This window comes from Panicum virgatum, chromosome 9K, assembly GCF_016808335.1.
Source record: "Panicum virgatum strain AP13 chromosome 9K, P.virgatum_v5, whole genome shotgun sequence".
Classification (NCBI taxonomy): Eukaryota; Viridiplantae; Streptophyta; class Magnoliopsida; order Poales; family Poaceae; genus Panicum; species Panicum virgatum.
In genome coordinates, this window is record NC_053144.1 from 65997350 (window position 1) to 66133955 (window position 136606).

General features: G+C 48.6%; 9 protein-coding genes, 1 long non-coding RNA gene and 2 pseudogenes across 26 annotated transcripts; 7 read left to right on the forward strand and 5 right to left on the reverse strand.

Annotated features, from left to right (window-relative positions):
- Positions 1-14105: 14105 nt before the first annotated feature.
- Positions 14106-17071, reverse strand: LOC120647156 (F-box/kelch-repeat protein At1g74510-like). 3 transcript variants are annotated; one of them, XM_039923812.1, is made up of 4 exons: positions 16169-16583; positions 16001-16075; positions 15882-15886; positions 14106-15795 (listed from the first exon to the last, which is right to left on the reverse strand). In XM_039923812.1, exon 4 carries the CDS (start codon positions 15757-15759, stop codon positions 14488-14490), a length of 1272 nt encoding a protein of 423 aa, XP_039779746.1. In that variant the 5' UTR covers positions 15760-15795; positions 15882-15886; positions 16001-16075; positions 16169-16583; the 3' UTR covers positions 14106-14487. The 3 variants fall into 3 exon arrangements, with proteins under 3 accessions (XP_039779746.1, XP_039779745.1, XP_039779744.1); XM_039923811.1 differs by lacking the exon at positions 15882-15886 and having other exon boundaries at positions 14106-15828; positions 16169-17071; XM_039923810.1 differs by lacking the exons at positions 15882-15886; positions 16001-16075 and having other exon boundaries at positions 14106-15828; positions 16169-17071.
- A 385-nt stretch (positions 17072-17456) lies between these two features.
- LOC120653099 lies at positions 17457-17507 on the reverse strand (annotated as a pseudogene).
- A 12881-nt stretch (positions 17508-30388) lies between these two features.
- Positions 30389-39458, forward strand: LOC120647159 (transcription factor ILI6). Of its 14 annotated transcripts, XM_039923824.1 has the most exons (7): positions 30389-30696; positions 31304-33311; positions 33392-33447; positions 33528-33579; positions 37676-37871; positions 38163-38712; positions 39027-39458. In XM_039923824.1, the coding sequence occupies exons 6-7, from the start codon at positions 38587-38589 to the stop codon at positions 39177-39179; spliced, it is 279 nt and encodes a 92-aa protein (XP_039779758.1). In that variant the 5' UTR covers positions 30389-30696; positions 31304-33311; positions 33392-33447; positions 33528-33579; positions 37676-37871; positions 38163-38586; the 3' UTR covers positions 39180-39458. The 14 variants fall into 14 exon arrangements, 12 of the variants coding, with proteins under 12 accessions (XP_039779758.1, XP_039779756.1, XP_039779759.1 ...); XM_039923822.1 differs by having other exon boundaries at positions 33392-33579; XM_039923825.1 differs by lacking the exon at positions 33528-33579.
- A 15837-nt stretch (positions 39459-55295) lies between these two features.
- On the forward strand, positions 55296-61316 carry LOC120647155 (sucrose transport protein SUT1). Its single transcript, XM_039923809.1, has 13 exons — positions 55296-55734; positions 58039-58104; positions 58191-58289; positions 58423-58487; positions 58585-58669; positions 58762-58795; positions 58925-59024; positions 59107-59182; positions 59505-59699; positions 59791-59934; positions 60023-60256; positions 60345-60452; positions 60565-61316. The coding sequence occupies exons 1-13, from the start codon at positions 55552-55554 to the stop codon at positions 60733-60735; spliced, it is 1560 nt and encodes a 519-aa protein (XP_039779743.1). The 5' UTR covers positions 55296-55551; the 3' UTR covers positions 60736-61316.
- A 266-nt stretch (positions 61317-61582) lies between these two features.
- Positions 61583-63031, reverse strand: LOC120647158 (uncharacterized protein At3g28850-like). The gene has a single exon (XM_039923813.1). The coding sequence runs from the start codon at positions 62793-62795 to the stop codon at positions 61788-61790; it is 1008 nt and encodes a 335-aa protein (XP_039779747.1). The 5' UTR covers positions 62796-63031; the 3' UTR covers positions 61583-61787.
- A 3532-nt stretch (positions 63032-66563) lies between these two features.
- LOC120647160 (homeobox-leucine zipper protein HOX21-like) lies at positions 66564-69439 on the forward strand. Its single transcript, XM_039923828.1, has 3 exons — positions 66564-66839; positions 66978-67369; positions 68533-69439. The coding sequence occupies exons 1-3, from the start codon at positions 66632-66634 to the stop codon at positions 68935-68937; spliced, it is 1005 nt and encodes a 334-aa protein (XP_039779762.1). The 5' UTR covers positions 66564-66631; the 3' UTR covers positions 68938-69439.
- A 4500-nt stretch (positions 69440-73939) lies between these two features.
- On the forward strand, positions 73940-74782 carry LOC120647161. The gene has a single exon (XM_039923829.1). It carries the CDS (start codon positions 74023-74025, stop codon positions 74569-74571), a length of 549 nt encoding a protein of 182 aa, XP_039779763.1. The 5' UTR covers positions 73940-74022; the 3' UTR covers positions 74572-74782.
- A 4931-nt stretch (positions 74783-79713) lies between these two features.
- Positions 79714-83640, forward strand: LOC120647162 (probable serine/threonine-protein kinase PBL3). The gene is made up of 6 exons (XM_039923830.1): positions 79714-80625; positions 81371-81729; positions 81820-81955; positions 82050-82186; positions 82280-82403; positions 82899-83640. The coding sequence occupies exons 1-6, from the start codon at positions 80568-80570 to the stop codon at positions 83363-83365; spliced, it is 1281 nt and encodes a 426-aa protein (XP_039779764.1). The 5' UTR covers positions 79714-80567; the 3' UTR covers positions 83366-83640.
- LOC120647163 lies at positions 83598-94056 on the reverse strand (annotated as a pseudogene).
- Positions 94057-102473: 8417 nt separating this feature from the next.
- Positions 102474-103554, reverse strand: LOC120648891. The gene is made up of 2 exons (XR_005665111.1): positions 103232-103554; positions 102474-102747 (listed from the first exon to the last, which is right to left on the reverse strand). It is a non-coding gene; the product is annotated as an uncharacterized LOC120648891 (long non-coding RNA).
- A 2370-nt stretch (positions 103555-105924) lies between these two features.
- LOC120647164 lies at positions 105925-106616 on the forward strand. The gene has a single exon (XM_039923831.1). It carries the CDS (start codon positions 106055-106057, stop codon positions 106400-106402), a length of 348 nt encoding a protein of 115 aa, XP_039779765.1. The 5' UTR covers positions 105925-106054; the 3' UTR covers positions 106403-106616.
- Positions 106617-115344: 8728 nt separating this feature from the next.
- Positions 115345-121522, forward strand: LOC120647165. Of its 2 annotated transcripts, XM_039923832.1 has the most exons (5): positions 115874-116007; positions 120160-120596; positions 120750-120788; positions 121061-121145; positions 121240-121522. In XM_039923832.1, exons 2-5 carry the CDS (start codon positions 120249-120251, stop codon positions 121320-121322), a joined length of 555 nt encoding a protein of 184 aa, XP_039779766.1. In that variant the 5' UTR covers positions 115874-116007; positions 120160-120248; the 3' UTR covers positions 121323-121522. The 2 variants fall into 2 exon arrangements, with proteins under 2 accessions (XP_039779767.1, XP_039779766.1); XM_039923833.1 differs by lacking the exons at positions 120160-120596; positions 120750-120788; positions 121061-121145; positions 121240-121522 and adding exons at positions 115345-115555; positions 118570-118859 and having other exon boundaries at positions 115687-116007.
- Positions 121523-136606: the final 15084 nt, after the last annotated feature.

Consider the following 136606-nt stretch of genomic DNA (forward strand, 5'->3'; position numbering starts at 1 on the left):
TTCAGACATGTAGCTTGTTTGGTTGGAGTCTTGAGCCAGGCAATTGCTACCAGGCAGCAATCTGGACAAGCTGAGAAAATCAACGGCCTGAGGATACTGGGTCGGTCGCTCCGCTCCCGTCGTCGTACGACGACTGACGACTCGAGCCGCGGCTGCTACATACTGGCAAGCTAGCTAGGAGGTGGTTTAATCGCTGTGCAGCGGGGCCCGCCAGCCGTCGGCGGGCCCGCCTGCCTCCCCAGCCAGGGAGAGAGAGACGTCGCGCGCTTCAGAGCAACGGGGGCCCTCACGGGCCATGCATGGCCGCTCGCGGCGCAGCACGGTGCCGAGGCCCTGCCCCCCGCCCGCCGTGTGCCGCGCGGCAGATACGGGTGGATTTCAGCGACGACATGGACACGTATGTACCACTGCCCGTGGATCGATCGGTCAGATGTGGCCGCGGGACGGGAGAAAGGGGCAGATGATCATCAGATGCCTCCATGGACATGTGACGCGCGCAGGGTCGCACCACTTGGCACGGCCTTCCGGGACACCAGATGCGTACCTGGCCTATCTATATACGAACTCGTGGCGGTGTCTGCTCGAGAGGAAGCTGAACCATGGTGCATTGGTGCTTTCGTATCATGCATGTAGGCGTGCCGCCTGCCGTTCCTGCCTGCTGACAACAGGATCTTGGCCGCCTTTTACCGCCTAGTATCTCAATTTCTGCTGTACTTGGTTTCAGACTGCGGCAACGGCTGCACATGCACGCATGCGACTGCAGTGACAAAAGGGATGCCAAGGTGTAGGCTGGGCCGGGTCTGTCTACTGGCAATCGCGTTCCCGCGGTCTTCGTCCCTGCAGCTGCAGGCAATAGTCGCGCTCCTCCTTTGAGTGACAGTACTCCACAAAGAGGTACTCGGTACTGTAGAAGCACGGCGGCGCGTGCCGTGGAAATGGAAGAAGCATCCATCCTCCGTGCTCGATCGGCGGCGGGGGAATCGATCGCTGTCAGTTCAGCGGAGCCATCGTCCCCTGCGCTGCGGCCTGACATTTTCACATGGCGAGTCCACCTCTAGTTGGGTTTGGTGCATGATTTGGCGTGCGATTCGCTGGGAGCCCCGTCAATGATTGCGCCATGATGACGCCCATCGTGCAGCGGTAGGCGCGGATCCCGGCACCGCGGCGTGGATACAGGGGCCGCTGCCACTCTGCTGCTGCGGCGCTGCCTGCCGATCTCGCCGGCCCGGCCCCCGGGCCTGAGCCCGACGGATCGATCTCTGGAGAAGCCATGGATGGGAGCACAATGCTGTACCGTACCAGATCATCAGACCATGAAGCCACGCGACTCCCATCCCAATGGGGCTGCATCCTTGCTAGTATTCGGTTTCATTTCCTCACGAGCTGCAGTGTACGACGAGGGGCATTGTCGCTAGCAGTTTGCTCGTGCCTGACAAGTGAAAACCAGGATCGCGAGCTGCACGCCGTCAGTTCGAGCCGGATCTTGCTGTTCTGATGGTCGCCGTCGATCGTGATTCAGAGGTGCGGGTGGACGCACCGGCCCCGCGGCGGGGAAAGAAAGTGAGAGACCAGTTTGCGTGGGCTGTCTGTTTGTTGGACGGGCGAGGAGCCGGCGAGGACAGAGAGCACGCGGTGCAGCAGCATGTGCCCTTGTCGACCTGAACCTAGCTTTCAACAATGTGTGTCACGACCAGGCCCGGTCCTGAGATTTTAGTGGCCTGGGGCGAAATTCAATTTGAGGCCCTTAATACAAATATTCATGTCAAACACTTTTTAATACTAAGTATTAGATGCATATTTCTAGACAACATAATGGTGCTAAATCTGTAAAAGAAACTAGTAATCGAAACTAGCACAAAATCGAAGAGTGGCACGACTCACGACGAGCATAATTAAAAAGGCTCAAGGATGGCAGTACATTCTGCCTGGAGCAACGAGTCGGACACTGTTTAGTTTCCACCCCGTAAACACAAAAACACAAAAACACAAAATTTTGCGAAGAAATCTTGCTAATATGAAGTGCTAAATTAAGTTTATTTACAAAACTTTTTGCATAGTTTGGCTGTAAATCACAAGACGAATGTAATGAGCCTACTTAATCCATGATTTGCAACAGTGATGTTACAGTAACCATCCGCTAATTATTACTTATCATGGATTAATTAGCATCATTAGATTTATCTCGCGATTTACAACCCATCTGTGTAAAAAAATTTATAAATAGTCTTCATTTAGTACTTCAAATTGACAATATTTCTTCGGAAAAAAAATTTGCGTTTGCGTGTAAAGGGAACTAAAGAGGGCTTTGCATTGCCGGTGGTCGGTGGACGGAGGACCAAGACCAGTAGTCCCTAGAGTGGACTGGAGGTAGGCGCCCAGCCCTGAGCGAGCATCTGTAGGGAAACGGGTAGGCTACGCTAGCATCACTACCGCATAAACCCAAGATACTTGCGAGTAGAAGATCATAGATCGTTACCACTAGACGCGCAGCGCAGCGGAAGAAGTTGCGCGTCGATGTAGAGGAAGTAGTCGATCACGTCCCACGAACCGAGCTCCTCGTACTTGATCCCAGCAGCCGATCAGCGCAGCAGTCGCAGCAGGGCCTCCACGGAGTCCACACGTACGGGGATGAAACGCCGGGCATCGGTGTGCTAGCACCGCACGCACGGCAAGGGCGGCGGCCGAGAGAGAGGGAGGGGCGGCGGCTAGGGAGGTGGCGCGGCTCAGGTCTTCGCCCCCCTAGCCCCTCCCTCATATATATAGGGCGTACTAATGGGCTTCTATCTCATAGGCCCATTAGTAACTCTAATCCCTCTTGGATCAATATCCACTTGGGCCTTTAAACCGTATTGTGATGATGGGCTCTTGGGCATATCACCAACAATCTCCCACTTGCACTAGAGACAATCATACATGCAAGCTTTCCAACATTCCAAACCCCTTAAGTGTGTGACCCGTTAGGTTCATGTGTAGGTGGTCGTGATCGGAAATCATTTCCGAATCACAAGTCAATAGCGGCACCTAGCAGGGCATAGTGACTCACAAATACACATAAAGATCATATCGGCCGAACCATAGATATACTCATACACCGATCCCTTTGCCACACGATACCAGTCAAGCTCAAAGCGAGATGCGTGCCACCTTTGTGATAGCTCGACCATTCTCTCGATCTAATAGTGGATTCTATTCATAACTAACCTTTAGTCATCATGATTAACTCTTTAATCACTTTGGCATGGCCATGCACTTTCAAATCCAACTATCTCGAGGGGCCCAGAGATATCTCTCCCGTTATCTAGGAGGGGCAAATTCCATCTTGATCCGCTCACATCCCATTCCATGTTTCATGACATACCTGTAAGCTGCTTTTGTAACTACCCAGTCACGGAGTAGCGTTTAGCAGCCCCAAGATGCACCACTACACACAGTGAGAAACAATGGCGATCTCAGGTCTAAGGATTCAGTAGGTATAACACTCAAGAACAACTGATGGCACATACAAAATAACAATCCCAACATTATCTTGGAGTGGGTCAATCCAACACCATGTTCACCAACATGTGTCCACATCATTAATCCGATATCTCCATATCCATGATCCGTGAAACATGATCATCAATTAATGCATGTGCTAGTCTCAACGTTGTTGTTGTCCCACACAACGACATAAACTAGAGATAATTTAGAATCATATCATTTTCAACAAAGAGTTTCACGAACAAGTCACATACTTGATAATCAATGTAAAATAATCATCCATGGAACAAATAACAATTATTTATCATTACATAAACATACTCATGACACAAAATCTCCCACGCACACTAGAATCACTGATGTAAGTATCTAATACCCATAGATCTCATGTGCGCCTCATGCTTTGGTTGTGGGAGAGGCTTCGTCAACGGATCAGCAACGTTTGAATCCGTGTGCACCTTGCAAACCTTCACATCACCTCTCTCAACAAAGTTACGGATGAGGTGATACTTTCGCAGTATATGTCTGGACTTCTTAGTTGTTCTAGGCTCCTTTGCTAGTGCAACGGCACCACTATTATCACAATATAGGTCCACTAGACTGGACGCACTAGGAACAACACCCAAGTCAGAAACAAACTTTCTGATCCAAACAGCTTCTTTTGCAGCTTCGGAAGCTGCAATATACTCGGCCTCTGTCGTCGAATCAGCCACCGTATCTTGCTTGGAACTCTTCCAGCTCACTGCCCCACCATTGAGGCAGAAAACAAAACCGGATTGCGATTTGGAGTCATCTTTGTCTGTTTGAAAACTAGCATCGGTGTAACCCTTTACAAGGAGCTCATCTTCGCCTCCAAATATTAGGAACATATCCTTAGTTCTTCTCAAGTACTTAAGGATACTCTTTACAATTGTCCAGTGAGGTTCACCGAAATCTGACTGATACCTGCTCGTAACACTTAGAGCAAAGGAAACATCTGGGCGCGTGCAAAGCATAGCATACATGATCGACCCTATGGCTGAAGCATAAGGAATCGTACTCATCCTCTTTTGCTCATCAGGTGTCGTAGCACACTGACTGTTGTTTAGAGTAATGCCATGTGACATTGGCAAGAAACCTTTCTTGGAATCTTGCATATTGAACCGATTCAATATCTTGTCAATGTACGTGTCTTGGCTCAATCCAATTAGCCTTTTTGATCTATCTCTATAGATCCTAATACCCAGAATATAAGCCGCCTCTCCTAAATCCTTCATCGAAAAACTCTTTTTCAATGAGGTTTTAACGGCTTCAAGCATTGGAATATCATTTCCGATCAGTAATATGTCATCCACATATAGGACCAGAAACACAAGTGCGCTCCCACTAGCCTTTTTGTAAACACAAGGCTCATCTTCATTCTTGATGAAGCCAAACCCTTTGACTACTTCATCAAAACGAATATTCCAACTCCGAGATGCTTGCTTCAATCCATAGATGGACCTCTGAAGCTTACATATTTTCCCAGCATTTTTAGGATCGACAAAACCTTCAGGCTGTGTCATATACACATCCTCACTTAGATGTCCATTAAGAAAAGCGGTTTTGACATCCATTTGCCATATCTCATAGTCATAATATGCGGCAATTGCTAGGAGAATCCGAACAGACTTTAGCATTGCGACGGGCGAAAAGGTTTCCTCATAGTCAACACCTTGAATTTGTCGGAAACCTTTCGCCACCAATCGTGCCTTATAGATGTGAACATTTCCATCCATGTCTAATTTTTTCTTAAAAATCCACTTACAGTCGACAGGTCTTATACTGTCAATCTGATCGACCAAGTTCCAAACTTGATTATCATGCATGGATTTTTAACTCGGATTCCATGGCTTCAAGCCATTTGTCGGAGTCGGGTCCCATCATTGCTTCTTTGTAGGTCAAGGGCTCATCATTTTCCATCAATAATACATGGCGCTCCACCGTAATAAGGAGGTTGAGCTTGTCAGTAGCGCGACGTGCCCTTATAGACCTTCGTGGGGCTGGTGCCTCAACTATGGGTTGTGCAACATCTTGCACATCCCGTGGATCTTCAGTGGGTGCTGAAACAATTTCGGGTGTTTCCTGAATTTCTTCAAGTTGCACCTTGCTCCCACTAAATCCTTTTGAGAGAAACTCCTTTTCTAAGAAAACACCATTGCGAGCGACAAACACTTTGCCTTCCGCTTTATTGTAAAAATAATATCCTTTGGTTTCCCTAGGATACCCCACAAAGAAACATTTGTCTGACTTTGGAGTGAGCTTATCTGACATCAAACGTTTGAAATAAGCCTCACATCCCCAAACTTTGAGAAAAGATAATCCGGGACGCTTCCCAGTCCATATCTCATATGGTGTCTTCTCAACAGACTTACTTGGAACCCTATTCAGTGTGAACGCAGCAGTTTCAAGAGCATAACCCCAAAATGACAATGGAAGATCAGCTTGGCTCATCATGGACCTAACCATGTCCAACAAGGTTCGGTTCCTCCGTTCGGATACCCCATTCCATTGAGGCGTTCCGGGCGGAGTTAGCTGCGGAATAATTCCACATTGCTTCAAATGATCACCAAATTCAAGGCTCAAATATTCTCCTCCACGATCAGATCGCAGAAATTTAATTGTCTTGCCTAATTGATTTTGTACTTCATTCTGAAATTCTTTGAACTTTTCAAACGATTCAGACTTGTGCCTCATTAAGTAGATATAGCCATATCTACTAAAGTCATCAGTGAAAGTAATGAAGTACTGAAAACCACCTCTAGCTATTGAGCTCATTGGTCCACATACATCGGTATGTACAAGTCCCAACAAGTCACTCGCCCTCTCACTCTGACCAGTGAAAGGCGCTTTGGTCGTCTTTCCAAGCAAACTAGACTCACATGTGTCAAATGATTCAAAATCAAATGAGCTTAACAATCCATCTTTATGGAGTTGTTCAATGCGCTTCTCATTTATATGACCTAAGCGACAATGCCAAATAAAAGTGGGATTCAAATCATTTGGTCTAAGCCTCTTAGTATTAATGTTACAGACAGATTTATCCTCAAGATCAAGAACATATAATCCATTCACCAATGGACAATGAGCATAAAAAATACCATTGCAAAAGATAGAACAACGTTTGTTCTCAATTACAATCTTAAAATCACCAACTTCTTCCAAACATGAAGAAGAAATAATGTTCTTCCTCAAAGCAGGAATGCAATAACAATTATTTAATTCCAAAACTAATACGGAGGGTAGAGACAAGTGGTAGGTGCCGACCGCCAACACCGCAACCTTTGCGCCATTGCCGACCCGAACGTCCAACTCGCCTCTTGCAAATCTTCTAGTCTCACTTAGACCCTGCAACGATTTGCAAGTGTGAATCATCGATCCAGTATCAAATACCCATGATTCACTAGAAGATAATGCAATATTTATTTCTATAACATTTATACCTGAAGTGGAAGTCTCACTTCCCTTCTTCTTCTTTTCTTCCAAGTACTTCTTGCAGTTCCTAGACCAATGTCCCTTTTCATAACATTGGAAGCATTCATCTTCAGAAGTAGGGCCAGATTTGGCCTTAGGTGCTGGCTTTAGCTTAGAGCCTGAGGACTCACCACCGGAACTCTTTTCCTTGCCTTTACCTTTGGGATTAGGAGGCGTCCAACGCTTCCTCTTTTTGTTCCCCTTCTGAATCATCATCACATGATTGGGATTCTTCTTAATGCTCTCCTCTGCTGTTTTTAGCATCCCATGCAACTCACTCAATGTTTTATCCAAGCCATTCATCTGAAAGTTCATGATAAAAGGCTCATAGCTCGCTGGGAGCGACTGGAGAATAACATCAGTAGCCAAGTCTTGGTGAAGTTCAGAACCAAGTCTATCCAAAGTCTCAATGTAACCAATCATTTTGATCACATGAGGACTGACTGGGCTACCTTCTGCCAGCTTGCACGCAAACAAGGATTTTGAGATATTGAACCTCTCAGTCCTGGCTTGGTTCTGAAACATCCCACGCAGCCCCTCGATCATGGTATGAGCATCCGCATGCTCATACTGCTTCTGCAGATCAGGGGACATGGTGGCGAGCATCAGACAGCTGACATCAAGTGAGTCATTGCAGTGCTTCTCATAAGCTCTGCGATCAGCAGCAGTTGCATTGTCAGGGAGATCATCAGGATATGGCTGCTCAAGAACATACTCCTTTTTCTCTTGCCTGAGAACAATTCTCAGGTTGCGGTACCAATCAATAAAGTTTGTTCCATTCAACTTTTCTTTCTCAAGAACAGAACGCAAATTGAAAGCGGAATTGTTATTGGCAGACATGATCTACAACATTAAAGTAAAGCAAGATTTTAGCACTAAGTTTATGTAAAGACTTTCATTAACTGATTTAACAAAAGACAACCTACTATATCAAAGTCATCTTCCCTCTAATGACATATAGTGGTTCAAGATCCATAATCACTAAAATTCTAGTGAGCTTTAGCATCACGGCTAGAAAAGTAGTGATACAGGTAAGTAACAAATTACTAATCACATCTCTATGCGACTCTTGTTTGTTGGGTGGCATCCAATGCCCCGGCCCCAACCCTATGCCTTAAAGCCCAAAACTGTTTTGATAGCTTTGCTGAGTAAACCAATACTATGCTTGTGAATGTCCGACATCCACCCTATACAAAAGTGATAGCTGAGGGTACTCTACTTTGGTAAACCTACCACACAACGATCAAAATTTATAGGTGCAGCTATTGGTAAAAGGCATAAAAAACTCAACCTTTTCTGAGGGAAACTATTCTATCATGATTAAAGCATCCACCATATGTAAAAGCATGAAAAAAATAGTATGACAGGAAAATAAACATCACAAACATATAATCATATTATATTTTGAATAGTATGGCCTCTTGCATCACAATGGGCACCATCGCCATGGCTCCAAGGTGACCTCCATTGCCATCCGTCCTGTCTTGTGGTGATCATCATCGCCATCATGATTGAAGCCTCCATGAAAAGATACTAAGCTACTACATCTAATAGCTAGTGAAATAATTACATGAGGATTCAAACATCACAAGTCGACACGCAGGTCGTTATACAATAATGGTGCAACCTCAACCCGGTTGTGTTAACTTGCGACACGCAGGCCGCACAAATCATCACATACATCATCACATGACATTGAGGCCATACCATTCACATCACACCCTGCAAAAACAAGTTAGGCGTACGACGTGTTCTACCAAAGTAGCGCTTGAGAAGCCGCTACAGCGAGAAAGCAACGGCGGTCTCAGGGCAGCGCATCTATGGAATCCCTATGAAAACCTCATCAGAGTGATCGCATCACCTCAAATCCGAGCCATTCATAATGCCTCAATTTTCACTAGGTCAATCACCTTGACCGTGCAAACTTTGCACTTGAGAAGACTGCATCTACACATGACCTTAATCTGTTGGTTCAATCTGCTGACTATGCACACAGTTAGTCCCGATGGTGATTCCAGCCGGTAGGGACATGTCGTATGCATAACAGAGAAAGAACACAAACTAATCTTTTGTCATATGCCGCGCAATCAACTCGCTCCAGTTTTAACCCCTTATGACCAATTGATCTAATCAAACCGTGCAAAAATAATAGATCCAATCTACTACAACAACATATCACCTATATGCAAAAGATCCAGACCAAAAACTACGCAAGATGGCTCTGATACCACTGTAGGGAAACGGGTAGGCTACGCTAGCATCACTACCGCATAAACCCAAGATACTTGCGAGTAGAAGATCATAGATCGTTACCACTAGACGCGCAGCGCAGCGGAAGAAGTCGCGCGTCGATGTAGAGGAAGTAGTCGATCACGTCCCACGAACCGAGCTCCTCGTACTTGATCCCAGCAGCCGATCAGCGCAGCAGTCGCAGCAGCGCCTCCACGGAGTCCACACGTACGGGGATGAAACGCCGGACGTCGGTGTGCTAGCACCGCACGCACGGCAAGGGCGGCGGCCGAGAGAGAGGGAGGGGCGGCGGCTAGTGAGGTGGCGCGGCTCAGGTCTTCGCCCCCCTAGCTCCTCCCTCATATATATAGAGCGTACTAATGGCTTCTATCTCATAGGCCCATTAGTAACCCTAATCCCTCTTGGATCAATATCCACTTGGGCCTTTAAACCGTATTGTGATGATGGGCTCTTGGGCATATCACCAACAGCATCAACTGCAAGTGCCAAGTACTAATACTACTCCTCGTGCTACGACTGCGACGGCAATCTGCAACCTCGACGCGATGCGACCGGTGCGGGCATGGCAGCCAGGGGACTGCTAGTGCTTGGGCTCCAGTCCCATCCGACGATCCAATGCAGAGCGCAGCAGGCCCACAACAAGCACGACACCAGTCTAGCAGTGTACTACTCGCAGTAGTGGCCACCAACAACCCACTGGGCAATGGCCGGGTGGCAGGGCTAGTCTGCGCCAAAGCGTACGATAGACCAGAGGCGCTCACTCGCATGCTCGCATCGCGTCGCGCCGCTCTGCTGCTGCTGCTGCGACTGCGCCTCGGTCACATGCATCTGTGCCGGGCCGGCTCACGGTTGGGGCTGTCTCTGCTGGCTGCTGCTGCCTTGGAAAAACAAGACGACAAGCACACGCCGTCGTATAGCCGGACCTTTTTCTGCTGTACCTGTACGTGGTACCTGCAGCCTGTCCTGGAACTCACACCACTTGGTCACTTGGCACCTGCCGGGCTGCCACTGCCGGTCATGGATTTTGAAAAAACTCCACCCAGCCCTGATTTTCGACCGGGGGGGACAAGGAAAAAGTTAATTCCCCAACCCAATGACAAAACACGATTTATTTTCAATTTTTTCATTTAGAGGAACAAGTAAGGGTGCCAATGGACGATCTTTAGGGGCACTTCCAACCCTTTTTAGTTTAAATTTTTATACTACTTCTCCAAAATGAGATTCTATCTTGAAAAACTACTAAAATATTTTGAACTAAAGAGGATTAGAGGTATTATTTATTTGCACCCCTACGAACAAGACGTTTTCAAGCCCAGAGTTTGCAGCACTCACTTGTATGTAACCTATAAACAGAGGAGCACGAATTTGGGCCGGATTAGCAGAGCGTTCCGAGCCCATTAATCTCCGGACCTCTAAACCACAAGAACCACAAGGCCCCAATCGTCGTCGGTCAATCAGCAACCCACGATGCTAAAGAACAAGAGCAAAAACCAAGCGGGGGCCACTGATTCACTTCAATTCGGACTTCAAAGCCGCGAGACCACACCGTGTAGACGCGGTGCGTATACACGGGAAACTGCGTACGCGTAGCCGTACTGGGCGACGGGTGTGCAGTACGTTTTTCTTTTCTTTCGGTTCGGCCATACTACTAGTACTCCTCACGAGCCGTGAACGACGACCGGGAGCCCCATCAACCGCGTTGAAGCAGCATGGAGAGCCTGTTCGTCTGACCACATAAATAGTGTAGGACTTGTAGAATAAATAGTATTTTGTGAGAGAAAATAAGTCGAGACAAGCCGAGACAGATAAGCCGAACAGGCTTGGAGGCGACATGGAGCGACCCGCAGCCAGCCATAGCCAGCCGCCGCCGCCGCTGTTGGCCCGTTTGCTCACGCAGGCGCGTGCGCCATCGATCGATCGCCGCGACGCAGCACCGGGAACAGCGCCGGCGACGGCGACGTCGACCCCACCGCGGCGGGGGGCTGCGAGGAGAGACGAGGCGACCGGCGGAACGGCCGGAAGGTTTGCTGTTGCGTGGACGCATCGGCAGCCGCAATGATTCCCGCCGGGGCCCTAGTGTTTCCTGCCGTCCATGCACCGCGCGACGCGAACCGGACGGGAGGGACGGCGAGACGGAAATGAGGCCCGGTGCGTGCTCGCGAATAAAGGAGGATCGATTAGGCAGCACCAATGCGGTTGTGCGCTCGACGTTTCCCTCTGGAGACAGATATATATTCTGCTAGTTATTCTCCACTCAGATTTTATTTATATTCCCTCCAGCTGCAAGTTACACAGTGTGTAAAATGGGCAATATTTCGCATCGGTTGATTCGGTGATGGCAATTTTATTCCTGAAGAATAACGTCTGTATGTAGAAAAAAAGGCTAGCTTGGTTTTTTTGCTGGCAATAAGCAGGCATGACAACAAAAAAGAACTGCACTCGTGAGATTTAAATTGGCAGCCAGCTGATCAGAGGGTTACGCAACGTTTGAGAACACAGTTCAAGCAAAACTGTGAAGGGAAAATAAGAATTTGGAGCTACAAAATTACTGACAACTAGTCCCTGTCTGTAATAAGGTTTAAGCTAACAGAAGAGGGGAGAACATGCCCTGGCAAACAATCAGCTATCCGGAACAGGGATAGAAAGAGAGGGAGGGAGAATAAGGCCCTGCCAAGTGAGCCATGTATGCAGTGGCCGCACGGCACGACTCGATACCAGAACAGCAGGACAACAGCGACGCACATCAAAATTATTGCGATCCTATTCCGAACGCAACGCATTCCCATCCCATATCCCCCCATCCCTCGGAATCATTGCGCCCAGGCGACGGAGGAAAGGCGAAGCGGCCGTGCTGTAAAGCGCCGCGGCCAACGTATCCACAGGGAAACCAAACCCCCGACGCCAGCGCCAGACTGGGCGGGCGCGCCCATCATCCCTGTATTCCCTGTGCCTGGCCGTGAGGCTGATAGTACACCGGAAGCTCCAGGAGTCAAAGGAACAAAGCTTCACGCAACACACCAAGCAAGAACAATCAGCTCTCTGCATGCGACTCCATCGGTCCCATCTGTGGACGGCTGACTGAGGTGAGGAGTCAGTCACCTGACTCGTCCAGCTCCGAGGACATGTCTGTTACACTGGAAATTCAGAGAGTTTAATCAGGTTGGGATACCTGTTATGGAAAGGCACCAGATGCTACAAGGTTAAGCAAAGGCTTTGTTGACCTTTTATCCTATCCTATATATACGAATGCAAGCAAGGCTCAGTCAAGATTCAGAAACTGCCAACACAGATTTTTTGGCATGCACTTCTCTGAACCACAAGGCATAGCAACATGCAGGGAGCAAACAATTCCCAGTCAAGAAGCAAAGCTTGAAATACATGCAAAGTTTAGTATCCAACTCCACGGAAAGGAAAAGCAGAATGCTTCCTTTAGCAAATCACACTTGCTATAAACAGGCCGCATGTTACAGACAGATAGTAGTTTGAATGAAATTAGGTCACGGGTAGTTCTAGTTTGCACCAAAATTTGACATCCCACTTACTAGCAATGGTGAGAGAAAAGCAAATTTACACTCTGCGAGCCAATCAGGCATATTCAGGCATAAGATATGGCAAGCACAATAATCTAAACTGTTTAGGCAGGCGGCAGCAGAAGGAATTGTACTCAGTTTTGGAAATAGTGCAATAAACACAAGGCTAGAAGAATAAAAGTACTGGTTCCAGCCAATATGCAAGCGCTGTTATAGCTAGATAAATACTGCAGCACACAAATTATTCCCTTCCATCCCTGTTGCACCCAGCTTATGCTCAAGAGCGCCAGATCAATGGGCATCCTAGTAGATTACTTCCCACAGATGTTAAACTACGCAGGCATACATCTTACCTTTTTTGCACAATTGCACTTCACAAGTAGCTAGAAAAATGTGGCAACTTTTTATTGGTGAAGAATGTAAAAGCCTTCTATACACTCTGTTTTCACTCTAGACAGCAAGACCATCATTTTGACAAGTCATGGACGTGTAATCCTGATATTAACAGGTAACACAACCATCTTTCAAAAAGCAAGCAAGCAGAAGAGCACAAAGGAATTTCTTCATAGGTGCGCAGCATGTCTCACAGTTAGGCCCTGTTTAGATCACAACCCGTAAACCCCGTAAACGCAAAAAAAACGTCACACCGAATGTTTCGACACATGCATAGAGTACTAAATGAAGTCTATTTACAAAACTTTTTGTATGGATGAGCTGTAAACCGCGAGACGAATCTAATGAGCCTACTTAATCCATGATTTGCAACAGTGATGCTACAGTACCATCCGCTAATTATGAATTAATCATGGATTAATTAGCATAATTAGATTCGTCTCGCGCTTTACAACCCATCTGTGCAAAAAGTTTTGTAAATAGACTTCATTTAGTACTTCAAATTAGCAAGATTCCATCGCAAATTTTTTTTGCAAAACATCTAAACACGGCCTTAGATTAGTTATCCAAAGGAATTCTGCAGTCTTATGATTCCAAATATTGTTCAAGCTTCTCAGGCAAGCAGAAGAGCACAGCCAAAGAGTGAGAACAGATTTAAATTACTATCCTTTTTTTATCTTATGAAGTTCCAAATGGGATCCTCATATTCTCTTATTGCACCTACTAATTGAGGATGATATCTAGCAGGCAAAACTACTAAAACGGAACATGCAAAATCAAACAGCTTCGATTAAGGATCATTTTATTATTCATAAATACAAACAGGACAAATGAATTGTTAGAACCAAATGGATGCCACATGAAAATTCACAACAAGCAATTCACATATATCATCACCAACTGCCAACTTGGTAGCTCATAACATCAAGAAAGGTATGCACATTATGAAACAAGCACAATGGATGAAAAAGAATTAGCATTTGTTGCAACTGCAGGCGAATCAAGTATTTCTTAACAGGTTCCTCTCATCAATAGATAAAAACTCTCTGAAAGTTTTTCTAGATTATTAATATGACATTTGTTTTGCATAATCTCGTATCTTTGAAATCACGAGCAGTTGATCCAAATGCAAATGTGGAAATGGATTAGCACGGAAACAGAAGTATTAGAACTCAAGGGTTACATGAGACCGCTGACAATCAGCTGATGTCCAGTTAATTCTGAAACTGGGCAGAAGGCAGAAATCGCTACGAAGAATAAGGGCTGAAGCAATTGGACAGGCCGCCTCTGTGCATACCATCCTTCATAAATATCCACTTCATTCATCTTTTATTCAGTGGACTCAGCAACCCATCACGGCGCAGTTATACACGAAGTTCCCAGATGGTCGTCTGGCAATCATATTCCACACAGGCGGCCGATCATTTGGGACCCATGAGTTGAGCTCAATAGTACCACCAGTATAGGTCCTCGGGCCTCCGATGACAATCAATCTGTCTCCACATGCTCGGAAAGCAAGCCCCCACCCATTCATGGAGACAGACCGTTCAGGCAGCTTTCCAAGAGTAATCCACTTATTGTTCTTCTTGTCATACTTCTTGAGATCCTTCTCACTATAATCAGCAGCATAGAGCTCATTGTTGACAACTGCAATAAGGGGAGGAGCACCAGTCACACCGTTGAGGCCTTCAGACATGTTCTCGATGATCCTCCAAGACCGCCTCTTCATGTCATACTCCTCCCCACAAGTCAGTACTTTGTTGTTGTTGGCTACGCCACCTATTACATAGAACTTGCCATCCATGAAAACCCCAGAACACATCTTCCTTGCCCTATTCATGCTGGGGAGAGGCGTCCAGGTATGTGACTCAGAGTCATACATCTCTGCAGAGCTCAGTATGGTGCCCAAAGAATCAGTGCCTCCAGCTACGAAGGCCTTCTCCCCAACACTTGTTGACCCAAACAGGCAGCGGGGGGAGTTCATTGCATCAGCCCTCGTCCATGAATTGGTTAGGATGCTGTATCTGAACACAATACGCGCCATCCCAAACACAAGCAGCTCAGTGCCGACTGCTAGTGATTCCTTGTCAGAGCACATGAAGCATTCATCTGGCGGCATCTTGGGCACTCGGATCCAGCGATCTCGATATGGGTCATATGCATCCCATTCAAGAACATTGCAGGAGAAGTAGACCCAATGTTCCGCCACCCCATTCTGGCGCCGCAGGCGGTAGATCTCCCCACTGCGGACCAGGGAGCGGAAGTCGCGGCTGAGGGAGGCCACCGAGCCGTAGTCCGACCGGGATAGCCGGAGGAGGCAATTGATGGTCAGGTCACGGCCGATAGAATTAATGGGGTTGCTCCCAGTGCCCTGCGGCTCCCCACCACCGGAGGCATGGCGGCTGGAGCCGTGGCCCTCGGTGATGTCCGGCGTGTGCGGCTGCGGAGACGGCGGCTTGCTGCGCTTGCCGCCGCCGTCAGCTTCCTCGACATCTTCCGGAGCGGGGCGCTTGCCGCTGAGGACTTGGTCCGCGAGGTACGCCCACTCCGTCTCCGGCTCGCAGGAGCTCGGCAGGGAGCGCGAGACGAGGTAGGACTGCCCTTCCAGCATCATGCCTTCTCCCTTTGCCCACCCCGAGAAATTCTTCCTCCTGTTGCTTTATTTGCTCCTCTTCTTCTACGACTGATCCAGAAAAAAAGAAATCTTAGCTTGCTAAGCAATCGAGACTCGCAGTTAAGATCTGGAGGCGCATAAATCGAATGGAAAAAATAAATAAATAAGCGGGGATGATATCAACAAGAACAAAGGGATCAAGAACAGAGGGGGAGAACTCTGAGATCTGAGGAGACCGAACCTCGCGGATAAAACAGGCACAAAAATCGAATCTAGATCTCGTGGCGAGAAGGCGACCCGATCGATCTCCCCAAACCTAGAGCAAATAACCGAATCTCTCAGCGCCACAGCAGCTGAGCTACCACCGAGCCAGCCAAGCAAGACGCCAAAACAAGTAAAAGGAGCTCACCTAAATCGAATCCATGGCAGATCGCAGGCACCAAATCTGCGCTCAGAGATGGCGGCCCGGAGCCCCCAATCAGGTCCTCCCGGGCACTCCTCCCCCGAGAAATCCCCCCACCTCCGGCCCGGTCCTCCCCCACTTGGTAGTTGGCCTGGTGGCGGCCTCTCCTCCCCACCCTCTCCCTCCCTCGCCCTCCTACCGATGCGTGAGGATTTATACCTGTAGAGCTAGATAGATGGATGGGCTCTATCCTACTGATGCCACTTGGTTACGACTGCCGCTTCTAATGCTTCTGGCTTCTGCTGCAGCCCCTGCTGCCTCCCTTCCTTCCCCTTCCCCCCTCCTCTCTCTCCTCTCGCGTCCTCTCTCTCTCTCTCTCTCTTCTGGCTGTGGCTGGGAGGGCTGCTGGCCTTGGCCTCTGCTCCTCGTGTTGGAGTAGTACTTGGGGAAATGGAACTCTCCCCCCTCCCCCTCACTTTATTTCTTTCTCTTTTTATTTATTCCCCCTCCATTTTCTCTCTCCTCCCCCCTCTGCCCATCTCCACCCTTTCGCTTTGTGTGCGTCCGTCTGTTTTGGCTCGTCGGAATTGGAAACCGCGCAGGCCTCAGAAATAGAAAAGGGCGGAACCGGCCACCGGCCAGCTCACCTGAAAGCTGAGGTGGATTCTCTCTCTACTCTCTCCTCCCGCGCAGCCGCAGCGCAGCCTGCCTACTCTACTGTACACGCGACGGCGTGAGTCTCTCGCGTATCCTTTTTCATCCGATGCTGATTGGCAGCAGCACAACTTGTCTTTGTTTCTTCTTTTCATCACGTCACAGTAGAGCTTTTTTGTATCAACTGTATTAGTACTAGTATTATTACAGTCCTCCGTACCAGTATACCAGAAAAATAAACATACTGTAATTTTTTTATTCCCTCGTTGTCTTAGTTATTCGTCTCCGTCGCAGGCTATATCTATATATGTATACATATACAACCACCGGCTTAAAGTCAATTCAACCACTGTTTCTATTTAAAATGTGTACAGATAATCAGTGCATTGATTATGAGCCCCAAGGATTTAATAAAGTGGCCCTGCAAAGAATCTTCAGTCGTTTCTCTTTGCTCAAATTTAATCCTTTTTCTTTTGCGTACTACTAGTATGGTAGCAGCAGCACATTAGTGTCTGGATGTAGATCAGCACTTCAACGCATACATTGAGGCCCTAAACTAATTGCTACGCGCGAAAAAAAATGTTTTGCACTTAAACAGCTGAGGTTTGCACACTGCTACGGGCCTTGTCCTTTTTTTTTTTGCTAATTTTCTCTGTATCGTTCCAATTTTATCGGATGTCTCCGAAGAGACCTACGGGCCTTGTCCTTGCCCAACGGACAATGTTTTAATCGCAAAATTAATGCCATCATATTTGTATTATAAATGTTTCTGATAACTATACTTTTGTATCACGTAAATAGAATATTAATAAAATAGTTATTTGCCAAGCCTCTCCTCCTCCTAATGGAGTGATGAAATACGTCTAATTCTAAACGAAGGGGGTAAATCTCTTGAACAGCTATTGCTCTTTTGTTTAAAGATAGGAAGAGAGTTACAATAATACACTATTGACTACTCTCCTTAAATACTTTCCACTGTGTAAAGTGCCTTCTGCCGTGGGGGAACAAGCAAGAATTACTCCAGGGGTTAAATACTCATTTAAGGCATGAAGAAGCTTGCGCTGGAAAATGTTAGCATGGATGGACTCGGGATCATACTGCATGAACCGTAAAATGCATTTTAACTAAGTACAAAATTCGGTGTACTAGGTGGGTTTTGCTTTATGAGACCAGCTCCCCCAAGATGTTAATTTTGCTTGATCAAAGTAACACCTACCATTCCTCACTAGGATTTGTGATAGGGGACGCCGCATGTTTGAGGAGTTGGAGCTGTGGGTACACCACAAATCATTGGTTGAGCTACTTGTTTTCTCTTGGACTAAAAGAATAGGCATAAATCATCTTGTTTTGAGGTCATTTGCAACTGTATTTCAGAGGTGCGGTGGAGATCAATCTTAGCTCGCTTAACTTTTGTTAGCAAGATTGAAGTTATACGCATCGATTTCTTGTGTCCAAAGAGGAAGGCGATACGATATGCCATCGCACTTCTGACCTAAAATGTCTTCGGATCTGCAAATGCAGACTTCAAATGCAAGGTCACGTCTGAACTTCACCATGATCGGGCGCGGCTGTCGAAGCCAGGATAAAAGGACAAAGGAAAACTCGATTACTGGCAGCACAAACGCAGCCTGAGACTTGAGGTTTAAGCTGCACTCGATGAGACGACGAAGCAGGGAATATCTTTTTTCCAGAAAGCCTGATCAAACGGGCACGCCCTGCCGCTCTGAACAAGTACACGTACTACCACCGCCGGCAAAGCCGCCGAGCAGAATCTACCGCTGTAACAAGTACACTGGGAGTCTGCCTTTCCACCTGTACTTGTCAACTGGGGTCTTGTTTGACTAATAATTAAAGGTATTAAATAAAGACAGTTTGTAAAATTAACCCCACAACTCCTGCGCTACTTCGCGACATGAATCTAACGAGGTCTTTGACCGTACGATTAGAGGTTGGTTACTGTAGCATCGATTAATTATCATCATTAGATTCGTCGCGAAAAGTTACACCCATCCATAAAAATATTTTGCAAATAAACTTCATTTAGTGCTTTATGCAGACAAGATTTCTTTTTGTGCTAGTTGTGCTAGTGTCATCCAAACGAGGCGCAGCAGTTGGGTTGGGCGCATATGGCCATATGGGTGTCGCCTGCGCGTGGTGCGGCGGCTCCCTTCAAAATTCCAAAATTTTACAAAATTTCTCGTCACATCGAATTTTTCAATATATGCATGAAGTATTAAATGTAGCTAAATAAACTAGGAGAAAGCCCTTGGATGTCCCTTGCGTTAAACCTAGTTTATTTATTGTCGGTAGTTCCATGGCTCTAAAAATTATGAAAAAATCGCAGTGGCTTTCTCCTTTCATGTGTAGCCCGTTGTAAAAGTTTCATGACCTATTGCTATGCACTTTTGGGTAGATCTTTTTATGTTCCTTTTACCTTGCTAGGGTTATTTAAATGCTTTGTTAGCAGCAAGTAATGTTGGAAAAATTTTGTGGCATGCTTTATCGTTATCACGTTAAGCTGGTAAATTCTTATTCCTAGAGCTTGTATGCAAGTTAGGTTTTTACTTATTTTTGCCCCTAGCTACTCTTTTCTTTATGTAATTGTTGTTAGTTATTTATTTCATGCATGTGGACCTTCAGCGAAGTTAGTTCTGTCTCACTCCATGCTGCTGTAAGCAAGTTAATAGTTGTTGTTTTGAAGGAAACACTTCAGGCTTAATGAGTTGAACTTCTGCACCGCATAGCGTTTCATTGTTTTGAAATGCATCGCATCATAAGCACTCATGCATTGCACTGAATTCTAATTGTTGCATGGCATATTTTATTCGTGTAGACGCCGCGAACGAAGTCGCCCACGAGTTGATCGCTGAACCGGTCCAGGAGCCACAAGCAAAAGAGCAGCAGGAGGTCGCCATTGAGCCCGCTCTAGAAGACCTAGTTAACCCCGCTGACCTGCAAGGCAAGCCCCGGAGCATAACCATAATTTAAATTATTCAATGTTTATTTAAGTATTTGTGCATTTAAGTTTTAGGAGTTATATGAAACCCTAGTATGCATGTTCTCCCTAGGTACCTGTGAATCCATACTAGTGTGCGGTTATCGTTAGCAATGCTTTGCTAAGTAGGATTCCGGTAAAAGTCGAGTGATTACTGTCACTCGCGAGATTTAGGATCTTGATTCCTTAGTTATGGCTTTGAAATGAATTGTTGAATAAAGAGAAATGGAGACCGGGCAGAAATGAGTTGGATTAATGGTATGGAATGGATGAAAAGAAATGTCCACCTGTGTCGATTGAGGACCGTTCCGTTGTTGGCAGTGTTGACTGAGTTTGAACAGTACTAACCACATGCCGGAAGTAGGAGGTAGTCGAAACCGGTAAGCTAATTACCTGATTTGCAACGATACTTTGAATCGCGACCTGTTACTCTGGGAGTGGAATGATGGCGGGTGTTGGATAGTATGTCGCCTTCGGGTTCTCTGGGAATTCGCCGTGAGGGACCCTTCACCCGGGTTTTGGCAGGCGTGATTCAGACGTCGGGGTGATGATGGGAACCGTTGACGTGTGTGGCCTGACGGGGTTTTCACATGTCGTGTGAGTTAGGTCCATCTTGCAAGGTTAAATCGGATCGATTCGCCGTCTCTCTCGGTTAAGAGAACCTTGGTCACTTTGTCACATCGTAGTAAGAAAGTGGAATGAAAGAGGAATGGAAAAGATTGGTTTGTGAGTTACTGAAGAATAATCTGCTCCACCATGTGTGCTCTAGATGTTTAGTCAAATTTAGTTAATACTCGTTGTACTAAATGGAGCTAAAATATTGAAAGTAAGGATTCACTTCTAGCAGCCTTTCAGCAAAAGAACTCCAGAGCCAAAAAGCCTTGCATGTCTAGGTAATGGGCTAAGTATACCCAGAGTCGGGTAAGCCTTGCTGAGTATTAGTATACTCAGGGTTGTTGTTGAACCCTTTTTAGCAGGTTATGTCCCCGCTGACTTCGAGAAGGTCTGTGCGTCCTGGATTGGACAGTCGCTTCCTCCTGGGTGGACCGTCGAGTGGGCCCCATCTTCCCCGTGAAGATCGGGCAGGTTGGCATCACATTGGTGGGCAGGATGTGGAGCTCACCTTGTATCATCGTCATGGTTATCGTATTGTATTTCGAACTCAGTTTTTAACCTTCCGCTGTGCTTTTGAACTCTGTCATTTGTATTCGAATCTTTTATGTAAAACCTGTGTTGTAAATTAATTTGAAGATTTATGTATGCTGGTATCACCTGTGCTCGTCTTTGTACGGGTCTAAGTGCAATTGTGATCCTGGAGTACAGTAGTTTAATCGGGATTTACCCGACAGCCTGCCAGGTTACACCGTTTTAAGTGCACAGTAACTTGATTAAGTATTAAGATGATGGTTAGTGCATTTAAGTCAGTTTAATTTGGACGGTGCTGCTATATGGCCATGCTCACCAGACGCGATGAGCAGACGGCACTCCTCCGGGAGATTGTGGAGCAGGGCAGAGCTCCTCAGAGGTTCCGTCTGGTGCAATCGGGCCCACAGCGAGCCCCCTTCCAGCACCAGCCACAGCAGTAGTGGGGCTATAGACCACCTCAGTACACACAGTCACAGGGGACCATCAGGCCTCCTGCTCCTCAGCAGAATGAACAGAAGGTCTGGGTGCAGCAGCCGGGGGTGCGCCCTACTGTGTTTCCTTATTACAGCTGTGGGCAGCCGGGACACTTTGCACGTAACTACCCAATGCCACCCAAGCAGGGCCAGCAATCAAGTTCGCAGAGCCAGAAGCAGAAAGTGGCTCACTTCAAGCCAGGACAGGTGCACTATACCACCTTCGAGGCCATCCCTGAGGGAGCACCAGTGATGTCGGGTACGTTCTCTGTTAACAGACACCCCGTTACTGTGCTATTTGATTCTGGGGCATCTCACACATATATTAGAAAAGAATGTGTAAGCAAACTGGGATTAAAAGTGGAGGGCATATCCAGACCATATAATATTCACTCTCCCGGGGGCACTTGATTACTAATCAACTTGTTAGGCAAGTACCCTTGCAGTTACAGGGGAAAGTTTTTGCCACACAACTTATAGTGTTACCATCCCAGAAGATGGATATTATTCTTGGCATGAATTGGATGGGAGTTCATGGAGTCGTTCTTGACACTATTTCTCAATCTGTGCACATCAATTCTCCTATTCATGGTTCGACGACCTTGTGTCTTATGAGCTCCACCCCGTTGGTCCATACGGTGAACCACGCCGAGGGCAAGAAGCTAGCAGACATACTAGTGGTATGCGAATATCCGGATGTCTTTCCAGATGATTTGCCTGGGATGCCACCTAACCGCAATGTGGAGTTTGCTATTGAGTGGCAACCGGGCACGGCACCCATCTCTAGGAGACCTTATCGGATGCCACCCAATGAGCTAGCAGAGCTAAAGAAGCAATTGCAAGAACTGCTTGACAAAGGGTACATCCGCCCTAGCACTTCCCCCTGGGGTTGCACTCTTTGTTAAGAAGAAAGATCAAAGCCTCAGATTGTGTGTGGACTATAGACTTCTGAATGCCGTCACAATCAAGAACAAATATCCCCTTTCCAGAATTGATATTCTGTTTGATCAGCTATTCGGGGCCAAGATATTTTCAAAAATTAATCTCCGCTCTGGTTATCATTAGATAAAGATTAGAGCTGAGGATATTCCCAAGACGGCTTTCTCCACCAGATACGGGCTCTATGAATATCTAGTCATGTCGTTTGGGTTAACAAATGCCCCTGCTCATTTTATGTATCTCATGAACTCGGTATTCATGCCTGAGCTAGATAAGTTTGTCGTGGTTTTCATTTACGACATTCTTATATATTCGAAGAATGAAGAGGAGCATGCAGAGCATCTTCGCATTGTGCTTCAGCGATTGCGGAAACACAAGTTGTATGCCAAATTCAGTAAATGTGATTTCTGGCTCACGGAGGTCCAATTTCTGTTGATCCTGGTAAGATTCAGGATGTCCTGAATTGGAAGGCTCCTACCTCCGTTCCAGAGATCCGGAGTTTTCTTGGGCTAGCAGGTTATTATCGCCGGTTTGTACCGGACTTCTCCAAAATTGCTAGGCCCATGACGGAATTGCTTAAGAAAGGGGTGAAGTTTGTTTGGGATGACAAATGTGAACAAACTTTCCAGACTTTGAGAAAATTATTGACGTCGGCCCCTATTTTGGCTCAGCCGGACATTACTCGGCCTTTTGATGTTTATTGTGATGCATCAGGCACAGGACTTGGATGCATCCTTATGCAAGATCAGCGAGTGATTGCTTATGCTTCACGAGCTCTTAGGCGGCATGAGGAGAATTATGCTACTCATGACTTAGAGCTAGCAGCAGTAGTCCATGCATTAAAAATCTGGCGGCATTATCTTCTGGTTAATCCTATTCATATATATTCAGACCACAAGAGTCTCAAATATATTTTTACCCAGAGCGAGCTGAATTTGCGCCAGAGACGGTGGTTAGAGTTAATTAAGGATTATGATCTGGAAATTCATTATCACCCGGGCAAGGCGAATGTTGTGGCCGATGCACTGAGTCGCAAGGCAAGTTGCAACTGCATCTCAGCTACGGGTTTGCATGAAACTTTGTGTCAAAAAACGGAGAAGATGAATTTAGCTATTGTAGCTGAGGGTACTCTTGCTAACATTGTTCTCACTCCAACACTTCGAGATCAAGTTATCGCGGCTCAGAAAAACAATATTGGCATGTAAAAGATTAGACAAAGGCTCAAAGAAAATGATCCTCGAGTGGCATGCTTCCATTTGGATGGCGAGGGTGTTTTATGGTTTAATGACCGGTTGGTGGTACCTAAAGATTTAGAACTCAAATTCTTGATGAGGCTCACCTTTCTAGGTATTCCATTCACCCGGGCAGTAACAAGATGTATCAAGACCTCAGACAACGATTTTGGTGGACAAGGATGAAACGTGAAGTCGTCAAATATGTCTTTGAGTGTGATATCTGCCAAAGGGTCAAAGCAAGTCATCTCAGGCCCGCTGGCATGCTGCAGCCTTTGGATATTCCTTCATGGAAGTAGGAGGATATTAGTATGGACTTCATTATTGGTTTGCCTCCCACGTCAAAGAGATATGATTCTATTTGTGTTATCGTTGACCGCCTCACTAAATCCGCTCATTTTCTTCCAGTGAAGACCCGTTATTCATCTCATCAATATGCTGAGATATATATAGCTCGGATTGTGAGTCTCCATGGTGTACCCAAGACAATCATTTCAGACAGAGGCTCACAATTCATTGCACGTTTCTGGGAACACTTGCAGGCATCTCTGGGTACTCAGCTTATTCGCAGCTCTGCCTATCACCCTCAGACCGATGGTCAAACTGAGCAAATCAATCAAATTCTGGAGGATATGCTTAGAGCCTGTGTGCTCTCCTATAGCAAGAAATGGGATGAGTGCCTACCTCTAGCGGAATTCTCTTATAATAACAGTTATCAAGAAAGCATCAGAATAGCTCCTTTTGAGGCATTATATGGGCGGAGGTGTAGAACCCCATTGAACTGGTCAGAAGCCGATGAAAGAAATGTATTCGGCCCTGATATGGTTAGTGAGTCGGAAGAACAAGTCCGGTTTATCCAGGAGAATTTGAAAGTAGCCCAATCTCGGCAGAAAAGTTATGCAGACAAGAAACGTCAATCAGTATCATTCCAAGTGGGAGATTATGTCTATTTACGGGTATCTCCAATGAAAGAGGTCTAGCGGTTTAGAGTGAAGGGAAAGCTCGCCCCTCGCTATGTTGGGTCTTTTCCTATCTTTGAGCGATGTGGGCCGGTAGCATATTGCCTAGAACTTCCAGCCCAACTATTCGCGGATCATAATATATTCCATGGCTCCCAGCTCAGGAAATGCCTCAGTGTTCCAAGCAAAGTGATTGACATAGAGAAGTTACAAGTGGAGCCCGACCTTGTCTATCCAGAGCATCCAGTAAAAATTATTGATCACAAGACTCGGGTCACTCGAAATCAAACTAGCAACTTTTATAAGGTGCAATGGAGTAATCACTCCGAGCGAGAAGCTACCTGGGAAACGGAGGAATTTGTTTAGTCCAAATGTCGTAAACTGCTCCAAACTTACCAAGGTATATAATTTTCCGTCTTCCTTTCAATTTAGCACCTTCACCCTAAATCTCGGGATGAGATTTCTTTTTGGAGGGAAGATTGTAACATCGAGTGTTAAACTTGGGAATTAACTAGATAATTAGTGACCTAATTCTTTCGGTTACGAATTGAGTCAAGAATCGACCCAAGTTCAGTTTTCAAACTCTGGAGTCAGGGGAAATCGGAACCTCCGGATTTGAACCCGGAATTTCTGGAAACACCCGGATACCCCGGACCTGGAAGTCTATATCACAGGTTTTGATCTTTTTTTGCTATTCCCAAACGTTATAAACCGTTATTCACTCTCTTTTCTCGCCCTCCCCGTGCTCTCTCGTGCCCCAAACCCTAAACACCGAATCCATTCTTTCAAATCCATTTCAAGACCAAGGGAGTTCCAAATCATCGTGAAGGACTCTCTTCTCTATACGTTCCACCTTGGGGTGGCTTTTTCTCCAAGTGTTTTGGTCAGGAGAAGCCTGCTCAAGGTATTCAAGCTAGGGCAAGCTTGATTTACTCTTCTAAGAGATTTTTAGTGTTTTCCATTGGGTCAATCATCTCCTTACGAATCACTCTACTAGGGTCTAGGAGGGTTTCGATTTTTGTGGGTTGGTTTTGCCTCAATCAACATTTCAGTCTTGGGGGCGAAAACTGTGTGAATCCGGAAACTCCGGGCCTTAATCCGGATACTCCGGAAATTCCGGATATTCCGGATTTATTTATCTGTTGGGCATCTTTTTGTTTTAGTTAGAGGTATTTTTGTGCAGGTTAGGGTTGATTTGTTTTTCTAAGTCTTGCTTGCATCTCTCATGTCATATGCATGTGCATACGTATAGCAGCCGTGGCGAGGGAGGTGTTATACGAGGTCTGACCGGTAGGTTAGTGTAGGCCGAGTGCGACCGGTCTGACCGATGTTGGGAACCGGTCTGACCGGTTGTGCTGAACCCGAACCAGCAAGTTAGTGTAGTTGAAGGTTCTTTTCCCTTGAACTTGATCGCTCCATTGTAAAGTTATACTTTATGTAATCTTTTATGTAATCTATGTAAATTATGTATGTACATTTGAACTCGGCTTGTAAAACTATGGTATTTTCACTGGGTTTGTAAAAAGCATGTATTACCTTATATCGTAATGTTGTATTTTTCAAGTATTTGTCGTACTTATACCATGTGCGTCCGCCTTCATGTGGGACTACCGGTATTGTTTCGATCGGGCCGTGGGTTGAGAAAGGATCGCCAAATTAAACCATTAAGCTAATGCGTCCGATGTATTCAAATGACGGATATTACACTTAGTTTAGAGTTTTAATTTGGCGGTTCTGTCACACTCTCTCGCTCACTCCTGGTCCAAACCGACCGGTCTCTGGCTGCTTTTTATCAAAACGCATGTTGGGGGTGTGTGGATCTATCCATCAGAGAAGCGACAGTGCAGCGATCTCGACGACCCGGGGCCATCTGTAGCGGCACGTACAACCAGCATAAAGCGACAGCAACTGGTTTGGTTGGAGCGTTAAGCAAGGTGCCCCCCGCTGGCCGGTGCTCTCGCTCGCACGCACTGTGACCATGATTTTCTGCTCTGCTCGCTCGCTTGCTGGCCGTTGCTGATGACCATTAGCCCCTTGCTAATGCGAGTGCGTGGGGTTTAGCAGGGGATCCGTCCTGAAAAGGAGTGCCCTCCAATCCATGACACCCAAGTGCAACGCCACTTTACCCCCCCCCCCCCCCTCTCTTTCTGTGCCCCGCCTCCTTTCTCTGTGTTCAGTCCGTAAATGCAGTTGCCAAGAAATTCTCCTCTCTCTCTCCTCCTCCTCAACTGCACTGCTTGTACTGCTAGTGTACTACTGCGGTTTGCTTTAGCTGCAAATTGCGGAGGATGATGACAAGTTAACCCACCCACCAATGGGGAATTATTCCAATGCCCGGGACTTTCTCCGACGATGCCCCCCCCGGTGTGGAATCAGGGCCGGCGCCGCCGCGCGGAGGCGAAAGCCGCCACGCGCTTCGCGCGCTCCGGTTACCGGATCGTCGAGAAAGGTGAGGGGGAGAATGTGATTCGCCTCGTCACCGGCGTGAAAAAATAGAAAATGCGGCGTCTGCTGAGGACAAAACGATCCGGCGCGCGGTGACAACGGAGCGTGGAGCGGCTTGGGCCGTGCACGTCGCCGTCAGGCAGGTTGCATTGCCTCTGCGCGCGGCCGCGGCCGCGGCATGGTGGTGGGAGCATAGTTTTTATTTGACCTCCGGGGGGGGGGGGGGGGGGGGTTCGCTTGCTTCCGCTGCTGATTGCCTTGCTTTGGTGTCGGACACGATGCGAACGTGTTGCTCCCCCGCACGACTAGAATAACATCAGTAGCCAGCCACCACCACCACTAGCTAGCTAGCCAGCCCCCCGCATTTGAAAGGGCACGGGTGATTATTCCTTCAGACCCTCCAAAAGCTATCGGTTCGTTCGATCGCTTTGCATCCGTGCCGCGCGTGGCTCTCGGCATGCAGCAGCCTGGGTGCCCGTGGCGCATGGCGACAGGGGAGGAGCTGAGCGAGCCTGCCGGCCACGGCGGCCCACGGGGATTGGGACTGGGATCGGAGCGCAGGGGTACAAGAAGGCGAGAGAAGCCAGATTACCAACCCAACCCCATGGAGCGGACGGGGGAGCGAGCGGCCACATGCGCCGCGGATCCGATCTGCGCGTGTTTCTCTGAGCTGTGACCACCCCCCCCCTGCTCCTGCTCCGCCCGCGCCCTCCTAAAGCGAAGCGATCTCGTGCTCACATGGCTAACCGCCCCCCCATCCCACTGCTCTCTCTCTCTCTGCTCGCCTCCGCCTCCATCTGCCTCGATCCGCGACGTGATGTGATGTTTCTTTCTACACAAGCATGTTTTAAGGCCCACCCCACCCCCATCCACTCCCTCTTATCACTTGCTCGCAATGCAACTAGTACTCGCTAATTCAGAGGGAGAGTGTGGATGCATGCATGTTGTCCACTGTAGCATCAGGGCAGGCCCAATGATTCGCCACGCTTCGTATGCTCAGCCACGCACCACCACCACCACTCCATGGATTTGTCGGGCAGGGCGGCTTATGGTATGGCTCGCCAGGGTAGCCCTCCGAGTTGTTGCGAAATTGAATGTCACTTCAAGGGAACGGCACGCACACACTCTCCCCTCTCGCTTCGCTTTTCCACTGATCCCATCCGTGCGGAAGCGGGACTGGTGGGCACTGTGGAGGAGGTACAGGGGGCTTTCGCGGCTGACGGACACCTTACCTTCCCCAGCTCCTCCCCTCGCTTCCACTTGACGCCACCCCCCGCGCCTTGTCTTGTTCCCCGCGAGTCCGCGGCGTCCACTGCCGCTGATTGTACTCGTTCGGTCCATACAGAAATACGAATGTGCTAACGCTGTTTCGCAAGCCAAATGAAGCATGAAACCGTCTCGCAAAAATCACAGCAAGCCCTGTGTAATAGCATCCAGGTAATGCTAGCATTTGGGGTTCTGGACAGAGAAAAAAAAGAATACTTGGACGAGCGGAGGCCAGGGTGACGTGGGCCAGCCGGACAGGTACGAGCCCTGGCTAGCGGGCTCGCCAGCTCCATACCAGCAGCCCAGGTCCCAGCCTAGGCAAACATGGCTGGCCGTAGCCTGTGGTGTACCACCGTGGCGTCGCGCTGGCTGGCCGGCGCCGCCGCGTGGTTCCCGCTCCTCCCACTGCACGTCCAATCCGGCGCCGACGCCGCGTACGGGGCGGCAGCCCGTCGGCCGTCGGTCCCATCCGTCCGGTTGATGTGGTCCGGCTGGCGGCCGCGACCCCGACGTCGCGGCGGCGGCCGAGGGCGATCGATGATGGGCCCCGGAGCCGAAAAAGGCTACGCGCGCGGCGGATGTCACGCCCACGGCACGCCACGCGCGACGCGACCGCCGCCTCCTCTGGCGTCTGGGGGGCGCGGTCGACGCGCTCGGTTCCCTGCGGCGCGCCGCGCTGGTCAATCCCGCCGGTCACCTCCGACGGTGACGTCGCGCCCAACTACTCCATCCCGGCCTCCCTTTTTCTCTCGCTCAGTTTTTACACGTTCGCCTTACTAGACCGGGGGGAGTAATAAATAAATAAAAAGTTGAATGAACGATGAGAATCGATCGACGAGTCTATCGTAACCTGCAGCAGAGACATGGAAATGGGTTTCCCTGACACGTCACGGCCCGGACTGTATCATCGTCGCGTTGCAAGTTCGCAGCTGCCCCCGGGACCTACCTGATCCACGCTGCTGCGGCAGCAGGCGGGGGGTGAGGTGCGCGCGTACCCTGGCTGTAAGTGCAGTGCAGCACGCCGATGTTGCATTGCTTCATTCAGGTGCCGCCGTGCCGATCGCTCACGGGCCACGCCCCCTCGTCCTGTGCCGCCTGGGCATTCCGGGGAACCTGACGAAACGGCCTCTGCCCCTGCCCTGCTGCCTCCTGACACATTCATTGGGGGCGCATGGCATGGCCGCGCTGCCTGCCGGTTCCTGAATCTCGCGTAACTGGCTGGCCCCGTGGTCCCGCGCCGCGAGGGGAGAGCAACTGCGGGAGGAAACAAAAAATGTGTGGGCGCGCAGGCTCGCTCAGCCACCCGCATGTACGTCCTGGCCCCGTGTCCGGCGAGTCTCGTTCTCGTCCAGCCGTCCCCAACTCCTTGCATTGTTAATGTTATTAGTAGGTGTTACACCGGAACGGGCACGGCCCTTGATTGCATCGCGCACCGGCCCGGCGAGACTCACAGACCGGCCAATCGGGGTAAGGATTGGCGGCTTGGACGGTAGCTCGCTCGTCCGCGTTAACCTTTTTTTTTTTCTCTCGTCTTCCCGTTGCTCGACGGCGACCGGTCGCCGGCGAGGTGCGGGGAGGATACGGCCGGTCGTACGACGGCGACGTCGTACGCGGCGGCGTTTCCCGGTGGGGCGGGCCGTGTGGCTTGGATGGGAGGCTGCGCATCGGATCCCGGCCGCCAGCTCGCGAGTTCCCGACTGGACGAGGAAGGCAGGCAGGACGACGGGATGAGGGATCATCCGTTGGTCACCGGTGGGTGCTTTCGTTATTGCTGCCCTGCGATGGCGCGGCGCCACCGCTTGCCCGCCTGGTCGGATGGCGACGGCTGGGCGGCCGCACGCGCAGTCCACCGCGCCAACTACCACACCACACCCCCGCGCCGCGTTGTCGAATCCGTCGGTTTGCGCCGCCCTCCAGCGCGACCGGCCCGGTCTCCACTGCGGATCGATCGGATCCCCCCACCCGCGCCGACGCGAGGCGGCGTTTGGATGGGCCGTAAGATGAAGGCCGCGGGTACGTCTGGGCCGAGCCAACTCAACTAGTAGACAGGCCGGCTCATATCCAACATTGAACATTCAAAAATGGAAAAAATTATTTGAGCCATGAAAGAGCTATGGGCCCGTTAAGGCCTACGAAACCGAAACCACGCGCTTCGGCTCTGCCTCGCCGCCGCCATGGCGGAGCGCGACTAGGCAGGAGATGCAGATGGAGACGAGCTGCTCGCCTGCCGCCGCGTCAGCTTCCGCTCCCTCTCCTTCGCCTCTCGCGGTTTCTCCCCCGCGAAATTTTGCTGGATTCGGCTCCGATCCCCGTGCGGTGCGGCTGTGCTCGTTCCGAGTCCAGGGACCAATGCGGGTCCCGCTATGTCGTTCCGCTTGGGCTTTTGGGGGAATGGCGATACGATCCCCCGCTAGGGTTCCGCACTGTAAGTCCACTCGTTCTCCATTTCAAGCTGCGCTGTTGTGATACCTTGGTCAGGTCTATTTTGATGGCCGCTGCGAGTTGGTCTAGCTGATTCTTCGTTGGTTTGAATTGAGCGCCGCCTGTACTGTTTATTGCCAGAATCAATTTGTGCTCTGGTTCACCGCGGTGCTTACATGTTTGCGTTGAGTGCCAGATTCTGGGATGCTAATGTAGTTATGACTGTTGACCTCTCTTCAAGTCACAAGTGAGATACTGAGATGGTTATGGTGTGACGGGCAACCATAAATATGAAATGTCGCTGGTTTATAGGTTGCTCTTGACTGGATAAAACAATGCATTATGTTCTATATATTGCACCTATCAACCACAGTGCCTTGTACCCTCACAGATTTTTGTTCACTTTTCTTAGGATGGGACATAATGGAAGATTAGGAGGCCAATTTAAGGGCCCAACATACTCATCATAAGATGCAATTACTACAGAGCATAATAATGGAAAACCTTCAATTAAATTATTTTGTTGTTTATTTTATGCTCCTATATATTTGTTCTTTTAATTCCCTGTCAGCCACAGTTCTATTTGATTCAACAAACTCCCTACTGTGCAGATTGCAACCATGCTGCATGGACATAATGCAATTGGAGAGATAACATTTGTTAAACGGCATTGGAGATAGGTACATGTTTCCCTTCGAGTGGGACTTATAAATTTCTCCCAACTGCACTTGGATTTTTCAAAATATGTTCATAGGCAAGTTCCTTGTCTCCTAGCCTTCTAATTTGTATTACTACTGTGATGTTGATGCTGGGACGTAGAGCTGTCCCTACGAATGTTAAATATGTTAGGTTGGCTATTTTTTGACATTCGAAACATCTATAGATCTGGGACCTGCAGTTATCTTGTCTGTATATCTTTTATTCTGCTCATGGAGATAACCAAGAAAGTATACTGCTCGATTACTGTGAAGTGATGCTGTTCAACACAAAAATCTTGGAAGGAAACTTGGTTCATATAAAGCTTCAGTAGGTATGTGCACCCATCTAAATAATGCTACAGTAAATGTCCTGTTCTTATTGCAAAATCGTTCTGCAAGATCCTTGAGTATAGCTCGACTAGGTAAACGGAGATACTTTACTTCATTACAGACGTTTACATGTTGTTTAATTTCTTTTGGTTTCAAGGGACAACAGAAATGGTCTTCTTTTGGATATCTTTACTTCTACTTTGGGATTTTAGAATAACAGCAATTAGCAAAATGCATCATATGAAAAGGTTAGCCAGCCTGTGACAGTCTATAATATCTGCAGTGAGATGAGAAAACCATAACCATCCCTTAAATAAAGAAAAGGGAAAAAGTCCAACCGTCCATTAGTGGAAGGTATCTCCATTCTGATCACATCCAACAATTTGATGGGGTTGCAAAATGCTTGGAATTTGCATGCTTCCCGAAGCAAACGGCCCTGATTTCATCTCCAAAGTAACTACTTATTCCCCTTCCATATATCAACTGATAATAAAAATACGACAATACATATAGTGCCCCACTTGTAGTGGCTTGTTTTCATGGCATGAATATTACTCCACCAAAAAAGTTCAGATATGAATATGCTGGCCTCAACATGTGCAGATCAGAGGAACTTGACACTTTCGGTGTTTCGGTGTCAAGACAGCACTTGCCACGCACTCGGTTGCTTCACTTCCCAACTTATCTTTATCCATTCCGTATAACTGTTATTCAGCTTTATGAATATTAGGTACCTATTTTCTTATCCTACATCATTAGCCATGAAGTTACTATTGTTTAGGTTGTTATGCAAATTTGGTGTTAGTCACCTAAAAAAACTTGACCCCTGGGGGTTAGCCACCCCCGAGGCATTACCATGAAAGATAGAAGGTTTCTCCCGCAGGGTGAGAAAAGGCCACGAATCCCGGCTGTCCAGGACGTGCCACTGACGGCGAGGGCGCATGCCTGCGGCCGTGCGTTCACGCTGCATCCGACAGCGGACCACGCGTTTCACTGAAATAGCAGCGAGTGGCCTTTTTTTGTGAGAACGGGGAGTCGAACTCCCAACCTGCAAGCTGCACACCCGCAAGCCTACCACTGTGTGCTCTTGTTGCTTGTCATTTTGGGAGCTCTTATTTCATCCTGTCCTGAATGACTTTCACCCTCAACTTTAGAGTAAGGTACATATTTGGCTGCTGATTATTACCATAGATGCTTTCAAATTCTAGCTTTGGTCTAGAAGCTTTTATTCTATTTCTCGTAACTGCCCACCCTAATATAATCTAGCTTTCAATGATGAGCATGTTGAGGTCCTGCAGCAAGATCTGGATTCTTTTCCTTGTTAATTCAAATGGCTATTCTTTTGGCTTTTAGCACAGGACATTGTCAGGTCTCTTGTTTCATTATTTATTGGTAGGTAGGTTTTGGGTTTCCCTGAAGTGGGTGTATATTTTGCCTTGCTTTCAATTGAAGATGGCTGACGTCCAGTATCTCCAGATAAGATGTTACCTCTTGTGTCAGAGTTATACCTGGCATTTTCCAAGTCTGGTTAAGGAACCTGGTGTCAGAGTTATATAGAGTGGGAGCTTTGTGCGCAATGAACTCAACTTTGGTAAAATTTTCAAATCTATGCTGCCTGTGTATATCCCTGAATGTGTTATACATATGATCTACTTTCAATCTTTCATTCAGGAATCAGGATTCTACCCTGTTCAGTGATTTTGGAGTTATGACAACATGTGTTGACGGTAATAACTATTTTGAAATGTTCAGTGGTTTTGGAGTTTGTTATGTCAGTGCTCTAAGACAATTTCATCATGCTGTGGAGATTAAATGTTAAGGGATTCTCTTACTGATGGCCAAATCGTGTCAGTGCTGAGGTAGGAAAGGCTGCTTTTTGTAATCCCACATATCCTAATCATTCCTGATGTGGACCATCCTCTTGAGGATCTTTTCAGTATCAGACCATGAGGCTTCATCACTGTCCCTGGTTGATCTGCAGTACAGATTTACTTCTTCCACATGATTCACATAAGCCTTTTCAAACTTTACACACAAATGGAGTGACAGATTAGTTATCGGTGAAGCATGTGGGAGCTTGTTGTTGTAGCGCTATATGCTAAGATAATGCATGTGACTCCAGCCATCTGTGTATAGTAGGCAAGGCCTACTTGGCCAATTGTTTAGTAGATAGGCAGTACTGTGATTCGCTCCCTTGATCAAGTGCAGACTTAAACAAAAGACTGATCTCACTTGGTTGTCAGTGTGTGCGTGACCTTGCGTGGGGCTGAAGGGGTTCTGCATAAATTCAATCGTGTTCACGTGACAACCTGTATGGTGCTTCCAACTAATTGGATTCAGTTACATGTGCCCCGTCAGACATGCTGCCATCAGGATACGCTTAGATCATCTCCCACAACTGGTTTTGATTGGTGATTTGGCATACTATACTGGATTAACATCGTACTTAACAGCTATATGGTTACTTGCAGAGTGTCTTACCCTGCAATTGGTATTATATGCAAGTCTTTTGATGGTAATTATGCTCATTACACAGCTAGGCTATTAAGTCTATTGTTAGGGTCAATGGCTCGATTTTTTAAACCGTCAGCAGCTGATGATCTAGGATTATATTACTAGTAGCAGTGGATCTTGTGAATTTGAATATTCAAGAGACAATGAGAATTTGTGCTGCATCTATTTGCTGTCATTGGCTGGCTAATGAGATCCTATTAGGTTAATGGGATATGTATTCTTTATTATTGCGCTCTTCCTATGTCATTAGTTTTCATTATCTGTCACGAAAAAAATATCTTGACATTACAACATCCCCCCCCCCCCCCCCACCCCACCGCCACCAAAACAAAAACTTGAGGGCTACAATTTCCCACAGCAATCTGTCGTGAAAAAAAGATTAGTACCTCAATCATTCATTTTGGTGGAACCAGAATATGATGCTTCAGGTACTGAATTTGCACAGAATATAATACTATATCTTTAGCTACAGCCATTGGATTTGTATGGTAGATACAGTTGGAGTAAAATGCACCGGAGGTCCATCAACTTGTAAGGAGGTGTCACTTAGGTCCACTAACTTTGAAAATGCATTTTTGGGTCCATGAACTTGTTAAGTTGTTCACTGCAGGTCCATAACTGTCCACGTGTGCTCCTAGCGTTGACATGGCTTGCTGACTTGGCTCCTCAAAGCACCTCCTGGTTGAGGCATTTCATCAAGGTACACCAGCATCACCACCTTCACCATCTTCTTGCCAGCGGCTTGCGCGACCTACACGGCGGCGTCCATGGGCAAGGCACGATGGTGGCCAGTTCGGGCGGTGCCCACGCCGTCGCTGAGCGCGTGTGCCATGCGCATCCCCAGCGCGATGCCACCGCACGCGAACCGCGTGGCCTGGAGCGTGAGCGCCGGGCCATCCGCGATGTCGCCTTCCCTGTCCATCGGCGCGAGGCGGTCATGCAGGGCCGAGCCAGGCACGTCGGTGTCGACGTCAGCCACGGATAGCTCGGACGGCGGTGGAGGCGGGAAGAAGCGGAGCGTACGGAAGGTGATGTCGAGCACGTCGGACGGCGCGGCCCATGGCGTCGCCCGCTGTCCAGAGGCCAGCTTGCAGCAAGGCCATGGCGTGGATGTCCTCGTCGGCGTCGGCGTGGAAGGAAGGCGGCCGCGTTCGCGCCCAGCCTCACGGCGAGCTTGTTTGCCAGCAGAATGGCAAGGCCAGGGCCGACAGTGGCATGGGCAGCCGTGGGCTACCGGCGGCGGGCTGGACGGCGGAGGCACACCGCTGGCACGCAAAGGTGCAGCCATGGCGTGCGGCAGCGCGGCGCAGGCCACGCGGAGGCGGGCCGCGACAAGCGGAGCCGGGCCGCGACAAGCGGAGCGACAGAGGGCAGGCCATGACAATGAAGAAATGGGCTAGGGAGGATGAGGGCGGCGGCGTGGTGCTCGCCGTGGGCTCGGCTTGAGTGGAGAAAGACCGGAGGAAGTTCGTCGGCGTATGGCTCGGAGCTCCGGCAAACTTCAACAGTGACCAGTCGGGGCAGAGGCGATTCCGGCCAGGAAACGACTGGAACGGGTAGGGAAAATGGCGGGGAAGGTGGAGGAGGAGGTGTGGGAGCCTCTCGCATAGCGAATCGGAGAGGGAGGGGGTGTGGCCGGCGTATTACTGCCGGTGGCGGAGGAGCTCGACTCGACCTGATATGGGATCAGAGAAGAGAGAAAGGGGGAAAGGGAAGGGAATGGCACCGAGGAGGAGGGGAGAGCCAGCCCGAAGCGGTCGCAACCCACGCGGTGGTGGCACACCCGCCTGCGCCCGCAGGCCGCCGCCGCCGCACCTTGCCCGTGGCCGCCCACGCACGCAGACCAGGAGGTGCCTGTGCTCCTACAAGCTTCAACGCCACGGCCAACGAGCTCGCCGTGAGGCTCGGCTCAAACGCGACCGCCTTCTTTCCGCTCCGGCGCCGACGTGGACATCCACGCCATGGCCTCGCTGCAAGTTGACCTCTGGACAACGGGCGACGCCATGAGCTGAGCCATCCGCGACCTGGAAGAGGTGAGGATGCGGCTGGAGCGTGGCATGACGGCTTGCCTTGCCCACCGTAGGAAGCTACTCACCTGGTTGCACAAAACATGCTCGATAAAATGTTTGAGACGGAGATAGAGAAAGCAGGAGAGGACTGAGAGAGGAAATGACTAGTCAGCGTGCCATGTCAGTGTTACATGCTTATGTGGAGAGTTATGGACCTGTGGTGAACGACTTAACAAGTTTATGTACCCAAAAATGCATTTTCAGAGTTAGTGGACCTAAGTGACACCTCTTTACAAGTTGATGGACCTCCGGTGCATTTTACTCATACAGTTGTATTTGCAATTGCAAATCTAGTTGTGAAATGCCATAAACTATTCTGCCACTTAGTATTAAGTTTCCCACCGTTATCATGCAACCCTAGATCTCTATCAAGCTTATAGGGCACAATTCATAATCATCAACTGGAATTTAAATGCTATTTGTCTACTAATATACTTGCTTGTGGCTTAGTTTTATACATGCTACATAGATTGCACTAAAATGACCAGTGGGATTGAACTGCCTGGAGAAATCTACATGTTCTCAACTTCTGCTATAATTTTTAGTTATTTCTGATCCGCTTTTAATCAGTCACTGACATGCAAACTTTTTAGAATTTTCTGGTACACTTTCCTTTAGGAGTTCCAGAGAAAACAGTGTGAAAATGCAAGTACAAACGAATACACACTACACATGCTAACACTGTAAGGTCACAGTCTAATGGTTGAGCTTCTGGTTGTTGTGAAGGGCTAATCTATACCGTACTAACATCATTGGCCATTAAAAGAACAAAAAAAGTTCTGTAGTACAGGCTACAGCTGGTAGTTGCACTATAGTTTCTGCACAGGTTGCATTGACTGGTCAAACCTCACAATGATTCTTCCACGATGTGCAGCAATTGTTTCTTTGGAATGGCATATTCATTGTATCATTTCTGCATATGCTATTTTCCACTCACTAGCTCATTGGAGTTGAGTTGCCTATATATTTTTTGCTTGCATCGTAGTTATTACTTATTAGAGTTCATAGGAGCTGCAATCCTTGGTGATGATTGTGCTGTGTTAGTTTTTCAAGGATATTTCATTGCAAATCCCAATCTTAAGAAGGTAAAGTTTTTCTTTGTTAACCCCTTGCCCAAGTTGTATTATCATATGCCAATAAGGAAAGATCCTCCTTATTTTCTCACTAAACTATGATATAACCAATTGACCAGCCATTCTACACTTATCCCTATATTTTATGCAAACTTTAGGAAGAGAACAAAACCGACGGTTTGATTCAGAAGTGTTTATAATTTATGTAAGCAACTGTTTTTAACTAGGCTGCTTGTAAAAAAATTGCAATAAGATTATTCCTTTGTTTACCTCCATTTTTTACTGGAAACTTTGTGCAGGGATCAGATGCCTCAACAGCCAGCATCAGATGTGACATTTGCTTATACTGTGAGGAGAACGGTTAATTAAACTTGACTATGTGACCCAGAACTGTATTTTGCTTATGAGGTGCCACAAGACATGGGCTGTGGGTGCCAAATTATCGGGCAGACCAATCAGCATTTGGATACTGCTGAATCTGATGTACAGTGCAAAGTATTTAACACTCTTGAATCTATTCACTGCACAACTAATTGTGATGTTCACCCATTAGTTGTTTTATCGGTTTCTGGGAAACGCTTGATGGTCTTACTGTAGAACCACTGATGTTTGTTCATGTGCATATATTATTATATACATTATGTGGGGCAAAATAATAAACATGCATATTTTGGTACGCCAAGTAACATGGCATGCGTGGTTCCTTCTGACAGTTCTGGCCTCCAAGTCAGCTTTCTCACTGGTATTTCTTCACATCCCATTGATCAGAGGCTCTTCCACTTGCAGGCCAATGCACGAGTAACACAACACTGACGCAAGCTCCTATAACCATCCTATCTAGCTCTCTAAACTGTTTACAGCCTAGCTTTCACTAAACTACTAAAGTATATCCTACATGTGATGGTACTTTGTCCCTGTAGGTCAGGGACTCAAGTTGGAGCTTAGACTATCATAAGGCTACGGGAAGCTCACCTCATCTTGCCTGCTCTTTAGGCTTCTCCTATGGAGCTACGACTATTTAACCACCCACAACCCGTCCATTTCTTTCTCCCATGCACCTGTCTTCCCTCTCCTCATAGCTTCTTTCCCAGTGCTTGATTGCCATTGCGTCATCTACATCCCAAACTTGTTTATCTCACTCCTGCCATCCTAATTGGTCTCTCTTTCAAAACCACTTCCTCCCATCCTCCTGGTAACCACATTAAGGGAGATGTCGAGCCGGAGGTCACGGTCTAGGCAGTCTGGCTCCTCGAGGATCACCGAGGAGCAAATCAGTGACCTCGTTTCCAAGTTGCAGGACCTCCTCCCGGAAGCTCGCCTCCAGAGCAATGCCAGAGTATGTAACAGTCTGCCGCCATCCCCTCTTTATGAGCTGAATGCTTTGTCCAGAACTAATTTATAGCAGAAACCAACTTATACGGACCACTGTGAGCTGTAACTTACATTACTCTTTGGCATTCGCTGCATTATGGCCTAAAAACTTGTTAAAAAGTTGAATGGCTTCTATTATTGAGTTGAACATGCTATGAAGTAATTAGCTGCTCCTACAATTACATTCCCTCTTGCCCTTGTACTCACGCTTCAACAGTTAGATATGGCATGAGCTTTGAGAGGATGGAGAAGAATTCACCCTTGTTTCCTCCAATGCAGGTACCATCCGCGAGAGTGTTGCAGGAGACGTGCAACTACATCAGGAGCTTGCACCAGGAAATGGACGACCTGAGCGAGAGGCTGTCGGAGCTGCTGGCGACGTCGGACATGAGCAGCGCGCAGGCGGCGATCATCCGCAGCCTGCTCATGTAGGGAGACAGACAGATCTTGGTACCCTTGGAGCGTTCGTAGCTTAATTACGTAGAGTGATGTTTAGTACTTCGAGAAGCAGGTTATTAATTCCCTAATTCGCCAATGTACTTCGCCTACGTGCGTACGCGCTGTTGTCGTGTCGACGCCTGAGCCAAAGCTATCCTTTTTTCGTGTACTTAATCAAGCACATCGTAATTCGCGCAAAGCTTAATTGTATCATTGCTGTGAGTTGTTCGTTCAAAAAAAAATAAAAAATCATTGCTGTGAGTTCTTCCTTGCAAGTGCTAGTAGCCTAGTACTCGGCATGCCTGTTTGTCTAGTGGCAGGCGGAGGCCGGCGCCACCTCGTTACCTCTCATTCGGTACCTTGTGAGTGTGCTGCTTCCACTTTTGGCGCAAGAAGATTCTTAGGAGTTGCCTTCTTTTCTTGTAACAGGAGGAAGATGCAAATGTGGCTTCCTTTTTCTCCCTGGTGTCTGATTTAAAATAAAGTTCTTTCAACCCGAATCTAAGGTACTTAAAAACACAACTTAAAATGCAGTGGCACCAGGTGTTTTGACTTTTGAGGCGTTTGGGTGAGGGGTATTATCTAACTGGATGAAACTTCCGTGGAGGTTCTTTTTCACGAGGATGGTAGACCGGAGCAGACGTAGGATAATGCATAGGTTGTGAGCTTTGACAGTCGGCTAAACTGTAGCTAGTTAAGTGAAGCGTGCTGCGTGCATTAGAACAGTTACTTGGGTTGTTGCAAGGATCAGGTACAGTGCCAGTACTTAAACGGCAGAGAAGATAACGTTTTCAATTGCGCCGCTAGGTACTCCGAACCACTACCAGGCTCCTAGGTAGGAGGAAACGGAAGAAATGAGGGATGGAGAGGATCCAAGATATCCTGATGCCATTTTCCAACGAATCATGTGATCATGTCCCAGCTAGGCCACTCTGCTTGGTGGTGCCAACCGCCATGACTCGCGCGTCTCGCGAAGCACCCCTTGCGTTTCCTTTCCTTTTTTTTATTTTTTCATCAGAAGGGAAAAGGAAGAGGCCTTGTGTGCTGTGGGCCTGTACGGGACCACACGCGAGCGCCTCTAGCGAAAAGCCCAGCCCATGGGAAGATTGAGCAGTAGCGCGGCCTGCTTAGTTGGGTGTGAACAGAATGGCCGAAACCACAATGCCTTCCAAGCGCGGGCCAGACATAGGCCTGTTTGGTTTGAGGGCCCAAGAGCCGAGCCCGAGATTTATGTCAAATTCAGGGTCATGCCAAAATTGGGGGATGGGAATATTGTATTATTTTTTTAGATTACACAAGTACAACTAAGACACTCGTAACGCACGCACACTCACACTCCTATGAATACACGTACGCAAACCCTACCCCTATGAGCATCTTCGAAGACTGAGCCGGCAAATCCTCGAGATTGACGAAGTCACCACAAGCGACTCACGGTCGACGGAAACGTCGCCTACCACTGAATGCACAATGCCGTTAAATCCCAGAATATTCGCTCCCATAGGGAATCGAACCCAGGACCTCACCGAGGCTCTTGTAACCTTGGATTATCTGTTTGCCCAATTCCTGGCATGCCCAAACAGTGTCCTCAAATCAACCAGAGGCCAAATTTCTTAGGCACGACCAATTTTTCTTGGGGTTATTTGGTTTCTCGACCTTACAACTTTTCCAGTTTGTAGAAACACCCATACTATTCATGGAATTGGAAATTTACCCTCGCAAATCTTCATCTCCCTGACCCATGCCCATCTCTACGTATGCCATGTACCTGGGCCCACCTGCAGGTCGTATTTGGCCATGACCTTCTCGTATTGCCCCTCTCTACATCTGGATAAGCCCCTGGTCCCTCTATCGCTCCCCCTCCCTCCACCGCACGCGAGAACCCGCCCGCCCGCCCTGCCGGCGTCTGCTGCCGGCGCCGGCGCCCTCGTCGCCCGCGGCCCCTCCCCCCCGCCCTGACCTACCCTCCCTCGCCGTCGTGGGCTCGCGGCGCCGGCACGCACCCTCGTGGCCCGTCGTGCCCTGAGCCACCCTCCCGTCGGCCGAGGCGCCGTCGCGCCTGCTGTCGCATGTCTTTGCCAGCTTGGGAGCTCGCGGCGGCATGGATGGGCAGCATCAACATGCATGGCGCCTCACTCGCTGTCTGCGTGATCTGATCGACTCATCTGCGTCTGCTTGCCTGTGCCTGGTTGTGTGTAGCCATTGGTTGTGTTATGAGCAGAATTTGGAAGTGAATTGTGTAATGTAGCCTTCATTGGTCTGTACCAGTTTGTGCCACTGGCTGGTCTGTAGCAGTATGTAACAATTGGCTGAAATTTAAAAGCTTTTGTTGGTCTATACCAGTGACTTGTGTTGCATAGTGGAATATGATGGTTGTTGCATGTGCTTTGTCTATGTTCAGTTCATTGCATGCAAAAAAATGGGATGATAATTGGGTACCTATGACGGAACCGCCAAATTAAAACTCTAAGCGTAATGGCCGTCATTTGAACACATCGGGCGCATTAGCTTAACGGCTTAATTTGGCGATCCTTTCTCAACCCACAGTCCGATCGAAACATCACTGGTAGTCTCACACGAAGGTGAGCGCAGATGGTACGAGCACCACACAATACTTAAAAAAATACAAACACCATATAATATGAAACATTTAAATTACAAACCGAGTTCGAAATACAAAATAATATACAAGTGTGTCTGTCATTTATACAAAGTTTGATAAACATGAATCTGTCACTACAATATATAAGAACGGAAATGAATTACACACTCAGCCCACGAGTGTGCAATTCCATACACTCCAAAGCTACGCGCCTGGGTCCTCAACGTTCCACCCATCCGCGTCCAGTCGAACGAGTTTGGCGCAACACAGACAGAAGTCTACGTGTACAGGTCCTGAAATCATTTTTCCAATAAAACCCTGAGTATACTAATACTCAGCAAGACTTACCTGCCCAATGGGTATACTTAGCCCACATATCTAGACATGCAAGGCTCTCTGGCTGGTAGTTTGTTTTGCAGAAAAAGCACCTAAAAGTAGATCCTTGATTTCAAGATTTTAGCTCCAAATTAAAGCAATAGATTTGCTAAATATCTATGGTTTGCATGTATATGACAACATTTATCCGAGAACGACTGACGGCGAATCGATCCGATTTAACCTTGCAAGGTGGACCTAACCAACACGGCACGCATATGCCCCGTCGGACCACACGCACCAGCCCTTCCCCTCCCCGCCTCGAACTACAGAACCGCCCCACCTACATATAGTCAGCCGATCTCAACGAGAGACTACCAAAAGTAAACATATGCATCCCGTTTCTCCGCGACTACTCGATTCGCCCTAAAGGGTGGTGATGAAGTTCTGTACTTTCGAAGCGAGGTAGTACTAGGCTTACCGGTTTCGACTACCTCCTACTCCCGGCATGCGGTTAGTACAGTTCAAACATGATCAGCAGGGCTAACAACGGTACGGTCCTTAACCAACTCAGACGGGACTAAGACACCCAGGAACCCTGTCCTGCTGCCATACCTATACATCATCATCAATTCCCGTCCGGTCACAAATTTCCACGCATTCTAAATCCATTCAACAACTCATGTGTCGAAATATAAATAAATCTCATATCTCGCGAGTAACCGAAAATTACTCGACTTCTAAACATCCTATATCTCGCGAGTGACAAGAAGTCATTCGACTTCTACCGAGAACTCTTAAGCATAGCATTACTATCGTCCTAACATACTAGTATAAACTCAAGGAAACCTAGGGATCATGCAACTAGGGTTTCAACCAATTTCTATACGTAATGCACAAGTAATAGATATATATAGGTGTCATAATTTAAATTAATAGGATGTGCACCGGGGCTTGCCTTCGGGCTACTGCTCAACACTGGGCTCGGCTGGGCCTTGGGCCGGGTGCTCACAATTCTCCTGCTGAACTTGCCCCCGCTGCTCCTGTGGCCCGGCGATCACCTCGTACACGGCTCCTTCGGCGGCGGCGTCTACACGTATACATATGACATGAGAATGCATGCAGTATGATTTGTACTTTGAAACAAGCCTAAACCGTATACACGAACCACTACCCGAGACAACCCGACGACCAAAATTCTGAAAAACTGGAATATCCGGACTTCAATCCTTAATGTCCGGAGTATCCGGATTATTACCCGGAGTTTCGGGACTCCCAAGTCCGGAGTTTTCGGGCCTATACCCGGAGCTTTCCCCGGAGTGCTCCAAATCTGGAGTATCCGGGCTTATACCCGGAGTCTCCGGGTTTCCTACCATTTTCGCCCCCTAAAACTGAAATCTTGATTTCTAGCAAAACCAACCTACAAAAATCGAAACTCTTCTAGACCCTAGTAGAGTGATTCATAAGAAGATGATTGACCCAAAAGAAATCGCTTAACACATCCTAAAACGATCAATCCACTTAGCCCTAGCTTGGGTACCTTGAGTAAGCTTCCCTTGCAAGAAAACTCGAAAACGAAACCACCCCAAGGTGGAATACCTGGAGAAGATGATTCCCCGCGCCGATTTGAGCTTCTTTGGCCTTGGAAATGGATTTGGAGGGACGGATTTGGAGTTTAGGGCTAAGGAGAGAGGGAGAGCTCGTGGAGGAGTGAGGAAGAGAGAAAAGCTGATGTTTTACCGTCTGGAAACAGTAGAAAGACCCTAACATGTGATATAGGATTTTAAGTCCGGACTATCCGGAAGAATATCCGGAGTATCCGGGCAAATCCGGAATTTCTAGATTCAAACCCGGAGTATCCGGGTTTCTCTGGCTCCAGAATTTGAACTCGAGTTTTGAGTCGATTTGTGACTCGACTTGTAACCGAGAGAATTGGATCACTAGTTAGCTAGTTAAACCCAAGTTTAACACTCGGGTGTTACAGTACCCATGAACAGACAGGAAGTATTTGGCAATGTGAAATATGACATGATCACAATAGTAGCATAGTTCACTAGAAATTGGACATGGTCACAATATTTGACATAGTTCACATGGTTCACTAGAAATTTGACATAGTTCACATGGTCACTTCCAGTTCACATAGTTCACTACTTCATTACAGATAGCTCACTAGCATTTCACAAGATTACAGAAAGTTCACATTCATTACAAAAAAGGTTCACACTTTATTCAAGTTGACTGCATCAAGGTGGACTGAACATCAGAAAGCATGTCCTTCAGGCTTCTAACAACCGTTGGTGGGGGAGCAGCTGCCTCCCTCTTTTGCTTCTTCTTCACGGGTGTTTTTTTTCTTCTTCGGGGTTTTCTTCTTCTTTGGCGCCTTATTTTTCTTCCTCTTGGATGGACCAGCAGTGCATATACCAGGTTAGGACATAAGTGTCAGCAACAGGAACATGACAATAGAAGATTTTTTTTAAGAAAAACATGACATTAGAAGATTGCTATGAATTATAATCTTTTAATCTTAGCCTTGGATGTCTCACCACCTTCTCCTACCACCTTAGCCTTGAATGTGATGCCATCTTTTTCTAGCAGCTTAGACAAGGATGTCTTGCTGTATGTTTGTGAAAATTGCAGGTTAAGTCAAAATTTAATTCAAAGGCATAGGACAGTACAAGATTGATATGAGAATCATACCTTTTGTTCTTGGAAGAAGTCTCTCCATCTTCTCCTACCATGGGCTCCTTTCATGTCTTCTCAAAGTGTCCAAATCCTCCACAACGTTTGCATTTGACATTCTTTTTGTTAGGATTGTTCTCCAAACAGCCCCTACTCCTTTGCACCTTTGGCCTACCTGGTGCTCTACCTCTCAAAGGTGGGTACACCTTGAACCCAAGATCAACTTCTGGCCACTGGGACCTATCTGGCATTGGTTCAACTCTTCCTGCATAGGCTGCTTTGAAACGGGCAACTAAATAGTACTCATGCACATAGTCATCTATCTTTACGCCTCTATTGGAGCAAATTCATGCAATGGCATGACTGCATGGCTTGCCTGTTATCTGCCACTGTCTGCATGAACAATTCTTGTTTTCCATGTCCACTGTGTGCCGCCTTTGTTTGCCCCATGGATCAAGGAGTGTCACCTCAGCAATAGCTTCATCACTTGCAACAATCTTGACTGTCTTCAGATTGTTGCTAACAAGATTCAATTCTTTCTTCACATCTAGTAGGACTCCATCTTCCCATTGCCGAGCAAGCATCTTTCTAATGTATCTTTTCTCCATGATCAGCTCCCTTATCCTGTCCACTAGCTCATGTATATTAAGTCCTTTCAAGTGCTTGATTTGAGAATTGAAACTTTCAGACACATTGTTAGTCAAGTAGTCACATTTACTGTCCTCAGAGAATCCACTTCTATACCACAGCCTGCTATGATGCTCTTCAAGGTAGTCAATTGCAGCTGGAGCAAACTCAACAATTTTTCCCATGTGCCATTTGAACATATACTCTGTGTAGCTCCTTGCAGCAGGGTACATGTGGTTAGTGAAAACATCCTCCGTGTACTGTTTCATGAAATTGTTATACATGTGCCTCATGCACTCCCTGTTTTCAGCCTGTGGAAACACAGCCACTATAGCTTTCTCCAATCCTTTGCAAGCATCTGAACATAGCACTAGTCCTGGTGGGTCTCCAATGACTTTGTGCAAATTCTCCAGAAACCACGTCCAATTATCTTCAGTCTCTGAGTCAAAAACTGCATATGCAATATGATACAACCAATTTTGCCAATCTACGCCTGTTGCAGAAGCTAGCTGTCCAGTGTACTTGCCATGTAGTAAAGAGGCATCCACTCCTATAAAAGGTCTACAACCAGCTAGGAATCCATCAATGCATGGCTTCAAAGCAACAAAAACCCTCTTGAACCTTGTCTGGCCACCATCATTCTCTACCTCTATTTCAACAAGACTACCAGGAGAACTTTGTTCTAGCTGAGCTGCCCAGTTGAAGAGAAGTTGGAAACTTTCCTCATACGTGCCATGAATTTTATCCAAGGCACACTTCAAACCAGACCAAGCTTTTGAATACTTCAGTTTAATACCATAGTCACCCTCCAGTTTCTCTTTTGCATCCTTTGCTCCCTTTGTTGGGTTCTTCTTAACCCAATCTCCAAGCCTACCTGCACACCAACCCTGAGTAGCCATCTTGCCTTCTCTTAGCTTGGTGGTAGCACAATTGTGAGCAGCAGGAAGTGTTTTGATCTGCAACAAATACAAGGGATATACATGTCATACACATATACTAGGTAATATCACAAATATGAAATTTTCAAAGAATATAGGTACCTACACTGTTTTCTTATCAAAAATGGTGGAAGCATGAATTCTCCAAGGGCAGCCCTCAGCAGCACACTTTGCTGTGAATCTTGTTGTGTCAGTTTTGTAACCAATAGCAAACTCAAACCCAGTAGCCACTGCAAAATGTCTTACGGCTTTTCTAAATGCAGTCATATCAGGAAACAACTGTCCCTTCACTATTTTTGGGTGCTCAGGATCATGGAGTACAGTCACCACCAAAGGGTCATTATCATTAACCTCATCCTCAGCATGGACAACTCGTTCATTATTAGTGTTAACATTATCAGTTGGCTGTTCAAAATGAGGAGCAGGTGGAACTGTACCATACAAACCCTCATCATTGACTCCCACATATTCTTCCTCATTATCAAAGATATCCGGCTCCCTATCGGGCTCTATCTCATCAGCACTATTGGGTTCTTTGGGCTTGCTACCTCTCTTTCAGGTTGCATATGTGGCTCATTTATAGGTTTACTAGGAGCAGCACATGTGGGTTCTTTGGGATTGCTAGCAGCTGCCTCTTCCTCTCTTTCAGGCTGCATATGTGACTCATTTATAGGATCAACAACAGGAGGAACCACAAAGAGAGGCTCCAGATCATCAAAATCAGATTCAACACAAACAGCCCTATCAAATACAGCTACGACAACATGGCACTTCATCTCCTCCTTATACATTTCAAAGAAATCAAGCATCTGTATCTCATCAACTAATCTGGCATCCTCTTTCAACCTTTTGTCATAGAACCACACAGTGGGTGTTTGGTTATTGCACAAATTCAATTCATTGGTGAGAGATTTCAACAGCAAATCCAGTGTCATTGACCCATACTCCACATTCCACTTAAAAACACGGCCTTTAGAGTATATTTTCCTACCAGTCAAGTCTTTGGATGAAAATGCTTCAACTTTGACCTCTAGCTCAAACATTCCATTCCTATTATGCATAAATCAAAGTGTACACATGCACAGATCAAGCAATTGAAACAATAACCATCACTAGACAGATGAATCAAGGACAGGAAGGGAATGAATTCAACCTGCCGTCCTCCATTGTCGCGGGCGTTGGGGACTGCTGCAACATGGCGGGCCTCGCGCGCGCCCAAGCAGCCGACGGCGGGCGTCCCGGCGACGCCTGGCGCGGCCACGGCACCGTCTGCCGCGGCCGACGCCGTCCGGCCTACCGCGGCTGGACAGGAGGGGCGCGCGCCATCGGCGTACAGGCGGAGGAGGGGGCTCGCGCGGTCGGCGTATAGGCGGAGGAGGGGGCTCGCGTGGTCGGCGTACAGGCGGACGAGGGGGAGGACGGGCGACGGCCGGGGCCACGGCCGACGGCAGCGAGCGCCGCCGCCAACCCTACAGGCGCCGGCCGTGTGGGGTGTGAAAGGATCTTAAGATGCCTAGAGGGGGGTGAATAGGCAATCTGCAATTTAAAACACTTAACAAAAAGGTCAGACACAGACTAGTCCGGATACTCCGGGTATATGCCCGGATACTCCGGGTTTGGTGGTCCGGAGTATCCGGAGCTATATCCGGAGTCTCCGGGTTTGAGCGACCTGAAATGAAACTGCAAGTAACTCTGAAAGAAAAGTAGATCGAGCTAGAGTCTGAGTACCAGGGGTTCCTTAAGGTTGATATCCAACAAACAAAGTTCACTAGAAACTCGTGAGTGAGTAGATCGAGCTCAAACCCTAGAAATGAAGTCTCACAAGCAAATGACAATGAAATCAAGTAAACTTACACAAAGGAGACAAGGATTTGTTTCCCGAAGTTCACACCCGAAGGTGCTACGTCTCCGTTGAGGAAGGATTCGAGAGACGGTGCTCAAGAACACCTATGCTCCTCTTCCAAGGGCGAGATCACCTCTCAAGCCCAAGGTTACTTACTATGGATTCCTCGGCGAGGAATGGAGATTACAAACTTCTTGTGCAGCTCACAATCTTGGTTGAGAAATCACAAGCACGCCTAGCCGTCTAGGAGCACAAGGCTCCAAGAGTAACAAACTTGAATCCGCGAGCTTGACCAAAACCAAGTGCTCAAGAGATGGAAATGAGGCTCACTAGCACTAATCCTTGCTCTTGCTTGCTTCTCACTCAAATCCCTCAAGGGAATCACTCAAGAATGGAGAAGGGAGAGTGAGAGAGCTCTTTTTGGCTTAGGTTTGAGTTCTGTTCGTCAAAAGTGGTAAGAGAGGGGGCTGAAGGGGTATGGAGGGGGTATTTATAGTCTTCAGCCCAAAAATAGCCGTTGGGCGAAAGGGTACCCGGAGACTCCGGGTATATGCCCGGAGACTCCGGGCAATCCTGATTTTTCAGCCTGGAAACAGCACCCGGACACTCCGGGCAATGGGGTCCGGAGAATCCGGCCCTATACCCGGAGTATCCCGGTAAGGCAGGGAGAAACTTCGGTTTATGGCTCTTTTGAGTTGTTTTGTGGCTCACAATCGTTTGTATAGATTCTCTTAAGCACAAGATTTAAATCGAAACCCTTGAACCAAGTCCCTCTTGATAGTACGGCGTTCCAAATTTCAAATTCAAAATCTAATTTCTTGAGTAAACTTGAACTCCGCTTTTTCATTTCCTTTTTGAGGGTCGTATATCGTCACTTGATTCACCTATACATGTTCACCACCTGCACACATGCTCAATTACACGATTAAATGCACATGTGTTTTGTCATTAACCACCAAAACCCACTTAGGGGCCTAGATCACTTTCAGGGTGGAAACAGGGGGACGACCGCGCGAGAGACGACGGGCGTGGGGCTTATCCGGATTGCAGAAGGGCAATACGGGAACTTTGGGTAAAGTACAGCTGACATGTGGGGCCACGTACAGCTCCATTCGTAGATCAGGGCATTGGCCAAGTATGGAACAAATTGCGTGGGCGTTTCTCCAATTAGATGAATACCCAAGGCGTTTCTCCAACTTGGGCAAATTATAAGGGCGAGGATCCAAATAACCCTTTTTCTTGAGAGATGATCAGCACCGATCTAACAAGCTACACCGAGTGAGAAGTGTAGAGCAATTAGCTCATATGGAACATTATTGTATAATAATTCATAAACACCTGTAGATTTTTCAGATCGGGTAAGACCGCGAAGTAAGGAGTAATAGCACCAAAGATAATTTTGTTCCCATTAAGAAACACAAACACACTTAAAGGGTACCGAAGGAGCAACGCCAAAGGCAACAACCAATATAAAAGTTGCTATCAATAAGATACTACTCCCTCCTTCCCTGTTTATAAGGCATACACGTATATCAAGATTCAAACCTTGCCATCTTTGACCAATAATTTGACTATTAAATTTTTATTTTTATAATGCAAATTTCATATGATTGGATTCATAATCAAATATATTTTACAATGATTATAAGTTTATAATCAAAAGTGATATAATATATGATAAATAAATGGTCAAAGTGTTGTTTAGAAGACCGTGTCATGTTCCACCATGCCTTATAAACGGGGAAGGAGGGAGTAGTAATCATCAGCAAAACACCGAAGCATATGATGAAAAACGTTCTGGTGCTAGTTACCTAATTGCAGAAGTGACCTCCACGAACTTGTTGGATTTCCGCGCCTTTCTAAAGTTGCAATCATGGCGAGGTTTTGATTTATTCAAACTGCGAGAGAGCTCCCGGCCACGCAACCGGCGGCAATGCTCTGCCACGGTCCACGAGCCATCTCCGGCACCAGAGATCAACCACCGCACCGCAACTCACCGTTCCCGTCCAGCACCTTTACAGTACTCACGGAAAAAAGGACAATTAGCCCCGGACAATCTCGAACTGAAACCTCGACAGCGTGGCTCATCTCTGACGTTAAGCTAGCATCACTCCCGCCGGTGACGGCGACACAGCGTCGGCTACCTGCACGCGGGGCCCCAGGCTGACACGCGCCGCACCATCTCGCCTGGTCGGTAGTCGCCCGGGGCGGGGAGGCAAGTCAGCAAGTGATCGAGCGGGCGGTGTCCACTCGCCCTCGCCTCGTCGGCTGGGCCAGGGAGCCAGGCAGTGCGGAGCCGGACGCGGGCGAAACGTGCCGCGTGCGCCGCCCTCCCCCGCAGGAACCAATCCGATGGCCGCGCCGTGCGCCGTGTGCGACCGGGGGGGTTAGGAATTGGGCCCGGGCCGGGCGGTTCGCGCGAAAGGCCGCGAGGAGCTAGTCGGGATCCGCCTCACCGCCTCGTCGGCGCTGCCTCCTCCTCGCGGCCGGTGCGCGCCGGAATCCCGGCCGCCCGCAAGTGGTTGACACGCATGCGGCCCGGCGGGTGGGGCCACGGGGGCTCGTCACTGACGGGGGAGAAGGACGGTTAAGTTGGGTCCGTTTGTCCCGCTCCGGCGTGTCCAGCCCTAACTAGTCTCGCTGCCGGCCGGAGGCGACGGCACGGCGTGTCCATTTCCCGGTGGGTGCGTGCGCGCGGGTCAAGGGAGGGCGGAGGCCGTGGCGGGCTGGCGGCCATTCGCGCGGCGAGCCAGACTGTGCCAGAGGCGGCAGAGACGCGGAGGGAGGAAGATGGATGCCATTTCCCTTGCCTTGGCGTTGCATCCCGCGTCCAGTCCAGATCGACGGAGAGTCCCGCGGGCATCTGGCAGGAATCGGAGATGGGATGGGGAGGGGGCGAAAAAGTCCACCAAAGCGTCTCCGAGTGTGCTCGGCTGGATAGATAGATAGCCTCCGAGTGTGCTCGGCTGGATAGATAGATAGATAGACGCGCCGCGACGACGCATAGCAGCAGCACGGCTGCACGGGCGTCGCCGTCGCGGGCTCGCGCCTTTGGTACAAGTACGTCGTCGTCGCATCGTGGCTTTGGTATAATGGTATCCCGGAAAAACAAAAAAAGGGGGCGTGCGTGCCGTGCACCAGAATTCGCGCACCTCCGGAGACGGCCTGCCCGCCCGCAGCCACACCTACCTGTGCACTGAGCAATCCCTCGCTCCATGCCTCCATCTGGAAGGAATCGCACCGCGGCAGTGGCAGTGACAGGGCATCCAATAATCGAGAGGCCTCCTCTCCCCTGCCAATCAGCCGCGCCATCCGTGGCCGGCGCGATGGCGGCAGATACGATGCCCAGGGCCCGGTGGCCCCCGTCGCCGGTGATGGCCGCCGGCCGCCCGGTCACCCGGCGCGCACGCGCGAGCCGAGCACACGCGCTACGACTACAAGCTTAGGGTACGCGCGCCGCGACGACGGAGGCCCAGGCAGCAGGCAGGGCGTAGTGTAGTTAGGTCTCGGCCACATCATCTCATCACATTCTTCCTTATCCCGTCGTCCACGGCCCAGGCGGATTTATTAACTCCTTGGTACTGGAAAACCGGCCGGATATCCTCGGGAAGCAAAAACCTCTCCTCTTCCTCCTCCGATCCTACGGAACACGGACGGATCCATGATGTGGTTGACTAGCTCTAGCTCTAGCCCACTTGTACTACGTCCATCCCGTCGCCCATGCCTCCTCCATGGCCCCATCTCCATGCAAGCTCGATCCCGTAGCAGTACAGTTGTTTCGAGCTCTCCTTTGACTTCTCGGATGTATAGCAGCAGTGCTCCATTCCTCGAAGCTAACCTGATGATCAGAAAAGCATTCCTTCTTGGACAACCAACCCCATACAACGTAACAGTGCATATTCACAAGACATTCCTTTTCAATTCCTCACGGGCTTGCCCGGACAAGCAAGCAAACAACCATAGGTAGTATACAGCTAGCACTGTATATTCCCAGTATATAGTAGGAAATAAAAAGGAAAAAGAAAATCGTCAACTAGGCATGCAGCAGCGATACGATGCCTGCAACAGTTATTCCGAAAGCGGCGCTGCACTAGGATGCCCATCATATCAAATGGTATTTCGCTCGCCGCGTCGTCCAAAGGGGACGAACAACCTTGGCATCCATTCACTCGATTTCAGTATTTTTCTCTCACATCAAATCAGCACCAATCATCATCAAGCAAGTAGTACTTTTTCTTACAACAAATCAACACTAGCCATCACAGCCAGCAGAACTGAGTGAATTAATATCCATCGTCCGGGCGAGAAATAATAATAATATCGCCGAGCAGAGCAACGCAACAGGCCTCGTCGGTACTCCTGCTAATGGGGCGGGGCTTGACGGGTTTTTTGGGTGGGTTTTAATACGGGTACTATTGGATGGGTGGAAACGGGTAACACTATGAAGTGGGTTGGGGCGGGTTGGGTTGACGACACAGGCAGGTTGGGATGGGTTGGGACGCTATGGTAGTAGATCGGCGCGTAAGTCGCATATCATCTTCCGTCGTGACTTCGGGTTGGGGCGGGTTGGGGCATTGGGCCGACGGGGTGGGTCGGGGCGGGTGGTAGTTAGGACTCTTGAAATATGAGTAGGGGCGGATTTGGACGGGTTCAACTCCATTAGCAGGCGTACTCGTCGGCGTCCAATCTCGCGGGTGTGGATCTGGTGCTCCGTCCCCCCGCAGCTTTTCGAAATCAATATAATCCATCAGCGGGAGCTAGCCGCGCCCGCTTTGAATAACGCCCGCGCCCGCCTCCCTGATCGATTATTCCTTGTGCTCAACAGTGGGATTGCCGGTGCGGCATGATTGACATCCGTCGATCGATATCCACTTCCAGCAGCTAGATGCGGATACCAATGCAAGGCGCGTAGCCAAAGCCTTCCCAAATCCCCATTCCATCTGGTTGCATGCGCGCCTTGGAATTGGATTGGATTGGATGGATATGTATTTGCCTCGCTTATCTAGTTATCTGATCGCCCCTACCTATCTCTACAGTCTACACGCTCTCCACTTTACAATCCTGCTAGGTAGTCCTCCTCTACGAATATATGCATCTCTCCGAATGGGTCGTGTGGTAAAAGGACCGTCAAATTTGACCTAAATAATCTAAAGGGGTCCTAAAATGGTCGAACTCTAATTCTATATAATTTGAGCTAAAAAAATTAAAAAATCATATTGGGCTGTAAAGTAGCCAGTAAGATCACGATTCAATACCACCCCTATGTATAATAAGCAGAAAGAACAGCGCCTTTCTGAAGCCGGCCGGCCGGCCGCCGGTGTTTTCCTGAGTCAGGAAACTGAGGCATCACCCGGCCGCATCTCTCCAACAGCTACAAAAAGATTGCACGGAGCCTGGTTGTCAAAAAGGTGATTGTGTAGACCGCCGTGTACGAGTATGAATCACGGGCTGGTGCCGGTCGCGCCGTCGGAATATAAAGCGAATTGTTTTCGTCCGCGTTTCTCGATCAATCAATTCAAGCTTTTTAAGCTAGGCTGAAACTGGTTGGGGTGGAGACCGGTGCTGTGCATTAGTAGCGCAGACATGCAAGTCCATGCCAGTGATCTAGCATAGCAAGCGAACAAAGCTCTGATGAGCCGCGCGACGCTTGGAACTGACTGCATGCTGGCACGGGTCCAAGAGCGAGGAGAAAGAAAAATAATCGAGTGCTAGCTCCTTCGCGCAAGAGTCCAAGCATGGACGATGGTGATCATGACCACACCGCATTTGATGCCTCTTGGGGGGCATGCTTTGGCAATGGATTTTAATTAGCATTTGACTCCGACGTGGCATGCAGCTACGGTCCACACAGGTAGGAGTACTTTAGATGATGAATTGGCATCCACCATGCTCGTCAGTGCTGTACTACTTGTAGCCTAGTACTCCAACGACTAGAGCAATAAATTAATTAATGGTGCTTTGGCCCAGAGTGGAAGTTGTCGTTGGAGTTTGATGTGGAAACTCAACGAAGGAATGATGGAGGCGAGTAAACCAGACTAAAGTTCCATCCCTTTCCGTTTCAACTACATGTACACCGTGCGTATGCAATCTCTTGTCTGTGGCTGTGGGGAGGGGAGGGGAGGTATAAATCCTCAAAAAATATAGGGGGCTCATGCATGGGGATCGGTTGCAAATTAAGAAGCTGCTGATCGAGCGAGGCCGCGCGCTGCATGCATGCGCCCGCCCATGCGCGGGAGGCCCTCTGCTCACTAGGTAAACCCGTGTTCTTCGTCGCGGATTACGGCCGTGACCCCCCATCCTATATATATAGGCTCTGAGCAAAGCAGAATGTACGCGAAGTGACGACGATGATGTCAACGGGGAACTCCAAAATTAGCAGATGCGCAGGCTGCTGATCTGATGGCGTGTCTGTCACCCGCCCTGAAGCGGTGAAGAAGCCCCCTGCTTGACACCTACTAGTACGACCATGCCGGCCGGTGGTACGGCGTGCGTGATGGTGTCACCAGCGCTCCCATCCACCCTGCACGTCACCGCGCTTGGACCAACGCCACAGCAGTTGACCTTGCGCCAAAGACCACCGATCGTGTGTGTTTAATTAGCCCTTTTGGCTTGTTCCTGAGCACTGACGAGTGACGACGCCGGCGTAGCGTAGCCATGCAGAGCAAATTAGCAGAGCAAGCCCTCTCTGTCTGTCTGCCGCTGCATGGTGGATAAGTGCTACGGGCACCCAAGTGCTAATTCCTCACGGGCCGAATAAAGCGCCCCGCATCGGCCCGATCGAGATCAGACGACCTGGAAAGCAATTATTATCCGGTTATCCCAGATGGATAAGGGCACTGCGTGCTAGCCCTTCCTGGTACCCGTGTGGATGTAGCCATAATTAATTGCTCGTCCTGCTGCTGCTTGGTGGATGGAAGGGTGTGTAGGATGGCGGACGGGTGGCCGCATCCGGGCTAGGCCACTGGCCAGGGTGGTCCGGTGCGCTCCGGGCCGGGCCGGTGCCGTGGTCGGGTGCGTCGCGCGCGCAGAGGCCGAAGGGCAACGAACCAAGGCCACCACGGCCTTGTCTTCCTTTAAATGCCTCGCCATCTTCCCCCCGCTCCAGACACAAACCCACCTCGCTCGCCTCACTCCCCGCGCGCTCCCAGCGCACCTCCACCCCCCACCCGCCCCTTTCCATTCTCGTCACCCCCTCCGCGCCCGGGACTCCAGCGGCTGGCAAAGCTCTGCTTCCCCTTTGGTCCGTCCCTGCGATCCCGATTCGAATTCTCCGACCTCCCGGCCGGCGACCCGTATATATAAGGTCGTTGATCTTCTGGTGGTGACCTCGCCGGCGGCGGCGTAGTACGTACGTGCTCCATGGCTCGCGGCGACGGCGAGCTCGAGCTCACGGTGGGCGTCCGCGGCGCCGGGGGCCGCGGCGGCGCGGCGGACGCGCCCGCGCCGATCAGCCTCGGCAGGCTCATCCTCGCCGGCACGGTCGCCGGCGGCGTGCAGTACGGCTGGGCGCTGCAGCTCTCCCTGCTCACGCCCTACGTGCAGGTATACATACATCATCGACGCACGCTCTAGCTCCCCTTCGCGATCCCCTCGAACGTGGCGGCCCAACGTGCACGGCGCGCGTGCGTGCATGCTACGAGATTATATTATTATAAAACATAGTAGTATGTTCTCGTGCGCCGCGCACGTACACGTATGCTCTCGTCGCCGCCACCAACGGCTGTGATCGAGCATCCGAACGCGCACGCGCAGGCTAGGGAGAATTTGCCTGCAACTTTTCAATCACACAGCCGGGTATTTTTTTTTTCTTAGGAAACGCGTATACAATCATCATCGAGTCGGGTCCTATATCTTAAATTTTTTTGAAACGGTAGCTTTGACCAAAATTCCATTTTGTCTTTACCTCGCCAGGCTTACGAATGAAAGTAGTTGTGTTGATGGTCAGTATCTGATGAAACATGTGGCCAAAACTTGCCGTTGATAGCTACACTTTGTTTCTACTTGACGGTGGTCTCATCTAGATTGGAGCGCGTAGCCATCGCCAATACATGGATGGACCGACCCTTCCCGATCAATCGCTCCATCGATCATGATGCATCTTCTTGCTTGGGGTCGTATTAATTGCCCACTTTTCCTCTACCCCAGCAACTACTCCTACTTAGAGCCTGAACCTCGATGGAGCCATGGAGGTCATCTCTGATGTGCACTAGTCAAACCATACAAAAACATTTGTTTTATAAAGTGGATGAACTTGAGTGACGTTACCAGTAGTATGATGTCCGGAGTCACTGCTTCATTTGACACCTCCTCATGTGTGCCAGTAGTTACACCATGACTTCCTATATATGGCTCAAATTCAAAAAGGTACTAATTTTCAAAAAAAAAAGGTAGGCTTTCCCAAAAATCCGGAGGCGGACGGTGCCTGCGTGCAGTGGTCGGCCACTCGGGCGGCGTACCTGCAGTCTCTCGCCAAATGAATTCTCTACCAGAAGTTTGCAAGCTCTGGTGGATAGGGAAACCTCAAGCCATAACCGACCATTTGGCCCGCCGTCCAAAGTTCCAAACAAAGACCACACGTTATGTATGGTCGTCCTAAACAAACCCTGACCTACCGTATTTTCATCGACGCAAAAACAAAAGTTTGTTTTTTGTAAGTGATTGCCAAATTTGTTATGTTCCGGGCTAATTTTCTAGGCTCAGAAATAAAATAGTGCAAAAGACCACATATAATTTATTTCACTTTACCCACCTTTATTTTTTTTGCCACTGGAACAAATAGATATGGAAAAATAAGTATGATATTATTCTTTCAGACATATAAATAGATAGTAATAAAAATGAAAATTATCAACTAGTGCGGCCCCTTTAGAGCAAAAGATTCTTTTTAAAAAAAAGGAATTAGGACAAAGAATTGGTGGAGGGAGTTTATACGATTCGATTCCTATATGATGTTTTTCCTACGTGGCCCTTTGAAACATATTATTGGACATCCTAGAAATAGAATCCCATATAATTCGTATCAACCAATAAAAAATTTAGAGGAAATCCAATATGAGGTCCAGCCAGATCTGCATTTCTCATGTTTGTATCCAAACGTTCCATTACAAAGTTCCTTACGTTATGGATTCCTGTCAAATTGCAATTGAAAGCCAATTCGGATTCTACGTTTTGAGAATCTTACGTCATAAAGGAGGCCTTTCTATGTGCGCGCACGGCACCCTGCCTTCTACCGGTGCCTGCCCATGTCGAACAAAATCAGCATGTGTTTTAGAACCTTCATCCACTGTCCATTAAAAAGGAACTGTTCACGTATGTTCCTAAAAAAAAAGTGTTCATTATTGATCGAACGGAATATTTTATCGGCGGGCTACTTTGGATAAAGTTTATGCTCGCTGCGGGTAGGCCGTAGCCTTGTTGAGCCAAGTGCCATCGAGCCGATTGGTGTAGTGCGTGTGCAGGCGAATCTGTCAGGTTTGATCTGGCACGTTGCCTAACCGCACCGTGCGACCTGGAGGGTCAGATTAAAGAGGAACCTTCGGCCAGATATATTCCCTTTTTCCGTGTGTTTGTAAAAAGATATGTCCTGGCCGATGTATCTCGATGCGCAGACCAAACCAACTAACAAAATCTAATGACAATGTTCTTCTCTATTAATGAAAAAAATTGACACTGCCTTATGTCGGTTCGTTGCAAGTAGTTTTCTCCATTACTGATAATGTATCTGGCTGATCTCTGAATTAGTTACAAAGAGTAGTTATCTTTGCAGTGCAAAATTCACAAATTGAACTAGTTGCAAAGTCATTACATACTATCGCTGATCTCTGAATTTTGCCTATATTCGTGCAGACTCTGGGGCTTTCACACGCCCTTACTTCATTCATGTGGCTATGCGGCCCTATTGCTGGCTTAGTGGTGAGTACCATATTATTTTTGCACAGATGTTATTTTTTTTCTTACTGCGGTAATTATCCATTGATCCTTCTTCTACTGCCTTTCAGGTTCAACCGCTCGTCGGTCTGTACAGTGACAGGTGCACCGCGAGATGGGGGCGCCGGAGGCCATTTATTCTGACTGGATGTCTGCTCATCTGTCTTGCCGTAAGAACCTCACACGCGCTCTCTCTAATGTCTAATCCCTTTCGCTATTTTCTTAGAACTGAACTGAAACTCACTCTCTGTTGCTCCTCTCTCGAGGTTCCCTACTAATATTTTTCAAGCTTATGCTGTGCAGGTTGTGATCGTTGGATTCTCATCAGACATTGGAGCTGCTCTGGGCGACACAAAGGAAGAGTGCAGGTTAGCTGCTTCGCTCTGGGGCTACTGCCTCAAATAGATTTGTCTTTTGCTTCGCATGTGTCTCAGTTGATCTGAAACTCGATGATGTGTAATACAGCCTCTACCATGGTCCTCGTTGGCATGCTGCAATCGTCTATGTTCTGGGGTTCTGGTTACTTGACTTCTCCAACAATACCGTGCAAGTGAGTACATTTATATCAGCAATTCAGAGTTTCAGACGAATCAGTTTGAGATGCACTATAATAAAATCTGACATTCTGCATTCAACTGCCAGGGTCCAGCTCGTGCCCTAATGGCTGATCTGTCAGGTAATTTCACAGCTAACTCACTTCAGGTTTTACCAGCAATTGTTAGCAAAAGACCAGTACTAGTAGTGGTTGTGATATCAGTGGAACTCGCAACCTGATCTGCAACTCTTTTTTTTTTTCGCTCAACAGGTCGTCATGGCCCTAGTGCAGCTAATTCAATCTTCTGTTCTTGGATGGCATTGGGAAATATCCTAGGGTACTCCTCTGGTTCCACAAACAATTGGCACAAGTAAGTCCTGCACTCTTGTACATAATTATTTTTTATCCAGCTGAAAATGTGGATCCTGCATAACTGATATCATCATATACAGGTGGTTTCCCTTCCTGAAAACAAGAGCCTGCTGTGAAGCCTGTGCAAACCTGAAAGGTGCATTTCTGGTGGCTGTGGTAAGTTCTATAAATATCTCGCAACATGTTCACAGGATATTTATGAATACAAATATATTACAATGATCTGGTTATGTATCACATAATAACCTTTAAGAATATATTCTTCCCATGTTGATTTATGATTCGCATAGATGCTAAAACTCAGATATTTTTCTTTTCGTTGTCTTTCCGCATATATTCCTCCCATGTTGATTTATGATCATGTTTATTTATGATCTGCATAGATGCTAAATCTTGTTAACCTGTCGGGGCCTGTTCAAAATAAACAATTAAAATAAAAATCTTGGGTGTTTCTTTTTCTTTTTGTGTGTGTGTTCAGGTGTTCCTGATCTTCTGCTTGACTATAACCCTGATCTTCGCCAAGGAAGTACCATACAAAGGAAATCAAAACCTCCCAACAAAAGCAAACGGTGAGGTTGAAGCTGAAGCTACCGGTCCGCTTGCCGTGTTCAAGGGATTCAAGAACTTGCCCCCTGGGATGCCGTCCGTGCTTCTTGTAACTGGTCTTACTTGGGTACGCCATGCAGAGCCATCAAGCTTGTTCACTGATTTCAGGGTGTCTGATCTGACCGAATTCTGTACTGATGCTGGCACTGTCCTTGCAGCTCTCGTGGTTCCCGTTCATCCTCTACGACACCGACTGGATGGGCCGTGAGATCTACCACGGCGACCCAAAGGGTACCACTGCTCAGATCGCAGCGTTCGACGAAGGTGTCAGAGTTGGCTCGTTCGGGCTGCTACTCAACTCGGTAAGATTCGTCCCACTCATTTCCAGAATCCGTAAACTCTGTCCCAGTTAATTGCTGACCAGGAGCTTCATCACCCCACCGCGTGCAGATAGTTCTAGGGTTCAGCTCCTTCCTGATCGAGCCGATGTGCCGGAAGGTCGGGCCGAGGCTGGTGTGGGTGACGAGCAACTTCATGGTCTGCGTCGCCATGGCGGCCACCGCGCTCATCAGCTTCTGGTCGCTCAAGGACTACCACGGATACGTGCAGGACGCCATCACGGCGAGCACGAGCATCAAGGCCGTGTGCCTGGTCCTGTTCGCGTTCCTCGGTGTCCCCCTCGCTGTAAGCACATCTTCAGCTCTTCACCCAACGCCACGGCATGTTCCCGCAAGGATTTGCTGCTGACACAGCCTTGGTGTGAACCGTGCAGATCCTGTACAGCGTCCCCTTCGCCGTGACGGCGCAGCTGGCGGCCACCAAAGGCGGCGGGCAAGGGCTCTGCACCGGCGTCCTGAACATCTCCATTGTCATCCCTCAGGTCAGCAGCGCTGTTCTGCCGGCCTCTGAATTTATTTCATGGCAGGGTCTGTCTGTCTGCCCTTGATCGATCGCAGTGTGCTCACGTCCGCAACTATGCTTTGGATCTGCAGGTGATCATCGCTCTAGGCGCTGGCCCGTGGGACGCGCTGTTCGGGAAGGGGAACATCCCGGCGTTCGGCGTGGCGTCCGGCTTCGCGCTCATCGGCGGCATCGTGGGCCTGTTCATCCTGCCCAGGATCTCGAAGCGCCAGTTCCGGGCCGTCAGCGGGGGCGGCCACTGAGCCCGGCCCCGCCTGGCCGCCGCCGGCCGACCGGATCAGGCCGGCCGGCGCGCAAGAAGAAGAGTTTGTATGTTGAACAGAATAAGAACGGGAAACCATCGTGCTTGTTGTGTCCGGTAGATAGGCAGGCGTGGGCAAGTGGTGGAGAAAGGTAACGCGAGCATCCAGCACCAGCTGGTACCAAGGTCTGGTCTCTGCTAGCTAGCTAGTGTAAGGAGCGAGTAGGTCAGTTAAAAGCTGGTGCGTCGTGAGGGCTCCGTCGACCGGCAGCGGTCGCGCTTGCTCCTGTTGTCGATCATGCATGTGTGTAGCTCATCTCAGCGGACTGATCAGGGAGAAAAAAAAGGTATTCGATCGACCAAAATGTGCAGCATGAACCGTGTCATGTGTTTGCGTGATCAGATTATCAGAATTCAGAAAGCTACTAGTTGCTCTACCGTAGTAGAGGCTGCAGTACTAGATGATGATGTTCTTGATTGGTCTAGAGCTAGAACTACTAGACCTACTCCAACATCTACTATGTATTGTCCGCCGTTTAAGATTTTTGGTCGGAGCAATGGAAGCGCCTTGTTTTGCTCCAATTGTCCCGTTCTTGCAGCTCGCTTTTGTTGCGTACTCCTATATAAAAACGCGCCGCGACGGCGACAGCGCCGGCGCCGGCGCCGGCTTTGAATCGCAACCAACTGCTCCAACCAGGCAACGGCCACCGCGCCCGTGTCGTGTCGCGAGCAAAAGGAGCGACGCGTAGACGAAGCGGTCCACGGCCGCTCAGGTCGGCGAAAGATCCAGTTCGTTGTCGACCAGGAGAGCTCAGAGTTTCTCAGGGAATGAACGCCACTGATGAAGCATTGGCACATGTTAATTAACGTGCCGCCCAAAATTCCAAACAGAGACACCACGGTCATCGCGGACCGTCCATCACGCACGCAAGCTAAGAATACAAGACCATTCACAAACCATAAGGGGGCTTAACGTGCACCACACCCAAGTGGCGCACGCGAAGGGGGAAAAAACTGCGCCCGTCACGTCGCGTGTCCAAAACCGCAAGCGCCTCAGCAGCAGCACGCGGGACACCTGACGATGCCGTTCTCGTTGCAGTCCGGGCACCGCCGGAACCCACCACCGCCGTCCTCGCCCGACGCGTCGTCCTGCTCGCCTTCGTCGTACACGTACACCTTGCAGCTGCCAGAGCACGTCTTGCAGAGCACGAACCGCACGTCGCCGCAGGCCTCGCACGCGCCGGCGTCGCCCGCGGCCGCCGCGCTCTCGCACCCGGCCAGCCTCACCGCGAGCTCCCCGGCCTCGTGCAACCGCTTCAGCTCCTCGGCGTTGCCCACGAGCTCCCCGTCCACGAACAGGCTGGGGAGGGCGGGCGCGGCCGGCGCCCAGCACTTGGCGGCGAGCGCGCCACCGCTCGCGACGCCGAGGAGGCCGCTGAGCTCGTCCCGGAAGCCGCGGTGCATGGATACGTCGCGCTCGTCGAGGCGCACGCCGTAGCCCTTGAGTATGGCGCGCGCCAGGCAGCAGTCCTCGTACGTGGCGCGCACGCCGCGCAGCGACGTGAAGTAGAGCACCGCCCGCCGCGGAGGCGCCTTCTCCTTTCCCGCCTTCCCTTCGCCGACGTCCGTCGCGACGGCGGCGGCGTGAGGCTGGGGCATCGGTAGCGGCGTGACCTTGGCGGACGCGGCGAGCTCCTGCGGCGCCGCGGCGACCGGGAACGAGAAGGAGTGGCGCCCGAACGGCGCGGTGAGCAGCGGCGAGTGGTCCTCCAGGCCCGCCATGAGCGCCCACGCGTCGATGTCCTCGGGCTCGTTGGGCGGCGTCATGGTGGGCGTGCGCGGCGCCAGCCTCGTGGGCGCGCGCGCCGCGGCGGGCTCCGGCGCCCGCGGCAGGGCCTTCTCGAGCTCGAGGGAGCCCAGCGTGGACGACGTGAGCCGGACCACGTGGACGCCGGCGTCGCTGGGGCACCGGGCGGGGAACGACTGGCTCCGCGGCAGCGCCATCGGCGACGGGCAGTACCGGAGGTCGTGCCGGGCTTGCCTGGAGGTGGTGCACCCCATGGCTCCTGTGGACAAGACCAGGGACAGCGGCTAACTGGCAATCTGAAGAAGCTAGTAGTTTGGATTGGATTACCAGGCTGCCAGTGTCATCACAGATCAGTCAGGTAGGAGCACAATGTTGAGAAGTTCCAAGCAGTGGATGGATGAGCTGGAGGACTGATCTTTTGGGATCGGGGTTTCTGGGGTTTAGGATCCTTTATATATTTGGCTTTGGCCATTGGGGATATAAAACTACTGCCAGGATTAAGACTTGACAAAGTAGTAAGATTTACCAGCAGCGTCTGAATAATGTTTGCCCAATTCAGTGATTGGCATAAAAAGAATAACAGTGCTAACACATTCTTCTTCCTTTTTTTTCTCCCCTTCCTGAAGAGAATGGTTTTGGAACATTCACACTTGGGAGCCTGAACTTTTGGAGGGAAGTTCAAATGGTGGTCCTTCATGTTTTTTAATTAAAAAAAGAGAGCCGGGGAATGGCCCTCATTTGTTTGTTTATGGCCATAGCAGTAGCAGCTAGTGAATTTAACCTTTGGTTTAGGGCCGTGTTAGTCAAACAATCATTGATTTCTTCCTTTTCGCGCTGCTTTTTCTGTACGCATCTTCTCTGCCCTTGATTCGAGGACCCTGTTCACAGGGGGGGCTCTGGCTTTGGAGCTTCTCTTTTGTAGCACTTGCACGAAGTTACATATAAGCGTGCAGCTTTGGGGCAAGAAAAAAAAATGCAGCATAATTACGTTTTTTTTATAATATGCAAATGCAACATAACTTGGGGAAGTAGGCAAGCAGCCAGTACATGCGAATTGCCAAATAGAAGCACTTTATTTCAAAAAAAGAAATCCTTTCGTAATAAAAAGAAGAATAAGATTTGTAGTATTGTGTACTCGTGGAAGAAACAACATCGGTTGACTGACACTCTGACAGATCAATAATAAGAACCTAGTCCCCCGCAAGAAAAAGAAAAAGAAAGAGGGAACTATGATGTGCACGGCCCATTCGACAATGATTATTGGGTTTGGGCCGTATATATACACACACGAAGACAATGACAAACTTCTGGTCCAGCCCAAGTTCACTGGAGTTTTGAGATTGAGCAATTGATTGATTTTCTTTCGCTCGAGGTTCAGCAGGCTGACTAGATGGGTCGCTTCCCTTTGGAGGCTGGCCCCCCAAGTGCTGGCGCGCTGGTGACCGGCCCCTCCCGCCGCCGCCGTTCCTCCGCCGATCCCTGGTGCGGCTGGGCCGTGGCGGTCGCCGGCGCCACGATCTACGCGTCACCGTCGTGACCCGGGACGGGACATTGCACTACTCCACCATTACATTTGTCACCTAGCTACTACCGTGACGCGACGCTCCGCTGCGCACGCTAGGCTAGCATAAGCAGCTAGCAGCGGCAGTTAACGACCGCGCGCCGCCGTCGGCCACGGAGATGGAGTTGAGATCGAGGATGTAATCGCCGTCGGCGCGCAAGTGGATCGGATGGCATACATGCGTGCAGGGAGGATGTGGCTGGCACGTGAGGGTGAGGGTTGGGGCGCGCGAGAAGGTTCCAGACGGCCCGGTGCGCCGCTGTACCTGTACACACACCCACTAGTCCCCCTCGCGCAGCGGCGCAGGAGGGAGCGAGAGAGGAAGACGGGGTCCAATCCAAGGAGATGCGTGCGCCGGCCCGGCCGCTGGGATCTCTCCTAACTAACAAGGCCATGTGCCGCTGGCCTCGCGCCAACGCCAGCAGAGGCCAGGCCAACTAGCGCCGGGGGGGGCCACCCGGCCGGCTCGCACTAGCAGCAGGCGGGCCGGGAGCACCAGGAACGTGCGGTGGGCCCGCGCCCATGAGCCATGTACGCTGCACGTCTCGCTGTGCGCGGGGCCACCACGCCCCCTTGCTGTTGCTGCGGCGTGCATCCTCGTCTCTCGCTCTCCCATCGATCTCACGCATCACATGGCGTTTACTCATCAAGCCTTCTGGCATCGCAAATTGCACGATCTGCACGTAAAAGATAGCCTACCGTGTGCCGACGCTGCAGGCTACTTGCAGCATGTTCGTGTGCGAGCGACTAGTAGGTACCTGCCTGAAGCTTCGTGCCACACGGTCACGGAGGATCAACCCATCACACACGGTGGCATTGACGTAGTACACCACCGGCGGGGCGGCTGGATCTGATCTGATCCGATCGATCTGACCACATGCGTGCGACGCGGTGCCTGGTGCATACGTCACTCTCCGCCCTCTGCCTGTGCGTGCCATCCATCCCTGGCTGTGCCCAAACTTTTTTCGTTTTTTTTTTCTAATAACAAACATGGGGTCGTGGGGATCGGAGCTGGCTAGCCAACGCAAGCCACAATCTAGACAGCATGCGCATCATCCATATGCCCAGTGGCGAGAGTCCAGAGTGGACGACGGATCCATCCTGCATCCACCCGTCACCTGCACATACGAAACGTTCAAAGCATCCAGATCGGTAGTAGTAGGGCTCACGCTGCTCCTGATCAGCTGTATGTGTACCAACTCTATATACGTACGTGTGTTCGCACGGCGTGCCAAACGTGCGTGGGTCGGTTAGGATTCAGGATTCTACTCGCCGTCTGAAATTGACGGCCAGGATCGGATCAGACTAGATCACCATCATCTCGCGGCGGTAGAACCAGCCAAGCCAGCATAGATCCAAATTAAACTTAGGATGGGTAGCAGGACCGGATGGTTGATCGCACGGACCAAATTTGCACATGAATGTAATGGCGCCCCAAGATTTATAATAAATGTGCATGCACAGCATCTGGCTAGGAAAAGGCTTCAACTAGCTAGGTACGTAGAGGTGATGTACTGAATCCATTATTTGTTGTTTCACAGGGATTGCACTTGACTTTCCAAACCTTCTCTGCTTGCCACTTTAAAGTTAGTTATCTTTTGTGTGCATGCAAGCATAATTGCACTGCTGCAGGTGCCGACTATGATGGAGCGAGTGAGATACGCTACTCATTTGCTCATCAAGTTGGAATCATGTGTGGACTGTCATTGGGTCATCATCATCAATGTAGCTTTTGGTCCGATGAAAAAAAATGTGTAGTTATTACTAGATCCTTATCAATACTACCATATATAGCTAGAGCCATTTTTGTGCAATATGTTGAGCCACTTTTTTTTTGGTATTTTTTCCTATGTGGTCAACTATATATCCCTCTTCATTCTACGGTCCCTCACATCTTCACGTTGTGATAACATAGGTCCTTAGTGATTATTTCTTATGGTACACTGTCACTTGTATGGGTAGAGGACCAACATTATAAATAAATGAAACAGAACAGCACAAAGATAAGAAAAGGTTGCATCAAGAAATTTAGATTCTACTTAAAGAAGAAAAGGAACAGCAGAAGCTAGGACCTATTCATTTTGAGGGTCAGCCTTTAGGAAGTTAGTCGTTTATTTGCCCTTTGTGCCAGCTCATGCATTTCACTTAAGCATTGCCACACTAGTATTTTTAAAAAAATTAATATGAAAACATTAGGCCATATTTTTCCATAATATATAAAAAGCACTAGCATATACTATATACTATATAACATTTTGTGCAAATGTGCACATCAACTTTGCATCATATTTCACAGCATTAATACATGTCATCTTAAGGAACCCCTAGAGTTATTTGATTTTCTCAAGAAAAGATTTTTTGGATCTTTTAGAATAATTTCCATTTTTTCTTTTCTTTTTATAACAACCACCACCCTGTTATATTTCCATCATTTCCTCGCCTCTCTCTCTCTCTCTCTCTCTCTCTCTCTCTCTCTCTCTCTCTCTCTCTCTCTCAAATACTCCCCATGCTCCTTGCCCTTCTCCTTTGATGAGGCCAATGGCCAGCAATGGCATGGCGTCCTCCCCCTCGCCCTTCTTCCCTCCAAACTTCCTCCTCCAAATGCAGCAGACACCTCCAGATCATGACCCCCAAGAACACCACCACCACCATGAGCACCACCTCCCTCCTCCCCTTCATCCTCACCACAACCCATTCCTCCCCTCCTCCCAATGCCCATCCCTCCAAGACTTCCGAGGTACGCAGGCATGCACACATCCATCGATCGGCATGAAGTTTATTAGATGCATGGCAGCCACCCCCTTGCGCAGATCGATCACTAGTTAACAACTGCTGCCTCCGACAGGAACTGATCCACCGCGCAATATGGATGCAGGTATGGCGCCAATGCTGGGGAAGCGGCCTATGTACGGCGCAGAGGTCGGAGGCGTCGACGAGGCGAACGGCGGCGGCGGCGCAAACGAGGACGAGCTGTCGGACGACGGCTCGCAGGCTGGGGAGAAGAAGCGGCGGCTGAACGTGGAGCAGGTGCGGACGCTGGAGAAGAACTTCGAGCTCGGGAACAAGCTGGAGCCGGAGCGCAAGCTGCAGCTGGCGCGCGCGCTGGGCCTGCAGCCGCGGCAGGTGGCCATCTGGTTCCAGAACCGCCGCGCGCGGTGGAAGACGAAGCAGCTGGAGAAGGACTACGACGTGCTGAAGCGCCAGCTCGACGCCGTCAAGGCCGACAACGACGTCCTCCTCTCCCACAACAAGAAGCTCCAGGCTGAGGTAACCGCGATTATTCATTCAACCACGCCGCGCTCTGTTACTTCTCGCCGCATCTGATGATCCTCGCCGGCGGCAGCCCGGATCTAGCTGCGCGCGTGAGCCTGTGATCCGCACCACGCTGTTGATCCGGCCGGCTCGATTGGTCGTGGCTTCAATATAATTGAATTCCCAGCTCAATGATTGGTAGGTGACGCCTAGCTAGCTTAGCATAGCTCAGCTGGGATCCATGTGGGTTTCGGTCATGGTTTTAAATCGCCGGCTAAGGCATTTAGCGGCAAGGTCACCGTTACGGCGTTTAGCGGGCTATAGCCGGCATTTAGCGGGCTATAGCTGGTTTTAGCGGGCTAAATGACATAGCGGTTGTCCTTCCTAGAGGCTATAGCCGTCTTTAGCGGAAGCTATAGCCGGCTATTTAGAACTCTGGTTTCGGTGCACGCAGCAGAAAGGTTGTTGGAAGCGGCGCCCATGGCCGGCGCTGCCTTTTCACCTGCGCGCCTACGTACCGCCCGCCTGCCTGCCTGCCTTTGTGGAATCTTGATGCTGCAACGGCAGGGCGGCGTCGCGGCGAGTGAGTGGCTTTTGGAGTGGGAATTGGAAAGGTCAGCAGCAGAATATGCAGCGAGTCTCTGTTTCTTCTTCCTCCCTCCCCCTCTTTCTCCTCTCTCTGCGACTGTGCGACACTGCGAGCGAGTCCATTGAGGAAGATGCTATGGCTGCCGCAGTCAATGGCTTCATCGTGGCCGGTCCGGCATCTCTGTGCCTCGTCTCAGCGCAGCATGTGTGTAGTGCAGTGTCCCTTTGCTTTCCAATCGGAACTGAAATTTGCCATGATGTGTGCACTGTACATTGCAGAACTTTTGGCACAATCAGTACTCGTGTGATTGGTAATGCAAATGTACTGATTATTTCTATCAGATGATACTCGTTTGGGACCGTGTTGTACTACCAAGAATTTCTTGTCAAACATATGTACTACTACTAGCAAGAATGTCCTAGATTTACAGTGATAGATCATCTTCTCTGACGTTTCCGCTCTGAACTTGACATCAACGGATGCAAAATTCCCATCATCTCTCAAGGAGTCAAGATGAATTGAATCCAACGCTGTTGTGTGTTTACTGATTATCTCTTCTGATCAGTTCTTGGCTCGTGTGCCATTGCAGATACTGGCGCTGAAGGGCAGGGAGGCAGGGTCGGAGCTGATCAACCTCAACAAGGAGACGGAGGCGTCCTGCAGCAACCGCAGCGAGAACAGCTCCGAGATCAACCTCGACATATCGCGCACGCCGCCGTCCGAGGGCCCAATGGACCCTCCGCCTTCGCATCATCATCAGCACCCCAGCGGCGGCGGCGGCGGCATGATCCCGTTCTACCCTCCCGTCGGCGGCCGCCCCGCCGGCGTCGACATCGACCAGCTCCTGCACAGCACGTCGGGGCCCAAGCTGGAGCAGCACGGCGGCGGCGGCGGCGTCCAGGCTCCGGAAACCGCCAGCTTCGGCAACCTCCTGTGCGGCGTCGACGAGCCGCCGCCGTTCTGGCCGTGGGCCGACCACCAGCACTTCCATTGATCCATCACGGATGTCACAATAACATATATTGCAATGGTGTGATCGCAGAAAGATCCGACGAATTCATTTGGATTCTTGGTGACCTGGAGGAAGGGGCACCACAAAGCTGTGTATGATCTGGTCTGATCGATTGGCGAGGTATCTATGAGGCATTGAGAAGAAGGTGACGCAAATTGGGCAATTGGACTTGATGAGAAGGGGTTGTAAGGGGAATCAGTGAGGTGGCGTAATTTAATTAGGTAGATTTTGGTTTGAATTTTGATAGTATCTTTTGCATCTTCTTTCTTTTTCTTTTTTGCGTTTTTTTTGTTGACACATATGAAAATTTGTGAATTGTGATGCACTGTTGTAATTTGTATAGGTGCGTGGTGTTTTCTTTTTGCAAATTGTATGGATGAAGAGCTGAGCAGTACATCCATCTCTATCTCTCACTCTCTCTAGTTGTATTGCTATTTATATTTTTCTTTCTGAAACAATAGAATGTGTGGCTGGTTTTTTGACATGTGACTAATGATGTAGTGGTAGGCATTGTGTTCAACGGTTTTTTCTATATGTACTTGGATAAGGTTAGGATTTTTTACTAGAAAGGATAAATGCCATTGAGGCTCTCTCTCTCTCACACACACACAGTGTACAGTGAAGTAGTGTACTGCACTTAAGCATATTCACATTGAATGTCGCGAGTGAGATATTATCCTTGTCAAATCTAGCTACCCCCATTACATACTGACCCTGAACACGGATCCATCTACTACATTCTTGTGAAATTTGTGATCAAAGAAGCATGCGTGCATGGCATCCCCCAGTGCAATTAAGGCCGCTTAAAAAGGAACAGAAAAGCATGGCAACAGCAACATTTGGACAGCTATCTCTGTTTCCCTAGGGTCCCTTTCCCCCTTTACACGAGAGGTTGCTCACCAACCACTTACGCTTCTGAAAAAGGCCAACTTGTTTTTTTGACAGAGCTCAATCAATCAATCTTGTGCCAAATTGGCAACTCGTCCAGTCGGGGACAAACACATGTGTGTAACATACTGTGTGCTGGTGGCTCTCAAGATGGCCTCTTGATGTAAACACTCATTGATGATTGACTACGGCACTTAACATTGCATCTTGCTGGCAGCCTACCTCATGTACACAGCATGGAACTTGTGGAAGCAGAGATATAGGAGAGTTTTTGAAGACAAAGCAGCTGAGCCGAGGATCATCCTACAACTTATCAAGGAGAAAATGCAACTGCCTTTTAGGACCTGTGGTGCCCCCATTGTATCTTAGTTTCCCATGTTAGTTCTTTTTCGAGTTTTGAGTTTATGCTTCTTTTATGTAATCACAATATTGTAAAACCTCGTTTTCTCCTCTTGCTTAAATGGCATGACAGCGCTCCCGCCCTAGCTTTCAAAAGAAAAAAAAAACATCGCATGTTGCTAGCATCCAGCACTTCTATAGCATACTCCTTTTCGTCCTGAATATATTGTGTTGAAGGGTTTAAAATTTATACTCCGATATAAGGCATTCTAGAACTTTTGGACAATTATTAAAGGAATTCATTTAATTTTTCTTAACTCTATACTTACCTTTTTCTATTCCTTCCTCCGTTGTTTAATTTTAGGAAAAAACAAGAGCTCTCAGAGGTATGTGCGCCTTTTGTTCTCTCCCTTAGTCTATCCTAAAATTGCTAAAATACCTTATATTACAGGAGAGAGTGAGTAAACACCTGATTAAATAGTGAAAAGGAATGTCTATGTTTTTTCATTTCTACCTGCTGCAGCGGTCTGCAGGCTTGATCTCATGAGCCGTACGTTCACGTCGCGCATTGGCTCATTGCTGGCAGCTACAGTTTGTCTGGATTGGACCTTGCTAGATTGCTTGTCTACGACCGGCGAGAATTGATTGGTGGGATGGTAATTGCAAGAGCGCAAACAGATCAACCGTGGTGAATTTTTTTTTGCCAGGATTGGATACCATAAAATTCTCATCAAAGGAACCAATGCAAGGAAAGGGTGCCTGAATGCCCCGATTACGAACAAATTAAGCATATTCAGTTTTAGGTTGGCAATTGCAAACGTCATTTGTTCGGGTGACAGTTTTGAAAAAAGAATAATAAACAGTTGCTAATTTATAAATAGCAATTGCATCTCCATAGTACATTTTCTGGGACAGGAGTAACAAGAAAATATTTTTTAAAAGCAAAGAGAAGACGCAAAACAGTGAGCGTACATGGCGTTGAGTGTAGGTCACGTCATGGGCAGGGTCCACTAGTCGTGGAGCAATCCCTTCGATTGCCTTGTGGAGGGAGGGGTTGATCTTGATCAGCAGCGGCGGTGGGGCCAAGCGCTACAGGCGCAAGAAACCAAAGGACCGTGTCTGGCCCCGTACCTCTCTGCCGAGCGGGGCCCACGAAGACCGCAAACTTTTCAGTTTTTTTTCCCTCTCTCACAACGTCACTGGCTGCAAGTACATAATCTCTTTCGCCATCGCCTCTCTTTACAGATCGACGATCCATGGCCGATCGGTCTATCCTTATCCATGGAGAAAACAGCAGGCAAAACATTTTACTTTCTGCGAAAGGACACAAGGGTTTTTGTCTCGTATCATGGTTGATTATGGTAGCCTGGGGAACGGCTCTTGGTGGTGGGTAATTTGGTGTCAGATGAGCAGTAGTGGTACTGGACAATGTGCAGGCACGAGCCCAAGTTACAAAACTGATCAATACCGTACCGGCACGAACAGCCTGATCGATCTGGTCCAGATGTGAATCGCGAGATGCTCGTACACCAGCCATTGATTTTTTTTTGAACCGTACACCAGCCATTGATTTATCTATGCATGGATGCACGACCGGCCATTGATTCCGACCGGTATCAAGAACCGGTGAGAAGTGAGAAGAGAACATTCCAGTCCGAATAGGCTTCTAACTGTTCAGTTTCTGAATCTGGCACACTGATGAACACCATGGGCTCGTTTATTTCCTCAGTGCAGGTAGGACAATCCTCCAATTTCTTGCGCTCGCACATTCAGAAATGCAGGTTCTGGCTGGTAGACGCAATTTTCTTCCGGCACATCAGGGGGAAAAAGAAGGGGGAAAAGGGCAGCAGCAGTAGGTTCTACGTGTGCTCCAGGTGCGTACGAGATGCTCTGCTCGCCGGGCTGGGCGAGGACGGAGGAGAGGCCGGTCGGTCTCGGTCAGCTGCCAGTGAGGGCATGTACGCATAGTGCGTCCAAACTGTTCCATCCATGGGGGGCTCAGTCTAGGTGCCTTTGCTTTGAGATCGATCGCCCGATCAGCAGGGCCATGCGTGCCCAGGGGCCCCTTCCTCCTCCGCTGTCCGCTCCACGTGACAGCACAGTGCCCGGCTGACCACCATGTGTCCTTCTCCCCCATGTCCCAGGCTCGAGGGCGAGATCGATCCAATTCCAATCCATGGAGATTTACCGATGAAAACCAACCGGGTGGTTGTGGGTGTGGGTGTGGCCTCGGCATGTAGAGGTAGCCCATCCCAAGGGCGGGTGGTTGGTGTTGCGACGGAAACCGCACATGATGATGAACCGGCGGCGGCCGAAAGTCAGCCGGGGCGGGCATGGCCATGGCGGAGCCGAGTTTTTTAGTGGCGCGCCGCAGGGAATGAGAGGGGAATGGCAGATTCCGCAGTAGGCACCGGGGCATGTCAGCATGTGTCGCCAACCGCAGCTGCTCTCCCCAACGGCCCAACTGACTGACAGGCACCCACACCCCAGTAGCCGCATGGCACGCACACGCTAGACAGAGAACTCCGCGCCCGCCATGTGATCGATAGATACATGTAGGAGGATCCTGCACCATCCAATTCGTTCCCAGCAATGGCCAAGACGCCGCCGGCGCACTTGTGCCTGTCGCCTCGCCTCGGCAACCAGGGGATCCACAGATTTCTGCGCACCTGCGCGTGCCTTTCGCGGAGTTTTCCGTGGCATCGCGTGACCTGCTGGCGGCCGGACGAAACGTTACCTAACGGGACGGGCGAGGAGGGCCAGGCGGGCGGACAGGTGTGCCGCACATGGCGTGTAGGCGGGGATGTCTGCCGGCCGCCCCCCGCGGCTGGCCACGTCTCAAGAGGAAAAGGTTGCCAAATTTTCTGGCCGTCCGGGGAAACAAACGTTCCTGCGGATCTCGTGCGCGGGAATATCGTGGTCGTCGTCGGTGCCTGTCACTGCGCTCAGACTGTTCGTGCTTTTGTCAGGTAATGATCTGCGATGGTGATTGGAGTAGGGTCTCGTTGTTTGCTTTCAAAGCGCTAGCTAGTGCTAAAAAAAATCTCGCATGTATAGTGTGCTAAATGAAGTCTATTTGCAAAACTTTTTCAGAGATGGGTGTAACTTTTCGCGACGAATCTAATGATGGTAATTAATTGATGATTTGCTACAGTGATGCTACAGTAACCATCATCTAATCGCGCGATCAAAGGCCTCATTAGATTCTTCAGGGTCACTAGTGCGGGGTTCTGGAGTTGGTTTTGTAAACTGACTTTATTTGACACCGTAATTAACGGTCAAAGTATCACTATTCACTAAGAGACGCGGGGGCAGGCCTGCATCTGCATGTCTTCTTCCTCGGGATACTGACACTGGTACACTTCTACATTCAAACATGTACAAGTAGCAGTAAAAGGGGAAAAAATAGCTTACAGTTGCAAGCCAGCAGTCCAGCGCTCTAGTTGGAAAGATCATTCAGGACAGTTGCCTGTGAATTCTGTAATGTTAGTTGTTCTAGGTTCCTGAGCAATTTGTTAACTGCGATCAGTTCATATGAAAATTTCTTCCGTGTTTTCTGAAACTGACCAGTTTCGGCCGCTTCTTCAGATCATCAGCCCAAGTTTGGAGACCAACAGCGGCGCGCAGGCTCAAATGGTAAGGCAGAGCAATGAGGCCCAGGAAGCCCAGGGTACTCGTGGGTCTAAAGAAGCCTACGTGCACCAATCCGATTCGTCCACGTGCCTCTTCAACCGCGCGCACGATAACCACCAGAACCGGGAAGCCCCACCGGCCTCCACCCCGCGCGCTTCCAATCCCTCCACCACCAACCAGACTCCAGCAATAATCCACCGGCGCGCCATGCCACCGCCGTCCACCGCCGCGGCGGCGGCCGTCTCCTCCATTCTCCTCCCGACGCCGCCACCGGCGCTCTCCTTCCACACGGCCTCCCTCCCGCCGATCAGGCGCTCAGCCAGCGCCGCTTCTTCCCGGCTCGTCCTCGCGCGGGCCGACGCGGCGGGGGCGCGCGGCGAGGGAGCCGAGACGGTGTTCTTCGACGGCGGCGCCCACTACGGCGACCTCGCGGCGAACCTGCTCCTGGGCTTGACCCTGCTGTGGCTGCCGCTGACGCTGGCCGCCGTGTCCCGCGCGTTCATCCTGCGCTACCGCTTCACCTCCCGGCGGGTCACCGTCGTGTCCGGCCTCTCCGGCGCCGACCGCACCGACTTCCCCTACTCCTCCGTGACGTCCGTGGTGGTCGTGCCGCGGTTCATCGGCGAGTGGGGCGACATCATCATCACGCTCAGGGACGGCACCAAGGTCGACCTCAGGAGCGTGCCCAGGTTCCGTGAGGTCGCCGACTACTGCCGCTCCATGGCCGCCGCCGAGGGCTCCCTCGCCAGCCAGTGAGGAGGGGCTGACGGCGACGAGCCAGGCTGTTCAAGTTGAAACCCCTTTGGGTTTCAGAGTTTTCTTCTCATCTTCTGTATTGCTCTGCTCTGTTTGCCACGCGTGAACATCATCTGAAACTCTGCAAGATGAGAAATTAACGGTTGTTTCCCTTGTTGATATCTTCATATTCAATACGAATTGTTGGATACGGCACATTCGGGTCAAAGAACAGAACTCTTGTCATGGGCCACATTTTTTAAGAGTTTTTCTACTCATCTGCCGGCTGATTTGTGTATAATCACTGTTGTGTTCTGCACACTTATTTGCTTTGAATTTGTGAGTGATTTTGGGTTTCACGAGGTTTGCTATTCTCCAACCACGATTTTCAACAATAACATTTTCGTATGAAAACCTGATCGAGTGACAGTTAACACCGGTCATCATTATCTTCAACTAAAATCGCAATTCATTTCTCTTAATAAGCTTTGCTACTTGCTACTAGTCCAAACTATTAAGAACTAGTGTCTGTAGTTCATATGATTTCCAGTTCAAATTCAATTATTTATGTTGACTCGTGACTTTGGCCTGGCTAGCTCAGCTAGCACATCCAACAAAAAAAAATAGTAGTGCAACTGATGTACATTTTGCAACGATCGATTGTAGTTGGGCCTTGGCTTTGATTTTATTTATGGGCTTATTTTTTCCCTTGTTGAGGCCTTTTAGTTAGTCTTAGGCTTTTGTGTTATATTTGTTGACAATTTTAGCATGATAGTGACGTGAGTGAGGTGTGCAGGTGTAAGGTGGGTGTGCGCGTACATGTACGTGTACGAACAGATATTACTGTTGTACTCAGATGAGAGGCATAAAAAAATTAGCATAATTATTTTTTTGAGGGGGTCATGATAATTATTCAATGAAAAATCAAAACACAATCTCCATTTTTTTTCAGGCAACCCATGCAGTGAATTATCTATGGCGCCCTTTGGGTAGTTCCATTGCGTACTTTAGCAGATTGCTGAGCAGTGAGCACCGAGCCAGTCAACACCATGGTGGTCAGGAGCGACCATTGCTGCTATAACAGAGCAGTGCTACAACAGTGGACAATTAGATGGTTATGTCGGTGTTCGTCTGATTATCTCTTTCTCTAAACATGGTGGCCCAGTCCTAATGATGATGTTAGAGCAGGACTAATCAGTAACACGACTCACTACTGAGGATAAGCATCAGCAAACAGTGGACGCACACCAAGCATTCAACACTAAACTAGTTTCAAGTTGCTCCATACATGGCCGCTGAGGTGATCCCTGACCGGCATTCATTCTCGCGACAGTTTGCAAATTTTAAAGGATCGGCAGCTTTCACTACTCCATCCTAAAAAAGGACGATTCCCCTTTCACAATCTAAAATCTCTTTTTTTTTCTTTCTAAATACAACAACAACAACAACAACAACAACATAGCTTTTTTCCCAAGCAAATTGGGGTAGGCTAGAGATGAAACCCGAAAGAAATAAGTTCAAGGTTCAGGCACATTGATAGCTAGTCTCCAAGCGCTTCTATCCAAAGCTATCTCTTTAGAGATATTCCAATCCTTAAGGTCTCTTTTTTTTTCTAAATAACAATCTAAAAAATGGTACGTGGGCGTGTGCCTTTTCTGGCAAATGGCGATCCTTCTCTTGCTGAAGGCCAAAGCAAAGCAAAAGAGATGCCTGGCTCAGACGATTGGTGTCAGCGCTGCAGTGGAGTGGTAGTAGTGGACCGGTCGACCACCATGCCATTGGCCCTGGCCCGGGCGCCGCTATCTTTTTCCTCCTCCGATTCCTTTGCCTTTTCTCCGCATCTCGCTTTCGCTTTGCTTGCCCTCTGCTGCACCTCTTCACAGAATCAGTGGCTGTTCAGAGTTCAGAGAAATTGTCAACCGCTTGTTAGTAGTGCGGGGTGTCGAGAGGGTTGAAATGTTCCCCGTTGCTCTGCCGTTTATGTTTGTTAATTCCAGCAAAAGTTCCAACGGTGGGTTGTTTACCATATCCTGAACTTTGGTTGCTTCTGATGGTTCTTTTTTTGGCTTATTAGAACAATCCAGTACACTCCTCACTGTTGAGAGATAGTGCTCACTGTAGAGAGATAGTGCTCGCTGCCTAACTGGTCTGGTCTGGCTGTATCCAATCTGCCACTAGCCAACTGCTTGCTGATGTTACATTTGCATGTAGTAGATTAGAGTAAAACTATAAGGAGCCATAAGAATCTAATATAATTTTGCAACAAAAGGCTACTGCAGTAGTACGCGGTATTTCTTAAAAAAAAGGTATTACGGAGTAGTAATGATTTTCGTTGCAGTAAAGTAGTGTGTGAGACACAGGAAAGGTCAAGCAAGACTCAACCGCCAACCACTCAATCACCGCATCCTATATTCTGCTGCAACCTCTCTTCTTCTACTCCTAGATAGGTCTTCATAGCAAGATTCTTATCCTTTCATTTTCTATACCCCCATTTCCCCCCTCATTCGTGCAGGGTATGCAAAATTGTTGGCAGGTGAGCCATTGACTTGCTCCGGCCATTGATTTGGGACTCTAAAATCTGAATGAATGAATGTTCCCGTTGCGCCGCTGCCTGCCGTGATACTATGTATCAGTGGATCAGGACACTGCAGTCTTCTGTAGTGTAACAGGAGTAGTATTCAGCAGCTGGCTGGACTTGGACCGGACTTGATTCCTGCTGTTCCCCGTGACTCGACATGAAACCAATGCAGGGATTTGGCAAACCAAGGACCATGGACTATACTATTTGCAGTCTTATGTACTAATATACTCCTTATGAAACAGATCATCTCTTTGTTCTCTCAGCATCAGAGTTGAATGTCCTACTAATGAACAAGTTTTTCGCTCCATGTCTAGCTTTCCATCCCATTCAGGCTCTCCAACTCTGCACACGCTGCTCGGGTTCATTCACCGTGACATGCAATCCTGATAAGATCACATATGAAAGCACAAGGGACAAGAGAGCAAAAGGAAGCAATCCCCATCTATCTGTAGATCCGTCGTCCCCTTTGCGTTCTCAAAAGCGTGAAGCGAAGGCACAGCGGACACGACGACAACGCATCACGTACAAGAAAAGGGCACCTACGGGCGTGATTGATATTGCCATGGCCCTGGCCTGAACGCCTGAAAACGCCAAGCCACACATGAACCTCTTTTCATTTCCCCTTATGCAGTTAGGCCTCGGGAAAGGGAAAGGGAAAGAGAAAGGGAAAGGGCCGCGGGTGGATGCAACATGCATGTCACTGGAATCCTTTTCTACATGCAGATGGGTTCGTGACGGCAGCTAAACGACCATTTCAGCTGAAGAAAGTCCCTTTTCTCCCATGACATGCATCTTCAGTCCCAACGAGGAGCTCTGAATGATCACAGTCCAGCGTTCAGTTGTTTTGTCCAAATCGTAGGTTCTAGAATGACTCGGTGGTCTCTCAATAAGATCAGAATCATAAGACGTAAATCGAAAGCACGTAATCGTTGCAAACCTTAATCTAGATTGATAATTATCCACGGAGAGGGTTTGGGGGCATTTATGCCATGGACTGTTACCTGGTAGGTAAGCAGGCAACAGCAACATCTTGTTGGCCATGCTGCTGCTTTTCCGGGCACCATGGGAACGTTCTTGGCCCTGGCTCACATGCTGAAGCAGGACAGTGCCGCTATCAGTGTGCACATGCGATGTATCTGAATTCTGAATCTGTGGAAAACTGAGGCGGCTGCCGCTGGAAATAAATTGAATGCGAGGTCAACACTGGGATAAAAGTTGATCGGGTTGATGTTGTCGTTGTCGTTGTGATAGTCATGCATCGACGAAATGCTACATGGTCCAAATGTAAATGCTTTGACGTTGTGAGTTTAGACTTTAGATGAGTATCTTGTTCTTCTTCTTTTATCATTGTGCACGGACTCTGTTTGTCACTATCACCAAGGGCAACACAAGAAAGATGTTGTTGGACTACTCTAGAGGAATGCACCACCAGTGCTCTACAATTCATTTGTGCTTGAAGATATCTGCGTGTTGATGTTTGATTAGGTGGGAGGCAGAATGGAGCTTGGGTAATAGCAGAAGGAAACAACAAACATTCAGAGACTGGTATCTTGCCTTCGCAACCAATCTGAAACCAACAGCTGAACAGCAAACCTCTGATATGTTCCAGAAACTTGATGGTCACTTGACAGATGCTGCAACTATCTAGGCACGTTTGCACTTTTACGCCCGAATTAAACACGTTTCTATGCGTGTGCAGTGTGCTCTGCTGGCCTCAAAAAAAAAATAACGGGATGGTGCATGCATCTGGGAGAGGGGGAAATGAATGGATCAAAAGGTCAGCATAACTGCAAGTGGTGCACGGACAAGGGAGTGAGGACAGAAAAGGAAAAATGACAACGTGAGATTCTCAAAGCTCTTTTTTTTCTCTCCATTTTCGTGATGCAAGCCCTCAAGCTCCCTTTTGATGCAGCGTTGAAAAGTCGAGACGATAAGATTGATTGATTTCAACTCGCAAGGTCTCATGGGAGGCTGGAGGAGGACTAGGACAACACAGCAGAGGATACTTTTGAGCCTTGTGATCATGCGCGTACGTGTCTGGTTTGCCATTGTTTTATTTTTTTCTTAAGGACACGGATGATTTTGTATTTCTACTCGTGTTGCTGCACGTGCTGGATGCTTTTCCCCGTTCGCAAGCAATTATAGTAGTGTGCCCCCCCAAGTTAAAGAGTATTCTCGAGTTAAACACCTGATAAGTTTGGTTATTACCGGCCCATCTCATCCGTCCTCAATTCTTTTCTCGAATAATCTGTCATCTATTCTTTTCACACAAAAAACGTGGATGCTCCACGCGTACATGCACTCTTTTGTCTTTCTTTTTTCGAGTCAATTTCATTTTAGCTTGCAAATGACGTGAACCGAAAGCATGATTTTTATCCAAAATCCACCCCCTTTGCTTTAGCAAAAGCTCAGACCAAGGTTGGTGCTCAAGATCATGAAAGATACCCTGCAACTTCTGGGCAATCCACTGTTGCTCTTGCTCGGGGGCATATGCGAAGGGATCACCTATTCATCTCTACCCAATTCATAGAAATCCTTGGAGGGTATAAATGTAAATCGCCGCACCCAGAGCGCGGTGCACAAAGAGGGAGGGAAAAGCCAGAGCAGCAACCGCTCCCGTTCGCATCGCAGCTTCCACACCTCACCACCTGAGCTCGGTCGGTGGCGGGCTGCCCGCCGCCTCCTTCCGTCTGCCGCTTTGCTTGCTCCACCCCCACCGCACGCACCTCGCCTCGCCTCCGTCCAGGCAGAGACCCGGGTCAAGCGATCCGGTCGCATCTCCACGCGCACCTCCTCGGCTTCCCCGTGCGTGCGGTTCTTGGTGGTGAGGGTGTGCGTGGCGGCGGCCTCGAGTTGACTGCTCGAGGTGTGAGTTCCGACACCTGCCACGGCGTGCGCCGCCGCCGTTCTTGCAGCAGGGTTTCGTCCCGTCCCGTCAGGAGTGTGGGTGAGTCGGTGGGCGGGGTTCGATCTGAACAAGGCTTGGGTTTTTTTGCTAGGGGCGCCCGGTTGGTCAGCTCGCAGAAGAAGCTGAGCTGGTTGGGCGTGGAGGTTTTGATTGACTTTTGAGGTGCCGGGGGTAGACAGGTTGCTTCTTGCTCGCTGGTTTCTTGGCTCTGCGGCTACGGAGCTTGCTGAATTTCCTCCAGAATTTGTGGCGGAGCTCCGTCCTGACCTTGCGAAGATTGGACCTTTGGGGCTGCTTGCTCACTGTTTGCCTTGCTGGAGAGTCTTGGGAGCCTCTGTTCCTCTTGATTCCTTGCATTACTGGTCATCTTGTGCTCCGAGCCAACTAAGGAGGCCATCTTTTCCCGCTCGGCTCGTTCATGTAAACGGAGGATTGAGCTGATCTAGCTGGGGATCTTGAGGCGACAGAGCTCTTGATTGATTGCACAGTGCATGAGTGGCGGGTGAATTGGTACAGAGGGAGGTAAACATGGGGAATTGCATGGACACCACGGCGCGGGTGGATCACAGCATGAACAATGCTGCCTGTGAGTGCCCTGGCTCTCTCTAGAATTATTTTGCTCTATATTGCCAACTTTGTCTTTTACAGCTCTGGATTGTTATGGCTGCTTATATGAATTTACCCCTTTCGTGCTAAATATTTTGAGGTCGAACTACTTGATCTGGCTCTGTTACCTGTTTTGGTGTAGAGTTTTTGTTTTTAGTTGTTAGCACCTTCCTTTCTAGCTACTTTTGTTCCTCTTTGTTACTTCTGTAGGATAAGACATAGCGGTAGGATTTAAAGCCAACAGTGGAAAATTTTGTGCCTGAATATAGTTAGGGCGCTTTCACAGCACTTCTAGGGCCACTGAGGTGGCAATCGAATCTGAAAATTGACCTAAGAGTGTCATGATCACCTTGATTTACGAATTGGAACATTAGGCTTAATGTATTTTGGTTCCACATTAGCAAAACGAATAGAGATTACTACGGGTCCAGTAAGAATTTTTTAGCATACGGTTATGGGATCCAATAAGAATTTTGTAGCATCCGGTTATGGTAAGTAGGTTCACAAATTTGGTAGAGCACCAGTTAGGGAAATACATCCCCTTCTGAGCAGCTTGGAACATTGATTGCTGTTAAATTGACAACCTAAACATGTTTACAATTTTCTTAATTGTTAGCATAATTTTAGTACCAGAATTCATGAGTATGACATCATCATAATCTTTAAATGCTATTGATATCAAGTTGTTCTGATGCATATTTTTCTGCTGCTTATTGAGAGATCAGACCCATCAAAAGTGACCAGCAAGACAAGTTTATCATCTGTCCCTTCCACGATTAAAAGCAACTCAACCCGCTCAACTTTGACTCTTTCGTCTATGAGAGATCGAAGTGAGCTTCCTACTCCTCGAACAGAAGGTGAAATCTTGTCATCTTCTAATTTGAAGGCATTCACATTCAATGATCTAAAAACTGCAACCAAGAACTTCCGACCGGACAGTCTTCTTGGGGAAGGAGGATTTGGGCATGTCTATAAAGGTTGGATTGATGAACACACGCTTGCCCCTTCAAAACCGGGTAGTGGTCTGGTTGTTGCTGTCAAGAAGCTCAAACCAGAAGGTTTCCAAGGGCACAAGGAATGGCTGGTAGGTTCATCTCTCCTCTATATATTTTCTACTGCTCCAAGAATATTTTTTTTATTGTTCCCGGTTGTTCTTACCCTTTCCCTGCTGCAGACAGAGGTTGATTACCTTGGCCAACTTCACCACAAGAATCTTGTTAAGCTCATTGGTTACTGCTCAGACGGTGATAACCGGCTTCTGGTATATGAATTTATGCCCAAGGGAAGTTTGGAGAATCATCTGTTCAGAAGTATGTATTTAATCTCTATGGCACTGCATTGTGGAGTCCCAAGTTTCATATAACTTGTTTGGGCATTTAATAATGCAATATTTCTACTTTTCAGGAGGTGCTGATCCTTTGTCATGGGCAATAAGGCTCAAAGTTGCTATTGGTGCTGCTAGGGGTTTATCATTTTTACATGATGCTGAAAACCAAGTTATATATCGTGATTTCAAGGCATCCAACATTCTCCTCGATTCGGTATGCTTAAATATTATTCCAACTCTAATTATGAAGCATGTGTATCTTGTTGAATACCCCTTTATCTTGTTCTTTGTTGTTGTTTCAATGCAGGAATTCAACTCAAAACTTTCGGATTTTGGCTTGGCAAAAGCTGGTCCAACCGGGGATAAAACCCATGTATCCACACAAGTCATGGGCACTCATGGATATGCAGCTCCAGAGTATATTGCAACAGGTTAGATATTTTGTGTCGATGTATGTATAAAATAATTGGGTATATACTGTACATTGCCCTTGTGTATGGCTTCATCTTTAACGGGAGATGCCAGTGCTGGGTCCTTGTACTGCATGAGCTATAGCTCACTTAATTATCTTGCTTCCTACCTAAAGCATCTTTAGTGGTCCTGGGTATAATAGAGGACTACTTGTTTAAGCTAACAGAAATTATTGTGCCATCCTGCCATGAGTGTCTTTGCTTCCTTTTTATTTCAACAACTTGTATCCAATTGTATGTATGTTCTGTTTTGTGTTGCATTCCCTTGAATGGAGCATTTCATTTTGATATGTCAGATTAGTCCTTGCACATTGTGAATGCTCCAGTGAACTTTATTCCTACTAAGTGCAGTGGGAAAAATATTCCTGGATTTAGGACATAATCGAACATAATGGTAATGAAGATAAATGGTTATTTCTGGATCTATTTGTTCTCATGTTGCTTGAAATTTCACAGGCCGTCTCTCTGCGAAGGCAGATGTCTACAGCTTTGGGGTGGTGTTGCTTGAGTTGCTCACTGGAAGAAGAGCCTTGGACAAATCGAAGCCAGGCATAGAGCAGAACTTAGTTGATTGGGCCAGACCTCACTTAGGTGACAAGCGCAGGCTATACCGCATCATGGACACAAAGCTTGGAGGCCAGTATCCAAAAAAGGGTGCAAACGCCATTGCAAGCATTGCCTTGCAATGCATCTGTGGTGATGCCAAGATGCGGCCTCGGATGTCTCAGGTGTTGGAAGAGCTGGAGCAGCTGCAAGATGCCAAATATGGTTCAGCGTCACCACTGGTTGACATTCGAAAGGCCTCACACGCCATACCAAGATCGCCAAGATCACCAATGAGGGTCCAACCTTCGCCACGGCGCTCTCTTGGAGCAGCAGCAGCATCCCCATTGCCAGGATATCGCACTGCACAAGTGCACTAGGACAAGACTTAGAAGATGCGACGTACCTGTAGGTTGTATATTTGTTGGTTCAGCAATGAGCAGCGTTGTAACTTTTGCTTCTGATGTTTTGGCGATCGTGTGTGCCACGGAAAACCACTATGTCAATCTATGATAAGTTGCCTTGCCTGGTTCAGAAAGCGTATAGCGTAGTGGCCTGTGTCGTCAGTGTTTTGAAATTCACTCGGCTAGCACGTGTAACTTCCTCGATCTCTTTGTTTGCTGCAATGGAAAATCGTAATGGAGTTCACAGTTTATACAGCAAAATAGATGAATGTTGCTCCATCTCAAAGGCGATTTGAAGTCTTGGTTTAGTGTGCAAGTTCTTTTTTTTTTCTTTTGACAAAAGGTTTCCCCCGCTTTTCACTAGAAAACAAAAGTTGGTAGCAGGTAACAGCTGCATTTTATCTGTTTTCATTTCTCGACGTTGAACTCCTGAATCTCTATCCCAGTGTGACGAGCGCCGCCCTGTTTCCTCACCAAAACTTCATCACCGACTTTCAGCGAAGTCACAGGAATAGCAGTTCTTCCACTTGATCCTGTGCCGAACGATAATACAGGCCGGGAATTAGCTGATTGAAAGAGACTTAAAAATGATAGATATAATAGCAAATTAGTGATATTCCACGTGTATAGTCCAATCTTTTAATTTTGGACCACAATGGATTTACCTGTGGCATCGGTGATGAGCGCAACTGTCTCTGCATTCTGTAGGAAAATGCTATACGTATCATCTCCGGAGTTGTCCTGCGGCAAGACAATAGTAGCATGAAATGGACATTCACATGAAAAAACACATAAATCTTACAGCAAAGTACACCAAATTTTTGTTACCTTTGCTTCTACAAGGATGAGAGGCCTTGATTCAATCTTCACACGTCCCACAATCACGGTACGCCATAGCCCATGTTGATCAACCACAATGACTTCCTTTCCTGATCGCAGTTCAGAGAGGTAGCTAGTCTTGCCCCCAGGGACAGTGACATATGCATGCACAGGCCCCTAAAAGTGACAAGATCATATATTCGTATAGGTCTTTGCTGTGTTGCAATACACTAATACCCAGTTACGCATAATATCTTGCTGCCATCCAATTTATTTTAGACTTACCGCATTGACCCTGAAAGGCCTGTTTGCAATGTAGTTCGTTTCCAAGCATTCAGAGTGAACAAGGAACATTCCTCTTGCATAGGATCCAACCTGAAAATAAGATGCCATGTAACTCTAGATGCAGACTTGTATGCTTGTATGGATAACAGGAATCAACAAAATGCCACATATTAACGGAGCCAATAAGGCAGAATGGTATACCCCTGAGGTCACACTGAATAGTGAACATTTTAATATCTCCATTTTTTTTCAATGCATGGCAACAATGAACTCCGCCTATGCTGACCGGAAGACTCTCTCCTCATGAGTCGTCTCAGCATAGCCGGTCCCAAGCCCGGGTAAAGGAGGAGGGTTGCGTTAGGTTTTGGCAAACCAGCATAAAAAATAGCCACTCTAATAGATTTGAAACCCACAAGAAACTCGTTGGGGCGTAACCCTCTTAGCGACACGCTACATCGGAACCCGGGTGTGGTGATAAATGGGCAAGGGCCGGGTCGCCATCCCCCAAGGGCGTGTCGTATCGTGACCTGGGTACGATGATAAGTGAGCAAGGGTCGGGTTGTCACCTGAATGACGCGCTACATCTACGCCCGGGTGTAGTGAAAAATGAGCAAAGGTCTTCGCACTTCCCTCGACGGGTGCGAAGGGTAAGGAAGCTAGCCGAGCCAACTAGAATTCGTATAGGTAGCTGGAACGTAGAGTCCCTAACAGGTAAGTTGCGAGAGCTAGTTGATGCAGCAATTAGGAGGCGTGTAAATATTCTATGCGTTCAGGAGACTAAATGGAAGTGCCAGAAGCCGAAGGAGGTTGAGGATACAGGCTTCAAACTTTGGTACTGTCACACCCTAAAATATTTAATTTTAGGATGTGAATATCTTTTAGAATGTGTTTAGCCATCTTTAGGGTTTCCCAAGAATTTTCTAGTTTTCTCTGGCAATTATTCTCAGCTAAATCAATTTGTTTGAATGGCTCTAAAATCTTTTTCACGATCTTCAAATATTTTATTTGGACTCTCCTGTCCTGAACTATCTTTAAGAAATTTTTTCAGGAATTTCCGAATACTCGGGATATATTTTTCGTGGCTTAAAATATTTATCTAGACTTTTCTAGATTTGTTTTAAGCGTGAGATGAAAATATATTCTAGAAAATGAATCTAGTTTCTTTTCTTCCCGGATTAGATTCAACTCATCTTTCCTATTTGAGTTCTCCTTGCACTAATCTATCTTCCCGATCAAGTTATGCCCGTGACGGTGCTCTATGACTCGTTTTCAGTATTGTTCCGACAATGCTCCATCAGCGCCAGCTCCTACGATCGGCACCGTTGCTCAAAACTCGAGACCCAACTCGATCTGCCTTGGTCGACAAGTCACTTTCTCTTCGTGACTCAAATTATGTCCATCGGTACAAATCAATCTCAATCAATCCAAGCGTCCATTGTTTCCCGTTCTCTTCCTCGACACAGTAGCCAGCCTGTCACTCATTTCCCTCTCTCCGAAGTTACCGATCCCACCTGTCAATCTCCTCTTTCTTCCTGCACACGGTAGCCATACTGTGTCAATCCTCGCTTCCCTACACACGCTAGGACGATGAGTCTGATCTGGCCACACCAACTCGAGCTTATCGTTCTCCTGAATGTCATTTGCAAGCCAAACTAGTGGTTTGCCACGTGCTCATTTTGGGCTCCTTTCAAGATCAAATATCTCGGGTTTGCTGTCCATGGCACGTGCATCACGCAATCCCGACGATCTACATCCCATATAAAAGGTGCAACTGGCTCGACCCTTCCCTCCCCATCTTTTCTTTTCGCGGCCCAATTCGATGATCCAGCCTAGCACCAAATCCCGACTCAGCCCTACCGTGCTATGCTTGGTATTCCCGTGCATATGCGCTAGGACTCGTTGACCGAGTTACTTGTGATCACGAAAGCCTAGCCATCTGCGTTGTGCAGGCCACTTGACCCCTCTACCTGTCTTGCTCTTTCCAGTCTGCTCTCTACGTTGGCCCAGTTCCACTTTTCCGGTCCTTTCTGCTTGATAGCGTGCCGAGTGCCTCGTCCTTTCTCCGTTACCCTTTTCCTTGTTCGTCCCAAGATCGAACCCTGCTCAACCCATGAACGAATCCTTCGGTCTGCCCGACCCGAGACACACTTGCGCCATGCTGCCCCCAGAACGAGTCTGAGCGCCGCACGATGCTTCCTTGGCGTGCGTTCCACGCTCACGCTAGGGCTGCTGTGCCTATAAAACGCGAGCGCCCGAGGCCCTCGACCCTGCTGCAATCACCCCCTACCTAGCGCCGCCGCTTGCTTGGACATCATGCCAAGCCTCCCCATGACCTCCCCTGCGCCTGCACACCGCCACCAAGGAGCTGTGTGCCTAGGCCCTCTGCACGTCGCCCCCTATCCCGAGCGCCGGTATCAGGAGGCTGAGCGCCCAGATCTCCCTCTCAAGTGCACGCCCTTGATGCCTCGCGATTTCATCCTCTCGCACTTCCATCTCGCAGCGCCGCTGCCACCCAGGAATAGAAGCGGAGCAGAGCATCGCGCCTCCTACGTCTGCACGCCGCCCCTGCCCACGCACCAGCCGGGGGCCGCGCGCCCAGGCCTCCTCCGCTCCCCAGCGTCACTTCCTGCCGCACCCCGTCCCCTACAGCAGGTCGCCCCGACCCCTCCTGCATCATCCTCATGATGCCCAGCGCCCCCATCACGAACAGAGCCGCCGCCGCCCCTTCCGGTTCCAAATCCGGTCACCATGGTGAGTCTCCGGCGTGGGTAAGCCATCAAATCGGACCTCCTCCCTCTCCTCTCCGTTTTCCCCCATGCGCCATGGTCCCCCGCGCGCGGGAATGCCAGCAACGAGAGCAACCAGAAGCTCTGTACGCCATAGCCATGGAGATCTATAAGCTTTTGCACAAAACCCCTAGAGAACCGTGTAATCTTTATGTTATTTCTTGTGTCTTGTAAATTTTACTAATAACCCCCTACATCTATTAGGTCTTTTCAACCTAGGCCCACCCCTAACCTTTTTCAGATCTAACCCTAACCTATGCTAATTTCGCGAGTACTATTTTATGTGTCTTTCAAAAAATCAGCTGCTAGCCCTCGTAGTCTATAGTTAATCACGACTAGGTCCCTGCAACCTTGTTTCTACGTTTTAGATCCTTTTCGATCCGTTTTTGTTGCGCTAGCTTTGTTTTAGCGTAAGCTATCGTCAAGCGACGTTGTTGTATCATAATACTTGTTTTAAAATTAACTATAAATTTAATTTGATTAATATCCTTTCAACTAGATTTCCTAATTAAATGATAATTAGATCTATACTCTGGTTTTCACCACTAATGTTAACTTGATTAATATCAAATCAAATGTATTTGTAATTTAATTTGTTAGTTCAATAAGAATCATATAAAGTTGTGCGTTTAGATGCTTTCACATGTCTCCTTCAAATAAATTGTTTAATTAGTAAGTGGTACATAGATAATTGAATAAAATTGGACTAAGTTCTATTTCGCTTTGCAAATGAAAACATAATATGAGTTACTTAGAACCAAAGATATTTTCTTTTAAAATATCTTTTGCATATGGTTTCTAATTAAAATAAATAAAGTTAATAGTTCTTTTTGTACAATAATAATACAAATCTTTCGATAGCTGTTTCTTTTCAACCGTAGCTTCGTTTTCCGCATTTCTTGTGTTGTCGTAACCGTAGCAACGAGCCCTATCCTTTTGTATGCTCTCTTAAAGACTTTCTTTTGTTTTGGTGTATTGTTCTTAGATGTATCTTCTTGTTTGCTTTGTATGGTTGCCCGATGATTGTTTCGAGTAGAAGAATCGCTGTTCAAGGATTGAAGATCAAATTTTCCAGATGAGCAAAAGCTGAAGAGCAGTAAGAGTAGCTTTTCGTTGGAGAAAAGCAAGTGACCCTAACCATACTTCTATCTATGCTTATTTATGATAATACTTGATTTAATTGAAACATGGAGAACCACTCAAGAAAACAGTACAACCACAATACTATATGGCTCTAGTCTTGGCTGATTAATTAGAGACTCTATCTTGTGACAATCTTACCGAAAGGGCAAGAGGGGATGCATCGACGGGGTATAGCTCGGTCCTCTTGGGGCAATTGGTATTGTTTAATGGTCCTTTGGCAATGTACCACCTCATTAGGACAGTGTTATGACCGCTTTGGCTTGAAATCTTAGCAGATTGTCATGGGTTAGGAAATCTTTGTAAAGACCTCGTAGCGTCCCTATGCAATCACACCTCGGAAGTGTGGTATTGTGCCTGATCAGCACATATGCGTGGTTGGGTTCAAAGTTCTTCGGAACTTTTACGCGAATTGTGGTGAAAGTGTACAACCTCTGCAGAGTTAAAACTAACCGGTTAGCCGTGCTCACGGTCAAGAGCGGCTTGGACCCTCACATGATTAACAAACTTAAAGATGAAATTAAATCATTTTCTGGTTATTTCTTGTGGCCTTGCTGAGTACCAACCATAAGTGTACTCACTCTTGCTTACTGCTGCTCAGAAGGAGAAAGTTATGGTGAACTCTATTGAAGATGTTGCTGAGTTCTAGGCATACATAACCCCCAGTCGATTGCCTATGAAGTTTAAAGCCATCGTTTCCAGAATAAGCTGTAAACTCTGATAGTCTTTTATTTGTTTTAGTTCTCTTTTTTGTGATACTGTACTGATTATTCACTTATGATGTCTCTATATGTATAAAACTTGATCCTGGCATACATATAGCTATGCATTCGGTTTTGTCCTTAAAACCGGGTGTGACAGGTACACGGGAGCAACTCCGGGTAGAAATGGTGTAGGCATCTTGATTGATAGGAGCCTTAAGGATGGAGTCGTAGAGGTTAGAAGGCAAGGCGACCGGATTATCCTAATCCGGTTGGTAGTTGGAGATTCGGTTTTGAATGTGATCAGTGCATATGCCCCTCAGGTAGGCCTTAGTGAGAGCCCCAAGATGCAGTTCTGGGAAGATCTAGATAGCATGGTTAGTACCGTGCCTACTAGCGAGAAACTCTTCATAGGAGGAGATCTCAACGGCCATGTGGGTGCGACTAATGTAGGGTTCGAGCGAGTGCACGGGGGTTTTGGATATGGTAGCAGGAGTCAAGAGAGGGAGGATGTGTTGAACTTCGCGTTAGCCTACGACTTGTTGATAGCGAATACCGTGTTTAAGAAGAGGGAATCTCATCTTGTGACGTTTCGTAGTGGACAACACTCGAGCCAGATCGACTTTATCCTTGCTAGGAGGGAGTATAGACGTGATTGGTTAGATTATAAGGTGATACCTGGGGAGTGTGTTGTCCCTCAACACAAACTTGTGGTGGCGGACTTTCGTCTTCGGGTACGTGTCCATCGGGACAAATGTGCCAAGATTGTGAGAACAAAGTGGTGGAAGCTTAGAGGGGAAGCGGCACAAGTGTTTAACAAAAGGATGCTAGGTGAGGGGCCTTGGGAAGAAGGAGAAGACGCAGATGACATGTGGCTAAAGATGGCAACATGTGTTCGGAAGGTGGCCTCAGAGGTGTTTGGCGTGAGTAGGGGAGGCAAACAGGAGGGGAAAGACACCTGGTGGTGGAACGACGAGGTGAAAGGGCTATTATGGAGAAGAAAATGTTTCAAGCGCCTCCACCTTGACAAGAGTGCAGCCAACATCGAGGGCTATAAATTAGCGAAGAGGATTGCAAAGCGAGCTGTGAGTGTAGCAAAGGGTAAGACGTATGATGATCTGTATCAGCGGCTAGGCACGAAATAAGAGAAGGACATTTATAGAATGGCTAGGATCCGCAAGCGGAATACAAGGGACATCAACCAAATCAAATGCATTAAGGATGGGACAGATCGACTGCTAGTGAAGGATGAGGAGATCATGGATAGATGGAGAGAGTACTTCGACAAGTTGTTTAATGGGGAGAGTGATGGCCCTACCCTCGAGTTAGATGACTCTTTTGACGATACCAACAGACGTTTTGTGAGGAGAATTCGGGAGGTAGAGATCGGGGAGGCTTTGAAGAGGATGAAGGGAGGTAAAGCGATGGGCCCTGATGGTATCCCCATTGAGGTGTGGAGATGCCTAGGAGATAGAGCAATAGTATGGTTAACTAAGCTTTTTAATCTCATTTTTCGGCCAAACAAGATGCCGGAAGAATGGAGGAGAAGTATATTAGTACCTATCTTCAAAAACAAGGGCGATGTTCAAAGTTGTACTAATTACCGTGGGATTAAGCTGATGAGCCATACGATGAAGCTTTGGGAGAGGGTTATCGAGCATCGCCTAAGAAGAGTGACAAGTGTGACCCAAAACCAATTTGGGTTCATGCCTGGAAGGTCAACCATGGAGGCGATTTTCTTAATACGACAATTGATGGAGAGATATAGGGAGCAGAAGAAGGACTTGCACATGGTCTTCATTGACATTGAGAAGGCATAAGACAAAGTCACAAGAAATGTCATGTGGTGGGCCTTGGAGAAGCACAAAGTCCCAACTAAGTACATTACCCTCATTAAGGATATGTACAAGGATGCGACGATGTTTGTCCGGACATGTGATGGCAACATCACTGACTTTCCTATTAACATAGGCCTACACCAGGGGTCAGCATTGAGCCCTTATTTATTTGCTTTAGTGGTAGATGAGGTCACAAGGGATATACAAGGTAAGATCCTTTGGTGTATGCTCTTTGCTAATGATGTGGTGCTAGTTGACGAGAGTAGGGTAGGGGTTAATAGGAAGTTAGAGCTGTGGAGACGCACGTTAGAGTCGAAAGAGTTCAGACTTAGTAGGATCAAGACCGAGTACCTGATGTGCGATTTCAGCGCGACTAGGCATGAGGGGGGAGACGTTAGTCTAGATGGGCAAGTGGTGGTTCAGAAGGATACTTTTCGGTATTTAGGATCGGTGCTACAAAAGGATGGCGACATTGATGAAGATGTTAGGCATAGAATTTCAGCTGGCTAGTTGAAATGGCGGCAAGCTTCTGGCATCCTTTGTGACAAGAGGGTGCCACAAAAACTAAAAGACAAATTCTATAGGACAGCAATTCGTCCGGCGATGTTATACGGTGCTGAATGTTGGCCTACAAAAAGGCGACATGTCCAGCAACTGAGTGTAGCAGAGATGCGGATGTTGCGGTGGTTTTGCGGGCACACAAGGAGGGATAGAGTCCGGAACGATGTTATTCGGGATAGGGTCGGGGTGGCACCAATTGAAGAGAAACTTACCCAGCATCGACTGAGATGGTTTGGACATGTCCAACGAAGGCCTCCTGAGACGCCGGTGCGTAATGGGGTTCTTGAGCAGGTCGATAATGTAAAGAGGGGTAGATGTAGACCTAAACTGACGTGGGATGAGTCGGTTAAGAGAGATCTTAAGGATTGGAATATTTCTAAAGAGATAGCTTTGGATAGGAGCACTTGGAGACTAGCTATCAATGTGGCTGAATCTTGAACTTATTTCTTTCGGGTTTCATTTCTAGCCTACCCCAACTTGCTTTGGAAAAAAAACTTGTTGTTGTTGTTGCATGGCAACAATGAACAAGTGAGATATATACACAAACCAGAAGGCCTTCACCAGGTCGCATGATACTGCAAAGGTCCACACAAACACGATCACCCATACCAACAACTTCAACCTTCGATACAGTAGCCTTTGACAATGGTAATTGACTCTTTGCCTCATTCCTTCTGTCAAAATAATCCTGAGTCATTAAAAGGGGAGGAAAAACAAACATCTGGTAAATCGTACATGAAAAAACAATAAGCAGTAGCAAGAAGTAGCCTCCTGTACAGTCAAATATAAATATACTACAACCATGGCATTTAATACTACAAGCCCATTTTATACTGGCAGGGGTTTACTAGTTAAGCACAGTGGAACTTTGAATAGAGTTATTATAAAATACCTTGAGCTTAATGATATCATCCATGTCATCTACATTAAGTACAACTCCATCAAGCCCTTACTCCAAGGCCTACAAAATGAGTGAAGGAAACAATGACTCAGCCACAAACAACATAATTTACAACAAATACCTACCAGTATTGTATGTGCGCGATGGTGTTATATCTTATCTGCTGAAATCTCTGGAAAATTACCTCAAGAAAAACTTGAGCCTCAGTTGAATTTGTTGAAACAGCCAATACAGTTCCTTTACATCCTTGGAATGCAGCAACTATATTTTCGGCCGGTATAACCTATCAAACGTGGAAAGGAAATACCACTGAATGCCTCTGATGGATAGGGTAGGTTTATGCAATAATGTTTGGAAGCCACTGATCAGACACACTCGGTACATGCTTTTGATGAAATATAAATAGAAAACCTGGAGTGTAGTAACGGTTAATCAATCTCAAGTCAGTATGATAAGTTATGGCATATATGCGTAAAAAGCAAAACACAACTTTGAAACAATTTCCTTGCTGTGGATCAGGGGGGATAATAAGATTGGTGCTTATGCTGCAATGTTCAGTAGTCTAACCTGCCAACCACCTCGAAAGTCTATGACAATGTTCTTGACTTCTACATTGTCTGGTTGTACGAGTTCAAGCTCTCTGGGTGAAGAGACTTGCGAAATTTCAGCAACTTTTTGATTTTCGCCATCGAAAATCTTTGGACCATCAATAAAGAGAGGATTGATGCGAGCACTTGCTGAAAAAGCAAATGACCATGAAAAGCCATCATGAACCACTAGAATCTGAGGAGTCTTAATGCTCGGTCAAGTATATCATCAGACACATAGCTCTAGTAAGCCTACACTAATTTAAATAGGAACACAAGGCCTGGACATGTTTTGACCCTTTTGGCCTTTTTTCCAATGTAAATTAGTCTGCATCGACTTTGGAATTTGTAAATTGTAACAGTTTAAATAAGGGATTCAGGCCATCTCAACATTCACCTAGTTGTCGAACCAGCAAATAACATAACATTATGGGCTTGAGATAAAAGGAAATAATTATTCTCACATGACCAATCCTCGCCGAGATCCTTGGATCCGAAGAGGAAAGTGGTCCACCCCCTCTCCACGGCCGCCGTCATAACCTGCCGATTCTCGGTCCACACCCAGACGGTCTTCTTCAGCTCCGCCGGCGCAGCAGTAGAGGCGCGCATCCTGACGGAAGCGCGACGCGGCGCAGCAGTAGAGGCTGCATCACACCAATCAGAATTCCAGGCTCACAATCAGTAGCCATCGCAATAGCAAAATCATCAGTTGGCTGGCTACTTGGACCCCATTTTCCCGCCAAAACCAAACGATGGCATCAGCAAGTGATGGAACAAAGGGATGGAATGGATTGAGCCATTGAGTCGGGAGCCACGAATCGGGTTGGGGGATCTGCGTTGGGCGAAGAATCTAGTAGGTGAAATAGAACAAGGTAGGGACAGGGCAGTACCTGTTCTTCGGGTTTGGGGCGGGAGGCGGGAGGCGTGGAAGCACGCTAGGGCATTGGCAGAGCCCGAGGAGGAAGAGACTGCCATTGATGATTAGAGCTTTTTTTTTTTGAGAGTGATGATTAGAGCTTTTGTGGCTTGCTTAGCTTCACTCGCATCCTCATCTTCCTCCTGACATTTTTGGCCCCCATCGTGATGAGGGCTTTGTATGGAGGCCCATGCAGAGCTTAAAAAGAGCGCGATCATTTGTTGGGCCAAAAGCCCAAGTGAGAGAAGGCCCAAGACATACACGCATGTAAGGCTTAGTTTGGGAGTAAAGGGTTATTAGGGAACGTAACCCTGGGTGCCGCACCCCCACCTCCCCGTTACTGTTTGGCAGCATTGAGACGCCATATGTATATTCTCTAGCATATATTCTATCCACCCATATAATTCCAACACAGGCACCATTTGCAGCTCAATTTTTTCCCAAATATTTCCATGCATATAGGAACATTAGAAAGATTTAGAAAATAAAAAAAATTCAGGGATTAAATAGAGCAATAACATAATCATTGCTGCAATTTTTGAGATCTTTTGCCAGAGTATGTATTTCATGAGCCTGTTCCACTACAGAACGGTCTTCGATCATCCTGTACTCAAGGAACTGCTCCATGATATACAACTCACTCCCGGCGTCAGATACTCCATATTGAGCCTCAAGAGCATCCCACAATGCTTTGCCAGTTGGCAGCCGGATATAAGAATCCACCAGGTTATCACTGAGAACACTAATGATCAAGCCTCGAAAGAGGATATCAGCCTCATCGAACGCACTCCCTTCCTCTGGAGAGAATTGTTCAGGCTTACCCTCTTTCACATGGATCACTCTCGATAGTGTTAACCACAGTATAAACCGCTCTTGCCAACGTTTGTAATTTGAACCATCAAAAGGTGATGGTTTGATTGATGCAGCAAAGCTAGATACCGAAAGCCTATTAACACAATCAGGTTTTTGGATTGTTAGATATCTAGGCAATTTTCGGTATATTTTAATTCCAAAATTAAATGTATAAACTAACAATATTTCTATGACTTTAAGGAGTAAAATAAAACATGTGAACATGTTTATACTTATCACACATATAAGCATAAACAATATAAATAACCAAAGTTTCAGGGAGTACCCTGAAGCGGGGCCGTTGCCGGAGGCATTGGCTGCGCTGTTACCAACTGGAGTAGACATCTACTCGGTTGGCCTCAGTCGAAGTAGTCGAACTAAATCGGTGCAGGAAGAAGTTCGCAGTGCAGTCCCGCGAACGGTCACCAAGATGTAGTCGACGTAGTCGTTCGGCCACCAGAATATAGTCGACGTAGTCGTTCGGCTCGTCCACCAGGAAGTAGTCGTACAATCGGGCAAAGCCTTAGTATTTTTGAGCAGTCACGCTAAAGCGTTACCCAAAAACCTGATTGCCCGCCTATCCCGTGCAGGATCTCAAGGCGAGCAAGGTTTCGGAGGCCTGCTCATGCTAATTCTGTGCGCGCAGAAATTAGCGTTGGGGAACTCAGTTGTTGCAACTGGAGAGAGAAGAGAGGAGCCGAGTTGCCTCAGTGCTCTGGTGCAGAATGGATGAGGGGAATGGCACTTCTTATATAGTGACTCAGGTGCTCAGGATCGTTGAACCTGGACACCATCAGAGTCATTTAGGTGATGCGGTTATGGCCATTAATTACAGATTTAATTGCACGTTTAATCGCACGATTAATTGCTGTCAATGGCAAAATAGCCATCACATCGCACCACGCCGCACCGCACCGCACCGCACCGCACGGCACCTGCACGTCACGTCCGGCCGCGCACGCGCACCGCACCGCCCGCCCGCCCGGCCGGCCGCGCCGCGCCGCGCCGCGCCTCGCCTCGTCTCGGCCTCGGCCACGGCCACGGCCACGGCCCGGCCCGGCTCGGCGAGGCGAGCGAGCGCGCGCGCGCGTGTGGTTCACCGTCCTCCTCTTACCGGCTTCACAAGTGGTGTACACGAAGTCCACCTTTTAAGTAGGTTGAGATCCTCCTCAATTCCCGGTACGGAATTAAGCATTGATTCCCTAGCATTAATAGTGGGCTTTAAATTCTTTTAATGTTTTAGAACGAATGGGCCAAGCCCATTACTCCAACAATCCCCACTAAGAAATTCAAGCCACACTAGAAATACCCTCATTCCCTCATTGATATACCAGTATTCGACAGAGACTGTTAAGTTGAACTTCCATCTAGGACAAAGGCTACACTTATTCACAACTGTGCAATGGACTATGCCTTGAATTGCCAGTTTTGTACAAACAAGTTTGACCAGAGCCCTACACTGGTACTAGGCTGCATAAGCATCCCCGCGGTTTGGAGCTTATAAGTCATACTCCAGGCCCTTCATGAGTTTCTAGAGAATACCCAATTCTCATAGACCATGACCAGTGGTCAAACTCATATAGGTGTGTTCCTTTCAGATGTTCTGTAGGACAACATCTTTGTTTCAAGAAAACAACTCATTTGTTTAAAAGAAACCACCTGGCACACATTAAGGTATAGACCAACCTGCCATACAGATTAGAAGAGAAATGCACCTTATACACGGAATGAGCCCTTTTCACAAAGGTTCTCTTCTCACAGTCAGACTTTAGTTTGTTTCACCATCCTAATTCACGGGATCTCCGATCACATAAGACAGGTTTCCACTATAGAATGACTCACGTGGGTCTCAAACCCAATTCCATAGATGCATTGTCTATCACATTTCGTGAAAGACCCTTTGTAAACTGATCTGCCAGATTTTTAGCCGTCTGAACATAGTCCAGGGCTATAACTCCGGAGTTTCTCAATTTTCTGACAGATTTCAACCGCCTTTTCACATGTCTAGATGACTTCATGTTATCCTTAGAACTATTCACCTTGACAATCACCGTTTGATTGTCACAGTTCATTAGGATTGCCGGTAACGGTTTTTCAACTATCGGCAAGTCCATAAGGAGCTCACGAAGCCACTCAGCCTCAACAGTGGCGGTATCTAATGCTGTGAGTTCTGCTTCCATAGTTGACCTCGTTAAGATGGTCTGCTTGCAAGACTTCCAGGAAACAGCTCCACCACCAAGTGTAAACACATATCCACTTGTGGCCTTTATCTCATCAGCATCAGAAATCCAATTTGAATCACTATACCCTTCTAGTACCCTTGGGTACCCGGTGTAGTGAATTCCATAGTTCATTGTCCCCTTCAGATAGCGCATTACTCTTTCAAGAGCCTTCCAATGATCATCTCCCGGGTTTGAAACAAACCGGCTCAGTTTGCTTACAGCAAACGAGATGTCAGGTCTTGTAGCGCTCGCTAAATACATTAATGAACCAATGATCTGAGAATATCTCAGCTGATCTCGCATTATCCTTTTGTTCTTTCTAAGAATTAAACTGGCATCATATGGTGTTGAGACAGGTTTATAGTCGCTATAACCAAAGCGACTTAACACCTTCTCCACATAGTGAGACTGTGTAAGAATCACCCCACCATTGATCTCTTTTACCAGTTTTATATTAAGGATAACATCAGCTTCTCCCAGATCCTTCATCTCAAAATTTTGAGATAAAAACTCTTTGACTTCCTTAATCACATTAAGGCTAGTGCCAAAGATCAGTATGTCATCCACATACAAGCACAAAATCACTCCTTCAGCCCCACCATAGCGATAGTACACACATCTGTCAGCTTCGTTCACAACAAAGCCGGCAGAGGTCAAAGTTCTATCAAACTTTTCATGCCACTGCTTAGGCGCTTGCTTGAGACCATATAAAGATTTTAACAACTTACAAACCATTCCTTCTTGACCCTTTGATACAAACCCATCCGGCTGATCCATATAGATCTCCTCTTCTAACTCTCCATTGAGGAAAGCCGTCTTAACGTCCATCTGATGAACGAGAAGACCATAAGAGGCTGCCAGGGAAAGTAACACCCGAATTGTGGTCAATCGGGCAACTGGTGAATAAGTGTCAAAGAAATCTTCTCCTTCTTTTTGGGTATAACCCTTGGCCACAAGCCTAGCCTTGTACTTTTCAATAGTACCATCTGGCCTAAGCTTTTTCTTGAACACCCACTTGCATCCAACCGGTTTACATCCATAAGGACGTTCAACGACCTCCCAGGTTCCATTAGACATAATAGAATCCATCTCACTCCTTACTGCTTCCTTCCAATAGTCAGCATCAGGAGATGAATATGCCTCTTCAATGGTTCTGGGTGTATCATCTATGAGGTATACAATGAAATCATCACCAAAAGACTTTACAGTCCTTTGTCTCTTGCTCTTTCTCGGAGCATCATTGTTATTCTCCTCAGGATTTTCTACAAGTGTATGTTCATTGTGTTCTATCGGCTCAGCAGAGCCATCATCCTCAATGAACTATTGTCTAGATGAACTTGTTTCATCTCTCATGGGGAAAATGTTTTCAAAAAATGTAGCATCTCTGGACTCCATTATAGTACCAACATGCATGTCAGGTACTCCAGATTTCACTATTAAAAATCTATATCCAACGCTGTGAATAGCATAACCTAGAAAGATACAATCCACAGTTTTAGGTCCAAGCTTACGTTTCTTGGTTATTGGCACACTCACTTTTGCCAAACAACCCCATGTACGTAAGTATGACAGTGTTGGCCTTTTCTTCTCCTATTCCTCGAATGGAGTTATCTCTTTATTCTTTGTAGGAACACGATTTAGGACATGACATGCAGTCAATATAGCCTCACCCCACCATTCCTTGGAAAGCTCCGCTGTATCTAACATGGCGTTAACCAAATCCGTTAGAGTGCGGTTCTTTCTTTCGGCAACCCCATTTGACTGAGGTGAATAGGGAGGCGTCCTCTCATGAATAATACCATGTTCCTCGCAGAATAAAGTAAATAAATTTGAGAAATACTCGCCACCACGATCTGACCTAACTCTTTTGATCTTTCTCTCAAGTTGGTTTTCTACTTCAGCTTTATAGATTTTAAAGTAGTATAAAGCTTCATCTTTTGACTTCAACAAATAGATGTAACAAAATCTAGTACTATCATCAATCAAAGTCATGAAATATTTTTTACCACCTTTTGTCAACACTCCATTCATTTCGCACAAATCGGAATAAATTAATTCTAAAGGTGCCAAGCTCCTTGCCTCCGCGGTCTTATGAGGCTTACGAGTTTGTTTTGATTCAACACATACATGACACTTAGAATTTTTGACAAAAGTGAACTTTGGAATTAAGCTCAAATTAGCTAAGCGCATCATACAACCAAAATTAACGTGACAAAGCCTCGAATGCCAAACATTTGTTTCATCAACGTTAATAACATTGTATGCAATTTTATTACAAACATCTGACAAAGAAAGACGGAACAAGCCTCCGCTTTCATAACCTTTTCCAACAAAAGTACCAAACTTAGACAAGATACATTTATTGGACTCAAAGACTAATTTGAAACCATCTCTACACAGTAGAGAGCCGCTGACTAAATTCTTCTTGATGGTGGGGACATGCTGTACGTTCTTCAGCTGCACGGTCTTCCCCGAAGTAAACTTCAGATTTACCGTACCAACACCAAGAACACGCGCATGTGATCCGTTCCCCATCAGCAAGGAGGAAGTCCCGCCGGTCTGGTAAGAAGAGAACAAAGAAGCATCAGCACAAACATGAATATTAGCACCAGTGTCAACCCACCACTCGGGTGAACCAAAGACTGAAAGAACAATAGGTAATAAATTACCGTACCCCGATGTTCCTCCAGGCTCGCTAATAACCATGTTGGCGGAGTCGTTGCCTTTGCGGTTCGGACACTTTGCAGCAAAGTGATCCGTACTAGCGCACACATAGCAAGCTCCCGTCTTCTTCTTCTTCTTAAAAGTGGTTGTCTTCTTAGTCTTTGGTTGGTTCTGCGGTGGCTTTTTCTTGTTCTTGTGGGAGTTGTTCTTCTGAACAAGATTGGCACTTGAAGTACCAACAACTCCTTTCCCACGTATGTCCTTTGCTCTCGCCTTCTCCTCAACATCAAGAGTCCCTATGAGTCCATCTATTGTGAACTCCTGTCTCTTGTGTTTTAGAGAAGTAGCAAAGTCCATCCAAGAAGGTGGCAGCTTAGAGATTATACCTCCAGCCACAAACTTATTGGGTAACACACATGGGGACTCTTTGCTGCAATTTTTGAGATCTTTTGCCAGAGTATGTATTTCATGAGCCTGTTCCACTACAGAACGGTCTTCGACCATCCTGTACTCAAGGAACTGCTCCATGATATACAACTCACTCCCGGCGTCAGATACTCCATATTGAGCCTCAAGAGCATCCCATAATGCTTTGCCAGTTGGCAGCCGGATATAAGAATCCACCAGGTTATCACTGAGAACACTAATGATCAAGCCTCGAAAGAGGATATCAGCCTCATCGAACGCACTCCCTTCCTCTGGAGAGAATTGTTCAGGCTTACCCTCTTTCACATGGATCACTCTCGATAGTGTTATCCACAGTATAAGCCGCTCTTGCCAACGTTTGTAATTTGAACCATCAAAAGGTGATGGTTTGATTGATGCAGCAAAGCTAGATACCGAAAGCCTATTAACACAATCAGGTTTTTGGATTGTTAGATATCTAGGCAATTTTCGGTATATTTTAATTCCAAAATTAAATGTATAAACTAACAATATTTCTATGACTTTAAGGAGTAAAATAAAACATGTGAACATGTTTATACTTATCACACATATAAGCATAAACAATATAAATAACCAAAGTTTCAGGGAGTACCCTGAAGCGGGGCCGTTGCCGGAGGCATTGGCTGCGCTGTTACCAACTGGAGTAGACATCTACTCGGTTGGCCTCAGTCGAAGTAGTCGAATTAAATCGGTGCAGGAAGAAGTTCGCAGTGCAGTCCCGCGAACGGTCACCAAGATGTAGTCGACGTAGTCGTTCGGCCACCAGAATGTAGTCGACGTAGTCGTTCGGCTCGTCCACCAGGAAATAGTCGTACAATCGGGCAAAGCCTTAGTATTTTTGAGCAGTCACGCTAAAGCGTTACCCAAAAACCTGATTGCCCGCCTATCCCGTGCAGGATCTCAAGGCGAGCAAGGTTTCGGAGGCCTGCTCACGCTAATTCTGTGCGCGCAGAAATTAGCGTTGGGGAACTCAGTTGTTGCAACTGGAGAGAGAGAGAAGAGAGGAGCCGAGTTGCCTCAGTGCTCTGGTGCAGAATGGATGAGGGGAATGGCACTCCTTATATAGTGACTCAGGTGCTCAGGATCGTTGAACCTGGACACCATCAGAGTCATTTAGGTGATGCGGTTATGGCCATTAATTACAGATTTAATTGCACATTTAATCGCACGATTAATTGCTGTCAACGGCAAAATAGCCATCACATCGCACCGCCCCGCGCCGCGCCGAGCCGCGCCGCACCTGCACGTCACGTCACGTCCGGCCGCGCACGCGCACGCGCACGCGCACCGCTCGCCCGGCCGGCCGGCCGGCCGCGCCTCGTCTCGGCCACGGCCACGGCCACGGCCACGGCCCGGCCCGGCCCGGCGAGGCGAGCGAGCGCGCGCGCGCGTGTGGTTCACCGTCCTCCTCTTACCGGCTTCACAAGTGGTGTACACGAAGTCCACCTTTTAAGTCGGTTGAGATCCTCCTCAATTCCCGGTACGGAATTAAGCATTGATTCCCTAGCATTAATAGTGGGCTTTAAATTCTTTTAATGTTTTAGAATGAATGGGCCAAGCCCATTACTCCAACACTAAGATGGTGTCAGTGCCATCTTATAGCAGAAAACTGATGTTGTATTGTGCATGTCTCTATTACGCGGATACTCCTAGGAGGTAGCATATCCGTATCCGATACGTATCGGATACGAATACGCCCCGGATACGCCTCGGATACGTTTCTAGCCGTATCCTGAAAAAACAGATACGTATTTGCTTGGATACGCGTATCCGATACTTTTGGGCCAGATGGGATACGGCCCAAAGCAGTAATCAGCCCACCCAAATGCTGTTTTGGTAGCAAGAGATGATACAAAATGATGAACTTGCTGCAATAGAACTGTAGAACTAGATGAGCAGCAACTGAAGAACCCCTTGTGGAATTAGTTGTGCTTTTAGAGAAGGCTAGTTATAGAGGTAATGTTATATGGACATGCAAGTATTGCACATCTGAGTATAGGGGAAGTTACTCAATAGTAAAATCTCACTTGCTGAATATCTATGTGATATTTATGTGTAATTATTAATTATCCTAGCCGTATCCCCGTATCAGTGTATTTTGGGAAAGTGCGTATCTGCGTATCTGATACGTATCGTATCCGATACCCGTACCAGTATCCGTGTAACATAGGTGCATGTATCAAATTATACGCAGGTCAGGTATTTATAGTAGGGAAAGGCATCAACAAATGTCAACTAGGTTCCAGAAAACTGATCTTGCAGCCTCTGTTTTCAGTAGTTAGTACTGTATTTTTAGTTATGAAATGTTTGATACTGCAGACTCACATAACCACATCCAAGATGATAGGACAACCATTGTACTTGATATCTGACATAATAGTTTATCAATTTAGATCAAGGCAACTACGATTATGCAGTGCAAGGATGACAACCTGCTAATGTGCAAACAATTATGAACTGGATGTGCACAGTACCATGCACAGTACCTGCTAATATGCTTTTTCATCCTAGTACTAGAAAATAAAGACTAACAAGCCAATCACTCCTAGAACATTTAGTCCATGCCTGCTCACTGCTCATTCAAATAAAGACTAATCAGATTTTTCTTCAGTTTTTATATCACACATCCGCTGAGCACTCTGCAGGTAACACAAATTGGCACGTCTCAGTTTAGCTAGAACAAAAAAAAATCATAAACTTGAAAATAATTACTGCTATATATAATAAAAAGGCAAACAATCTTCCATTGAGAAGTCTGAACTTCCATTGGTCGGTCATCAGCCTTTCCCAATTTTCTCATGGGCTAATGTGCTATTATGCAACACATTAGCATTGGAGAATCCAAATTGACTAACATTCCGCAAGCTTTAGATGAGTTGAAGGATGGAAGGTATATTCCCTGTTCAGGTTACTACTGGGAATGAGCGATGAGTTAGTTACGCAAGGAGTATATTTTGATCCTACCCTACACAATGATAACACAAGATTGGAGCTGCATACTCCTACCCTACACCATGTGCAGCCAGTGAACGGAGGCGCAACGTGACGCTGGATGGGAAGACGAGACGGCGCCCAGGTGCATGTGCGTGCGGGGGGTGATGCGGAGGAGGAGTGTGTACGTACCGATGAAGTGGCCCCGGAGCTCGACGTCGGGTCCCTCACAGTCGTCGTAGGGCTCCCCCGACCGCGATTTTTTGCAGGATGTGCAAGAAAAGGTGTGAGGAGAGGAGAGGAAAGGAGAGGAGAAACCCTAGCATGGGGAAAAGGAGATGGAGGGGGATGGGGGAGAGGGGAATCACCTGCACGAAGGAGGAGTTGGCTGCAGGAACACCGGCGGAAGAAGCAGGTCGGAGGAGGAGATCCAGGCGGCGGCGGCGTTCTCCTCTCGAGCTCGCGGAGTCGCTTGACTCCCGAGCGAGATGAGGGAGGGGGAGCGGCACCCGTTGTCTAGAGGCCGGGCCAGCTTCCACGGGAAAATTGGGCTTACCCGGGCCAAAAAAACCCCACGCACAAGACTTCCAAAAGCGCATGATGGACTTCACGTGGAAGAATTCCGTGTGGGCTGCCGACCCCGGGAATCGACGGGGATCCCCTGTGGGGATTTGGGCTTCCAAACTAGGCCTAATTGCAGCGGCCGGTGGATTGCAGCCCATGGGACCCAGCAGCCCCCCGAGTCGGCGATTACTGCTGGATCTACAGCTAGTTTCCGTACAGTGTCCTCTGCAACGACGAAAAGAAAAACCAACCACCTTTGCAAAAAAAGGAAGCATTTACAGTTGCTCTTACAAATTACCTAGTATGCAGATGAGCAATCTTTAGCCTAACATACCTGCGACATTTGCTGTGACGTTGATTTACGGCGTGAAGGCTGAGAACCGCGCGCAACTGAGCTGATACAGCACCCGACAAGACCGGCCGCGTTTTTTTTTTGCCCCCTCCCTCGGCAACGGAACCAAACTGATCTGAACGCAGAGATTAGGGTCACCAGGGTTTAAAATTTCGGCGGCATACCGCCGAAATTTCGGTGTTTTTTTCGTTTTCGGTCCGCACCGGCTTTTGGTATACCGGTGTTTTTCGGTATTTTTCGTTTTAAATTTTAAAAATTTTAAAAAATTTATAAATAACTATCAAAAAAATTGGGAAAAAATATGATAAAAAACTAGGGGCTTTTATTAGCTAATAGCACTTAAAATCATTCAAATCTAAATTGATTTGGTAGGTAAAATTGATAATTTGGGTTCGAACCCGTTACAGACCCGCTGGTTTTCCGCGCGTGGGCACCGGTTTTCCGGGACCGGGCACCGGTATTCCGGCCGGTATCGCCGGCTTTCCGCAGCCGCAGATCTGTGAGTTTTCTGTAATGATTATTCATTATTTATTAGTGGATTTGAACTTTGATTATTCGTTAGAAATCATAAGGCTTTATTTCATAGAAAAATCCCTATAGGTTATGCATATTGCATGATTGAAATTTTTGAGTGCTATGGTATTGCATATAGAAATACCTAATGATTTGCATGATCGAAAAATACTTGAGTGTAATGATTTGCATGATCGAAAAATACCTTATCATATATAAATGCTTGAGTGCTAGGCTGCTTGCTATTTTTAGTTTATAAGCTTCCGTGAATGTCTAGCGTATTTACTTACACTATACTACTTCTTTGCATTATTGTAGTGTGTTTCATTTTTTATTTCTCATTGTGTGCTGGAGTTTATTATATATTGTGTATTATAATCTATCAATATAGACATAATTAGGCCAAACTCCGCTAAAATTTTCAATTTTTTTCATAAATACATAATTTTCCATAATTTTCCAACCATTACCATCATTTTTCGGTGAAATGCACCGGAATACCGGTAAAATACAACGAAATTCCGGCCGGAAAACCGAAATTTCGGAATTTTGAATTTGAGAACTCTTTCCGGTCGAAATCACCGGAAAACCGCGAAATTTCGGCCGGTATACCGTTTCCGGTGGCCACCGAAATTTTTTTCAAAAACGAAAATGTAAACCCTGAGGGTCACTCGCAGAGCGAGTAGGAACACGCAACCAGAGTCAGTTGCCGATGATGGCGGCTGCTGGTGCAAAAGCCCGGAAGCAAGAGTCTTGTTGTCGCCGTCCTGGTACGCGCACAAGGTACAGCCAGCCCCATGGCCCGCCTCAAGCCAAGATTCCGTTCCGTTTCCTCAGGATTTGTTTTCTCCCAACAGGCCAGAGTGGCGCCGCGCGCGCGTTCCGTTTCCCTATCGCCCCCACCCAGGCCACTAGGACGTGTTCTCCGCGCAGCCCGCGTACGCCGTGGAGCCGTGTCCTCGGCCACGGCCATTCTGCGCCGCCGCCGCCGCCCCGCGAGGCGGCAGCGGCACGCGCTAGCGGTTTGGTGAGCGTTGGAGACGACGTCCAAGTGACAGGCGGCCAGGCGCGGGGCCAGGTCCGACGCGACGGGGGCGGGGCTCCCTCCAGCGAGCGAGGACAGCGAAACGGAACGGAGTGGCGGACACGGAGACGTGGTCCCGCCCAAGAATACGCGGCCGGCCTGTCCGCCTGTCCCTTTCCCTGATCTCTTGCCCGGACGGAGCACCAGGTCCAACCCAACGGCTATCCCGAGACAAAGCTAGCATCCAATGTAGGGACATTTTTTCTTCTAGACCCCTCTTATTACCTTGATATTTTAGTGACAAATGGAATCTGGTAGCGTTTTTTTAACGCGCACGCCCTTACGATCACGAGTGATTTGACGAGGCACCAGGGACCGGTGTGCAAACTCTCCCCAACGGCTCGATCAACCTCCTTGTCGTCTGATATAAATGAGCTCGCTCCCGCCCCCCAAAAGAGGCTGAGGAAGATTCAGCTGCAGCCACCATCCCATCCCGAGGAGCAGCACGAGTAGAAGCCGCCAAGAATCAGAGCGCAAGGAGCACGGCCTTCCTGCCGTCGCCATGGCCGGCTGCTGCGTCTTCCTGCGGTGGCCGTCGGCGTCGCCGTCCCGCATCGGCTACCGCTCGCTCGACGACGAGGCGCCGGCGCCGGCCACGGTGACGGTCGTGGTCGGGAAGGAGCGGCGGGCGTTCTCGGTGGACCAGCTCGTGCTCGACTCCTACCCGTTCCGGGTGCTCCTAGAGACGGTCGCGCGCAAGGAGGAGCGCCGGGGCGGGGCCATCTTCGTCGACGTCGACGCCATCCTCTTCGAGCACATCCTCTGGCTTGCCTGCGACCGCCGCTCCGTCTCGCAGATCCTCCAGCTCGATCTCAAGGAGATCATCGACTTCTACGCCCAGGACGCCTGATTCTCTTCATCTCTTATCCGGCGGCCGGCCGGCCTGCCCGTGCCCGTCTTCTTGATCAGATTTTTTTTATTCATTTTTCTTCTTCATCTTATATGCTAATTAATGTGCATATTGATGAACTTGTGTTAGTAAAATGATACTGTTGGAAATACTGAAGTATAAACACATGGCCGGTAGCCATTTTCTGACTGACTGCCGTGCACTCCTTTGGTTAGTACCTGGTCCTTGTGAAGGTTGCTGATCAGCTTCGTTAACTCTGTTTTCCCCTGAGTTCTTGACCATTTAGTCATTTACAACCAGACGCTGTCAAACATGCGACACAATTAGGATCTAGGAAGTTTTCTTCAAGGGATGGAATTTCGTTCCGGTCATTTTCACTCAATCTTCTAAAAACACGACGTCTGATGATCACAAGCTGTCAGCTATCGTCTGAACGTCTGTCCACCAACTCAAAACGTCTTGACCTTTTCTTTCGCACGGTCTGGTGATCTAACTGTCGACTACCTGACAAAGAAAATACTGAGAAATTGAGAGACGTCCCGAAATTATTGTGGGACTGACGAGAGAAAAACAAAGGGCATTGTTCCTTCCAGGCAATCACATCCTTTGGTGTTTGCACAAGACTCCAGCTATTCCAGTTCTGTATTGGCATCAAATCATCCTCATCTTGTCGTAAACAATTCAAGAAGATACTGCTGATGGACCGAGAGATAAAAGTGCTTGTTTCTTTGGGAATCTTCAGATTTCCACCATTCTGTATTCCATTTTTTTCTTGATGATATACTACAATACAGTACTAGAATTTTGCATTGCAGTTATTTACTATTAACGCCCTACTCGTCTAGTCACTGACTGCGTCACCTGATTTAGTATTTTATTCAGTATAAAAGCCGCCCTACCTGTCATTGTTACTCGTATGCACTTCACACCTAGCTCTTGCAAACCATTGACTCAGCCCAAATAATGTTTGGCAGGTCAGGTCAGATTGCTGGGCTAGTTGAAGCCTGAGGGCTTGAGGCCCAAACATAGCTTGGCTAATGTTTCGTAAGTGCTGCAGCTTTTGGAAGAGAAGGCACCATCATAATCAGAAGTTATCATTGGCGTGGTACCAACCAAAGTTTTGCCGCACAAAAGAATGTCTTTGGAATAATAACCAACTCTAACAACCAAATTCGTTGAGAGTTGAGACGCAGCTTTAGTTCAGAGGATGACTTGCCAATCTTGTTTGTAGTTTCCCTTGTTTCTACCAGTAACCAGTTGATTGCACAGCTGCCGACTCTTGTTCAAAATCCTCTTTTTTTTTTGCTAATTATTACTTCTCACCAAAACTGTACCGGTGCTGTCTATGGTTGCATCAGGTAGGTAGAGCCGCAAAAGGAGATGGAATATTCTACACCTTGGAACATACTCCCTCCGTTCCAAAATATAGGTCGTTTTGGTTTTTTAAGATTTATATTATTTGCTATACACCTAGATATAACGTATGTCTAGGTCTATAGCAAAATATATAAATCTAGAAAAGTCAAAACGACCTACATTTTAAAACGGAGGCAATATTGTGTTCTCCTAGGGATGACATCTTCTGTTCCAACCAACAAAAACTACAAAATCCTCAGTTAGAAAAAAGGTACGAAAGTCTGGTGCTGTTGGAACCAAAACTCTGAAGTCTGAACTGTAAAGCCTACACGCATCCTTGCAGAAAAAGCACTTCAATCACAGGTGTCCACCACTCTTGCATGACCTCTCCAGAATATTTGCCCATGCATATCTGGGACATTAAAACATGAACGAAACCTTGCCAACGCGTCCAGCCGCTAACGCTATCATCATCATGAACGAATTCATGATGGGAAGTTGGGAACAGTGGCAGTTGGCACCAGCACGCTGGAGCCTGGAGGTGCCGAGAGCTTCGGCAACTGTCTGAAACCTCCTGGTTCGCTGTGGTCTCTAAAAACTTCATCATAGAAGAAAGAACGAAACCGAAGTAGTCTGAAACCTGCATCTAGAAGTAGGCCTAGATAGACAGATAACCGCCTAGGAGATGTGGTCCATGTGGACAGGACGCACGCTGCTTCGTCTCTCTGATTCCCTGCAAGTTGCAGCCATGGAGCGAGCGAGCGAAGGAAGGAGGAGCTCGGCAGCTCGCTGTCGCCTCCGATCAGCAAGGACGTTAGGCCGGGTGATCCACCGGACTCTGCCTCTCCTTTTCGGGTCACAAAAGGCACTGCGGCGAGCTGGTCACACGGAGCCGCCGCGGATTTTCCCTGCCGGCCACCAATCACCATCCTCTGCTCCCGGAAAGGCAGCTCTGCTTCAGGAGCTCGCAGTCCCAGAGAAAGGAAAAGCCTATGCCGGTGGGCCGGGTGAGCCTCCTCACGGGTTTGTGGGCCCAAACCGGGAAGCAATTGTAACAGCCCAAATTTCAAATAGAAATAAAATTAAGACAAATAAATAAATCAATGTTTGATTTGGTTTTTATTTGGCTCTTCTCATGTTTTTGTGCATAAAAATCCTTTTGTGAAAAAAATGCTAGTAAGAAGATGAGTAACACCATGCTAAAAGTGCTAAACCAATCTTGTTAAGCTTCTCTATGTTTTTGAATACATTCTATTTGAATTTGAACCTTGGTTTGATTTCAAAAGGAAAAAAACAAACAAAGAGCACAGCTTGGCCTGGGCCGAAACCCAGCCCAGCCGGCCCAACTCCCTTTCTCTCCCCCTTTCTTTTTCTTCCCTCCCCGTCTGGCCCGACCGCCGGCCGCGCGGCCCACTCCAGCCCGCGCGCACCCCTCACTCCTCCCCGTGTCGCTGCCGCCTGGGGCCCGCCCGTCAGCTATCGTCTTCCTCCCTCCGCCTCGCGTCGCAGCGTCTGCGCCGCCGCTGCTTCGCCGCACAGCTCCTCCACGCCTCGTCACCCCGTGCACAGCACAGCACAACTTCTCCATCGCCCTATGGCCGCCACCTCGGGTCCCTCCTATTCCTTGTGCTGCAGTGGAAATGGCCAGCACCGCGCCGTCCAACCGCGCCGCCCGGGTGCGAGGACGCGAGCTGGACGAGGGCATTCAAATCCTGGGGACGCCCCAGCGCTGCACGCCGCCCGCGCACTGCTCCTCCATGACCAGCTCATGGCCGCCTCTTTTCCTCCTCCTTTACTCCCTTTTACTCCCTTCTGTTCCCAGTCAAGGCGGAGCTCGCCGCCGGGCCCCGCCATGGTCCTCCTGGCCGGCCTTTCCTTGCTTGCCAGCCAACCTCGTGGATGACCCGGTCTCTGTCCTGAGCCACCAGCATCTCTCATCCCTCTCGCGAGCCCGGCCACCTCTTTTCTTCTTCCTCTAGACCGGCACAGCTCTTCCGAACAGAGCCATGGCCGTCGGCCAAATCCGTCCTCCTCACTCCACGATTCTCAAATCCATTGCACCTATGGCTGTTGACGCTCCTTAGTGCCCCAATTTATGTACTGCAAGCGCACGGATCGTGGTAGCTTTTCCCATAGAGTACTCCCCCCAAGGTTTATCAATTCGTGGATTGACAAAGAACTACCTAAGGTTTTCCATCTAATCTAACGGATCTACCCTAACATGAAGCATGAATCGCACATATAGAGTAAACCTTTAATAGATATGAGTGTTGTGTAAAGGTTGATCTCGTCCATGAACATAGGTGTAACCATAGCAAAACCAAAAGACATGACTATGCCTATCGTCATCTAGTTGTAGTTCGAGCTAACGAGTAAATAAATCATGCATCTCAATCAATAGCATCCTTAAATCAAAACCTCCAATCCAACCCCTCGGGAACCCCTCTACTCAGGCCACGCCCTGTCACGACGCTCCCTTTGGACAAAAGCACCCCGAAGCACGCTAGATGTGTCGAACCCCCTTGGGTAGATCCGGTATGAACTTCTAGCCACCTGTTGTCGGTCGAAACCCACCGGCGAGCAGCGACAGGCAACACGAAGAGCCGGGAGGTCGCCGGGGCGCTGGCAGGCACTGCTCCCTCGTCGACGGCCTGCAATTCCAGCAACGCGCCGCGGCTTGTGAAGACGCAAGGCGTGCCACCTGACCTATACCCGATCAGGAAGGTGCGAACGTGCTTGCGATGATTGACCTGCATACACAAACACGTGGAAACGTAAGTCCGAGCCGTAGTCGGCTCCCCGGGACGACTCTTGCATCGGCTTTAAAGAGCCGATCGAGTCCCGGTGTCAGATGGGATCTGTCGCATCCAGATATTGATGATTAAAGCGAATAACTATAAAGCTGCTTCAATTAAATCTAATTGATCTAATCCATGACGGTAAGGGCTTCACTGCTAAATCGGAACATCCTACACGTAACTGGGCCTAATGAACGTAGCAGATAACTAAACCATAACAAAAACAGAGGCCTAAGAACTAGCGAGAGCCGATTCCCGGATCAATTCCCTGTTAAGACTAAGATAAAGCATCTAACACGCCATCGGATCATCCAACCCGTTTGCAAGGCCTAACCCAGCAGATATTATGCCAACTCTTAAGCATAAGAGCAAACCGTAACAGATCAGATCTACTAAACATAAAGGAAGCAGGATGTTGCCTTTACGCAGCTAACTCTATACAACAAGAGCTAGTATAAGATAATAACATGATTGCGTAAAGACAACATGATATTCGTAGACAATAAGCAACGAAGCATGATAGATCTACTAAAAGCCATGCTACGAACATCAGGATAACTAGTACTACTCGCCATCAAAAACGCTTCAGTACGAGTAATACCAAGGTAAAAGTAAGAACAACGCTGCCCTGATCGCAAGAAGCAATCAGGGCAGCATGGCGCTTACTTGGAGAAAACCCTAGGATTAGGGATGACGATGCGCCGAGAGTTGTTGTTTGCGAGACGTGATGATGTTCTTTTTTTCATGAATAACATAGGGTACATATTTATAGTCCGGAGACTTGGGAAACAATCTAAACTAATCTTATCCCGATCGGACTCTATCTCTAATCTAAATCTAAGGATACAAGGCCCATGTGGCCCAGATGCTCACGCAGGAGCCGATTTACAAGTCTTCTTATTCTTCTGTTTTAAGCCCATCTTGCTTTCGGCCCATAAATTAACCCTGTTAATTTATGGCGATAACACCACCATAGCTACAAGAACACCACATGCAATCTATCTCGAGAATAGATCTAGGAATAAGCGCACCCAAGGCAAGAACGAAATCAAAAAGGAGAGACATGATCGCTAATAGATTTGGAAGACATGATTATCATTACTCACATAATAGATGTGTTTGGATCATCACCGCCGTGTGCACACCATCGATGAATCCAACTAGCTCATGGAACTCCGCCATGGCACAACCACGCAGGGAGGCCATGGCGGCTAGGGGCGGCCTAAGCCATCTCCTAGACAACTTCGAAGACTTGCGACGGCCGTTGTCTCCCTCCGGTCTTGGCCCTAAGTTTTCGTCGAGTTCTGGGTGGATGGATGCCCCGAGTTGAATAAGGTGCGAGCTATTTATGAGCCGAGGAAGCCACCGGTCGAAGGGGAGGCCGAACCGCCTAAGAAACGGGCTAGGCCGGCTGGCTCATGGGCCTAGGCCGACCGGCCTACCCTCTTTCGGGCCCGCCTCGGTCTCATCTTTCGCGTGTAGACTCGTCGCATCTTCTAGAGTTTATGTCCTTCACGATTGCACCCCTTTGGACGCCGTTATCTTGGAGATATCTTCGAGGAAAGGATAGGATAGGGAATCCTTCCTTAAATCTTCATTTGCTTTGCTTAATCCCGAAGTATCTTGATCTCATCTTCGTGGGCTTGGTCCTTTGGGCTCTCTTGGAGGATGGATGTGCATGAATGGGCTTCGAATCAACATGGGCTTTGGTCCTTCCTTTGGGATTTGGCCTTCGTCTTTCTCCGTGTTAGCGCTCGATCACGGGCCTCATCATTTCATGCTCCAAAATAGGCCAAAAACCTACAAAAACAAAGTTCCTCCAAAATATACGTACAAATGTGAAAATGACCAATAATTAGGCCGGGGTTAGGACGGTTAGTGATTTTGATATTAAATTCATGCCATTATCAAGGATAAACAAGGGATAAAATGGGTACTTAAGGAGCGCCAACAGTTGCACGCCGCCCGCGCACTGCTCCTCCATGACCAGCTCATGGCCGCCTCTTTTCCTCTTCCTTTACTCCCTTCTGTTCCCAGCCAAGGCGGAGCTCGCCGCCGGGCCCCGCCATGGTCCTCCTGTACGGCCGTTCCTTGCTTGCCAGCCAACCTCGTGGATGACCCGGTCTCTGTCCCGCCCCTAGCCGCGGCCCGTCCTGTTGCGCGTGAGTCGGCTGGATTTGGCCGTCTCCGGTGACCCTATCCGCCCTCGCCGCCGAACACCCCCTCCGCCACACCACCTCGCTGTCCAGAGCCCCTCATCGAGTTCGCCATCACCTCCTCTCTCTTTCGTGCCAAAGCCCAGCTCAAATGGAGCCCCGGAGCGCTGTTTCGGCCAACTCCGGCGGTCTCGCCGCCGGTCGCCGTCGCGCTCTGCCGTCAGCCCCCGCCAGCGCCGCCGCCAATTTCCCCCAAACAGCAGGAGCCGTCGGATCCAGATCTGACGGATCAAATCCGTTCAACCAATTCAATATACCGGTCAACCCTGAGATTTTTGCAAAAGAGCTCCCGAGTTTTGTTGAAATCAACCCGCAGTCCTTATCAGCTCAAAAATAATTAGTTTTAGGTCCTTTTCTTTATGTTCTAGCCCCTGACCTTTTATAAAATTCCCCCCGCCATCCAGCCTTCACTATTTTCCAATCTAACCCTTGTATCTTTAGTTTATTTCTGTTTTAGCCCTTAGTTTTCTCCTGTTAGCCCCCTGTAACTTTCAAGATTCTCGTAGATAAACCCCTGGAACCTTGTTTTAGCCATATCTTCCTTATTTTAACTCCAAACTGAGTGAGTCTTTTTCCCAAAATTTTCTAAAACCATGCCTTATCATCTCATGGTATTTATTTGGTTTTTCATTGCTATTTATTTGGTTGTTTTGCATGTGTTATCATTCATTCGATTCGCGTAGATGACGAGACGTTTGTAACTGCGCCAGACGCCGAGCGAGACGACGAGCTAATACTTGAGAGTATGAACGATCAGCAACAAGGCAAGCACCTCCTTGATCATTTTTGCTCCTATATGAATTCCTAAGCCTACAAATATATGCATGCGATGATAATTTTATGAGTCCAAATGTCATTTTATGTCAGGTAGACAATTCCTACCTTAATGTGTTTACCTCCCTTGTTATTTTGTACTCCTTTTATACCTTGTTACCCTAAGGCTATGGGTTATTCGCGTAGTTCAGAGTCACATGCTTAGTTGGCTTAGTATTTTGCGCAGTAGTTAATTAGCATCACATGGGTTGGTGTCTTTTAAAGAAAATATACATTTATGTGGTTACTTTTAAAGGATAAAAACTCTATGGTAGACGCGGGTGAATATATGGTCGAGTGTTTATGTTGGTACGAGGATAACGAAAAAGAATGTGGTTGGCAAAATGGATGGTAAAATGGATGATGGATATGGCTTCGTTATGTATGCGTTTCCGGCGCATTTTAGGGATTTATCACCCGTGTCAAATTAAGGACCGGTAATTGGCACTATTCTAGCCAAGTATTACAGTGCAACTATACGGTTAAATGGGCACTGTCATTAGCTTATTAAGTCAGTCGGCCCGAAAGGATGCTGCCGCCTGAGAACTCGAGGAGTTCGTCGGAGTCGGGGTAGCTAACCTGGTCAGATGTACGGAGCTGCGATACTCCGGCAGACTGTCGTGTAGCATATTTTGGGTCCGGCTAATGTAACGGCTCTGTCATGTTAGCTTGGCGACACATCTAAGGAATTGTGTATATGCGCGCTGATCCCGCGCTGGCGTCAAAGCGAAACATGTCGTATGAGTAAAGTGTACAACCTCTGCAGAATGTAAAACTATTCGAATAGCCGTGCTCACGGTCAAGAGCGCTTGAGCTAGTCGCTGGTTTTAGAAGTTTTGGTTTGAAAAACTTGGTATGGAAATTATTTGACAACACTTGCACCGGTTCAAAAGATGATGGACCGATTAAGAGGATCAAATGACTGCAAAATGGGAAATAGGGAGTCATGATTGGTGATGTCAGTCTATTTTATATAAAATAAAATAATTTTAAAATTATGCATATAAAGATACACACAAATAAAATGCAGCCTAGTGCTAGTGAACCTGTCAGCCTTTCTTGATTAACCATGCATATATTATAGGATTTTTGATATACTCTCGAAGTCTTGCGAGTACAAAATTGTACTCACCCTTGTTGCTAAATTTTTAAAATCCAGAGTTCGAAGAATAGCCGTCTCAGTTTAGTTCTTTGCCGAAGGATGCAGGTTTTCGACAACGGTTCTTTCTAGGACTAACTTCCAGTCAGTTGGCTGTGGGAATGGTGAGGCACACTATTGTAAGATGGAAGTTTTATATTTCTATTTGTTTCTGCTGCAGATTATATATGTTCTGATTAAATTTTAATGTTACTAATAAGTTTTTAAGTGTAGTTGTGATACCGGTGCTGTTGTGCATACTTACAGACCGATCATGGGATAAGGAGAGTAAAGCACAACGGGACCTGGGTATTTGCTAGCCCGGAGACCCACAGCAATCATCAATGCACACCACAGCGAGTCCACCAGCTGTGGCCTGTGGCCGCCCGCCTGCCTCCGCAGACGCGTGGACGGCGTGGTGTGCTGTGTGCAACGCAACGGGCAGTCAGAGCACGCCAGTGGAGCTCTCGCGGTCGCGGTCGCGGTCGCGGCATCGACGGGCCACGAGCCAGGGTTAGCGGGAAGATTAGCCGCTAAGTCTGCACTGGGCACCCACTGTTAGCTTGATACCAGCTGGATTAGCATTTCCTTTTTGCCTCGTCAGCCTATATAACGTCCAGCTCTCCCTCTCCCTCTCCCTCTCCCTCTCCCACTCCAAACAATCGCTGTGCGGCGCCCGTGCCTCTCGCAGAAGACAAGTCCAACACTGTTGCTGCGTGAGCCGCTGAATTCGCTCCACAGCTTCATCAGGGAAGACAACTAGACAAGCACACCAGACGGCAGAGGGAGAGAAAGCGAGAGATCATCCACATCCATGGAGAAGACAAGAGAGGTAACAGCGATCCCCATCTCCCTGAATCATTCGCAGCATCCGCTGTCCCGTGAACAAATCGTCGTTTCTTGCTTCCTGAGGAGATGAGCCCTCGGATTCCCTGCTGTGATCCGTGAACTCGTTCGTCTCAGTTCTCACTGCTCGCGTTGTTTGGTGCGTGCGCGCATCAGCGGGGCCAGGACGCGGCGGGCGGCAGCGGCTGGATGACGGTGCCGGCGTTCGGGGACTGGGACATGAAGAACGGCGCGCTGCCGGACTACTCCATGGACTTCTCCAAGATCCGCGAGATGCGCAAGCAGAACAAGAAGGAGCTCTCCCGCGCCAGCCTCGGCGGCGACGAGGACCTCTCCCAGGCCCACCAGCAGCAGCGCAACCAGCCGCAGGCCAAGGCACAGCCCAAGCTCGGCCGACCCGCCGACGACCACCGCCGGCAGCTCCACGACTCCCCAACGGTAAACCTCCCTTCCCTCCATGCGCCGCGCCCTACTTCGTCATTTCTCTCATCGTGCTCTGCTCACCAAACAACGGTCAAATCCCAGGTCTCGTTTCAGAATCAACCCAAATTAAAGGAGTTTTTTTTTTGCGCAAAACCAACAAATTGCATTTCGATTCATCTGATGTTAGCTGACGCGCAGAGTAATAACTAGTGTAAATATTTTTTAACTTTCTACCATGTGACAGGAGTACAGAGTGCATGTTTAAATAAACGAGTCAAATTATCAAAGGAGACAATGGAGTGAAAAAAAACTAACAAGTGGCAAAACCAGTTCTTGGAATGTACTGCATTACGACACAGTCAACATTTCGTAGCAAGCACCTCTGCAGTCTGTATTAGAAGCTTACTTACCTGCTGCTCTCTTTCTGAAACAGATTTTCAATGACAGTATAATAGTTTCTCATTAGCAACCAGCTACCGCATGAGGTTTCACGGTCAAACTCGTATTCCAAAGCATTGAAAATCTTTACATGGACGGTGGAACTGAGCATGTGAATGTGGGTAGGACTAGGACAGCAACTTGCATTTACATGTGGTAGTGCTTGGAACTGGGGTAATAGTTAATGTCTTAAAAACAAATGTTCTTCTCTGCCAACTCAGTATAGGATGCTCTGCAAGCATGATCGCTTTTGTGCTTTTAAAATGGTGGGATATCCTTTTGTGTAATACTCAGAGGACTGGATAAAAACACAAATGGAGTCAAATGAGCTCACAGCAGCTCCCTGTTGATCCCTCTAAGCATTAGCCTGCATCCCTCTAGGCACTAGAGTGGTGTGCATCAAAATTGTGAATAGCTTCTGAATGCAGGGTTTAGAGAAATAAAACACATGAAAGATGCAAAAACCTCTTCCCAGTTATAATGAACTGTTATTAGGAGTTGTACTGAAATATAATATCTACTGCCCGAATTGGGATCAGAGTTGGTTCAGACAACTATAGATTTGTTGGCCTGTACATGGACGTGTCCCAGTTTTATGAATTATTCTTTGCTATAACTGATTGGAAAGGACGAATCTTCCTATTTTCTTAATGATATTCTCCATATCTACACGCCTTTAGAAAGCTGCGCTGATGTACCAGTTGTGTCACTATCCATAGGGGAATCTTAGGGAAACTAATGATGGGCTGAGTCAGTTGACGGGATAAGCAACACTCAGGTTGAGGTTGGCATAATGGTTGAAGAATGAAGCACCAAACTAAGGATTAGTTGCCAACAAACTAGAACATTTGCTCAGTTTGTTGGCATATGTTCATAATTTTACTCATGACCCGATTGCTGCCACAGTGTCGGTACCCTGTAGCAGGGATACCCACTCTTGCCGCAGCAAGGCAGGACCCGCGTAGTTATCCATAACTACACGTAAGGACGGAGTAGCCAGGCCCCACCGGTCAGGCTCTTTCCTCACCAGGCCAACGGCCCCGGACCCGCTCCCCGCCTGGGGATGGGTCCGGAGACGCCACGTGTCTCTAAGGAAGGGAAGCTCCGAGCTGGCAACCGAGGCCTCGGACCCCCCATAGGGGTCCGGGACCTCCTGCGCCATCCGGACCCCCCCTTTACCGGTGGGGGTCCAGAGCCGCCACGTGCCCCGGTGGCACGGGCGCGGGCTCGTGCCCGAGTCCTCCGCAAGGAGACTCGCCCACCCACCGCATTTAATGCGGGTGGTTGAGGCGTGCTCTGTCGCCGCGGCATGCGGGACAGCCTTTGTCAGGCCTCACTGTGCACCGCGTATTACCAAGGTGCACAGTGCGGCCGCCTGTGCCGCGCCCGCGCAGAGCCCGTCTGCAGCATTAAATGGATACGACGGCACGGTACTTTTCCATCATTACCGCCTACGCCGCTCCCTACACAGCCGTTCAGCTACGTGGCAGGCGACGCCACTAGCTACGTCTGGCATCGTCCCGACAAGACGGCGCCTGGACATGATGAACGAGGGACACCAGGAGCAGGCAAGGGATTGCAGAAGAGAGATCCCCGCTGCCTGCAACGCCATGATGTATGAACAGTACGTTAGTTTATACTACACCGTTGGGCCCACTTGTCGGGGACTCAACAGTCATGTACGCGCCTCCCTTGAGATATAAAAGGGAGGCGCTCGCTGCGTACGCAGGATTTTTCAAGCTCTCCACACACACACCAGCCCTGGTGAGCTCGCTCGCTCCCGTGGAAAGGCAATACAACACACAGTGGATGTAGGGTATTACGCTCCGGCGGCCCGAACCACTCTAAATCTTGCTGTGTTCATCGTGTTCTTGAGTGAGATCTAACTGGGACTAACTAACCCCCGAGTACACACCCTCTGGGCTAGGGCGGGTGCCTTCCGCCACCCGGCCGTGGTTTGCAGCACCACGACACACAGATTCAAGATTGCATGTACCTGTAAAACATCAGATATGAAATAGTGCAATTAACTGAACCTCAAACAATCGCACATTGAATTCTACTTCACTATGCATCAGTCATTTTTCTGCATAACACTGATCTGCATCATGGTTACTGATCTGAAATTTGTTGACGTAGGGAGGGAGGAAGTTTCTGAGCTACTTCCAGTGCTGTATCAAGGCTTGAAGAGGAGGAAGTGCTTCCACTGTGTGAACAATTAGGTCTCGGTTTTGCTAAATATCCAAAAATGTGTAATATATTTGTCCTGATGGCTACTCTGTCGATCTGTATGAAGAACAAACCAGTTTTATGGGGGTAATGGTAAACAGCGGTCTCCTTGTACAAGCCGTTGATTTGTTTGTGACATGTGGTGCAATGTTACCCTGTAATCTAATATGTTGGAGGGAGGATTTGGCATCTGCTCCATCTTTTTTTGTGCGATTGAGGGCCATGACTCTTCCACTCCAATTTCTCTGCTCTGTCAGGAACTTGAATTGCACAGACTAAGGGCCATGTTTGGTTTAGGTGTGAAAATGTTTTCATGAGAGAGAAATGATGCTTTGACCACTAATTAGGGGTATTAAATAAAGTCTAATTACAAAATTACCTCCACAACTATAGTACTGTAGCACCTACTCTAACTAATGAGGTCTTTGACCGTACGATTAGTGAATAATTGAGCGCGGTCACTGTAGCATCACTGTCGCTAATCAAGACGGAACTTGAGTCATTAGATTCGTCTCGAAAAGTTACACTCATCCCTGAAAAGATTTTGCAAATAGACTTCATTTAGTACTCCATGGGAATATTCGTCTTTTTGTGAAATTGTGATGTGATGTGTAGCCAAACATGGCCAAGAATGCAGAATCTGCATTGTGTTTCTACATTCTTCAGCGCTGTGCTGCGTGGGTCATGTTGGATATGGCGAATGTTGCACTCTGGATTTTTTTTATTTTTATTTTGAAACGAGCACATTCTGAATTGAAGCTGTTTATTTGAGCCATTATTTGAAGCCTACTTCAGTGCTGTGCTGCGTTTTTTTTCTATAAGAATGTGCTGTGTTGGTTATGTTGGATATTCAGAATTGATGCTTTTTATGAGGGGTGTCCAGTGGTGGATCTAGAAAAATTATTAAGAGGGATTTATTCACTTCATCTTCTACCTATAACTATTCTTTTCAAGCTTCAATGGCTACAAATTCATAGGAGATGTTTAGGAGGGGCTTCATGTATCTAGCACGAGTAGGAGGGGCTTTAGCCCCGGCTGACCCGGTGCTAGATCCGCCTCTGAAGGTGTCAATGGGTGATCCTTAGGGCACCTCCAACCCTCTTTAGTTTAAAATAGAATTAAAAAAGATTAGAGGTGCATCTAAGAGTTATTCATTTGCACCTCTACTTTTTATTTGAAGCCCAGTTAACACGCTCCAGCAGATTCGACGAAAGAATAGTGAGAAAACAAATACTGAGTTCACATACACAAATGGTGCAGCGATATCCGAACATGTATGGGGAAAATTTGCCGAAACGAAGATCAAGTTCATGGTTTAAAAGCTAGTACGTGCACTATTGGATCACGAAATTTTTCCAATTTTAAATGGGGATTCAACTGATCTTTTGAAATCAACGATATTCCAATGTACGTCCTCAGACGATAAACCTAACTGATCTTTTGAAATCAACGATATTCCAACGTACGTCCTCAGACGATAAACCTATCTTATCCGGACAGGGCCCATCTGGCAGTCTAAAAAAATCCCCAAGCTGCAGAACCCTGAACGGCTGCATCGCACCACACAGCGGCTCATCGACGAGGCAGCGATGGTGGGGCGAAAGCCGATGCGCCGCCGCAGAACTGATCGGCAGCCGCCTCCGCAGTCCTTCGGCGCCACGGCTCGCCCGACCTCCCCACGTTCGTCCGCCTCCGCCGCCGCGGTGGCCGCCGACCTGGACGAGCTGCTGCTCACGGCGCCGCCGCCGTCGGCGTCGGAGCCCCGGAGCTTCCCGTACGCGGTGAAGCAGCAGTGCTGGGAGAAGGCGGAGCGAGTGCCGGGGCGCGACCCGGAGAGGTGGCGCCGCGACGCGCTCGGCAACATCGTCTTCCGCAAGCTCGTCGGCTGCCCCGGCTGCCTCTGCCACGACTACGACCACATCGTCCCCTACTCCAAGGTCTCAGATTATAACTGCACAACTAGTTCCTAATCCAACAGCTCCTGGACAACAATAAGGCTCAGCTTCAAATATGTTTAGTGCTTTTAGTTCGTATATGCGGTTTTGTGGTGACCTTGTATCAGCAAATCACTGACCCTGTAAAATTTACAGGGCGGGAAGAGCACATTGGAGAATTGCCAGGTTTTGCAGGTAAGCCATATCTATTCTGCAGCGCAATTGAGAATGAACAGACAAAATCACACACACACAAATACACACACACACACACACACACAAAAAAAACAGTGCCCTACAAGCAAAAATCTCAGACTAAATCGTGTGTGACCGAAACAATTCACCTGCGTTGATATCTTGTTGGAAAAAACTGTATGGCAATTAGTATGACTAGTGTGGCAAGCCTGTTTCTTTTTGAAGGGCACAAACCCACAACTGCTGGCTGATGTAGAGATTCATGCTCGCAGGCTACAGTGAATCGATCTAAAGGTAACAAGACTGAGGTATCTAAATCCGAGCTCATACAGAAGAGTGCATATTGTAGGGTTTCAGGTAAATAAAATCTACCTTAAATGGGCTTTGTTTTAGTGAAGTATTTACTTATTCAGGTTCTCAGCTTACTGAGTAACTTTTCTGATGTCCCCAGGACGCGATATGGATCTTGTTGAACTCTCTGCCTATGGAAATGTCCGGCGAGGACCAGATTCAGGGGGCTGCAAAATCCAATGAAGTTCAGAGTAGATATATCTGATGAGTTGTGTTAATCAGTTTGAAGTAGTTGCCTGAATCTAAATGGAGAAAGCTTGATTAATTTTTCTGTCAAACATGTTCGATCATGTTTGTACTATGTAGCTTGACGCTTCAAGTGATTCATCCGAGAACAGCAATTGTGATATCTTTGAATCAATGATTGTCTGCATTCACACTCAGTAAACCTCCCCATTCCCAACCCCCCAAAATACTGCAGAGCCCAAATGACAGATCTCTGATGAAGACCATAGTTTGGTATCCATCCAACCGATAACAGGTTGAGTGGGTAATTTGACTGGATTGTTCAAGATTTGAACACGTACAGGCTGTGAGTCTTTAGATGACTATACCAACTTACCAATGTGAACCTTTTCTTTTACTCTGCAGGAAAGTTTACCATCATATGAATTATCTGGAAACACTAATGACAGACAGTAAAAACTATACCTAATATGAATTTAGTTCGGTTTGATGTTGGGATCCTGGCAGGCAACAATTGATAAGTTGCACGCTTAGTTTAAATGTTCTGTGGTACTATATACTCTTATAAGTTTTTCACTTTATTTTTGTAAACGCTTCAGTCGTTTCGCCATGTATTTGAGAAACTTCTGAATTGCTGCCCACATTCCAAGGATTAACAATCAAGAATGTTGTATGAGTTGGGGTCAATTTGACTGTGCTGGACAGGATCATTCTTTTTGAAATTCCATGCAGAAGCTCAAAGGTGTGGTCAGGTCAATAATGTAGGAAGGCATTTTGCTTCAATTGAGACATCACAATCGATCTCATTTCTTGCGCTTTTCTGCATATTTTGTTTGCAGGAGTGTGTGCACATGCTGCAATCTTTCTGCATAAATTGATTGATCTGACATTTATATCCACAGATGTATGTGTGGATGAGGATGCATGAAGCCCTATAATCTTAAGTGAGAACACACAGGGAAGCAATATATGTATCTGAGCCATGATGCTGCCAACGAAATGACAGTGACTGGTATTATCTTGAGATCTTTAAGTATGTCCAGAAATATTTACATTTTTATATTATTGTTTAAACTTAAAACCTTGAGTATGATTTTAAGCTTGTCCTGATATCAGTGTAGTGTAATCAATCTCATGTTTTCTGTCATTTTGAGTAACACAAAAGTGTAGTATATTGCTGTCATTGTGTGATAGTGTGAACAGTATGTGTTTTTTTTGGTCAAGATCAAGATAGTCAAGTAATCATGGCATATCTAAATTCTGTTAATTTACATTCTGTTGATTAACCAAATTAGTTTGTTTTTTGTCAGTGTTGTTGACATCCATGAGATATTTTTAGATATATTTCACCATGTGAAATCCAGATCTGAAACTCACATGCTAAATTTTGCTTTACCTTAAAAAGACATGTGCTACGACTTTATCCTATAAGAGTCTTTGCCATTAATGTGTATTGTACAGTGTTTTTATAATAGTGCTACAAGTATTGTAAAGACCAGTGGAACCCGTGTGTCTAGCAGTTCATTTATATATTACTTGGCAGGTACCAGGTAACCAGGATTAGATAAACAAAGTAAGGTCTCCAAGTTTAAGTCAGGTTACAGCCGATTTCCCAGCCATATTTAGAATTATTCCTTTTTGTAGCTTAATAAATGGAATTTGATGCCTTCAGATTAGAAACCTTCAGAATTCCTTATAATTTTAATTTTATTGTTCATACATGACAAGGGTACAACTAAGTATTTACCAATTGCACACTCAGGATTTTTTTTCTGTAACAAAACACCCAAGAGAGTTACATGCTTAACTAATTTGTTTAGCTTGATTGTTTTGCTTCAGATGATGATGTGCCCACTGCTCTACCTGCGACCATGGTGGGTTAGTTGAAATCTCATTGTCATCCATCTTTTTCTCTTTTTTACTTTATAAAAAATTAAGGTTGATTTCATACATAAAATAATTTTCACAGGAACCATGATGAATTTGTTAAATACTTGTGGACTAGAAGGTAGGTACTCGCTCAGTGACCAGTGAGTCCACTTTAGCATTCTAGTGCAACTTTTGCATTACGTGCCTTTGATAGGAAAGTGCACTAAAAAAGTTTGACAACGTTAATGTCCTTAAGGTTTTAAGCCGCCAATGGTATGTAGACACCAAAAGGCAACTGCTTATTGGGTTTGACCTTTAAAAGTCAAAAGGGATCATTCACTTGTTTCATAACATTGCCGAAAGTCACAATTATAACATGGTGCGTGCCCAATACTTGAGAAAAGTATAGTTTGCCCCTGGCATGTTTTATTATTAGAGTATTTCTAACATAAGGTATCACATTAAACATGTATTTGACCACCAAAATATTGCTCAGAGAGGGATAAAAGTCAGAAGTATAGTCTGATCAGAACTATGCTTAGTTAGAAAAAAATGTATTTTACCTGCTTAACTTTTGCATTTTGGGGATCTTTTCCCCGTTTCTTCTTAATATATTGATGCGCAGCTCTCCTGCGTGTTCGAGAAAAAAAAAACTTAGTTAGAAAACCTTTATGCTTTACCAGGGGGGGGGGAGCATCTTTAAGCACCTTTTTCTTTTCTAAATTCATTTATTGGTTTGTCATGTCTTTACCCGACGTTTTTGTTTGGGGTGCAAAGTTTGCATTTTTCTCCTGATAAGTAGACTGGATATTAGAATATTAGATGGGCATTGGAAGTTTTGATTTAAGGTCAAACATGCTGGCCTATTAAAGTGGTTGCCAATGGCCTAGGTGGAGTTGGCACTACCAGATTTCAACGAGTGAAAAGTAGGATGAGTGGTGGTAATAATACATATTATGGAAACACTTTAAAGGTTGGAGTGTTACCTAACAAATGGGAATGCTTGTTTACTAGTAGTACCTACCAGCAACCAGTATAGGTTTCGTGATGAGATGTGTCTAGGATTTTGTTCGAATCAATGTTTCAGCTAACGTAAAACACTGTAACCAAACTTGTCTGCATGTTACTTGCATGTCAACACGCACGGAGATCCCAACTATAGAATATCAAATATTGATATTAAAAATACTGCTCTTTGACATTGTAAACTTTGAGTTTGACTAGAATATTTTTAAACTAAATAAGGACTAGGGCGAAGCCTCTGCCAGTCAGTTAAAGAAAAAGGCCAGCAATTTGGTTTAAAAGTGTCGGGGACCACGATTAGGGACACCCTAATCGGGGTACCAAGATCACTCTAAAAACGCAAACACATATTAGGCAACTGAGCTCACGAAGGCCTACGGCCTCCTTCCAGTCTGGAAGACAGGAAAGGACTTAAAGAAGCCTAGCATGCGGCCCATCCGCACCCCACTTGGACTCGCGGGGTGATCTCTGTATCGCTCGATGTCGGTGTCCTGACCCGGCGGTCCGGATCCCAACTAGTAATGCTGCGTGTTTCCTCGTCCCAGATGTTGATGCAAGATGCAAGATAATATGTGTTTGCGTTTTTAGGGTGGTCTTAGTACCCCGATTAGGATATCCCTAATTGTGGTACCCGACAGTAGCCCCCGAGGCTTTGGTCGAGTTAAGGGATTCGGCCAAAGGGTACTTCGGCGATTTTTTCCCCTTGACGTGATCGATCGATGTAGCGCTCCCGCCGGGCGCACCTGGGTGCCGACCCAGCGGATGTGACAACTCATCGGTCGGGGTAGTGCGCCTGCGAAGAGAGTACTTCAAGGCGCGCGACCCCTTTTGTTTTGTTCTGGGGACAAGACGCGTCAGTGTGCGGAGCAGGTCAGGGCCACGATGGCGCCTGCTGTTCTGCAGCTGGTGCGTTTGCCACGCTATCCCGCGCCCAGGGTCCCGGCTCCGCTTCCCCTGGTCGCCTTGCGGCGCGCCGTTCGAGGGCAGTCGGCCAGCGCCGATGCTGCGCCGCTCAGCGTCCAAGGGCTCAGCTTTGCCTTGCCCCGTCGTGTCTCAGCACGGTAGCCGAGGGTATCTTTCGCTCATGGAGGGCCGCGCCGTCACGGGCGGTCCAAGCCTTCGCCCTTCGACAGGCTTGAAGCTTGGCGCCCGACGCAGCTATAAATAGGGGTCGAGGGACTCCCTTTCCTCTCCAACTTCCCTGCTCTTACTCCTAACATTGCCCAAGTCTCGTAATGTTTTCTTTTGCCTTTCACGACCGGCCCCCAGATGGGGTGGCCTGACTTTTTTAGGCTTTGATGTTAGAAGAATGCTTGCGAGCGGCGGGGGAAAGCCGGAGAGGGCTTACGCACCATCCATTAGCTTCAGTGGGATCAGCAGAAGAGCATTGGGCCCGTGGGGTCCTGCTCCTGCGATGTCCCTTAGCCTGAAGGGGGATGGAGACGTCTGACCATAGCGTTGGTGCCAGGTTTGGTGGTTGTTCTTCGCATCGTCCCCCTTGGCGGCAAGGTTGCTCTCGGGGAGACGGTGTGGAGGGTGCTGTCCGCCAGCTTGACCCCCCGCAGGGTCTTTGGTGGAGGAGATGCTAGAAGAAAGCTTGCGAGGAGGGCATCTCGCTGGACCCGTACGGTCTGGGGGCTGTTCCTCGCAATCCCTAGCAGCCTGGCCGTCGCGCCGGCCAGGGGTTTGGTGCTCTTCTTCGTCGCTCACTCCTCCCCAAAACAGGGAAAATTGCCGCGCAAGTGGCAATGTGTTTGTACTTTTCGGCGGCTTTAAGCCGGTAGCCCTTTGTAATCTTTGTTTGTAAAGAGCAATGAAATCTCCTTCACCTTCGCGGAGAGGACGAACGAAAGTGTATGGGTGGGTGCCACCCCTGCAGGAGATTATGGTCCTCGAATGTGTGAAGTTTTCTTCGTGGGAGCGCATCAGCGCACCCGCGGGTGTAGCCCCCAAGGCCTTGGAGGAGTGTTTGTACTCGTCCAAGGGCTATAAACGTCGCCTCGCTTGGTTGCTTTACTGAGGTGGCCGTCCAGCGTCTTTTTCAGCCGGCATCGGCACTCTTTCAGCCGGCCTCGGCATTCTTCGTGCTGGCACAACGACTTAGTGTCCAGCTTAACCATCTAGCAGGCGTGCGTTAAGAGTGGGAGTCCTGGTTAGACACATGGAACTTCACAATCGACGATCGTCGACCCATTCGAGGGTGCGGCCTGAGCCACAGTGTGCGAGGAGCCCCCGAGCCCCGGCATACGTAAAGGCGCTCAGGGAACCCTCGACTTTGGTTACGGCCCTCGTCGCCCTTCCGCAGGGAGGGGTGAAGCGCACCATGCTACTCATGCCCGGGCCGCGAGCTATGGCTGCTTCAGTGAGCTGTTATTGGATAGTTCAAGTGGACGTCCGTGCCCTGTTCGATAAGGGTCGGCTCGTGGTCCATGGACACGTCACATAAAGCGCTCGCAAAGGTTCGCTAGGCGGGGCTCGGACCCGTTTGATAGGGTCCGAGGGCTCGATGCTCTCCCTCGATGGGATCCCCCTGCTAGGCACCTTCGACTGGCCTTGAACACTGCGTAGGACATCTCGAACTCCGCGTTCGAGGGTAGCTTGTACGGCACATCCATGCAGTCCCTGACTCTGACGATCTGGGGCGCCTGTCGAACCCTCGACGGGCCAGGCTTCGAACCCCTGATCAGTAAGTCCTTGGAATAAGATTCCCTCGAAGGTGAAGAGCCCCTGAAAGGAATATTCCGTCACGGTTTGCAAACGGCGCGGAGTCGCTAGTCCTATGCGCGGGTCCTCCGCTGGTCGTGGGCGACGTGGCCCAGTTCGTGCGGTGTGGTGCGGGCGCGCCTTTTCAGGCGACTACCTCGGGTAGACGAAGCGGCGTGGGCGGCGGCTGACGGATGGAACATCGCAATAGTCGCGCCGTGCCCATCGGTTAGCGCGCCACAGTTACTGCCGAGTGCACGCGTGGGAAACTCCGCGGTCGTGGGGCCCATCCGTCGGCGACGGCAAAATCTACCGCATTGAATGCGGCGGATTCGGGCCATGGCGGCGTATCCGCGCGTCGTGGTGAAATAAAAGCGAGAGGGGGGCTGTTTGGGCTCACCTGGCCATTTGCCCTCATCTCTCTTGCCTTCTTCGCCTCCCCTGCATCCTGAGCCCACAGCCAAGAGCAAGAGGAAGAAGAGAAAGAGAGCGAGAATGTACCTTAGGCCCCCACAAAGCTTGCCTTCCCACATCTCCCCGTAGTTCGAAGCCATGTCGGATGTCCAAGAGCCGCTGCTGTGGGTGAAATCCACCGCTACAGAGGCGCTTCTGGAGCAGCTGGTCGCCGACCGGCTGCTTCCGATGAACATCAGCTCGGAGTGGCCGGCGTGGATTTCCCCGCGGCCGGAGGAGACCGAGCCGAACCCCCCCCGAAGGCTACGTCGTGAGCCTCGTCCGTCTGCACGAGCGGGGATTCGTCGTCCCCGTCAGCAGGTTCATGCGGGCCTTGTGTGAGCACTATGGAGCAGAGCTGCACAACTTCGGCCCCAATTCCATCTCGCAGGCGGTGGTCTTCGTCGCCATCTGCAAGGGATACTTGGGGATCGAATCCCACTGGGATCTGTGGATCCACCTCTTCCGCGGCGAGCTCTTCATCGAGAATGTGCGGGGGCAGCCGAAGCGGTTTGCGCGCGCGGGAAGCCTGATGCTCCATTTGCGACCGAGCCGGAAGAACCTCTACATCCCGAACAGGATGACCACGAACAACGCCGGGTGGATTCGTGGGTGGTTCTACCTGCGCAACTTCGGTAACAAGCTCCCGGCCTTCACCAACAAGGTGCTTCGGGAGAGGCCAGCCAAGTGGGATTGGGGGGCGTCGCCCCCAGCGCACCAAGACAGGCTCGAGGTCCTCACCGAGGCGCTGGTGCACCTGGCAAGGAAGGGGTTGACGGCGGCTTCCGTCATCGCGAACTTCCACCGGCAGAGGGTGATTCCTCTGACGGAGAGAAGCCTGCCGATTTTCGGCCTCACCCCCGGGGTCCCCGCCTCGGGCTCGAGGACGTCGACGGTGCTGCTCCCTCGAGGCATCGCGGCTCGGAGGGCCAGGAACGCGGTGGCGGAGTTTCCCGACGACACAAACGATCTTTGGGAGATCAAGATGCGCCCCGAGCCGGGGTACATTTCAGTGGTGAGTCTCGATTTCATTATGTTGTCGACTTGGGTTATTCCTTTCCCCTTCCTGCTTCCTGACTCCGATTTGACTGCATTTTGCAGGGAGTGGGCCGCAAGTGCCACCCCTCGCGGCCTCCGATCCCGGAGGAACGCGAGGTCAACCGCCTTCACGCAGAAGCGGTGAAGAAGCGGAAGGAAGCGGCAGAGGCGGCCACCGACAGGAAAAGGAGCAGGAAGGAGAAGCACGTCAAGGCGTGCAAAATCGCGCGCGCGGAGAGGAAGCCGCGGCCCGCTACGCCTGAGTCCACGAGTGGGGAGGAGGAGGATGCCTCGGATGCCGAGGCCCACCTCCCGGGTGAGGACGAGGCGGCAACAGGTGCGGACTCCCCGCCAGTCTATCAAGAGGCTGGTGACGAGGACGCACCAGCGGCGCCACGTGAGGCGAGGCCCGCACCGGGGGTGTCGGCGGACCCGCCCCTCGCGGGGACGGAGCGGAGGTCGCCCATGCCAGTGGTGGGGCGAAGGTCGCCCATACCGGCGGCGGGTGGCAGATCATCTACGCCCGTGACAGAGCGGAGGCCGCCCCTGCCAGCGACCGGCGAGGGGGTCCCCGCGCCCGCGATGTCGACGGGCGGCAATGGGTTCGCGGCGAGCGCGGGGGCGCCCGCGCAGACGGCCTCGAGGCCTCAGGCGTGTTCGAGGACGACACCTTCGGATCAGTCGTCGAGAGGCGTCAGCGTGCCGCAGGCCCGAAGAAGTGGCACGGGCAAGCGCAGCATGAGTGCCCGGTCCGGGTAAGTGTTTCTGGTTTTATTCATTGCGTTCATTTAATCGATCCCCCTGTCCTGCTAACCTCAGCTCTGCTTCCCCGATTTCCAGCTCCGGGGCCTTTGCCAAGGACGCAGCCCCGCTCGTGCCGACCAAAGCCCTTAAGACTGGGGCGCGCGCCACGCCGCAGCCCCCGCCCGTTGTGGATATCGTGGCAGAGGCCGCGAAGCTGCGGGAGGCCATGGCTCGAGGGGCCCAGGCGGCCCAACAGGCTCGAGCGCCGGGGAACGGGGGCGACGCTGGCCAGAGTGGATAGCGCCGTCCGGCCGGATGCAGAGGAAGGAGCTGGTGGGGACGCGCAGGAGCGCCCTGCCAGCCAGGCGGAGGTGGAGACCCTCGTCCCCGAGCCCCCGAGGGCTGGGGTCGAGGGGGTCGCAGAGGAGGAGTCGGCGCCGAGGGCGCCGGTGGTGGAGGAAGCCCACGTCTCGGTGCCCGCAGAGGCCCAGGACGAGGGTGTCGTTGCGGCGATGACGGCGCAGGCGGCGACGGAAAGCGTGATCCCCGTGGTGCAGCTGCCAGACAGCAGCGAGGAGTTCGGGGATTCGAGAGATATCGACCCCACTGCTGCGGCGAGCGCCGCCGACAAGATCGCGAAGTTCACGTCGGCCTGCGCGGAGGTGCTCGACGAGGGGACATCCGAGGGTCCCCATCACGGGGCAATCGTCCAATCCGGGGTCCCTCCGGAGTTTCTCCATGACGAGCGGGAGGAGGAGTCCGTCTGGCAGGCGCAGATCGAGGCAGGCTCTCAGATCCTGAACCACCTCGATCGCGCCCTGGAGCTCCATCGGACGACAGACTACCAGATCAGCCAGGTAAGCGGCTCCTCCCCGGGAATCGTGCGTATTTGGCCTTGATTTTATTTGCTTTACCCACGCCTTTCCTCTTGCAGTAGCTGAGGGACATCTCGCGCAAGAAGAGCGCCGAGATGACCCGGATGTACTCCCAGGTACGCTGGCTTGGGCAGCACAACGCTGGCCTGGTGCTCCAGAATGTCGACGCTAACATGAAGATGACAGATCTGGAGGCGCGTCGGCAGGCGCTGGAGGAGGAGTTGGCGCGGACCGCCGGTGAGCGCGACGTCCAGAGAGCTACAGCAGAGTAGAAGGCTCGGGAAGCCGAGGCGCAAACCGCCGAGCTGTAGCTCACTAGGACGGCTCTCGAGCAGAGGGAAGCCGAGCTCCAGCGCAAGGAGGCCGAGCTCCAAGGCAAGGAGGCCGAGCTCCAGCGCGAGAAGGCAACCATTGCCACGCTCACCGGGACCCTCGAGGAGAAGGGCAAAGCCCTCGAGGAAAAGGAGGTGGCCCTCCGGAACGCGGAGGCCGCCCTCAAGGAGAAGGAGAACTCCTTGTCTTCACTCGAGGAGGCCGCCCGAGTCCAGCGAGAAGAGGCGCAGAAGAACATTGCAAGTGAGTGCTCGAAATTTCAATGTTGTTGGATTCTAGTTTTTCGTAACTTATCTTTGTTCCCTTGATCAGAGCTGAGGCGGCAAGTAGCAGACAAGACTGTGGCGAAGGAGGCGGTCAACACCGCGCTCATGGCGGCGCAGGCGGAGTACGCTGACTTGGAGCGAACCGCCGTGAGCGTGTGCCAGGAGCTCGAGGGGGAGGGCGCCATCTCTGGTAGCTCGGTGATCAGCCGCCTGCGAGCGCTAGGTGGCCGGATCGCTGAGCATGCCAAGAGCACCTTCCGCCTCGGTGTCCTGCGAGCTCTCGCCGTGGCCTCGACGCACTATATCATGGATCTCCAGAGGGTGTCGTCGGGGTACGTCGTCCCCAACGACGCCGATGCGGACGCTGCGTCAGCTATCATGGACGATGCCGATGCAGCCGCCGAGGAGTTCGCCACTGCCTTAGCCGAGAAGCTCGAAGCTGACATCCCCCCAATAGTCGAGTTCGATGCTGTTGCAGATCCACCGAGGGGGGATGATAACCTGTAGGGAAACTGGGCCTCAGACCCATGTAATGAATTAGTACTTGTCATGATTTGTACTTTGTAATTGTATCTATGAATTTAAGAAATTCGTTATTTGTTAAATCGACAGTGTGGCCCATCGAGGCCTTGTGTATTCGAGACTTCGTTTTCTCTACTCTACTTCCGTGTTCTCGTATGCGATTTAGATAAACTTCTGCGAGGAATTTCGCGTTCATAAGCAACGTAGGCGTGGGGTGGTGAGGGGGGTGCCGTCTCCCGGAGGCGTAGGCGGCCCCACGACTCGGCCGGCCCCGTACCGTAGTTGCTTACGCCTCGCGTCCATTTTTTCCAAGTGTACGAGAAGCTTAGAGACGGAAATTTTTCGAAAAAACGTTGGCGATTTTTGGGGACGTTCAGGGGTTCCCCCCGTAGTAGCCCCCGAGGGAGGCTTGGCTTTGCCAAGGGTAAAGCCAAGCGTACCTCAGTGTTCGTGCGCATCCGAGCCCCCGAGGGTCCGGAAGGTTCCCAAAAAATAAACAAGTAAAGCATACGCCTTTATTATTTCTGGAAATAAAAAATGCGAGTACAAACGATGTACAAATAGCTCGGAACTCTAACGATAGAAGCGACGTAGCTGCTGTATGTTCCAAGCGTTGGTGAAGACTTCGCCGTTTTCGTTCGCCAGTTTGTACGTGCCGGGCTTGAGTACCTCGGCGACGATGTATGGGCCTTCCCACGGTGGTGAGAGCTTGTGGCGGCCTCTGTTGTCTTGTCGAAGCATTAGCACCAAGTCCCCTTTGTTGAGGTCTCGGCGCCGGACTCTCTGCGCTTGATATCTTCGCAAAGACTGCTGGTAGCGCGCAGAGTGTAGGTGTGCCACGTCTCGAGCCTCATCCACTTGATCCAGCGAGTCCTCTCGGGCTTGCTGGTTCTGCTGCTCTTGATAGACTTTGAGCCTTGGTGACCCGTACTCTAGGTCCGTAGGGAGTATGGCCTCGGCGCCATAGACGAGGAAGAACGGGGTAAAGCCCGTGGCTCTGTTTGGGGTCGTCCTCAGGCTCCTAATGACCGAGGGTAGCTCTGTGAGCCACCTCCGGCCAAACTTGTTCAGCTTGTTGTAGATCCTTGGTTTGTAGATCCTTGGTTTCAGTCCTTGGAGGATCATGCCATTGGAACGCTCCACTTGCCCGTTCGTCTGTGGGTGCGCCACAGCCGACTAGTCCACACGTATGTGGAAGCTGTCGCAGAACGCCAAGAACTTCTTGCCTGTGAACTGGGTGCCGTTGTCGGTGATGATCGAGTTCGGTACCCCGAACCTGATGACGATGTCGGTAAAGAACAGTTTGACTTGCTCGGATTTAATCTTGCCGATGGGTCGAGCCTCGATCCACTTGGAGAATTTGTCGACTGCCACCAGCAAGTGGGTGAAGCCCCCGGGCGCCTTCTGCAGCGGACCGACGAGGTCCAGTCCCCACACGGCAAACGACCACGTGATGGGGATGGTCTGCAGAGCATGGGCCGGAAGGTGTGTTTTTCGAGCATAGAACTGGCAACCCTCGCAGGTCCGCACGACGTCGGTGGCGTCGGCGACCGCGGTGGGCCAGTAAAAATCTTGCCGAAATGCGTTACCCACGAGGGTGCGAGGTGCGGCATGATGACCGCAGGTGCCAGCGTTGATGTCACGGATCAGCTCCTTGCCCTCGTGGATGGAGATGCATCGCTGCAAGACGCCCGAGGGACTGCGCTTGTATAGCTCGTGGTCGATTAGGACGAAGGACTTGGCCCGCCTAGCGAGGCGCCGCGCCTGAGCGCGGTTCGAGGGTAGGACCCCTCGTATCATCCAGTCAAGGTACTGGGTGCGCCACTCTTGCGAAGTGAGGGCCTCGTCGATCTCCATTGCTTCGGCCTCGTCCGTGGAGGAGGTCCCGAAGCCAACGTCCATGGGCTCGGCCTCGTCCGTCGGGGGGTTCCCGCCGAAGGGCCCGACGGTCGAGGGGCCTGGCTCCGCCGGATCCTTGAATTCGACGGAGGGCTTGGTGACGTCGCGAGCAAAGATGTTCGAGGGGATGGTGGTCCGCCCCGACGTGATCTTGGCCAGTTCGTCGGCATCCTCGTTGTACTTGCGCGGGACGTGATTGAGTTCTAGGCCATCGAATTTCTCCTCGAGGCGGCGCACTGCTTTGCAGTATGCCTCCATCTTCGGGCCGTGGCAGCTAGTGTGGCAGCACCGCCCAAATTAATCCGGCTCAAGTGCGCTAACCATCACCCTAAAGGTAATCCCGGCTAACACGCACTTCAAACGGAGTAATCCGGCAGGGCTGTCGGGTAAAGTCCCGAAGAATCCACCTGAGCGTCGATCGAACCCAAAGCTTACATACAACCCACACGAAGGTGAGTCCAGAGAGTACAACATTTCACAAATATATTACATTACCGAGTCTTAACTTAATTATTACAAACCAAGTTCGAAATCTCAGAAAGGTACTTGAAGTTCAAATTGAAAGTAGTTCAGAGTTCAACTGTAGCGGAAATAAAGCGAGTTCTAAACGACGATACAAGATGTCATGATGAAGCCCGTATATGACATCACTCAGCGTTGTCATCGTTGGCTGGAGTCGAATCCCACTCCACCGACCAACCAGGGGGTAAGGTACACGGCCAAGTCAAGCTAGCTATCTGATCTTCAAACATATCACCTGAAACAAAATTGAGCCACAAGCAAGACTGAGTATACTAATACTCAGCAAGGCTTACCCAACTAGGATATACTTAGCCCTCTAACTAGACATGCAAGGCTTTTGGCTTGAGGGGTTTGTTTTTGCCGAAAAGCAATAAAGAGTAAGTCCTTATTTTCAGATTTTAGCTTTCAAGTTCTAGTTCGAATAACCATTCTACATTAGCATCTATCCAATAGCATACATGGCGAAAAGCAATTATTTTTCATCATTCAGCCATATTCCTCATAATCAATGTTCCACTTCTTACTCTATGTGGCAAAAGGGTTAAGCAGTCCCAATATCCGTGAGAGGCGGACGACTCGAATCGAATTTGTTAACCTGGCCAGGCAGACCTAAGCACACGCATGGGAACCCAGTCCCCACGCAACATTTCCCCTTTCTTTCCGGCTCGTGGATTAGGGTCACCCCCTTTGACTACAAGAGCCCCACGCCACAGTCGACGCCGGGTCGTGACCACGCTTGCACCCGCATGTGGCCGCATGAGAAACAACGTTCAAAGAGGGTGAGGGAAAAGTCCACTCCCCGGGCCGATCAGGTACTTAAGCTTACTGATTACCATATTTCTCGACATGTGATTAGTACGTTCAAACGCTTAACCACCACTACCACACATTGCGGCCTTATCCATTTTCACTAAACAGACATGGTATCACAAGTATCACAACCCCGCCCGTGAGCCTTATAGTTACAGTATGTAGCAGACATTCAACTCCTATAGTTCTCGCGAGTGACAGGAAATCACTCAACTTCTACCGAACCATTAGCATAGCAAACTAGCGACCTATACATGCTAGTATTCAAACATAGGTACTTAAGGTTATACAACTAGGGTTCCAAGTAATTCCTATAAACTTAAATGCACAAGTAGATAGGAATAACAATAGGTTGCATAAATTTAAAAATAGACGGGACATGCTTCCGGGCTTGCCTTCCTGAGCGGAGCTAGCCTTGGGCTCTTCTTAACTTTGGTTCAGGTCTTCAGTAATTACAGTTAGACTAACTTGAGCTTCACGCTGCTCACTCTCGGACTCCGGCACCAGCTCGTACGTACCGTCAGCGAGAGTAGTCAAATCTACATGAATGCATATGCGTGAGTTGTGGTGATGGTAACAAACTTAATTTAATTCATTATAGAGTTGTAAAATATTTTCTTTACATCTCCTTGGGCAATCATTTATAGAGTATTATCTAGATTAACTATTTCTTATTAAGTAAGTGAGGGTTTTGTTATTTTTAGAAAGGTTATTTTCAAGTGCAAGCATGGAATATTCCAAACAGCTGATGGGTATAGCTTCTGAAGATGAAATTTTTATGGAGAGACAATTACTTAAGTACAAACCTGTCATAAAATTTTAAGCTATTTTCACTGATAATATTAATTATTAAAAATATCTTAAACAACTACTGCTAGGATTAAGATCCATTCCTACAGAACAAACCCTACAAGTAAAGATGCTACAATTTTTACTGAGTGCTCCTAAACTTATGGTAAGTCTACTGTAAAAATTTCAAATTTAACTAAGCATTACACAAGGCATGAAAAATAGCACAATGTATAGGTGCATGGATCAAAACTAAATTACACAGACTGTTATACCAAGATTCTGAGCCTTAAAATTTATAAAAATGGTTCCTAACATAAGGAAAGTCTGTAGTAAAAATATTAGATTTTTCCAGGCACAGGAACTATTTTTCATGATTTAGTACATTTCTTCCTACCATAAATTATTTGGACCAGTTTGACTTAACTAAAAATTACCAAACTTTTTCTAAAGAATACATGCATCTATATAGAGCAACTATAAAAGTTTCAGCTCATGAATCATATCAGAACAACTTGGATAAATAAAACTATTTAACCTAGGCATAAAGCAAGACCTAAGTAAACCTATAGCTAGGCATGATAACTGACTATTAAACTTTTACACAAGGCTATGAATCTAACATGTAACACACTGACCAAAAATGGACAACAGATCATGCATGTAACTTGAGATCTAGTAAAAGCTATATTTTCCTTGTGTTTTAAATAAAGCAAAAAATATTGAGCAATTGAAAAGTGCATGTAAAAAAAGTTGTAGATCTCTTTGTAAGGATTCTAGAACAGTTGATTTTGCATTTTTATGATTTTTCTACGATTTTTAAACGAATTTACAAGTTTACTGTTTTTGAAAACAAAAAGAAAAGAAAACGAGATCTTGCATCTAGGCCCCTGGAAAGATTTGGGGGCTCGCACATACGCCCCTGGCCGGAGCCAGGAACAGAGGAGGTGGCGGCGGGCTGTTTCCCGGCGAGGGAGCTCGCCGGCGGTGGGGGTTAGGTGGGGGAAAGGCAAGAGGGAGGCGAGAGCTACTCGGAGGTGGTCTTGTCGAGGTCGGGGGCGGCCGGGAGCGGGGTCGGCGGCGGGGAGCTTGCCGTGGAGGTTCAGCGGACCACGAGGAAGCAAGTTTGGGGGTCGATTTGAGTCGAGGAGGGGCGGAGCAGGGAGTTCCGCGGCGGGCGGCGGGCGGGGGCGGCTCTGTCCGCGACGGCGGCACGCCAGCGGCGATGGGGATGACCAGCCGGGTCAAGGAGCTTCGGGGCGGCGAGGATGGCCCGTTTCGGGGTTCAGTTAGGACCAAGGAAGGGCGGAGAGTAGGGCTCCACGGTGGAACTCGAGCAGTGGCGGCAATGGTGGGGCGGCGGCGCCGTTCTGGCCCAGGGACGGCTCGGCTCTGCTTGGTGAGGGAAGGGGAGTGGAGAGGGAGGGTGGAACGC

What these genes read in the sequence shown, in the direction of transcription:
- LOC120647162 (XM_039923830.1), top strand. Translation starts at nt 80,568, where the DNA reads ATGGGGAATTGCATGGACACCACGGCGCGGGTGGATCACAGCATGAAC. An exon ending in CAGCATGAACAATGCTGCCT is followed by an intron (nt 80,626 to 81,370) that starts GTGAGTGCCCTG and finishes TTGAGAGATCAG; the next exon opens with ACCCATCAAAAGTGACCAGC. An exon ending in AAGGGCACAAGGAATGGCTG is followed by an intron (nt 81,730 to 81,819) that starts GTAGGTTCATCT and finishes TCCCTGCTGCAG; the next exon opens with ACAGAGGTTGATTACCTTGG.
- LOC120647159 (XM_039923822.1), top strand. Translation starts at nt 38,587, where the DNA reads ATGTCGAGCCGGAGGTCACGGTCTAGGCAGTCTGGCTCCTCGAGGATC. An exon ending in GCCTCCAGAGCAATGCCAGA is followed by an intron (nt 38,713 to 39,026) that starts GTATGTAACAGT and finishes CCTCCAATGCAG; the next exon opens with GTACCATCCGCGAGAGTGTT.
- LOC120647161 (XM_039923829.1), top strand. Translation starts at nt 74,023, where the DNA reads ATGCCACCGCCGTCCACCGCCGCGGCGGCGGCCGTCTCCTCCATTCTC.
- LOC120647165 (XM_039923832.1), top strand. Translation starts at nt 120,249, where the DNA reads ATGGTGGGGCGAAAGCCGATGCGCCGCCGCAGAACTGATCGGCAGCCG. An exon ending in AGAATTGCCAGGTTTTGCAG is followed by an intron (nt 120,789 to 121,060) that starts GTAAGCCATATC and finishes TCATGCTCGCAG; the next exon opens with GCTACAGTGAATCGATCTAA. An exon ending in TGCATATTGTAGGGTTTCAG is followed by an intron (nt 121,146 to 121,239) that starts GTAAATAAAATC and finishes TGATGTCCCCAG; the next exon opens with GACGCGATATGGATCTTGTT.
- LOC120647164 (XM_039923831.1), top strand. Translation starts at nt 106,055, where the DNA reads ATGGCCGGCTGCTGCGTCTTCCTGCGGTGGCCGTCGGCGTCGCCGTCC.
- LOC120647156 (XM_039923810.1), bottom strand. Translation starts at nt 15,759, where the DNA reads ATGATGCTGGAAGGGCAGTCCTACCTCGTCTCGCGCTCCCTGCCGAGC.
- LOC120647158 (XM_039923813.1), bottom strand. Translation starts at nt 62,795, where the DNA reads ATGGGGTGCACCACCTCCAGGCAAGCCCGGCACGACCTCCGGTACTGC.
- LOC120647160 (XM_039923828.1), top strand. Translation starts at nt 66,632, where the DNA reads ATGAGGCCAATGGCCAGCAATGGCATGGCGTCCTCCCCCTCGCCCTTC. An exon ending in ATCCCTCCAAGACTTCCGAG is followed by an intron (nt 66,840 to 66,977) that starts GTACGCAGGCAT and finishes ATATGGATGCAG; the next exon opens with GTATGGCGCCAATGCTGGGG. An exon ending in ACAAGAAGCTCCAGGCTGAG is followed by an intron (nt 67,370 to 68,532) that starts GTAACCGCGATT and finishes GTGCCATTGCAG; the next exon opens with ATACTGGCGCTGAAGGGCAG.
- LOC120647155 (XM_039923809.1), top strand. Translation starts at nt 55,552, where the DNA reads ATGGCTCGCGGCGACGGCGAGCTCGAGCTCACGGTGGGCGTCCGCGGC. An exon ending in TCTCCAACAATACCGTGCAA is followed by an intron (nt 58,670 to 58,761) that starts GTGAGTACATTT and finishes TTCAACTGCCAG; the next exon opens with GGTCCAGCTCGTGCCCTAAT. An exon ending in TCGGGCTGCTACTCAACTCG is followed by an intron (nt 59,935 to 60,022) that starts GTAAGATTCGTC and finishes CACCGCGTGCAG; the next exon opens with ATAGTTCTAGGGTTCAGCTC.